Source organism: Rhipicephalus sanguineus, chromosome 5, assembly GCF_013339695.2.
Source record: "Rhipicephalus sanguineus isolate Rsan-2018 chromosome 5, BIME_Rsan_1.4, whole genome shotgun sequence".
Lineage (NCBI taxonomy): Eukaryota > Metazoa > Arthropoda > Arachnida > Ixodida > Ixodidae > Rhipicephalus > Rhipicephalus sanguineus.
The window spans coordinates 38865542-39009720 of record NC_051180.1 but is presented as its reverse complement, the minus strand read 5'-3'; the positions used below and the strand labels follow the sequence as shown (position 1 = coordinate 39009720).

The window sequence follows — 144179 nt, the reverse complement described above, 5'->3', positions numbered from 1 at the left end:
TGCGAAAGGAGCGCGGTGCTCACGCAGAAATAAGTTACAAATGTGACAGTCAGTTCGCTCTCATCCTGTGTATGTTCGTTCCGTGCGTCCCTTCTGCTTGAGCAGCGCGTTGCAAGTTTCGAGCTCCTTGCCGTTCTTCGCGTGACCTTACAATTTGTTGCTGTAGCACTGATTCCTTCGCCCTTGGGTCGAAAGAATGCGCAACAAACGCTCAACTACGTCTGTGAAGACACGTTTCACTTTCGTGTTATACCGATTCCTATGACAGAGGGATCATCCATGTTTTTTTAGCCTATTTCCCATTCAGTTATGGCAGGGCGCCATTGCTGCTGCCGAGAGATGGCCCCACGTACAGATGTCCCCAAATCCTGCGAATGGATTAAATATGTCTGAGCGCTTTGTAATGGGTGCGCTTTTAAAACACCCACTCGTTGCGCAATTCGCGTGTTTTGGCGCCCGGCGTATTTCTACGCTTCTGCCACGCAATATCGCATGCGCTAAGGAGACTCCTTCAATTACATGACATTCATATGGTGTTTTTTCCCGAAACAGTTTCAAGCAATAGCATCCCTCTATGGTAGAACACATGCTTGCCACGCAGACGGCCTAGGTTCGACTCTCTTTCAGGCCGAAAATTAATATGATTTATATTATTTGCACCTTTCTTGATTTTTCTGTCACGAACAAGATGATTTTTCGCTCACAACCAGCGACGCTTACACCAACACCAACGCCAACGCCGGAATTTGTTAGAAACGAGCTCCTTAACGCTATTGCGTTAAAAACGGGCCCGTGCTATCGTATTATCTGAAATAATTTAGTGGAGTGATATCTTCAACGAATAACATGCTAACAGTAATAGTCCGCAAATGCCATGTTACTTCTCAACATAGCCAGTGGCAGTGAGGGTTTGGAAAGCGGTGAGTAAAACGCTGTAACCTCCTAGTAAGCAAAAATACCTAACGTCTTTCTAAGTCAGCCTCTTCGATAGTGACGTCATTCGCTAGACAGGAATAAAGGACGCGAAGCGCAAACTCTGTCCTTAATTGGATACGTGACGATGCATAGCAAGCACTAAAAAATATTGAGCACGAATGCGCGATAGACTTTCGGTAGCCAAGTACAAGATGGTCATAGCAGCGCTGAGAATCTGGGGCATGTCTCATTATAATGGCGCAAAACAGTGGGTGAAAAATACGTGACCTGGAACTATGTCACCACCAGAACAACCACGCATGACATAGATGTCGGCAGAGTACGCCCACGGCTTCGCAAATTACGGTATCTATAGCTTTTTCGACTGCCTAATGCGCGAACAAGCGTCCGCAGTATTAAGAACATCGCTGCTGAACTGCGGAATAACGAGCTCGGATCAGCGCCAGAGCAAAACCTTCGCGACATGCGGCAGGGAATGTCGATGGTTCCACCACACGTCTGAATAGTCTAATTTTTTGTCACTACATTTCGTATGTGCTCGAGACGCCGTCTAGAGCCTTGAAGATATTCGCAGGGGAAGAAAAGCTCCGCTATGGGGGCATATGTGATCTATCGAGTAAATAAATAACGCGAAAGACATTTGTACTAAGGTTTCCCAGCATAATTTAACCAGGGGTTGTTATCACCTGTAACTGAAGTGATCACATATTTATTGCGAATGCAAATGTGAGAGAAAAGTTGAAAAATAATGGATTTGTGAGGATATAAGCGCAGCTTACATCCTCACGATGGTTGCAGATGGTTTCGGCCGAAGCCAGTTTATTCGCGGAGGGAGGGGGGGGGGGGCGTTGGGGGGTTTAAACCCTCCCGAAATTTTACAGCGGAGCTGTGATGCTTTTCGTTATGCCGTTATGCGTTCGCAAAAACCATCACCATCATGAATGGCCTCTACCGCTCTAGCGCGTGCGACACAACAACACAGCCGGCGCGCGCCCTTTTCGTCCTCCTCTTCATCTTCTACTGCGCTCCCCGAACATGTGCGCCCGGCGGGCGCGCTCCCGCTGCGCCCATTTGCCCGGTGTTGGATGCAATAACTAGGATGGGCTAGAGAACGAGTACAGAAAGAGAAAAAGGCAGAAGAGAACAATTCTTGGCGAAAAGAATTTCTTGTCGAGGCGGGATTCGAACCCGCGTACCCACAATCCGAATGCGAGCATCGTAGCCACTCGGCTATCCAGGCACGCTAGCACAGGGAAACATGGCCTTGTACAGTAAAGTATAGCGAGGGTGTAGGAAAAGAAAGTGAGAGTGAGGAGAAGATATGTGATGGTGAGTAGGAGGGAAAGGAGAAGGGGAGATAATGAAACATAGCATAGCAAGAAAGAGAGAAATAGAGAGAAAGAAAGGAAAAACAGAGGAAGAAAGACAGAAATAGAAAAAGATAAAAAGAAAAAAGGAAGCGAGAAACACCGAGTGATAGAGAGAAAGCGAAGAAATAAAAATAAATTTATAAAGAGCGAGAAAGAAATATATAGAGAGAGAAAGAAATAGAAATAAATAGAAATAGACAGCGACAAAAAAAAATCACAGCATATCCACGGGGTGAATGATGATGAGTGGGGCGAAGCTCTGGAGGGAATCATCGGTAAACCGTGAAATTCGCCCAGTACATCACATAAAGAGTGTGAAACACCGCGTATATATTAAACATCAAACTTTTGCTGTACTGTTGCTTTACGTGGTCCCTTCATTATCACCGCTTTGTGATCGGTGAAAAGCAGGGAAAGTGTCCGCTCCCGAGCGAAAGAGAAAGCGCGCCAAGAGCGAGCGCCTTGTCTGCCTCCATCCGGCGACTCGGAGCGAAAGAGAAAGCGCGCCAAGAGCGAGTGCCTTGTCTGCCTCTATCCGGTGACTCCGAGCGAAAGAGAAAGCGCGCCAAGAGCGAGCGCCTTTTACGATCGCAGGCATCCAATGACATGCGCCATTCGCATTATACAAGCGCCATCTGTCATCTTTAAACAGCAACTCTAAGAAATACATGAAACGCCATCTAGTGAGCAATTCATTAAACTAGAGCTCTAAGAAATACATGAAACGTCATCTAGTGAGCAATTTATTAAACTAGAGCTGGCAACATACATACATACATACTACTACTACTACTACAGAGGAGGGAACGACCCACACCCTAAGGAGCTTCGCCCCTAAAGAAACAGAAAAAAATTCGGCAGATTTCACGCGTTGTGGGAATCGGTTTCATGCTAAGCAGTCAGTGAGCACTTCTAAGGCGTATTATTATGGCATTATGCCAAGCGTTACGAGGCGGATCGATGTATTTTTGGAAGTATGGTAGCTGTGTGCTCATCGTGATCTTATCAGGCACGTCGACAACACTGGCGTTTAAAGGGTAACTTATGGTGCGACGCATGTGCGACGTAACGTCAGCCCCCACGTTAGAGCACAAACGTCAGCAGCACGGAATGTTGCCACAACGTTGAAGCGAGCTTCTCAATGTGGTGACAAGGTTGTGTCAACATTTGGGGCTACTAGGGACGCGTATTATCGAAACTAAGTGCACTTTATGGTGCAATAATGTGAATATAATACGTAAATTTTTTTAATGTATTCCTCCGGTGTCGACCGACGCTTCAATATAGCTTGCTGAATCAAAGTAACACAAATGTAATGTTTCTTAGACTGCTATAAAAGCGGAGCCAACGCTGACACCACAGACGTTAATTGGATATGACACCTGTATCGTAGGACTACATATGCAGTGTTTATTGCATTCTTGTAAGATTAGATAGCCAGCAACACAACCACAATTGACGTTGCACCGACATTACGCCTGAATAGGCTTTTTTTCCGAACCCGTTTACCGACCTGGCGTGGATCTGTGGTGGAGTACTTGATTGCTACGCAGAATGCTTGGGTTCGATACCTGCTGGGACCCTAATGTTTATTATTTCCATTAGTCGGGTCAACTCTGCCGATGTTGGTTTTTCCTAAAGCACTCGCATTTAAATTAGCAGTGTCTGTTCTCGCCATTCCTCGGTAGATATAAACTGGCAATCACTTGTGGCGCAAACCCGTACACCGCGGCCCGTGATATACCCCACACGTGTCTGGAGGAAAAACTTTGACGACGTACGCGACAGGATTTTCACGTTATTCTTGTCATGGCCAGACAGTCATATTCGTCAAATACTCTTACCCTCCCACGTCAATTTTGGTCTACACCAAGCTAAGGAGGCGATCATGAGAGCACCCAGACGTAGGTGGCAAGATAGATAGATAGATAGATAGATAGATAGATAGATAGATAGATAGATAGATAGATAGATAGATAGATAGATAGATAGATAGATAGATAGATAGATAGAAACACTCAAATTGCCAAAGGTTCGCTAAGAAATTCTTCGACTTTAAAAATAAAGAGAAGAGAGCAAAAGAAAGAATAAATAAATAAGATTTAAAGTTTCAACTACGCATTCCTGGCCACTCCCCCAGAGGGAGTACGTGCCATAGAATGGAAGGAAAAACAAACAAACAAACACAAAGAAGGCCCCCAAGCTCCGCACTTCCCTCAGGCTTGGCACCACTAGCGCGGAGATGCCTTAATTCTTTCCAATTTGGCATAAGTGCATATACACGCCCACATAAAAGCGCACGCTCGAACATACACAAAGTATGCTTCAACCGCCCCCTCCCCCCCCCCCCCCCACTGAAAAAAATTCTAGCTAGGCGCATGTTGCAATTGTTAAATTTTTTTCTTTACCTGGTCATCACTTGGCCTAGTCGGAGCTAAAAAAGTGTAGCTTACTTTAGTGAAAGCTTATTGGGCATTATAGATTGAAGGTGCGACTGTTGATATAAGGCAACCACATAATAAATTCGAATGTTGCCACTAAGCGTCTTTGCAAATGAAAGATGAAGAAAAATTCTTGTTCGTGACATGTTGGATTGTGCAGGTACGTTGAACGAAAGCAACGTTTCCGTTCGATAGAATCCGTATGCAAGTGAAAGGTTTGCTATTGGCAGCCCTTTCTTAAAGAATACAGCTAAATTTTTTGCTTGCTATTCTTTCCTACACTGTTTTGATTAACGAGGCTTTCTTGACGGTGCAGTGCACATAGCCTGACTAGTGATTTAGGATTGTTACCTAGAAAAACAAATTACTTCATTAGTGACATACAGATTAAGACTAAATTTCGTATAAGGGTCTTAGGTGCAGAACAGAGGATTTATCACTCTTTATACATGAACAAGTGTTCCAGGTTAAACAAGGCAGCCATAAACGTGGGTCAGTGCAGAACTCAAGGCTGCTGATTAAGCCGTGGGGTTAATATGTTGTAATCAAAAGAAAGAAAGAAAGAAAGAAAGAAAGAAAGAAAGAAAGAAAGAAAGAAGAAAGAAAGAGAGAAAGAAAGAAAGAAAGAAAGAAAGAAAGAAAGAAAGAAAGAAAGAAAGAAAGAAAGAAAGAAAGAAAGAAAGAAAGAAAGAAAGAAAGAAAGAAAGAAAGAAAGAAAGAAAGAAACTTTTCCTCATATCAGCCGAAAATAAGGCAAGCACAGCTTCCACACCATATCCACTATTGATGTTGCGGGCAGTGTGTTTAATCCCGTGTTGGCTTGCCTCAGGGCTATTAATGTCAGTTACAGATCGTGGTTGAGTCTATTTCAACCAAGCAATCAGCACATCGTCCTTATGCATCCTATTCAACCTCAACTGAGCCTTCTTTTGCCAATCGCAAATGAAAAGCAGTATTTCAATAGTCTATATTGCTCCCTGAATACAAGGGAAAAAGGAACAAAATAAAAGAAAGGAAGCTGTGCAACAAGTTTGAAGAAAACATTAAAGAAAGCTTATGTTAGAAATGCACGCATGAGACGATGCTATAGGCACAAGGGTATCAGCCGATCAGGCTTTGGTTCTTGCTGACTATTCTTGGCCCGAGATGGCTGGTGCACCTCTCTTATACTTACTATTTCGGCGATAAGCAACGTAGTGTTCATTTACGCTTGCCTCGTCTTGTCGCTGCTGCGGCACCGGCTAGCGACTATGTTTGTGACGCCATTGCAAGGGCCACTCGTGCTTGATAGATTGCCGTGCTCGGCTACATGCGTCACATACCTGCCAGGCGCGTACCCAAGACCGTTGATACGGGAAGGATCAATTTCCGCCTCGTTTTCTCGTCTTTCTTTTGCCCACCTCCGAACGTGTAGCTGCTACCGGATGCTATGCGATAACACACCACGATATGGTTGCCCACAAATCAGTGCCAATGAGCGCGCCTCTGTGCTTCGCAATCAGTTAATGCATCACGGCGTGGCATCTCTACATTTAATGTCGGCTAACAGGTATCTGTAAATAAAACTGAATAGAATAGCCCGGGACTAGGGAAGGATTCTCTAGTTTTCTCATAGCATTTATTATACCTGGCTTACTCTATCTTGGGGCCCGTCTCGATAAGTGCCACGTGCCCTTCCACAACCATTGCTCAGAAGAGGTGCGTGCCGCTCTGACGCAATGCGTAAAGTAGAAGCCTTGAATATATGCAAGTATGTACCCAGTTACCTCTACATAAATCAGACACCAGCATTGTTCCCTCGAGAAACATTATATAGATGGCCCGCGAGATCGGGCTATAGGTGGCAGCACAGTCGCCGCGTTTGTGTGGATAGGCGGTCGGCGGTGCGTGTACAAATGTACGCAGCGGCGCTTCGCCGTAGGCAGTTTGAGTCGATTGTCGGTCAGTTAAGCGTGTTGACCGCAACCTAATGGTGATGTGTACGCCCTCCATTGCCACATGAATGCACGAAACCGGCCTAACGTTCCTATTACGTGTGAAAGAAGCGCAATCTGCCAATCAATGGCGTACTGGCCTTCGGTAACATTAGTGTTTTGCACTGTGCTCGATGTTTTTGCTTGGTTTATTTGGACGTGTTTAAATTGTGTTTTGCCTATACCACATTATAAATAGTGTTGCGCGACTGAGCCAATTAAGTATTTACTTCTTGCTCTAGCGGCTACAAAAAAAGAGAGCCTGTATTTCTGCGCAATTAAATGAAGTAGAACTTCGTGCACGCTGCTTTTCTGTTTGCATGAATGTGCGTACCTCTGTAGAAATACGTGGCTTCAGGTCTTTTTTTACCGCTAACTGGCCTCTGCAGGCGCTATAGCTTATGCTTTGCGGTATCACAAGGATTTCCAAATCGTCAACAATTCACGAGATGGTGTCGCTAAAATTCTGCATTCACACCTCGACATGTAGTAATTTTTTTTCGTTTAAGACGACGCCAAATGTACTATGTGATGTGACTGAACGACAAAGTGGTATTCACATTGAAAAGTTTTGGGTGAATGGACGGTACGATGGTTAGACCTAGCGCCATACCGACAAGTGCATGCACTTACTTATTAGAGTGCATACAAGTCTCGTAACGCGAAATGCTTATGTATATCCTGTAGGCATACGTACAAGCATTTGGAACTGTGCTAGCACAAAAGAATAAGCTGTAATCTGAGGACGTGCATGACGTACGCACACATGCGAACACGGTGTGGCTAGCAGACGACGCAAGGAGCGATCCACACCGCGGGGTTTCGTCCGCTCACCGCTAGGTGCCGATTCTGCTCGATCTTGCGGCCAATAGTTACGGGTGACATCGTCATACCTGTGTTATGGGCGACTGGTGCTGCCTTGCTAAATCCTATGTTCTTCACGCCGTTTAGATTAGAATATTGTACCAATTGGCGCGTATTCGCAAATTTGATTAATAAACAATTCATATTACTGAACCAAAAGCATAACAAAAGTACACTGACATTTGTTTTAAAAAGCATTAGGAAAAGCATGTTCCGGAAAGCAGTGGTTTTTTATTTTTGAGTTTTTCTACAGCGTACTTCGTCTTTTTGTAGTTAGCGCTTAATTGGTTAGCATCACTTGTTATTTCGCTTTCCACCCACAATTCGTCTAGTGCCCAACTTCAGCTTGAGTTTGAGTCTTGAGACTCAATAGCTCAGCGTGCAACAAGGAAAATATAAACAATAAAAGAGAGGAAGGAAGCCAGATTTTTGAGACCGGAAGGCCACCAGTTCGCGCTGCGGATGTGAGGCTTACAGAGATCGTCACTCGAAAACGGTTCCGGTGGAGCCGTTCATTTCTTGAAACGCAACGAAGGCAACTAACGTTCAGCGTAGTAGCTGAATGAAAAAGAAGCCGGGCAGGCGGCTTCTCTGCAAGAAGACTGTGCACATGCTTACTCTTTCTTGTGACTTGAACACTTGGTGCTCATCTGTTTTCATAGAAGATTTTCTGCGATATGAAGAGCAACCTTACCAAATTGGGGAAGAAAGGTCAGTATATCGTTGTTTTGAACTGTTCCTACTTTTTTTTAGGGGCGAAGCTCCTTATGCCGTGGGTCTGTCCAGCCTCCGTTTGTAGGTTCGTTTCTAGCAGCCACCTCTAGTTCGTGAGAAGCGCGCGTTCTGGTATGCAGTAGAAGAAGACGACGTTGACGAGTGAGACTCTCGTGCGTGTTCGCCTGCGTGGCCTTCTTTCTTTACTGCGCGCGTTCTGGTATGCAGTAGAAGAAGAAGACGACGTTGACGAGTGACACTCTCGTTTGCGTGTTCGCCTGTGTGGCGTTCTTCTTTACTACGTCTCGTGTTTTCAACGACACCCGAAGACAACATTTCAGAAGTAACGCGCCATGAGGCTACCTCTTGGCACGCTTTCCCTTTAGCTCGGAGTCGCCAGGTGGAAGACAAGGCTGCGGTACGGGCTCTCACCTCAGGAGCGTGCGCTCCTGAGGTGAGAGCCCGCGAGGCCGAAGCTGCACGTCGACGCCGCGAAGCAGATTCCGCCGTTCGAGCCCGCGAAGCCGAAGCTGCTCGACAAGCTGCACGGCTGCGGCGAGAAGACCTCGCCGTTCGAGCCCTCGAGGCCGAAGCTGCTCGACAAGCTACACGGCTGCGGCGAGAAGACCATCCGAGGGACGTGTATAGACCTGGTATTTTCTAATTTCCAGTTGCAACCCGTACAAGAACCTCTGTCCCTTCACTTCACGGACCATAAAGCCGTGATAATGAAGGGACAACGCAAGCCAAGCATAATCTAATTCAGAAAAATAAAAGTTTCATGTTTGTAATATACACACAGTGTTTCTCACTCTTCATATCATGAGTGATGGGGCATTACACAGAACATTCACGCTTTACCGATGATTCTCTCCGGAGCTTCGCCCCACTCATCATCATTCACCACGTGGATATGCTGTGATTTTTAAATTCAATAGTTTAACCAACAGCATATGCAGTTAAATATATAAATTAAAGCCAGTTTCCGCGATGTACTGTCGTAATGTGCTGTCGCGATGTACTGCCTCAAAAGTTTGTGGGATCGGCAGCGCGTGGTGGAGTGACGGAAAACTGCACTGCTGCTCCACCTTCCGCCACACACCACGGTGTTGAGGCTAAGGGCCGTGGCCTCCGCGATTATTTCCGGCAAGGGTGCGTTAGCAAAAGCCTGTTGCAGCCTCCCGCGACATACTTCTGCTGTTGAACCTAAGGCTATGGCTGTAGCTTGATCTCAGCGAGATTGCAGCAGATTCATTTTTCTCTGCGTGAAGTAAATGAAACTTCAATTATCGGTAATGTTCGGGACTCCGTTCCATATAAGCGCCGTATATACGAAGCGCTCGTCAATCCTTCTGCATAAACAAGGAAAACCGCTCGTCTAGCCTTCGCAAAAAGAAGACATGACATATATTCAGGTTACAGTTCATTACTTTCAGAATACCGTGTGCGTGTTTGCTTAGTCAGCAAGAACTTGTTTTAGGCAAAAACACCGATGGCCTCGGCAAGATACACCTTTAGAGAGTGGCTAATTTCTCCGAGTACGCAATGTCTGTGTACCATTAGTTGTACATTGAGTACACGCAGCTAATGAGTGATGCTCATGGTGTCTGATATAGGCCACGTTCGTAATAAATAACGCAATATTTGTGCTGCTTTCACGACAACTAATGCTGAAGTGCGTCCTCCAAGCGTTGTGGACATTGCTAGCCTTCTAAGTTTAGCCCAGCTTCCCCCATGTTTTGTGTTGTAGTCCTTACTGTGATGTGCAGCGTATTTGTGCGAATTACTCGCGTTACGCTCATGCTCTTTGTTCGATTTGTCACGTGCTGTAGTCGTGCGCATCATCTGCCGGATTTTATTAACGGGGAGCACTCTTACACCACACCTACGCGCTTGAGTAATGAGTAGATAACCTGAGACGCACCCGTTGTGAGTAATGCTATTCATGCATCTCTTGTTTTTATATCTTGTTTTACCCACACACGCAGACGCTGATGGGCGTGTGTCGTTTTCACTTTCCACAGTGTCGTACGGTAGTGTCTTTACGGCAACGCCCTTTTGTTAAACTAAACTGCAAATTTGATCCTCTACTTTCCAATTGTGGTTCTTCGAGCTACTTGGTACTCAGCTCGGAAAATTTGCATATTGAGTAACCTTGTGGTTTTTCGGCTAGAAAAGTTTCCTCTCACCTAAAACACAAAATTACATTTGATACCTCTTGCATAAATTGGTGACGAACAAAGCTAGACAATGATGTAGGTGCCATATTTTTACTTGGAACGCTACCCTGTGAATATAAAGCCGCAATATTTGTTAAAACAGCAGTTCTTCCAACATTGTCACAATATTGACACGACGTTTCTATTTGAACAGCGGCGCTGTTTAACCTTTTCCTTCCACCGTTTCGTGGAACCACAAAAACAAGCAGCGCCTAGCACGTGCAACGCAAATAACTCGGCCGGCGCGCGCTCTGTTTGTCCTGTTCTTCATCCTATAGACGGTTTCGCTGTTTACAAACACAGACCCTGGACGACTTCCGGTTTCGTGCACTGACGTATATAGCATTGGCGGGGAACAAAAAGCCTTGGCGGGTAGCCCGCAGATTTTCAACACTTCTCACCCTGTGCTTAGCCAAATATTTCAAATAGAGATGCTTCTAATCTACACCCAACATTGTAAGAGTTAGTCCTTAAAGGCGGAAAAGGGGTCTTTCCTTACTCTGACATATAACTTAAAAACACGCTTTCAGGCTTCGGTGTTGAAATGAAGAACCGGAAGTTTCTTGGGGTACAAAACATGCTGCTACTATCGCAGTCTTGAAACCGTCTATAATAAACAGCTCTTTGCTCTTGGCGGCGTGTATTTCAGAAGTGAGGATAGTTATGGTACTTTTTTCTCTTTCGCCTAGTAATATTGCGGATAATAAGGCCTATGGCCAGTACATTCATTGAGGTTGACGCGATGGACCTGCAACGTAGGCGTTTGTCCAATGCCTGTGTATTCTGAAGAAAACAGAAGTGTAGCACAGAATAGATAAGTGGAAGAGCAAGGAGAGAAACAGACAGGAACAGAGAAATCGAGAGAACCTAGCTAAATAAGGCCATTCTAGTTAGGGTTATGCTTATTAACACATTGTTCATGAAGACTGTTTTAATTAACGAAACACTACTAAGGACCTTTCTAATCAACACCATGTTAATTAAGACCTGGCTAATAACCTAGGTCGGCCGAAAGCTCCGCTGTTTGTCCAACCTTGCACTGTTAGCGAGAGCTGCCACATTTTCTATTTCTTCCCGCAGCATTTTTACGACTTCGTTTACCAACCATCTATAAAGTTGACATTCAGAACATATTCTGCATGAAAGAGTACGTTTGCATTCTAAAAAGAAAGGTAAGAAAAGCATTGTTTCATGATGTTTCCTCATAACCAGAAAATATTAATTTAAACAAGAATGAGTAAACTCTCATAGCCATGAAGCATTGGCGCCTTCAGTTTAAGGTGGCGGGGTGGGGGTGGTGGGGGGGGGGGGGGGTGGAGTTATGTTTCGCAGAAATGGCGCGAAGGAATAATATTGTGCAAATTATTCCGCATGACAGAGTTTCACTTCAGTGCGCAAATATGAAAGCGTCTTCGCGGGATAAGACTTGTTTTTTTTTTTTTTTGCAAGAAAGAGCCCTTGAACCTTGAATAACTACTCAAGTACACTTCAGATAAAATGACCCGTAATATATATATATATATATATATATATATATATATATATATATATATATATATATATATATATATATCTTCATATATTACAACGCGCTTCAGCGATTATTTTTCTTTTGCCTCGGCGTGCATCCATGACCGAGGACTTAAAAAGACTGAGTCCGTAAACACACAGGCAAAAAATGCAATCTTACTGTGCCTTGTCATTAACTTGCTTTTGCACGAACTACTCGGAGTGAGCTGCGGAACGAAATGTGCCGCCTAAGGGAAGCGGCTGCGTCGCTGCTTTGAAGTGCACTTCTGTTTACATAAGCAATCATGCCTGGGAATGGTTAAGTATGCATGGCTGTCTCAGTGACGCGAGAAACGTGTACGCCATGTCTCACTGTAATTACTAGGCGCTCCCTGTTCCTGGCGACCCTTGGTTTAGACATACGCTGTACTAAGATTTATCGTCTTTTCTACGTGCATTTAACGGTACTAAATGGCCTTCTTTAACGCATTTTCTTCAATTGTGCCGTGTTCTTGATGTTTTCGGAATCGATAATACGACATAAAGACGTCTCTTCATCGTCTACAAATAATAAATGCACCCATTTCTTGCATTATTTATTGGATCTGAGAATTCGAGGTGCTTTTCCACCGACTTACAACAAGGTAACCACAATTAACAGTAAGAGCGCCAAGAATAAGTCATTTCTACCAGATTTAACGAGCCTAGTAGGCTACGCCATCGAGCCACTCGCTGGACGAATAAAATGGGTCTGGGACACGAAATGAAGCACTGGCTATAGACATGAACAAGCCGACACGCAAACGAGGGCCCTTGGAGGGATTTAAGATTGTGAAAGCCAGCCAACAACGCCCTCTTCAAAACATTAAATGTTTAGCGGGTTTATATGCAAGGTGGTGGAAGGGCCAATCAGGCACGACTGTGCATTAATCGCGTTCTGCTCCCTAAGCTCGCTATTACTCCTCATGGATATATTAAATGCGAAGCATTTCTTAGCGAACCTCTGGCACTTTGAGCGTTTCTATCTACGTATCTCTCTATCTATCTAGCCGCCTACGTCTGCGTGCTCTCATGATCGCCACCTTAACTTGGTGTAGACCAAACTTTGCATGGGAGGGTAAGAGGATTTGACGAATATGACTGCCGGGTCATGACATGAATAACGTTAAAATCTTGTCGCGTACGTCGTCAAACCCTTTCCACTAGACACGTGTGGCACATACCCGTTTACCACGGGCCGCGGTGTACGGGTATGCGCCACAGGTAAGATTGACAGTCTATATCTACCCAGGAACGGCGAGAACAAACATTGTGAACTTAAATGCTAGGCGTTAAGGAAAACCAACATCGGCAGCGTCGACGCAACAAATAGAAAGAATGAAAATTAGGATCCCAGCAGGAATCGAACCCAAGCATTCTGCGTGGCAATCAGGTATTCTACCACTGAGCCACGCCAGGTCTATAAACTGTTTTGGAAAAACAGCCTACGCAGGCGTAATATCGGTGCAACGTCAATTGTGGTTGTGGTACTGGCTATCTAATTTTACAAGAAAGCAATAAACACTACATGATACTCCTACGATGTCTACTCCTACGATACAGGCGTCATATCAGATTAACGTCTGTAGTTCCAGTGTTGGCTCCGCTTTTATAGCAGTCTAATAAATATTACGTTTGTATTCCTATGATTTAGCAAGCTATATTTAAGCATTGCTCGACCTCGGAGGAATACATTAACGAAAGTTACATATGATATCCACATCACCGCACCGTAAAGCGCACTTAGTCCGCCAGAACGACGCAGTGTCCTCTTCATTTCTTACGAGGCTGGGCGATGGCCTCATGCTGACCGAGGATGACGCCAGATTGATTGACAGCCGCTTTGTAGGCTACATACGCCGAAGTAGTCTACAAATACGACAAACACCATCCACTGATGTTGGTCTACGTAGCACTATCCAGGCCTACGAGCCTCGACGGCCTATACCTCACCAACGCGAAGGGTGGCTTCAGGTTCCGACATGTCGCCGGCTCTGTCGACAGACAATTTGTCGGCGAAATCACCGAGGCATCCACCAATTCCAACAGCTGTACTATACTACATATTTCACTACACATGGACCCCTCGTCATCACGATCACGACCGGAACCTATAATAGGTCATGCCCAGCTGCTGGTGCTCACTGATCACGGTGATGATGCCCTTTTTCAAGAACTGTCAAGAACTTGTTGCACACATGCACACGGGTTCGTGAAACGTGCGCGCGTTCTCGGGACACGTATAAGCGCTACATATATGCTTACCGCTTCTGGTGTTGGTAATACCCACGTTGCCATTGGCAGCGTTACCCAACCGTAAACAACTGGTTGTATAACACATATGCGGCTCTTGAACATATATAAGTGTGCGTGTAAAATTTATACAAATCTTTAGCGTCATTTTGTAACGTGTCGCTCAGTAAAAAAAAGGTTACGCCACAGTCACCTGCCCGCCGTATGCTTCGCATAACATCGACTCCCACGGTACGTGGGATCTGCCGAATTTTTTTCTTTTCTTCTTCCACATGAGCAGGGCCGAAATATTGCTGTCTGTCTCTGTGTCACTGTGGTCCTTCATTCGACTCTTTTAGCTAAGAATGATGGCCGCGAGCAATTAATTATGCTCAACGTAGTATGCGTGACCGAAATTGCAGTCTTTAAAAAACTTTAAACTCGAACCCGTAAATTCAATAGTTAGGTTAACTCTGGCCACTAGTCCTAATTGCTAAATAAAAGCTGATTGACTACCTACAGAGCGCTTTCATTGATTTTCACATAATAGAAGAAAAATAATTCGCTACGAGTACATTATTCAATCAGTAACTAGGTCTGAGCCTCAAAGTTGGAGAAAAAATATTCTTTGTGACGTAAAACATAACAAGAAAGGGCGGCCTTTAATGTCACTTTACTTTATTCTGTTTTTTTTCTGTCTTTTGCCATTTCTTTTGTTAACGCAACCGCTGAAACTTCTTGTCTAGGCATTTTTCACTGGCGATTTCGTCGCACTGGTAGGAGAGGAATTTATTACGCAGTGGTGGTTGCGTTTCCATTTTGTCTTTCGTTACTATCTTTCCGTATCATCTTTTGTATTTTCTACAGTATCCAGCCAGAGCTGTGACCGATACACGAAAGGGACCAAACGGATGCAATTGTTCCAGCGAGGGAGACACATTGTATTCGGTGTCTCCAATAGGCATTGCCTGCGTGACTCAGCGAAAACCTTGAAGCTACACTCTTAAAAAAAAGAGAGTCAAAAGGGAGTCATGTCTGCTTGACTCTCTTTGTGGCAGCCGATGACCACCTTTTTTTCTAAGGGGAGTCACAATGCTCTGGTCGACGCTCCTGAATGAAATAGATGACTCCCTTGCTCCAAGGGAGTCAGTGATGGTTCTGCATATACAGGGTGGGTTTTTTTTTAAAAGAAAGCTTCACTGGCTGCGACCAAGATACAGTTCGCTGCTTTGGCTTGTGGTATACCGAAAAATTTTGGTTGAGAATATATAACATGGATTCGTAAAATGTGGAATTACGCACGTATTGTGTTATGGCTTCAGTTACGATATTGCTGAAACGGCGCTTCGAAAACGTCTACAAGTAAACAGGGTTCTTAAAAAAATTCGGCAGATCCCACGTACCGTGGGAGTCGATGTTATGCGAAGCATGCGGCGGGTAGGTGACTGTGGCGTAACTTTTTTTTACTGAGCGACACGTTACAAAATGACGCTAAAGATTTGTATAAATTTTATACGCACACATATATATGTTGAAGAGCCGCATATGTGTTACATAACCAGCTGTTTACGGTTGGGTAACGCTGGCAATGGCAACGTGGGTATTGCCAACACCAGAAGCGGTAAGTCGATATGTAGTGGTTATACGTGTCCCGAGAACGCATGCACGTTTCACAAACCCGTGTGCATGTGTGCCAGAAGTTCTTGACAGTTCTTGAACAAGGGCACCATCACCGTGATCAGTGAGCACCAGCAGCTGGTCATGACTTCGTATAGGATCCGGTCGTAATCGTGGTGACGAGGGGTCCATGTGTAGTGAAGTATGTCGTAAAGTAGAGCTGTTGGAATTCGTGGATGCCTCGGTCATTTCGTCGACAAATTGTTTGTCGACAGAGCCGGCGAGATGTCGGAATCTGAAGTCACCCTTCGCGTTGGTGAGGTATAGGCCGTCGAGGCTGGTAGGCCTGGATAGTGCTACATAGACCAACATCAGTGGATGGTGTTTGTCGTATTCGTAGACTACCTGGGCGTATGTAGCCTACGTAGCCTAGTCTACAAAGCGGCTGTCAATCAATCTGGCATCATTCTCGGTCAGCATGAGGCCATCGCTCAGCCTCGTAAGAAATGAAGAGGACACTGCGTCGTTCTGGTGGACGACGTGCAGTTTACGGTGCGGTGATGTGGATATCATATGTAACTTAACTTTCGTTAATGTATTCCTCCGGGGTCGAGCAATGCTTCAATATAGCTTGCTGAATCATAGGAATACAAACGAATGTTTATTACACTGCTATAAAAGCGGAGCAGCTACAGACGTTAATCTCATATGACGCCTGTATCGTAGGAGTACACATCGTAGCAGTATCATGTAGTGTTTATTGCTTTCTTGTAAAATTACATAGCCAGCACCACAACCACAATTGACGTTGCACCGATATTACGCCTGCGTAGGCTGTTTTTCCAAACCAGTTTATAGACCTGGCGTGGGTCAGTGGTAGAATACCCGATTGCCACGCAGAATGCTTGGGTTCGATTCATGCTGCGATCCTAATTTTCATTCTTTCCATCCGTTGAGTCAACGCTGCCGATGTTGGCTTTCCTTAACGCTCTAGCATTTAAGTTACCAATGTCTGTTCTCGCCGTTCCTGGGTAGATATAAACTGTCAATCACCTGTGGCGCATACCCGTACACCGCGGCCCGTGGTAAACGGGTATGTGCCACACGTGTCTAGTGGAAAGGGTTTGATGACGTACGCGACAAGATTTTAAAGTTATTCATGTCACGACCTGGCAATCATATTCGTCAAATCCTCTTACCCCCCCATGCAAATTTTGGTCTACACCAAGTTAAGGAGGCCATCATGAGAGCACCCAGACGTAGGCGGCTAGATAGATAGATAGATAGATACGTAGATAGAAACGCTCAAAGTGCCAGAGGTTCGCTAAGAAATGCTTCGCATTTAAAAAGCCCCCAAGCGAAACATTCAGAGTTATGACAACGTTTAACAATGGCAGCGCTGACAAATTTGCGAATCTTCGCACGTTTGCAAGCGAGGTTTGTAGATTCCTACGACAGCATGTATGGCAGAAAACATACATTTATTAGTGAAATGGACGTGCATGGTGTTGAACGCACTGGCGATCGGGAACACATCTAACTCGACGGCCGTAAAAACATGTGCCGCAAAGCTGGCATGATAACCGCGCAGACCGGTTATCAAGGCGACGCTTTACCGCGTCTCCTAAAGAGCGACAATACTACCAGAATTATAGCTCGCGTGGTCATCATTTCTGCCCGCCACAGCTAAACTATATCTTCACGATAATCCGCGCGGGCCACCAAATCGCTCAGCAAACGTTGAGCACAGCTAGGCACGCACACACGGCCTCACCGCACTCTCCCTAGCCCCTAGAGCAGGGGATGCACGTTCACCTGCGCCCCCTCCCACCGTACAGCCCTTACAGACACACACAGGGCACGCTTCGCCTCCTCCACCCTGATATTATTCAATAGAGCTTTAACTATGCATGGATGTGTGTTCTATAGCACCAAAACAAAACCGAAACCATTTAGGCGTTCGTGGAGGCTACTTTAATCCAAAGCCGAAGCCATCAATACGAGACAGCCATTTTGGCGTCGTTAGACGGCATTGTTCGTGGTCCGTCTCGTTGTGGTCGTTCTTTAGTCCGCCAGAATAATCTGTGTCGTCAGGCGTGATTGCAAGTGATTGTTTTGCGTGACTTTCTTCGTGCTATGCATTCGTGGCGTAGTATCGTATCGTCGGCTCGCTCTTGCCGTGTCTGGCTGATCGTTTTGCGTGACTTTCCTTCCGTGCTATGCATTCGTGGCGTAGTATCGTGGTATCGTGTCGTCGGCTCACGCTTGCCGTGACTGGCTGAAGCAGTGTCACTCAGTGTTTGGGAAAAGCAGCCTCCGGACGGAGAAGTCCCTGCAGTAAGCTTCGTTTCGTCGTGAACTTGCCTGAGCAAGATGGCAGCGCATGACGGATCCCAGTGGCACCGACAGACGAAGCCTGTGGACGACGCTCCTACGGTCGTTATAGATTTCAGGTGAGTTCTGCCGGCTTCTGCCTACAACTCTTTTATTCGCTTCACACGTAGCTTTGCCACGTGTCTTTCTGATGTTCCAGTTGCACGGATTTTGCTATCGTGTTTCAATGGCTTGGCAACGACGAAAACCGCACTGGACTATCCAGTAGCGGGTAAAACGGAGTGGTGCGCGCCAATATCGTGTTTCCTTATTCCATACATGCCAGAAAAACATGAAATTGCGAGTTGAAATCTCGGTTGCAAGTCGAGTGTGGTGACACGTAGAGCAACGTTGCACCGATATATATTTGAAGGGTAAGTAAGATCAGCTGATCAAAATCAATCTAATGCACCCGGCCCGAACATGCCTGATATCCAGATCATGATTTTGGCTCGTGAAACTCTAGAATTTAGTGTTTCTTTCCTTTGCTACCCAGACGTTGAAACACGTTTAATACGTATTTATTCGCTGCATATTCGAACTTCTCGCCGTGTTTGCTTGTTTGTTTGTGTGTGTGTGTGTGTGTGTGTGTGTGTGTGTGTGTGTGTGTGTGTGCGCGCGCGCGTCCGTGCGTGCGTGCGTGCGTAACTGCTATAAAACTTTGATGCAATAGCTTTTGTAGCACGATTTCATTTAATTGAAACAGTGGTGACTTGATCTTATGATGCTAAAAATTATCATGCAACAAAGGTAAATGTGAGTTCACTTCAAAGTTGTAGTTTTTTTTTTTTTTTGTCCACAAACTGCATACGAGCATAACCTCATCCTCCTGTGATACTTGCTTTGTCTAATGTGGTGTGGTGCTAGTACCTAATAGTAAACACAACACCGGCTAGTAATAATGGCAGTAAACATACTGCTCAAACGCTGTGTTTCGTGGATATTGGATGCCTTTGTTATACCAGCCGTGGTTCAGTTCGTTATTATTTTCAACACAAAGATACAGTCTACAGTGATGTTGTGGGCAGTGGACAAAAATCCTTTAAAATGGACTTGGAAGCGTTACGCTGCGAAGCCCAAGGACGCGGGTTCTATTCCTGACCCCGGCAGCTGCATTTAGAAGGGGGCGAGATACAGAAACTCCCATGCCCTCTGATTTGTGCACGTTGAAGAACTCCAGGTAGTTGAAATTAATCCGTGATCTCCCACTATGTAGCACCGCTTAATCGCATTGTGCTTTTCGCTCATAAATCTCTAGCAATCATTGCTTCGTCATTATACCTCGAAACACTCGCTGTATCCTATTTGAATTCTATTCGCCATAGTCTGCAATGAATATTTAGCACTTTTTACAGCAGGGTACCTCATTTGACATTCTTTTACAATGCACCTTAATTGTCCCAGTTTCGTGCCATAATCAGCTGTTGTTTTTAATATGTATATAAGTCACTTCAGCACTGTTCCTTTTGGTTTGACCGCTTCTCATCACCTCGATTGTTTGAGGTTTGAGGTGATGTTTGTGCTGCACAGTTTGCCCGAGTTTGCTCCCAACCCTCTATACTGGTCAACGCTGGCTGGTGGGTTGTCCTTCCAGACAAACGGAAAAACGAGACCTTTGCCTGTTGATATAGATCTGAAGAAAAAATGGCACATTAGGCCTTTAGAATAGCTGCACCTTCGTGCAGCTGTTCTGAAGCCAGGCACTAGAAGGGCACGCTCACAATGATGCGACAGAAAGAAGGCAGTGAAGGCAAGCCTAGTCTTGTCGTACATTCGCCATATTTCGTGTAGCAGTATACACATTTTGCCGTTTTCTTCGTTAAACTAATAATAACATTTGGCGTTTAACATCCCAAAACCACGATATGATTGAGAGACGCCGTAGTAGAGGGCTCTGGAAATTTCGACTACCTGGGGTTCTTTAACGTGCAGCTAAATCTAAGTACACGGGCCACAAACATTTTCGCCTCCAACGAAAATGCAGCCGCCGAGGCCGGGACTCGATCCCGCGACCTACAGGTCTTCGTTAATATACTGCTAGTCTAGTGGTTATGGTGCTCTACTGCTGACCCGCAGGTTGCGGGATCGAATCCTGGCCGCCGCGGCCGCATTTTCGATGGAGGCAAAAATGGTTTATACCCGTGTGCTTAGATTTAGGTGCACGTTAAAGAACTCCAGGTGGTCGAAACTTCCGAAGCCCTCCACTACGGCGTCTCTCATAATCTTATCGTGGTTTTGGGACGTCAAACCCCAACAATTATTATTATTATTAAAATACTGCTGCCATGCTATACAGGGTGATTTTTTTTCAGACAGTACATATCTTTTATAAAAAAACTCTATGACAGTCACGCTCCAGTAGTACTCTAGTTCGAGGCGGAAATATTCTGCCGCAACAAAAAATGCGTTGTCGGGACTAATTAACAAAAACCCGTTAACTAATTTTTATTTATTGACTTGAGGGCAGTTGTTTATATTAGAAATTTGTAGTGCGTGCCGCTTTATGGTATACCCATTTTTCAGAAATCATGAAAGTTTTACGTAACTCGAGATATTTATTGTGAAATTTTAAGGGCTAAATCAAAACTGATCGTGTCCGGCACACAGAAAACGCGGTTTTTCTGTTACGTCAGACCGGAGCTGCCCGCGACAAGGGAGTGACGAAACTTGAATGAAGGCGTGTCGTGGTCGTACCTTTTCGTGAAAACTGGCAAGTCATCTAACTTGCGTCAGCGGATCGCCTTACCTTTGCATGTGGCGTTTGGTGCTCATTTGTTTCTTTCGAGTTGCGCGCATCCGAAACGGCAGTAATATCAACCTTTTCTTTCTATGTTTACAGATAAGTACCACACATCGCACCCAAATAATAAGCGTTTTACTTGTGTATTTCTGAATGCTTGCAGATTTTCCTGATCACATTCTGCTTCGGCCCACCTTCATTAAACTATCATCACCTTCTTTTCACGTGTAGCTCTGAGCTTACGTAACAGAGAAGCGACGTTTCCTGCACGTCAGGCGCTATCAGTTTCGATTTCGTCCTTGAAATTCAAGGATGAATATCACGAATTACGTGTAACTTTCGCGATTAAAAAAAATGTGTATGCCATAAATTGGCACGCGATACAACTTTCTAATATAAACAACTACCTCCAGGTCAGGAATTAAAAGTTAATTAATGAGTTTTTGTTAATTAATCTCTTCATTGCCATTTTAGTTGCAGCAAACTATTTCCTTCTTGACATAGAGTGTGTGCGCGAAAACTTCTTGAGCCTGAGTATTATACAATTTTGATAAGAAATATGCGTTCTCTAAAAAAACATCCTTCTAATTGTACGGAGGTCATGCAGCGGAAACAGTTGCAGCTGGCTAAGGGAGTAACAGACCCTCAAAGTACAGCAAAGTTAATGAGTATCCCTGGTTTTGTTCATTGCCATGACACTTCATGGAATCTGGTGTGTGAGCGCTGCCCTTGTCAGATTAAAAGGTGATCGATCTGTCTGTCATCATGTGTTTATTTTTGTGCACTTGACTATTTCAGGTTGCTTCAAGACTGCACATTGAAGCTCTACAGCTGCATTTGACCAGGAAGCCTCCTTGGAAACTTCGTGTCTCGAGGTAGTCAAGACGTGTCCAAGAATTCGGAATAGCCACGCTTAAGGTCTGGCCGTGAGTGGTCTCGAATCAGTGCAACCTGCTGTCCTTTTCGCCAGAATGCCACCTGACCCTGACATGGTCTGGGAACACGACACTGCCAAGCTCATGCACGCAAGCTGTGTCACCTATTGGGGTCCTGTATCTCAGATGACTACATGAGAATCCTGTACTACATGAGAACTACACATGTTGCATGTTTTGCGCTGTATGCCACATAAAATATGTAATGGATGTCGCAAAGAAGTGCTTGATGGCTGGCCATTGATTCCTATTCATAAAAACTGACTGCTGGCTATGCTAATGTTTATGCCAGGTCTAGTATATTGCCGCATTTGACAGTAATGAACGATGTTAGCGAAACTATTGCTTTTCATGTCTCACTCATTCTGACAGTAATGTGTCTCGCTGTATTTCTGGACGGTGTTTCTGTATTTCAGTTCTGTACAGAACTCTCCATACCACCGCTAAATATATATATTTATATATATCATACCTTATATATATAACGTACTTGACACACGACGTACGTTTTAGCATTAGCATAGTGCTAAAACGTACGTCGTGTGTCAAATGCCTTCCTACAGTATCAGGACCTTCGTGATCTTTCTGTAGCTCTTATATTTAAGGGTCATTCCATGCCAAGTGTCCCAGACGTGGCGCTCGCACATCGCAGCTTTTGCTGATAAAATTTGTGCCTTTTTCCTGTGCCACATGGAGTATTGTGGCAAAACATTCTTGCTCGAAAAAATTTTTGACGGTCCTGGCACCCCCTCGAATTTCGCTTCTATTTATTAAACTGTACCTAATAGAAAAATGTGTATAAAATCTACTTTTGTGTGTTGAGCTTCTAAACTGCGCTTGCGCTATTGCAGAGGTTCTGTTTAGTTGTCCCATTCATTATTTCCTAATTTTTGTGTTTCACTACCAGCTACGTAGCTTCAAAAACTACAAAAATCTTCAAAGTTCGTGAATTTTTCTTGAGCTATCTGGAACTCACCCTAACCAATATTAATAATAGCCTGATTTCCAGGAAAGTGTATTTTAGTACAGAAATGTTTAGGGGTAAAATAGACTTCAGATCTTTCCGAAAAAAAATTGTGAAATTAGAGAAAATGTACGATTTGTTGCATGTTTGACCATATTTTTCATACTGATGCGGTCAAAGTAAAAATCCTCGTCATGCGGCGTTTGATAAAAGACTTCATCGTTAAGTAATGAAAAAAGTCTTATCAAATCATTTTTTTTCTTTTAAGGAAGAAAATAATTTTTGAATTTGGCCCTCCGAACGCGCAGTGCATTTCATTTTGTTGCCACTTCGCCGCAAAGCACGTGGTAGCCCTTGCAGCTGACACTCGTCACAGGCAACGGCCAGATGCGAGATGTATGTCAGTGGCTCGTGAGTGGTCGAAAGTCTTGTCACGTTGATGTCAGGGCGACGAGTAATGAATTCGCGTTACAATGTGAGCTTGCTTGGCGGGCCCAATGGGAAGTATGGACGCCCGAGAGCAGCCTATGGCGTCGTTGGCACATTGTGCTAGAGGCCGTCTGTACAACATGTATACCCTGAGAAAGAAGTGTGTACAGTGTGCATTATTTCTTTCAGTATGTGTATGCTAGTTGTGCAGACGTCCCTCTAGGACATAGTGCGAACGACTCCACATGCTGCTCTCGGGCGTCCATATTTCCCATTGGGCCCGCCTAGCAAATGCTCATTGTAACGCAAATTCATTACTCGTCGCCCTGACAGCGCGACAAGACTTTCGACCACTCACGAGCCGCTGACATACATCTCGCATCTGGCCGCTGCCTGTGACGAGTGTCAGCTGTAAGGGCGACCACGTGCTTTGCGGCGAAGTGGCAGCAAAATGAAATGCACTGCGCGATCGGAGGGCCAAATTCAAAAATTATTTTCTTCCTTAAAACAAAAAAAATGATTTGATTAGACTTTCTTCGTTACTTAACGATGAAGTCTTCTATCAAACGCCACATGACGAGGATTTTTACTTTGACCGCATCAGTATGAAAAATACGGTCAAACATGTGACAAATCGTACATTTTCTCAAATATCACAATTTTTTCGGAAAGATTTGAAGTCTATTTTACCCCTAAACATTTCTGTACTAAAATACACTTTCCTGGAAATCAGGCTATGATTAATATTGGTTAGGGTGAGTTGCAAATAGCTCAAGAAAAATTCACGAACATTGAAGATTTTTGTAGTTTTTGAAGCTACGTAGCTGGTAGTGAAACACAAAAAAAATCGGAAATAATGAATGGGACAACTAAACAGAACCTCTGTGATAGCGCAAGCGCGGTTTCGTAGCTCAACACACAAAAATAGATTTTATACACATTTTTCTATTAGGTACAGTTTAATAAATAGAAGCGAATTTCGAGGGGGTGCCATGATTGTCAAAATTTTTTTCGACCAAAAGTGTTTAGCCACAATACTCCATGTGGCACAGGAAAAAGGCACAAATTTTATCAGCAAAATCTGTGATGTGCGAGCGCCACGTCTGGGACACTTGGCATGGAATGACACACACACACACACACACACACACACACACACACACACACACACACACACACACACACATATATATATATTGAGAGAACGTAGGCATCGGCAAGTTGGTAATTCATGTTTGACTTTTTGAGCGCGCAAAAGAACAGGGACGAAAAACGACGCAGACACAGCGCTGACTTCCAACATATGCTTTATTTTCTACAGTGGTACATATATATATAGACAACAAAAAGCAACGCACGCAGGCGCATTGTACAGGAAGGCTTCATGTAAAACCACAAATAAGTATGCATGATAAGCAATCAAACAACCTGATACCGGACTTTTTTCTTCTTTAAGAGATCAAGCGGTCATTCCTGACTACCACTATCGTCTAGTTACCCTGTGGGCCTTGCTTAGAAAGTCTAGTTCTTTTTGGATAGGTCAATTGAAGGTGCACTAATGCACATGTCTCCCAAACTTGCAATCTTCGCCGCTTCAATTATCCCACGTGTTGTTTGTGCCTGGCTCCTTCCTGTCGCAGTGCACTGCGAATACATGGGATCGCACCCACACTTCCTGCAGTGGAAAGCCAAATGTCCCACACCTCCAGTTCGCACGTTATTTGCGTGCTCACGCAGCCTGTCATTGGCACACCGTCCCGTCTGCCCTATGTATTTCTTGCCACAGGACAGCAGTAACTCATAAACGATGTTGTTCTCACATTTAACAAAGCTTTCTTTGTGCTTTTTTTGGCACCTGGGTTTTTCAGAACCACTGTAGGAGGCCTTGCACAGATTATAAAGCTTGTTTGGTGCTGAAAGGACGACTCTTACGTTGGCGTTGTTTCCTATCTTTTTCAGCCTATGTGAGACATCGTGAAGGTACGGTATGACGGCGCATTTCTGGTGAAGCCTGCTCCTCACCCTCGCGAGCATGTTTGACAGTCTTGAGAAGACCCTCCGCCACAGATGTGACGACATACTGAGGAAACCTCGCCTTTTTCAGGCAGTCAGCTTGCGCCTGGAAACTACACGAACACTTGTGAGGACATGAGCGGCGAAGGGCATTCATTAGGGTTAATTTTGCAATACCCCTTTTAACTAGCTTGGAGTGGCCCGAAGAAAACGGCAGAAGCGGCTTATTGGCCCTAGGCTCGTACGACCAGCAGACCTGGTCTCGCTCGAAGAACATTCATAAGTCAAGAAAACGCAAGGCGTTGTTTTGCGGCATTTCATGCGTGACTGCGAGCGGTTGCAGGAAACGCGTGAACAGATCAAGTACGTTTGAAGAATCATTGCCAAATTCGCCTGGACTTGATTCTAGAAAGACAACGTAGTCGTCTACATATCTAAACACCTTCTTTACATTTGTGCCTGTTACTAGAAACTAGAAACAGAGCTAACAGGCACAAACGCGTGAACAGATCAAGTACGTTTGAAGAATCATTGCCAAATTCGCCTGGACTTGATTCTAGAAAGACAACGTAGTCGTCTACATATCTAAACACCTTCTTTACATTTGTGCCTGTTACTAGAAACTAGAAACAGAGCTAACAGGCACAAATGTAAAGAAGGTGTTTAGATATGTAGACGACTACGTTGTCTTTCTAGAATCAAGTCCAGGCGAATTTGGCAATGATTCTTCAAATGTACTTGATCTGTTCACGCGTTTCCTGCAACCGCTCGCAGTCACGCATGAAATGCCGCAAAACAACGCCTTGCGTTTTCTTGACTTACGAATGTTCTTCGAGCGAGACCAGGTCTGCTGGTCGTACGAGCCTAGGGCCAATAAGCCGCTTCTGCCGTTTTCTTCGGGCCACTCCAAGCTAGTTAAAAGGGGCATTGCAAAATTAACCCTAATGAATGCGCTTCGCCGCTCATGTCCTCACAAGTGTTTGTGTAGTTTCCAGGCGCAAGCTGACTGCCTGAAAAAGGCGGGGTTTCCTCAGTATGTCGTCACATCTGTGGCGGAGGGTCTTCTCAAGACTGTCAAACATGCTCGCGAGGGTGAGGAGCAGGCTTCACCAGAAACGGAGCCTGTCAAGCAGAAATGCGCCGTCATACCGTACCTTCACGATGTCTCACATAGGCTGAAAAAGATAGGAAACAACGCCAACGTAAGAGTCGTCCTTTCAGCACCAAACAAGCTTTATAATCTGTGCAAGGCCTCCTACAGTGGTTCTGAAAAACCCAGGTGCCAAAAAAAGCACAAAGAAAGCTTTGTTAAATGTGAGAACAACATCGTTTATGAGTTACTGCTGTCCTGTGGCAAGAAATACATAGGGCAGACGGGATGGTGTGCCAATGACAGGCTGCGTGAGCACGCAAATAACGTGCGAACTGGAGGTGTGGGACATGTGGCTTTCCACTGCAGGAAGTGTGGGTGCGATCACATGTATTCGCAGTGCACTGCGACAGGAAGGAGCCAGGCACAAACAACACGCGAGATAATTGAAGTGGCGAAGATTGCAAGTTTGGGAGACATGTGCATTAGTGCACCTTCAATTGACCTATCCAAAAAGAACTAGACTTTCTAAGCAGGGCCCACAGGGTGACTAGACGATAGTGGTAGTCAGGAATGACCCCTTGATCTCTTAAAGAAGAAAAAAATCCGGTATCAGGTTGTTTGATTGCTTATCATGCATACTTATTTGTGGTTTTACATGAAGCCTTCCTGTACAATGCACCTGCGTGCGTTGCTTTTTGTTGTCTATATATATATATGTACCACTGTAGAAAATAAAGCATATGTTGGAAGTCAGCGCTGTGTCCGCGTCGTTTTTCGTCCCTGTTCTTTTGCGCGCTCAAAAATGTCAAACACACAAAACACACACACACACAGAGATATATATATATATATATATATATATATATATATATATATATATATATATATATATATATATATAGGAATGAAGAAAGAAACTACGACTTTCGTTGGTTTGGCACTGTATATTTACAGTGCCAAACATACAGTGCCAAACCAACGAAATATACAGTGCCAAACCAACGAAAGTCGTAGTTTCTTTCTTCATTCCTTATTCTATCGGGGTCCGCGTGATTCTTTTCCCACTACTATATATATATATATATATATATATATATATATATATATATATATATGTATATATATGTATGCATGTATGTATATATAAAATGCTTAACAATTGTGGTGACGTGGCTAAGGACTACGCATTATTCGCAGGATGTTGTGCCTATAGTTTAGGTGCTTACTGATAAAACAGTAGGTTGTCATTACAATGTGAACATGTATGAAATGGCATGAAGTGTTTAAAACCGATTCAAAGAATAATTTTACGAATCACAGAAATTTCAGTTTGTTTATAGGATGAAGGCATGCAGACGTGAAAGAGAAGACACAGACAAACCAAACGCTAGCGTTTGAGCTGTCCGCATCTCTTCTGTTTCCGTGTTGCATGGCTTACTTTCTTCTAGAATCAACATTTTTTGTTGTTTTACGCAAGCGGAAATTGTTCTGAGACTCATCTATATAAACTTCGAGTAGTATTTTATTTCCCCCAGAGGAATCGAGTGCAGCACTGTAAAGTTGCTACAAAAACTTGTTGCGGCTGTCATGCATCCACCACAGTGTTCCTGTTTGAGTAAACCCGGTGGAAGTGCCTTGTTGAGTAACAAGAGGTAGCGGCACCAACTTTCGTCGATTGTCAGATAAAAACCCTAATGGTGTTCGCTCTGATTTGAAGTTCTTTTGAAATTCTTGATCAATCTCTATAAAACTTGTTTAGTTTATGTGTATTTGTACGCTGATTTTGAAAATGCAAATATTTTTCTACTATTATATGTCGTGTTAAGTATATCAAACATTTCATGTGCCATGTTAGGCCTGCACGAGTTACAAAGTAAGCATATCACAATAATATGAAATGGGAACTGTATGCAACATAACCAGAATGCATGTCCTAAACCCACTTAACAATAGTCATAGTATGCTGAACATTGACCAGTAAGTGTATGTCTAGCTGGTGATTCGCTCACGAGAGTTCAATATTACGTAACTTTTAACTCAAATGGGTTTAAAACGCGAGTTCGTATGTGGGCTAGTGGGTTCATGAACATTATGCCAGAACAGCGCAGTAAACTCCTTTAAAACTATTGCATACAGTTTTTATCCCCTAACTATAGCGATATGTCGATTTACTTTGTAACTCCAAGTTTGGAAAGGCTTGCTCATCAAGACACATGAAATTTTTATGTGTAACAACTGCGTTTTCTTCCAGATAATTGCATATTTGAAATCGCCACATAAGTAAACCTAAACTCAGCAAGTTTCATCAATATCGACCAAGAAGAAAAATAAACGCATTATTTGTTGCAGAGTGTCTCATTGAGTACCACGAAGTGGTCACACTGACTCTTGCCAGGGGAGTCATGTACACCACTGTCCTTAAGGACAACGGAGTCAAAGGAACGCTCCAGTGGGGGTCAGCGTTACCATGGCAAAGGGGTCACCCTGACTACCTAGAGGTACTAGCGGGAAATAAAAGGTAGTCACGTAGACTCCTGCGTTGGGAGTAACGTAGACTCTCTGCTTGTGAAGAAGGGAGTCGTTGGTCTGAAGAACGAAGGGAGTCGTTTGACACCCCAAATTGTGAAGAAGGGAGTCGTTGGTCTGAAGAACGAAGGGAGTCGTTTGACACCCCAAAAGGTCATCATATGTGTAGCGAGGCGATTACCACCCAAAGGTAGTCAGTACAGACACCCTTTTTTTTAAGAGTGTAGTACAAACCAAGATATCGAACGGCTCAACCTCAGTTTCATTTCTTTCGCTTAATGCGAAACGCTGCAACAACGACGGCGCATGCATGGTATCGTGTATGGCGGCGTAGACCGAGAACCAGTGAACCCGAAAGAGCTCCCAAAACACAATTGCGTGTTTTTGGTTTGTTTCTACTTAAAGAGAAAAAACCGTGCAAGAGAAGCGGGAAATATGCGAGTCGTATCGTGCATATACGCTAAAGCCTAGTGTGTTTATTACGTTTCCTTTATTTATGGATGCCGGTCAGTGGAAACAATAGAAGATGAAATTAGCACGGCCTAGAAACACACACAACATTTACTGAGTGTTAGAATATTCTGAATACTGAACGTAGCAACAACAGCAACAACAACCATACTGAATTGAGCAAAAAGAACTTCGTGGCCGCGACGCGTCTCAACTTATTGTTAGGAATTATTATGCAAAAGAAACATAAGAAAGTGCAACGATGAATGAAAATTTAACGACTACATTTATTTAAGATACAGAAATATGAGATATTATATAAATAAAAAGGGTAGCCGTATATGTATGGGGATCGCAACCACATTTCTTCACATGATCGTTTGAGCCGTAAGCGCCGTCATCATTTTATTCTCTAGAGGTCGCGCGCTCTCCGGTTTTATTCGCCGCCCAAACGATGGCGCTATAATGGCATTATGTGGCGTTACGTCACATGACGTTCGCCAGAATTTGTGACGTCATGACGACGGCACAAATTTTTGCAATCTGTGACGTCATGATGTCATATGGTGACGTCATCAGGTGATGACTTTTTGCACCACTTGTCCCTGACGCCGCAGGACGCGAGACGCCACCGACGACGCGGGATGCCGTCGCCGGCGATCAAATTCCGTGTTTAATGAGGCCCATATAATGCTTTCGCCTTAATATTACAAAGAAGAGTTCCGTAGCGAATGAAGTTGGCAGGTCGCAGCTTTCACAGAATTGACCACATGCTTTTCATAAAATACTGAACCTATTAACCTCAGCACGCTATAAATAACCAGAAACCGCCCATAAAAGAGCGTTGCTTCGTAAGACGAAGTTTACACAGACGATAAAAGTATTTGGTATTGTGCAGATGAGAAAACGTTTTCTTTATACGATCTAAGTTAAAGCAATGAACGAAGCGACGTGCCCTCTACAATCCTAAGTAGGCAAACACTTCTGCAATAGAGTGGTTAGAACGCGCATTGATATACTCATATCAAAACCATATTATCAATCCGACATATGCAGCTTAATTATAACTATGCAGCGCTGAAAATTTAGAGGTTCCTTGCAAAAGGACAAGTTCCTGCGGATCATCTCCACGACCCAGGCTCTTTATTTTCTTCTACCCATAACTAGTCAACTACAAGAACTACTTCAGCGTCAACATCAGACGCATGTGTTCCGATCACCTGCAGAAATACGAGTATACATTTTTAGGAGTACCCATCCACTGAACGATTCTTTTGCTATTTCTGTATTTCCGAGTTACTATAAGCTTTAACAGAACTTTATGAATTCGATAGCGTTAAATCGCTTCTTTCGCAGAAATTCCGGTGTCGGCGTCGATGTGGTTGGTTGTATGCCAAAAAATCAACGTTGTCCGTGAGCAAAAAATCGAGAAAGATGCAAATCCAATAAATAATAAAAATCTTCGTTTCGAGTGAGAATCGAACCCAGGCCTTCCGCGTGGCAAGCAGGTGTTCTACCACAGAGCCACGGCATTGCTTGAAACTGCTTCGAAAAAAATCTATATGAATGTCATGTAGCAGGAGGTGTTTCCGCATGTAATATTGCGCAGCAGATGAGTAGAATCGTGCCAGGCATCAAAACATGTGAATTGCGCAACAAGCGGGTGTTTTAAAGGCCCACCCATTACAAAGCCCCCAGACGTATTTGATCATCAGCAGCAAAAGCGTCAACAAAGAGAGCAGCTGCGTATGTTAGCGTGTTGCCTTACGGACGCGTAGTGAGTCCTTCGCTGATTCGCGAAAAAAAAAAAAAATATGGCGTAGTGGGCACTTCGCAACTGTACCTGCAGTAGGCCTTCTAGGATAGTTTAAAACAGCCAATGTTGTGCGCACAGACGTTCGTTTGCTTGCAGCACGGTAGAGATATCCACCGAGAACCGAAGCTAGGCTAGCATTTTTGAAGAGGCGATGCGCGCGGGGCCCGATTACGCTATCGCGTTCTACTCTTGAAGGCGAGCTCAAGTGTTCTCGAAAGATTTTACCGCAGACGTTATTCCACTCTCATGCCGATCATGTTTAAAGCACAAAGTTTTTAAGCGAGCATAAAACGATTACGTTACACGATAAGGAGTTTGACTTTCTTGAGACGTGAAGATTGTTAATTTCACTATGCTGTTATTATTGTTCTGGTCCTAAAGGCAGTTAGGCCTCTTTTTCGACTACGCATCTGCAATTGGTTCTCTTGTGCTTCAAATGTTATTCTGTTCAATAAAAGTTTCAGTTGTGAGTTGAGCGCTATCCTGTCAGATTCCTAAATATTCGGTCCTCGTTTTATGTGCGCTTAAAAGCTTTGTGCTTTAAACACGAATGTTCACAAACTAGCCCATCTCACCGCCGTGTCTCATGTCGATAATTATTATAATGACAAGAACGACTTCAGTGTCACTATCAGACGCATGTGGTCCGATATCTAGCAGAAATACGAGTATACATTTTCATGCGTACCAATTCATCGAACCATTCCTTAGCTGATATTTCTGCACTTCCAAGTTACTCTAAGCTTCAGCAGAACTATATTACCGCGGAGGTTCTTCCACACTGCACCGCGCGCGTCATCAATAACGGCCGCGCGTCCTTTCCGACGCAGTTTCCTTGAATCGAAACTTCATATTTTGCCACTCCCCTGCTCCGTTCCCGCCGAAAAGCTCTTCAAACATTTTGGGATGTTTTCCTCCTTTTTCTCTCTCGTGGCTTAGCGAAGACAAAACATTCCGCACTCTCAGCGTGAATCCTAGCAGTGATTCATCGAAAATCACGACGGCGGGTGTTCAGAGTTGAGAGCAGATGGAAAGGGCAGGAATTAATAAAGTGGCACCGCGAGCGAAAGAGCAACGTCGTCGAGAAACTAAAGCGGAGCTCAAGAGAGCGGGGACAGAGTCGAAGTTCAAGAAAAAAAAAAGAAAGAGGGTGAGAGGGTGGCCGCTCCAAAAGAGAACCCTGTCAATTCCAGAGACGCCCATTCGAGCCGCTTTGTTACTTCATTCGCCATTATTGAACGAAGGAAAAGATCTATAGTTTCTCTTGTGACAGATTTCAACAAAAAACGCAGCAATATCCGCGCGACTCTTGGGTAAAGAGTGGAACGAGCACATCAACGCTAACGTTAGCAACTAACAATGCCCTCACATCCCGTGTCTAGCAGATTCAGAACTATTAAATGCGCGCACACACGCGCACAGGCACCGTTGCCGCAGTACGCTGTGGCAGCGAGCGATCGATGCCGAATAGCCGCTTTGCGGAGCGGTACCACTCGACAGCGGTACTGCGAGGCAGGCAGCCAGGCAGGCGTGGAGGTGCAAGCCGTTCGTTGGCCGCGCGCTGCCACCAACGGCGTCGCTACCGCGCTAGCGCTCTTCCCGCGCTGCGCCAGCGCTCGAGCGCTCAGTCGCTCCTCGGGACGCACCGCCGAGAGTCGCTTCTCCGTCAGACACCGGCGCGTATTACTTAGCGCGCCATCGGGCGCGCTGTGGGACGGCTTCTAGAGCTCTTCTAATTCCTTATTCGAGGAGCATCTGTGGGGTTTCTTTTTTTTTTTCTCGAGTTGTTCTTCTCTAAAATTCCTCTTTTACTAACACTGTTCTTGCTGTCCCGTTGAGAACGGCTGCAAGAACTTTTATTTGCAGGGGTTTCCTTTGCTGCTTTCTCTCCATAATTTGTCCGGTCATGTTTCTACGTAAAAACAGAAGTGTTTCTCCGTTACTGCGTCGACTGCATTCGCGAAGGCCGTGGAAAAAAAGGAGCTTCGAACTGACTTCTTTCGTTCAGCTCGTCGCGCTCAGTGTGATGAGCACAGCACCGCGACCGGGATATTGCTACGGCGACGACCACTTCGGAAGGGGTAAGTTTGAGCCAGTCTCAGTAGAGTGCGCGCTTTTAGAACATATTTTGCACAAATTTTCTCCATAATCTGGCTCATAATCAAATGGTCGTTTACAAAAAGAACTAGCTCATTCCAGCGTAATTCTTTCTGTCGAAGGCCAATTTCTTGGGGAAGTTGTGAAACAATCATTCCTTTACAAAAATAAATTAGAATTGAAACTTCTGTTGAAAGTGTGAAAAATTTTAGAGCTGTTTAGAAAGGTACACTGTGGTTGAAAAAAAATTATCGTCGAGTTCAGTAAATGTAAAACATTTATTGGTATTGAAGCCATGAATTTAACGAATTATTCGGAGTTACTTTCTTACATTTATTGAAACTCCCACATTTAGGCCATAATAAGGTGTACTGTGTCCGCTTCGTGGAGTGCTTTGTAAAACCCGGGTGAATTTAGAGAGCCGAACGTGCGTATGGGCCGCATATGCCGCTCCGTATTCAGGAGACTGCCCGTAATCAGGAGATATAAGCCATAAAAATTTTACAATAACATTGGCGCTGCCCCTCGCAGTTTACTGCTTCACTCTAAAAAAAAGAAAAAGAAAAGAAGGCATAAACATTTATCAAGAACGCTGTCCGATTAAGTATAGAGCACAACCCCCCCCCCCCCCCGTATTCTTATCTATGGCGTTCTTTAATTCTCCACCTAATGTTTCAAAACGTTCATGCATTATTTTCAGTACTTAAAGTTCAGAATTGTTCAACATGATCTTGAATTGATATGTTCCATCCCAAGCTTCGATATTTATGGGACATATGACATCTACAAAGCGCACGGTTATGCTCAGCAGATGGCTTAATTGTTCTTTCTTCATTAAATATGGATACCCCGGTTATACATCTCGTACAAGCGCCACAGGAGGGCGCTATTTGCGTTTACTGCTGTTTTATAACTAGCGAAAATGGGGAACTGTAAGTCGTGCCGCCTCGTTAAAAACTGATATAAATTATTCACGCGCAACTCTAGCAACACAAAAGAAAAACCTACGTTCGTATAACCTAGTTCCAATTTGAACAGCAACTGTTACGCTCCTGTGTACACTTACACAAAATGAATATGTTCAGTATATGCTACTCCCTATATTCCTGCCAACTTGGTTCTCTATTTCACTTGTCGTAAAACTATTGATTTTATAAGAACTCTTGGCCACTTCGTTTTAAAATCGGATTACGGTAGCTCAAACGCGACTAACCCCGGTTAATATATGTCAAGGACACAAAGAAAATAATGTGCGTAATAACTATAAAGCTGTTGAAATTACGCTGTGAGTTTTTACTGATTATTCAGTATACTTCTTGCTGTAAATCATTAAGTTATAAAAATAACAAAAAGGTTATAAGAATTTAACACGACAAACACAACCACTAAAGTATAGTAGGCCATTACAGATGAGAGAGAAAATATATAATTGGCGCTGAGACATTAAAAACAATCTAATGTAGGGGAAACAGAAGAAAAAAAGTGCTTGTACTAATTTGTGTGTATACGTCCAGTGTTTCCTTATGTCCGGTTGTCGCACTCTTGTTTTGCCTGTCGTTTACTAATGCTAGCGTATTTCGTTCATCATGGTGAAAAGTAATCCCTGTCGATGTCAAAAACCCCGAAACTTCGTTTGCTGTTATGAGCTTTGTTACCGACGCCCCATAAATCGAACGGTCTAAATGCAGTGCGTTTGCACGATTGCGCAATTTGCGATCTTGTTTACCTGGCCGTACCAATTAAGTGCTTAAAACAACGTGAAGCCCGGCGAGTCTGAACAAATTTGCTTTTGAAGAAGGCTAATAAAAAAAGACATTGAGCACTGCGTCCTTCTTTCTTTCTAAGTTAGCTTTCTTTCAAATGGCGCTTTTTTTTTTTAATGTAGGCATTCAAATATACAAAGGCACCAATCTCGGCTTGTTGGTACATCGTAAACGGGCATGTAACATAGTGCGGAAGCGAACGAGGACAAATATGCAGTAACAGTGCGGATCGTTTATTTCTCATTCTTTTATTAGTTCTAGTGGCTCTTGTTTTGGTGTGTTTCTTCAATACTACTACCGTGTTGATGGGGTATCCAGCTCTAATGTAGCCTACCTTCCCAGGTTTTCTTTTTTCTTCATATTTAAATAAAAAGAAACAAGCGTCTGTATACTTCATCTTTGTCCTCGCTTGTTTCCGCGCCATGCTGCAAGCCAGTCTACTATGTATTCAGATTTTAAATGCGAAGCATTTCTTAGCGAACCTCAGGCACTTTGGGCGTTTCTATCTACGTATCTATCTATCTAGCCGCCTACGTCTGGGCGCTCTCCTGGTCGTCTCCATAACTTCTAATGTACCAAAATTGGCAGAGCGGGGGATCAGTGTATGGTGAACACGATTCACTAGTCATGACATGAATAACGCAAAGTACATGTCGCGTACGTCATGAAACCCTTTCTCTCAGTCACCTGTGGCACATACCCGCATACCAGAGTTTATGTTATGCGGGTATGTGCCACAGGTGATACAAAGTCTCAACCAACACAGTGAACGCGAACACACACATTGACAGCAAGGGAGGAGGAGGAGGAAATAACTTTATTCCGAGTCCTGCGAGTTGTTGGGGCGGGCCTATGGCCCCGCCTAGGAGACGGCCAGGAGTCCTTGAACCTTGGCGGCTTCCTCGGCCCGCTGGACGGCCCAGAGCTGATCCTCGAGGGCGGAGCTGAGCAGCGCGGCTTCCCAGCGTGCGCGAAGGCTGTCACTAGAGGCCGCGTTCTCGGTATTGGGACTAATCCCTCGGCATTCCCATAACATATGCTCCAGAGTGGCTCTGGATTCACATTGTTTACAATGGTCCGTTTCGTATATATCCGGATATATGATATGCGAGAGCGCGGGATTCGGATACGTCCTAGTTTGTAACCGCCGCCATTCGACAGACTGCTTTTTTGTCAAGTGATAATAATAATAATTGTAGAAGCTTTATTTTGACCATCTGGTATTCTTTAACGTGCACCGAGATCGCACAGTACACGGGCATCTAGAATTTTGCATCCATCGAAATGCTACCGCCGCGGCCGGGATTGAACCCGCGACCTTCGGGTCCACAGCCGAGCACCGTAACCGCTACACCACCGTGGCGGACACAAGGAAACTATCATGCACTCGTTCACGTGGCCCGCAACGTGGACCACGTCGATTACGCGAAAACCGGGGCCAATGCTTCCTACAATACATCTGCCGAGAGAACCAGGCCGCTCATCATTATCGCTGAATTCCAGATTGATTTATCAAGACCAACAACGACTGGTCTTTATACTGCGTGAAAGACGGCTTGAATGTGCACAGGGCAATAAAAGACCTCGCTGCCACGTGCAGGACAAGAGGCGTCATAGATCATTTCATCGTAAGAGGCATCCTGGGTTTCCAACAGCTGTGCTATATATACCTCGTAACTTCACTACACTTAGACCTCTCGTAGCCGGGATCACGAACGGATCCGATTAACAAGTCCGGTCGAGCTGCTGGTTCTCACTGATCCCGGTGATGATGACCTTGTTCAAGAACTGTCAAGAACCACTTCTACACATACGGGTTGGCGAAACGTGCGTGCGCCCCTGTCATAACAGATAAGTATAAGCATAACAACTGTAACCCAACTGCAACTGTGACTGTAACGTATGTGCAGTGCGCCTGCGTGTGCCTAGGGGAACTAGGGGAACTTTACTGAATGAACCTTACTTGCGAGTAGCGCCTGTCCTCCGCATTTGTGTTTCGTCTTTGTGCTGTTCGGATTCGCGCTATCCAGTATTGAAGAATATAAGCACTACATATCAGCTAACCACGTCTGGTGATGGTAACACCCATGTTGCTGTAGGCATCGCTACGCAACTGTAAACAACTGGTTATATAATGCATATGCGACTCATCAACATATAAGTGTGCGTTACCACTTCCACATTTCTCTAGCGTCATTCCTTAACGTTTCGCTCAATGTGAAAAATTACGCCGCAGTCACATTCCCGCGCATGCTTCGCGTAACATCGACTCCCACGGTACGTGGGATCTGCCGAATTTTTATAAAACCCCGAAGACAACAAATTAAGGAATTAAGTAACCCAATGGAACCCACCATCTTTGAGATCGTGTTCTGGTGTTCTATATAAACTGATTAATATAACCTAATCTTCCACAACATGCACTAAACGCATGGTAGATACGCTTTTATCATCCCAGCTCCTTAGAAAGAGCATCGTTTTGACCGAGTTGCGAAGTCAAGTCCTTATGTTCACATGCGCAACTCTACAATTACTGAACCACCCCTGTGAGTAGAAAAGGCAAGTAAGAAAATAGCTAGGGTTTATTATCGAGTGCCTGTAATTGGAGCGGGATTTAAATTAACCAATATGTCAACAAAATAACCTTGTTTTGTGTATAAGGAATAAAGCATTCAAGTGAGAAAGAATGGCACAATTTTATCTAAGCATTGTGGCAGGTCAGTCGTAAATGTAGGGATGACCCGTTATTTTATTTCTGGAATTTGCTTTTTATACTTCGTGACTAACGATACATATTCCTACTACATAAAGTGCTTTAAGTAAAGAACGTGGTCATTCTTACCAGCACCCGTACGCTCCACTCGCTAGAGATGAAATTTATCATTTGGAAATACTGTAACCATAAGTTATGTGTCCCCAACTTCTTATACTAAAAGAACACTCAAACGTTGTTAAAAAACGTAATGCTGTATTTATATATTTTTAACTAGGTTACCAGAGCGTCGCTGATTTTACATACTTCAACGTTTGAAACTGAGCTTCCGCTTTGCATTTCGTTGTACGTGGCCCTGCCTGTCCACCGAATTTCAATGCATTTTTAAGAACATAAATATGCAAAAAGAATACATTGAGCGAATGATTTATGGAGATAATTAGGCGCTGAAGCAAGACATTGTATTTCTTTTTATCAGGTTTAAATAGGCGCTCTCTTTTCATGGCCGATAGAGAAGACGGAGTAGAAGGACGTTTCTGTTTCCGTGCTGAAGTTTGGAGTAGAATAGCCACTTCAGAGGGCTCCGTCCTCCAGTGAAAGGCGGGGTCTGTCACTTATCGAAGCGCGAATTCCCGGACTTTCGCGCATGAAAGTGACGGCGACATTTATCTCGCGTTTACTGGTGAAGTAAAGTGGTACCTTTCTGGCATTTTCTTTTCATCTCCATACAAGGCTATATCCATTTATCGTGGGCAAATTTAATCGCTTAACGTGTAGATTTCTTCTATTCACATGAATAATCCACTTTCTAACAGCAAATAACCTGAAAACAAATACGCAATAATTGTATATATATATCTATATCTATATATATATATATATATATATATATATATATATATATATATATATATGCTCGGCAAAGAGCATGCAATGGCAATGGAGCCAGCATCGGCCGTTTCGGCCGCCTGGCGTGTGGTTCTGCTGACGATGACGGGTAGTTCACTGCGACTTCCAGTGTACCACATGAATGCCTTGCGGATCACCACGAGGCTGTCTGCGTCTAGGGGGGACCCGACGCTGATCGGTCAGGGGCCGACCAGCTCGCAGGAAGCAGAGAGATGACGCCTTCGTACAACCCTGGCGTCTGCAGCGCGGTGCGCAGTCGTATGGATGCACTATAGAACCACCAGAGAGCATCCTTTTTGTCTAGAGAAAAAAAAAAGCATTGGTATGCGTGGCCACATGACCCTTATTGTCTTTACCAATGCAGTAGCATTTCCCGGCTGCAAGCGTACTGAATAAAAAATTAGCACAGTTAGGACTAAGTCGCGCAAGCCTGGGTCACAGCCGAGTTGGTAGGCACCTAGCTGGTCCTGGCTTGGCTAGGATCTTACCCTCTCACCTCTCTCTTTCCCACCCCTTGCTATATTATACTACACTCTTAAAAAAAATGGAGTGACCCTCTCTCCTTTAAGGGAGAAACAGCGATGTCCCCAATGTTCGTCTTCAAATGGAGAAACCGTTCCTCCCTTTTCAATAGAGAAACCGTCAAAATCAAGATGGCTGACGCCAAGCCAGTGAAGCGAGCAATAGATTTAGGCCTAGCGAGCGCATCGATTCTCGACTGATAAAGAGTATGCGGCACTGGCAGTCACAAAAAACGGTCCCGCTGAGCTTAATATCGAACGCTATGACAATAAAATCAAGCAGACAAACCTGTAGTGATGAAAACCTCGCGAAACGGAACGACGGAACTCGTACGCTTCGCTCGGCCAGCGAGACGGCGTTCACTTTAAAAGAGACGGGTACTGCAAAGGGGCTCTCACCCGGAGACTGTACGTTAGGCTTGTTGTCTTTATTTGTCGAAGCGTCAAACGGTGTAGCGACGTCATCCACGGGTTTGTGCCTCCAAAACGTACATTCTGTCGCATCAAAACAATCTCGGCGCAGCAGAGCATAGTTTCGATAGATAGATGTTCAACTTCATATAAGTAGGTGGAGCTATGAGAGCGCCGCGGCCGCGAAGTAGGTGGTAGCTGGCGCCATCTAGAGGGATTAAACAATACTAAAAAAAATTGTTTCTGGCGGAGGCGTACGTTGATACTGCACACGGCATTTCGGGGAGGTAGGCCCATTGATGGATTACTCAAGGACACCGGAAAGTAGATACGCACACGTTCACTAGGCAGACACATAGTACGCACATTCAATTCATACATACACAATTCATTTGCATGTATAAAACCTACAACACAAACAATTCACTACAGACGCATACGTATAGACGTTACACATACCCCTCTAAGAAGCGCTGGCCCTTATATAGTCACTGAATTACAGTGGACCATGGTGGCACAAAGATGCATCATTTTTCTTCAACTCTTTACGATTCCATGGCTGCGTCACAATATACGCCGACATTATTAAATAGTAGCTATGGCTTAGCCAAGCGCACCAGTTAATCTAAAGCCGCATAATAATGAACAATATAATTACAGAGTTGATTAAGTTAGTGCGAAAACGACCATATCGAGAACCGTTCATACCATTCCGACGACATTTTGAAGTAGCGCCATCTTCCGACAGCGGCCACAGATGAAATTTCTCTCTCTCTGATTTCTTTATTTTCAATAGTTACTGTGGGAGGGCGCAACATCGGTAACATGTTCAGATTCTGTCGCCTTGCCTTCGTCGCGTCGACTTCGTTGAGTGGTTTGGCGTTGACATCTGTTCACATTCTGTTCATGCGTTGACCACAAGCATGACGATGGGCCATGGATTCTTTCAACTGCTAGCCCTTCAGTGACAATGCTTCTGATGCGGTACGGCCGCCTCATTTGTGTATACGTACGTTACAACGCGGGTCGTGCGAAGAAACAAGACAAGATGGCCTCGCACCGGACGGTGGTCTTTCGAGAGTGATGTCAGTGGCTCTTGGCGTCGCGGCAGCTCGATTACTTGAGTAGAGAAACTGGCGCTACACCGCGCGAATTATGGAAAAGAACGCTACCCACACTACGTGTTCTGTAATATTTCAGTACGCTGTACTTACATGCTGCTCTGCTACTGTTACGTCACGGTATTCGCCTGGCGTGTGAAATTGTGGTGATACTGCGACAACTGTGTAGTTGTCGTTGTGGCGGTGGTTTGTCTTGCGTTAGATTTGGAATACTCTTTTCACAAAGGTGAGTGAGAGTGTTAGTGATTACCCACTGTGCACAGCTGTCATTAGAAGCGTATTTTGTGTTGAGTTTCGCACGCGAAAGCAAAATCCTGAGAACGAGAGATTCATACTGCACGCGTGCATAAGTCGATCCTAATTCTCAGTGATGGCATGCGTATTTCAAAACGCATGTGATTGAGAATTTTGGCTCAATTGACAGAAGTCATTGACTTATTTTTCAGATATGTGCAATTACGATGCAGGTTAACGTTAAAATGCGGCCACATTTCAATGGGGGCGAAAGGCAAAGAACACCCATGTGTTCATGTTCGGGTGCACGTTAAAGAACCCCAGTTGATCGAAATTAATCCGTAGTCCCACACTACGGCGTGCCTCATAATCATACGGTGGTTTCGACACGTCAAACTCCAGCATTTATATGTTATCGTACTTTCACGCATGCACTGTCCAGTGGTATCACGTTTGCTAAAATGTTGTAAAAATTAACCTTCATGCTTTATATTGCTTGTTGTATTGATAAGTGCTGTGTAAAACTAAAAACACGTGCTCTAGCCAAGTATGCTAACGCCGAAAAAAGTTGAATTATTGGTGTACAGTCTAAGGTGTTCATTAAAACAAGACTGTTTTGTGAAGCGGGACTTACTGTATTTATGACAAGCAGATCGTGCGCAAACGTATACAAACAACACGAGACACACGGAAGTATGCGGCGCATCGCGCACACGCCGAGCCTATAAAAAAAAAGAAAAAAAAACGCCACAAACGTTACTCAACACATAGAACAAAAACAATGAACGTCAATCGTGTGTTGCTCGCATCAATCCTAGGTACAAGTAATTGCACGCGACTGGCCGAGATCAGTAGCACTGGATAGTCTGTAGGCTGCCCAGTGAGCGCGAAAGGGCAGCCGCTCTCCGCAGCACGGAATCACGATTTAACTCGGCGTGCGCATGCGCGCGCGCGCAAGTCACGTGGTTGAGGAGAAAAGTTCCTCCCTTGGCGCTTGCCGCAAGAGGGCGCGACGAGTAAATCGTCCACAAAGGAGAAAGTCGCGGCTCCGAAGGAGGAACGGAGCCCGTTGCTCCATTCTCGCTCCCTTTTTTTTTAGAGTGTATGCATGGTTATGCTTTCTTTCTTTTTTTCTCTCTCTCTAGCTCTCTAGTTCTTTCGCCTTCTATCTCTTTCTCTCCTTTCCTTTTTTCCCATTTCTTTCTTCCTCCATTTCTCTCTTTCTCTCTCTCTCTGTGTCCTCTTCTCCCCTCCACCTTTCCAACCCCCTTGATATATTACACTATACGACGCCATGCTATGCTCTGCGAGCGTGCCGGATAGCCGAGTGACTACGACGCCCACCTTCGGATCGTGGGTACGCGGGTTCGAATCACGAATCGCCAAGAAATTTTTCTTCGCCAACAATTTCTCTCCTTCACTTCCTTTCTATCTCTTTCTCTTTGTACTCACGCTGTCACCCATCATGTTATTTCATAACACGCCAGACAAATCGGCGCACACGTGTTCTGGGAGCGCAGCAAAAGAGGAACGAAGAGAGTGCGTGCTGGTTCATGATAATTTTCTTTTACGACAAACGGCAAACCTCGAGCATAACAGCTCTGCTGTAAAATGCGACTCTAGTAGCGCAGAAATTATTCTTCGTAGCTGCACTTCGCCCCAAATATTTCAAGCGGGCTCCCGCATTTCCAAGTGCAGGCTATGCGCAAACTAAGAATGGGGCACGTAGACATACACATCATCGACACGTGGTTGTGCAAAGAACTGCAAACATATTTTCATGCAGCAGCTCATTATAGCGTGGATAGATATATTTAACTGAAGGGTAAGCTATGGTGCTAATAAACAAAACCTCAACCCACTGGGAGTGCCACCTTAGAGCTCTTGCACTTTCTGCGCATCTTTTTGTCGGTCTTCTTCCTATATATATATGTATATATATGCACACAGCTGCGTAAAGCTTCAAGGAGAGCAGGCGCACTGCATCGCTGTCCACAATTTCCTTTCGCTGACGTGTTGTAGTGATGGCCCACGAAAGGGTAACCTTTAGTTTTTTATTTGAGGGTGTACCCTAAGGCATCACCTTTTCAATAAACTTGAAGATATCGCTTTCGCAGGGCTGTACGAGATATCAGCCGTCTCCCAAAGCAACGAAGCAGAAAATTGCACCTGCGTCCGAAATGTGTAACACTGAAGGCATTTCTTTGGAAAGCTCGCTACTCGAACCTATTTGTGAAAGGAATATCGATTCGGTAAGCATTCGAGATCGCAAAAGCCTCCGATTTCTGCAATACCTTTTTTCCTGTTCTTCTTTTGCAGATCATGATTCATGATCATAATCTATGTACATAAACGTTGCTGCATTCTGTTTGCTTAGCCGTAGTCGTTCTGCGTTTGATATTATGAGAGGAGAGAATTTTCTTTTATGTATGACGTCCAATATTCAGGAAAACCTCGAGTTATTTTGCAGAATTCCGCTACAACTGGATCAGCCTTTCCTCACCGTAGTCTACGTCGTAATTGGGGAAAAGAAAATGCCGAATCCGAACATGCCGTTGATATAATCTCGAATGTTTTTACCGTTACACTAAGAAAGTACGATAAAAGCTATTGTAAGAAACTCAAGTAAAATACGCATTACGTCAACTCTGGACAGCTTTACAGTAGTAACAGTTTGGCAATGCCTTCACGGTGTGGTGGTTAGTAAAAAAAAAACAGTGCTAACCTAGTATTCAGTTTGGCGGTATGTTAACGAAAAGTTCATTCTCTAGATATATTTAAAAATGCTCCGAAATAATGGTTTGCTACTTAATAATATGCATAGGCAATTACATAGGCTGCGTTTCTGTACATCATCATGTGGGTCGATATCTTGAAAGGATGAAGGCAGCCCTTTCTTCTGAGACGTGAAGGGGGGGGGGGGGAGGGGGGGGAGTGTGCACATCATTTTTTGCAGAACAGCTGAACAGGTTTAAGTTTTTCGCACTAATAGGGGCTTTTAGCTTGTACGCACACTATTTAACGTTACCGTGTTTTCGGAAATGCCGGATTGCGTTTACCGTGTTACCGGAACGCATGTTTTAGCAAGGTTTTAGCTTCCCACACGTAAAGGTTTAGGTATGGGATGGTTTACGTATTTTAGCTTACTATACAAGGTTTACGTGCGTACGTAAACGTATACCTTTACGTTTGCGCGAACCACTAAATGATGATGATAGTTGCGTTTTAACTATGTTTGAATTAGATAAGATTTAATCACAGCGGCGGCAAAATCGCAATAAAGGTTTTTAGCGCGTGCGGTATTGCGCAAAGGTGTGTATGATTACCAAGTTACCAACCGATGGTGCTGACATCTTACGACGCTTCGTGCAACCACAATCATGCACACGTTTGCTATCGCCTAGTGTTTTTGAGAGAAAGACGGATTAAAAAGACAACTCATTTGTAATTACGCCGCTGCAGGGCATTTACGTTAGATGTAGTACGCACCACATTTCCATAAAAACAATTTTGTGCTTGCCTGGTACATCTCGGCCCCGCTAGATGGCACCACATATCCGCCCTTTCATGGGTTTGAGGCCTTTCACGTTTACGGCTTAGGTATTCTAGGTCCCTCGAGATTCGGTAATCTATATCAAACAACGTGGTCGTAATTGGCGCTCGCACGTCGGCTTACTTTGACTCGGCGGCTGGAGTTTCCGAAAAGCAGATATCGCGAGTAGCCATGAACGAAGGTGAATTCGCGAGCTACGGCCGCAAACGTAAAACTTATCCGGCGAATAGTTTACGTTCCGTAAAGGCCTGCGCATGCGCAGATTCCATCCAGTATCCGGTAACACGATAAAGTAAAGAAGTATACGTACAAGCTAAAAGTCCCTAGTAAAACAAAATTGTGACAGCTTGACTGCAAATTTAGTTTCGGTAAAGAAGGCATTCAGCCGATTTTCTTTTGTAACTTTTGCTTGATGACAAATCAATACCTACTTAACAAAGCACGCTGAGGCGTTTCTAAATTCAACTTAAACAAGCAAGAATAACTACAACCGTATTTAATCGGCAAACACGGACGACAAGAAAGTGGCTTAGCTCGCAGTAATGACGTACAGTCACTCCTCGTATCGGCCAAGAAAAAGGGTCTTCAAGGGTATACAGCCGCTCGACTTTCGTGAAGAGAATAGCCACTTTACCGGCGTTGTTCTTCCATGGTGCTGGAACGAACGCTGGCCTAGTGCTCGAAGTGCTCAGTGGCCACGCAGCTTTTTTTTCTTTCCTACTCTCGAGGACGATCGTGTCATTTCCTTTTCTTTCTACAAGGCATGCTTTTACCATGACTCGCCTTTGCAGTGGGGCTCAGTCGCTTCTGTCCAATTCCCATCTTGCTCTCGGTAGTGCCTTTGGCAGCAGAATGCATAAAACAGATAGTCGGCGGAGTCCTTCAAGACAGCGGAGTTCATTTTTTCCCCTTCTCAGCTGTCCATTACAGTACGGTTCTAGCATGATGGAGTCTTTCCGGCCGTCCTGCCACTGAGTAACCAAATCTTGCCCCAGGTCAGCCCTTCGGGACTTTATACACTTCGTTCTCATTTTTCCAAGGTTGCGAATGCTCCGACGCTTTTATGTGACCTGCTTATGCATCTCCTGTCGCGAGGCCGTCCTTCTTCGTTTTCAGTTGCGGCGTCACTGAAACGTCTCTGGCAAGTTGCGGTGTTTCTTCGTTCAGTTTATGTTACATCCGCTGTGATGCAAGTTTCCAGAGTGGTTTGACCCTGAACTTCGGACAACCTTCAAGTTCCTAACATGCAGAAAAAGCTAACTTATAATATATTTATAATATTTTATTTTGTACTGACCTTACGTATAACACTGAAGAAGGTTCTCTAGCTTATGACTGCAAGCTGACACTTAGTTTCTGGCAGTAACAATATCCAATCAACTTCAATTTCAACTGCACCTGCAAGGAAATCAAGAAAAGAAGTGCAGGTTTCACTTCTGAGAAGTGTCATCTCAAGCTGCTAAGCGCTTTCACCTTTAAGTTCGATAGAAGCTACCCTCACAGCCGCGATGGAACAGTGGATGCGGTATTCGGCTGCGGACGCGAAGGTTGCAGGGGGAGCCCGGATGCGGCGGTTTATTTTTGATGGAAGTTACACGGCTAGGGGCTCGTGCACTTAAATTTACGTGCACGTTAAAGAACCCTAGGTGGTCCACTTTGGTTTGCCTCATAATCAGATCGTGGGTTTGTCACGTAAGACCCCAGAAAATATATAGAAGCTACCCTTAGCGCCAGCAAATCAGGAGCTCTTTCCTGAAAATACCAACATTGAGATATTTATTACCTTCCGTGAACTATCGCCCTCAGAGAACAGAACTTTTACAGAGCAAAACGAAAGTTGTGCTTGAGAAAGTAAGTTATGTATGCCTTTTATTTTCGAGATACCATAGAAGCCAGTGGCGTAGCGAAGGGGCGAGGAGGTGCGATCCCCCCTCCCCCGCCCCGATATCCCCCTCCTGAAATTTTTCAATTTCGCATGTGTTTATATAAATGCACACCTACAAACGCACGCACGAACACATTAAAGTATGGTTGAACCCTCCCAGGAAAATATTTCTGGCTACTCTACTGGTAGAGGCTCAAGATACAACGTCCAATGTGCAGCCAGTCTAGTAACTGTTGCTTACACAAAGACTTCGTTTGCCTAATTATGGCGCAAAGGTTAACAACTAGATGAATTTTGCTGACACAACGCGGGTTTCTTTAGAGGGGGTGCGAAAGCGTCCAAAGGAGGCTAAAAAATACAAGCCTAGACCAGGACGCGAAAAATTGGGGGACGCTTAAGCTTCGCCTTTAAGAGCTGAACGCGATAGCGATATCCGGCCCCATCCTCATCGTGCTCTGTTGCGCTTGTCATTATGTTCAGTCGCCCGGTCTCTCTCTCTCTCTCTCTCTCACACGCACACACACACACACACACACACACACACACACACACACACACACACACACATTCGACATACCTGTAGGTAAAGGTTTCCGCCCTCTTCAACAGCACTTTTATGACAACAGTGTACCCACTACGTGTGTGTAAGAGAATTCACGCACCAATGTGTATGCCCTTTGTGATGAGTTACATGCTTTAAACCAGCATCAATAACGCACGTGATACTTTTTCGAAGTTGCGATGCACCCACTACGTGTTCTTAGGGGAATACGCGCAGTAATGTGTGCGCCTTTTGTAATGGGTGGCCGGCTTTAAACCACGAACTCGTTATGCAGTTCACATAGTGTGACGCCCGATGTCAATATACGCTTGTACCCCGTTTTACTGCGATCTCGTACTGTGACACCCTATACAGGACGCGTATGTTTGTGAAGCATTAAAGTTAATTTCAGTGCAGTTCCAAGCAATGGTGTGGCTCTGTGGCAGAACACCTGCTTGACACGCAGACGGCCTGTGTTCGATTCTCACTCGAACCTAAGGTTTTTAGGGTAAAAGCTCCTCAGGGTGTGGGCGGCCTGTCCCTCCTTTGTAGTATCACGGCCGGTCTGGAGGCGCGCGCTCGCTCCTTCCTTTACGGCCTGCGCACGGGGGGCTGTTGCTACCTATGGCCGCAATTTCGTGGGGGCGCTCCGAGCCAACTGCTCCTACTTTAACTGCTCCCTAACTCACTCCCGGCCGTTGCGGAGGCTGGCGCGCGCAGGGAGTGCCCGGCTTCCGATTACCGTGGCGTTTTCTGAAGTTACTCTATATGGTATTCATGGTACCAATGCGATAGAAACATGGTAGCAAGTATATATGATGACTCTGGTAAATTCCGCTTTACTGAAGTGGTGGCGCAGGCCGCTCATAAGCCCGCTTTTGTTGCTCGGCAAAGCATCGACGCGGTTATAACACAGCCTTTTTTTTTTTTAGGTTTCTGTAACTTCTAGAATAAGTAAGAGGATGAACATTGCATTTGGTTGAGAAAACGGTTTAATCATGGTTTAGGAAATGTTTATTTAAAATGCATGTGCCGGCCGTCGCTGTACTTGAAAATAACAAAATTGCACATTTTTTGTTGGAGGCATCTTAATTCGTGCTTTAATATTGAAACAAATACTTCAAAAAAGTGAAAGTCATTGCATAATGGGGACGGACACGCCGCAGACGAAGAGGAAACATAAAAAAACTTTCAGAGAATCCTTTCAATGGGAAACATAACGTTTTCCTTGGTACTACAACAATATGCGCATGGAGAACTGAAAAAAATCACTGCTAGTAGAACACTGTAGCGACGATCACAGTTTAAAGGAGTCAAGTCTCTCAGAGCCTGATATGCTTCCGCGAGGGCTTGTGAATAAAACTCTGATCTGTTAACTTTTTTGTGTAGTTAATAAGAAGAATCCGGAGAAACTTCTCAGAAATAATATGAGCCAGCGCTCTCGCATGACTCTTGTCCACACCTTCCGGACAGTCCAGAAGTGGCGAATCTTAAAGGTATGGCTCAACAGTCAATTGCAGAGTCTCGATGATTTTCGTTCGAGGAAGATATTTGACTGCTTTCTCGAAGAACGTCACAAATGTGTCCAGCATTGATAGTAACTCCGGCTTTGGGTAGTGTAGATCATAGGCTTCTTGCTGACGGAGAGGATGATAAGGACTGCTTGTTTTGTTTGTCGTCACTAGCATGGCGCATGTTTCGCAACCGACATCAGTGATGAGTTTGGCAATGTAACCACCTACATACACCAAGCCTGAATAGGCAACAGAGTTCGGTGGTTTGGGAGGAGGTTCTCGCAGAGCTTCAAATTCCTGAATAACATCTTCCGGAATAGGCACCGCCGCTTCTTCAATGTTTTCGTCGCGAATGCCCATGTCTTTTGAAGGTAGCGCCTTCTCCTTGACAATGTGGGTCAAAGCAGCTGTGAGGGCTCCCCTCTTTGACGTTGTAAATATGCGTGGCCCACCAAAAATGCACTGCTGTGGCAGCTGGGGTTCTCTTACGTGCACCTAAATCTAAGCACACGGGCCTCAGGCATTTTCGCCTCCATCAAATATGAGGTGGTCGGGTCTTAAAAAATATTGTTGTTGCTAGTAGCGCTGCGTGTGCGTCTTCTATTGCCGATAGCCGAGAAAGGCAGACTGTCCCCACACGCACTTGTACTTCCTTCACCGCTTGCTACAACCGAAAGATGTAATTAGCACGAGAAATTGGCCGGGCACAGCTGGTTTACAACACGAAGCGCATGCGGCCAAACGCGCTTTGGGCGGTTAGCGCGCATCAAGGCACCCTATGGGCGGTTGGCTCGCGACGCCCTCACGCGGAGCGCGCCGTCGTGACTGTATAGAAAAAGTTCCATTGTACTCCCGGCGGCTGCGCAGGCCGTAAGGGAAGGAGCGAGCGCGCGCCCCTAGACCGGCCGTGGTAGTATGTAGTAGTAGGTAGCCACGCATAGTGGGATGTATCCACTCCATGTGATAAAAATGACGATGACGACTGATGACTATGAAGAATAAGCGCGTTCCAGTATAGCGGAATGTACCCACTACACGCGATAACGATGACGATGACGCTGATGACCACGAAGTATAAGCGCGTTCCATGACGATGACGACTGATGACCATGAAGAATAAGCGCGTTCCAGTATAGTGGACCCACTACACGTGATGACGATGACGCTGATGACCATGAAGTATAAGCGCGTTCCAGACCACACATTCTCTTTCTGCCATGGATGAAAACGATCGTGAACGCGCTCTCGCCCTCGAAAGGTAAAACGGTAACGCCGACAACAAACGTTCGCCTGAGCTTAACGTCATATATGAGGACCCCCGCGTTTGTGTGTCAGCTCTTTGTATGATGATCGAGTGGGCAAAATTTACGGGGATTGACGGTTTACCAGATTACCTCCCTAGCTTCGCCCACTCATCATCATTCACTTCGTGGATATGGCGTGATTTTTAAAATTTTTATTTTATACAAGATTATTTTTCCCTCGCTACCAACGACGCCGACACCAGAATTTCTGCGGAACGCGCTCTTTAACGCTATCGCGTTAAAACAAGTAAAGGTCACTTAAACACAGTGCTTGTATACTACACGTTCCAAATAGTTATCGTTTTTGTTTCACGTAGACGTCCTTTGCGTTACGTAGTGTTAGAAGGACAACGAAAGTTCTCACCGTCACAGAACGTGCTGTTAGCGAGGCAATCTTTTCCACGCTACAGTACTCGTTCCGTGTCGTGACGTTCTCGCGTATTAAACAGACCTCTGCGACCTGAAATGGGAAACGTGCCCTGGAAAAATAACCGGTTATATAATGCCCTAGAGGCCATTGCTAAGGACTTAAGAGACCTTTCTCTCTTTCTTGGTGTGCCCGAAGGCGTTTCGTTGAAATGTTCTTAAATGTACTGTTTCGCTTTTTGACAATTTTCCTTTCTATTTCTGCCTGTTTTTTAGCAATGCGTGTACCCGCGGCATCACGAAAAGGAACACTTTACCATGGCTTTTAAAACTTAAGTCTCGCACATTTCAGAAATAAAACGATGAGACGGAATGGCCCAACTCATTACCGCAGTCTTTCTCAAATCAGAGTTTTCAAGACAGGCCGTTAATGCAGGTGATAAAACATCACTAAACTTACATAAAAATATGGTTGACGCAAAATAAGGAGACAGACTGAATTAAAAAAAAAAGATGTTTTTCTCGGCTTAATGGCAAAGCGAAGGAATATCTCAAAACCAAAAGACCAAATAAACAGTTGTTTTATTGCGATAGCAATTATATGGACAGTATCGGCTGGATTTTGCCGTCGCCGTCGCCGTTGCCGCCGTCATGCACCGTATATGTATAAGTATGTATATATATATAAAAACCCCAAAGAAAAATAATTCAGAAAAATGCTTCCGAAGCGCGGAATCGAACCAGGGACCTCTTTATCCGCAGCGAGTGGCGCTAGCCACTACGCCACGAAACGCAGCATCCTCCACGTAGGTAACGGCGAGCGTTATATACACACCCTTTACCGCTGGACGGACTCAGAGACGGCTGCGCTTATAAGCGTTTCTTCATTACCAGCGAGATGGCGTTAGGAGAGCGACAGGCGCATTTAAAAGTCGTCGGCGAGCTCACTCGCTTCTTCTTATACTTGCGCAGGGAGAACCTAGCCCTTCCGCTGTCTGCTCGCGCGGTTTTCTCGTGGTGAGGGGAAGAGGAATGTTTCAAGCTTTCACCGTGATGTCCGCGCTCATGTTACGGAGCGTACGAATGTAACTCGAGCTCAAGGGACGCCGCTATACGAACAAACAGAAGATGAGCGCGAAGTATCAAGTGTCACAGCTCGACACTTGAAGCACGCTAGTTTCCTTCGCTGCTTCGGCCGCCTTTTCAACAGGAGCGCTGTTCAAACTGAGAGCATTCATTGGCGGGCCTCACTTCGTATAACATTAGTTTCTTGCTATCGCATTCATTGCTTCGACCTTGCGACGAAACTGTGACTTCTTCTAAAACGGAGATGATCCTTTCATAAAACATACACTGCTACGAGAGCATCAATTTTAGAATATTTAAGTCGTACGTATATAGATTGCACAAATGACGCCATGTACAAATTGAGTGTCTCACCACAACACAATATGGTCTAAACGATTATGGCTCAACTGTTTACTAAGCAACGAAATTAACTATAGTTACTTTCGGTGCTTATTTAACACCAGCGGCAAAAATATAAAAGAACTGGTTATTAAGGCGAAAGCCTTAAAGGGACCGACAACTGATTTTTCTCGACACAGTTTTTTACGGCGCGACAGCAAGCTCACCCTTCGTAGCGTTTGTAGCTGCAGTGGTTTATCCTAAAAGCACGTAGTTATTTTATAAGCAGTATTTTTCGATCTGAAAGGCACCAAACACGCATGGAGGCTTGCTCCAGCAACGATGAGAATTGATAGCGATGCCGCTAGCCCTTGTGAAAGCTGTCGTTGTTCTGCTTTCGCAGGAGTTACTGTAACTATGCTTAACCACCTTTATTTTGAGCTTTCCAACCATTTTTGAAAATAGCAAGCTGTTACAATGAGATGTGTGGCTTTATACACCTTCCCGGTATTTGTACAGCGTTGTGCGCGCCTGCGCCCAAGCTTGCCTGCGCCTGTGTCATGGATGGCTTGTCCCAGCGTCGTTACTCTCTCGATACACAAGCCAAGCCAAGTAACCGAAAACGTAACTATGCATATGCACGGCCGCACCGAGTAGCAGCGCGCGTCATTTCTGAGACGAAGTGTAGGTAGCAAAACTATGTCGCTCCAAAATCTTAGCGACCTGGAAACTGCGTGCACGGTTACATGAGCACCCTGAAAAGTTGCTCAAGACACGGTGACGAGCATGGAATCATTACGTCACGCGAAGGCAGCGCCACTTTAATGCATACAACTAACGCAGACCTATATGTACATTATTATGGAGTAATACCTTTTAATATAAAGAAACGAACAATATTTCAATACTAACAAAAAAGTCGTCGACCGCGTACAGCAATCAACGGTCACGTGGTCGTATTCATCGGATCATTCATGTTTTTGCCGCCAGAGGCACCACAGGTCATTTTTCGCGACTTTCAATTAAGAAATAAAAATATAAATCCACCTCTCACGAAAAAAAACAGGGTTGGTTTGAGTCAGTGCGACGGACAATCTTTACATCAGTGGAGTCAACTCATTTCATATTCTGGGCACTTGTCGGTCCCTTTAAGGCCGAACCACATGCAGCGTTTTTGCCGGCGTTCGTCTGGCCTTTCTTTCTCTAGCGTCACTCAGCGTCGACGCTACCGGTGACGCCAACCGAAACGTCCACCTCAGGAAGCCGCAGACATCGGCAGCTTCGGCGTCGGCACTGGAAGTAGTTCGGTGGACGGGGAACCAATCAGCGCGCTACTGGCATCCACTTTTGCCTACGCAATAGCATCGTCGCTGCTGCCCAAATGGCCGCCGCCCACCTGGGATCTATCAAGTCGTTGCCGTGCTTACAAGTTCTCAGTTTATGTTTGTATTTCGCTTAGCTTTGTCCCTAGAAGCTTCGACAGCAAAACGCTCGTCATCTCTTTCAACTGTTTCCGAGAGCCATACACAAGTTAATCAGTACGCTTAGCAGGATTGGCTATATTGGCCGAATACATAACCTCAAAGATATCCGACGACTGCTACTTCAAGCTTAGAGGCCGTATATTGCGAGCTTGGGGTTGTTAATATCAATAGCTGGCGCTACAACCTAAAGAAGAATAGACCTTTCGGTGGCACTGTCTCATTTTTCGTAATATTTAAAGCAGCGCAAATGAAACAGGACAAGAAGTTGACACAACAAGCGCTTTTGTGTTTTGTGTTGTGTAAGTGCTCGTTGTGTCAACTTCTTGTCCTCTTGTCCTGTTCATTTGCGCTGCTTTAAATATTGTGGAACGTGACCAACTAGCCCAGCTGTCGACCTTGCCTCATTTTTCGTACTACAAAACTACAAATGAGACATACAAGAAATATTCCTGAATATAGCTTTTAAGTCCATCGACGGAAACTACCCATTGCGTTGTGAAGTTCCAGGTTCACTCTCCCAGGTCACATTGTGCAACGGTGGGATGGCGCGCTGGGCTCAGTGTTTCTCATGTGGTTGGCCACCCTCTGTGGAGGCGTTCATGTGATGACTTCAAGAGACGCAACGCCAAAAAACGCCAACAAAAACGTTGCATGTGGCGAAAATTGATCGTCGGCGTCCCACGCCGTAGGTGACGATTGATGCCGAACTAATCATCACTTGACGTCATCGTGACGTCACAGATTGCCAATGTTTATAACGTCACAGTGACGTCACGTGATGATGTCATCAGCTTGGTCAAAGGTGGGCCGATCACGGAAGTAGTGCAAAATCAGGTGAGGCGCCTCCGATCCAGGAGGCAGTGCAAAACCACGTTAGGTGCAGAAAGCATTCGGAGGGTGGGGGAGCAAGATCAGTGCATTGACTGAGAAGAAAAGAAAGATGGCTTTCGCCTTCGGGTCATCTTAGATGTATGCATAAGTGATTCTGCGAGTTCTTAAAGGGGTCCTCTATATTCAGCAAATAATGCTGAGCCAGAAAAATGTGGACGCACGAAGGAGCTGGAATTTTCGTTAGTTGCAACGTTATGATGAAAACTGGTGTTTAACAGGGACAAAAGATAGCACAAACTGATTCTAGTGAAATAACATGTTCAATAAATCAGAAAAGTGGGACTGGATACCAAGAAAGCTTGCCGTAGGTAGGTGCCTAACAGGAAGCTTCCCGATTATGTATGCACTGCCTCACTTCATGACGCTTGACGTCCTGAGACCACATAACTAGGGCGTCGTGGCGGTTATCCTCCGCTTCACTTTCATCGCAATGTGTATGCGTTTGAAAATTGGAACTGGGGTGTTAGGCAACGCCCCAGTGGTCATTCATGGTGATCAACATGCTACAACGGTTGAACCGCATGTCCCATGTATCACATGAGCTTCTAGGAGTAAGCACCACTCTCAAAATAGCTCCGAGCCAACTGGGATTACCAGTCGCACCACTTTGGCATCCTATGTTTTTCCTCCTATGTTCATTCGAAAAATGCCTTCATATATAAACCTATCACCTCATTTATGAGTCTTGAGAGGACCTTTAAAAAGAACTGTGTTATTCGCATGTGAGTTTCTCTCGTAATCATTGCTTTCTTAATTCTCATTGGTTCCGACGTACGTGAAACTTCTGCGATCCTAATGCGCTCATTGATATTTCGCTCTCGTCGTCCCGAATGCATAAACTGTATTACCTCTAGTTGTACAACCGGCTTGAGGCAAGAAAGAAGGACGCTACCAATTTTATTGAATAAGGCTGACATTGTTAGGAACGACAAGTGCTTAGAACATTTCTTTGCTGAAGTTATAAAGCACGCACATTTGATTATCTAGTTTCTGTTTGTACGAAAAGCTGCAGATACTCCATATTTTGTTACTGCAGTATTGGATTATTGTTGCGCAGAGTCAACCGCGTATTTTGTAATGTAAAATAAAGAGCACATAGCAATGTGAGCAAAATTTAGCAGGCCATACTGAATCACTTGCCGGTTTCTGCACGCGCTTGTAATTTTCTACCGGTAAGCAGTTTTTAAGGGCGACTTTTTTGGAAGAGGGTAATGGGGAAAGGTGATTCACTCGCTTAAAAAAACATTCCACAGAATGTTACATTCTCTAACGCATGAAGGCAAAAGGCTGCTGCGCACTTGGTAATGCATTAAGTTATGCAATCGGAGGCCTGACTTCTTGCAAGATGTAACGAACCGCAGTGTGAGAGACACGCATTAAATTACCTTGACTTTCTCAGCCGATTGCATTCCACTCCTTGAAGCACCTCACGTTGTGAAATTTTGCGCTAGTCATGTGACATGTGATGCCATGTGATGCTATTCATTTGATGTCATGTGATGAGTTTACAAAATTTTCCGATCTGTGACGTCACGTGACGTGATGACGTCCCAGCAGCCGTCACTCATGGCGTACGTCACGTGTTCTGTCTGCGCGCGCAGCTTGTTCTCTCTGCACACGTTCCTCGCTCCTTCATTCGCCGGCCGTGTTTCGCTTTATAGTCGGTTACAACGTAACAGTAAATGTAAGCGCCGCTCACAGGCGTCAGTGTCCCACCCAAACAGAATTTGCGTAAATGCCCTATCGAATTGCAATAGTTTGTTTACGCGACGTCGGGACGCGCTCGTGTATTTCAGGTAGGTGACTTTCCCACACAGGAACAAGTTCGTGTCGCTAGTTTTCGGTTGAAATTTACAACCTCCTGGCTAATATCAGCAAAGATTCCGACTTTATTGCTCAGTCAAACGTAAGATTTTAACAAGGAATGACAAAATTTTGATTCATAATGTGCGTAGTATTTAAACTAGCAGCGAAAAAGTACTCGTCGTTTGAACAGAAACCACCAAGCAGGACACTCTTGTACAGATGAATGACAGGTGTGCCACAGTACATGGGGAGGAGCTTGTATTTATCCTTAGGCTGTAACCGACTAAAGATCAACGTTCAACGCAACGTTTATGGCTTTCGCCTTAAAAAATAAAAAAAAAGAAGACAGAAAATTGTGCAAGTAACCATGAAGCCAAGATATCGAGCGACCCTACGGTGTTTTAAGGCAAATTCTTGATACTTCACTGGATTTTTCTCGGTAGTTAATCGGTGGCACTCGAGCGAAACGCAGACAGCGCAGCGCGCTCTTGTCGAAGTCTGGCGTTGGGCGTTTCGAGAAGAGCGATTGCGCGCAAGTGTACAAAAAGCACTCGGGCGTGAACGTATCGATTACACCAAGCGAAGCGCTCACACGGAAGCCTGGTGTCTCTTGAACACAGTGCACATAAAGAACGCTAAGGTATCAACGCATCAAGCACACCAAGCACCAGACCTGCTCGGAAGTACTTACGGGCAAACCTGTATAAATCCGAGCGGTGGTGAGACGAAGCCGGCCGAGGGGCCTCAGACATGCTTATATAAAGATGCCTGCTAAGAAGAGAAGGCCCGAAAAGCAGAATGAAAACGCCACAGCTGTTAAGCAAAGTGTCACGGATCAGTGTCGGGCAAACTCTACACCCGAACGCCTTGAACTGTTTGCGTCCTCACGGTCCTAACCGAGCAGTCGGATCGATGCATTCTTAATTTTCTGCAAATAGCGCACGATTTCGTACACTTTAACTTGACACTGTTTGATAAAAAGTCACAGTTCCGCCCGCAACGGCGAAGCAATGAATGCGATAGCAACAAACAAGGATGTCACACGAAAGTCACAGTTCCGCCGCAACGGCGAAGCAATGAATGCGATAGCAACAAACAAGGATGTCACACGAAGAACGGCGACAGCTCGATACTTGCAACGCGCCGCTCGAGCGCAAAGGACTGACGAAAAGAACACACACAGGAGCACCGCGAACTAATGGTCGTAACTCGACACTTGCAGCGCGCTACTAAAGCACAAGGAACGACACTCGAAAAGAACGCAGAAGGAAGGAACACAAAAAGGGAGAAGGCAGGGAGGTTAACCAGACAGCAGTCCGGTTGGCTACCCTACGCCGGGGGAAAGGGAAGGGGAGTGGAAAGATGGGAGAGACAAAGAGAGAGAGGGGGAGCGAGAAAAAAAAAGGAAATGATCAATAAATGAGCTGACAAACGCAGAGGTACACACTGGACGAGCGCGAACTGTTACGGTTGTTACTTCGTGTTTGAGCAGCGCGCTACAACCCAACGCTCTTAGACTTTTTTTAGATGCGAAGCATCTTATGGCGGAGCTCGAACCGGTGGTGGTGTGCGGCGTGACCACCCTTACTACGCATGCACAAGCCCTCTCCACACACCTCCTCCCAACTCCCCTCTCCCTCTCAATTTGCCATTCCCCTCTCCACTTACCCTCTCCCACTTTCCTCTCTCCCCTCTCCACTTCCCCTCCCCCATCCCCCTCTGAAACGTGGGCTCGACATGCCGAAACGCTGGTTCGCATCGCCTCATGGTGGTGGTGGTTGTGGTTATTAAGGAAAGGAAAAAGGCACCTAATTTCTGTCTGCCTATAGGCGACACGGCGCAGTGCCTTGTAGGGGTGGGGGTAAGGAGGGAATAAAAGAATAGTAGGAAAATAGAGAGAAAAGTGATAGGAGCACATCCATCCAACGAAGAGAAAAGAGGACAGGAAAGATGGGGAAACGGTCACGGGAGTTCAGGGACGGGTCCGCGAAACACAGCTAGAGGCACGGTGCACAACATCGGCGAAGCGGCGAAGGCCCCGTCGATGAGCGGCGCACGGCATAGCGGGCGAGGAGTCCGTCACGGGGCGCCGATCAGCGAGAGGTACGAGGAGTAATCCAGGACATCGCGGCCGGCACGTCCGTCTTGCTTGAAATCCAACGAGCGAATCGCCTCATGGTCCCCTTTAGTGGGAGATGGTGTTGCGCGTCCCCTCCCCCTCTCTCTCCTCTCCTACGCTCTCCCCCTCGCGCGCCTGACGACCGCGTTCCCCGCTCGCCCTGTGAGAAATAACGGCAAGGCTAGAGGGAAGACACGACGCGCGTAGCGTTCCTCTTCGCGTTCCACGACGCGAGGTCGGTAGCATACCGAACGAACGCCAACGGAACGCGTTCGTGCAAGTTCTCCGGCTTCGCATCGCCTCATGGTCCCCTTTAGCGGGAGATGGTGTAATTTTTTCTTTAAAACTGTGGTGCGTGAAGTGACCCGTCCGCTTCTACTGCCGCGCGGTGCTGTTCGACGCATCGTTTACTCGGCCTTCCCCATCGCCAGTGGGTACAGAAATGGGTCACTTTTAGGGGCGAAGCTCCTTTGAGTGTGGGTCTCTCCCTTCTCTGTAGTAGGTAATAGTAGGTAGCCACCTCTAGTTCTTGGAGTGTTCCCTAGATGGCGCTGTCGTAGCCACCTCTAGTTCTCAGAAAGATCCCTAGATGGCGCGGAGGCGCTCGCTGCGTTGCAGATGCGTGCTCTGCTAGCGTGCCTCGATAGCCGAGGGGTTAGGACGCTCGCCTTCGGGTCGCGGGTGCGAATCCCGCCTCATGAACAATCTTTTTTCAGCAAGAATTTTTCTCTTTCCTTATATCTTTTTTTCGTCTCTCGGTTTGTTTCGCTCTTTCTCTCTCCGTTCTCGTTCTCGGGGCTATTGCAGGCCACGCCGTAGTGGTGAGTAGTGGGATCTGCCCAATTCTGTGACACATACCCGTTCATGATGATGATAGTTTTCGGGCTCGATCAAACATCCTACGCCTAGCTAGAACAGCTTCTATGTTAAAAGTGCCCAGCTACCACTAGTGGCTCAAGGCTGACCCAACAGCGGAGCTAGTGTTCGACCTAGCTAAATTTTGCTAGTAATGCGAAGCGTGTGCTAGAGATGCAAAGTGCTCACTAGTAGTACTAAGTACGGCTAGACTTGGCTATTCTTGTCCGGTCTCGGTCGGTTCCGCACACTACGCACGTGTCACGTGGTTCTGGCGGGAACATGTCACGTGACTAGTTACGCGATGTTACGTAATTTTGTCACGTGTCCAGTTACGTGCCTTCAATCACGTGACTAGCTGTTATGTGATAATACGTGAATTTATTCACGCGGCTAATAGTTATGTGGTTTTTTGCTGCAACATGTCGCGTGACAAGCTATTACGTTATGCTACGCTATTTTAGTCACCTGACTAGTTGTCACGTGGTTTATGGCGGGAACATGCCACGTGACTAGCTCATACTTGACTGTGTAATTTTGGCAGCGCAAACAAGCTCTTTCTGTGTGCCGTTTGTTTGCGCTGCCAAAATTTCGCAATGAATCTCTGCCAACTAATCCGCCTTTCAACCCTTCTGTAGCTGATACTTGGTGTTGTGTGATTTTAGTCACGTGACTAGTTGTTACGTGATGTTACGTAATTTTTTGTCACGTAACAGGCTCGTCCATCCTAGTCATTTCACCCCACACTGGACAAATCGGCGCACGTTTTGTGGGATGGAAGCAGAAGTTGAAGAGGACGAAGCGAGCGCGTAGCGGTTCACGATGATGATAAGTCCTGTTCGCACTACCCAACGCAATAAAAGGCCTAAAGAGCTCCGCTCTTTAAAAACACACTGTTCTTTATGCATTCCCGACTACATCTTCTTGTTCTTTTTCTTCCCAGTCAGCTGTATTCAGTTTAAAAAAGCGACAAGTTTTCTCGGTTTTCCTAACCACGTGCATACAAGCAGCAGTGAAGCTTAGTGTCTTACAATCCTCTTAAGAGCGGCCATAGCTACGTCCGTTACTTGTTTGTGTCCTCAAGCTCGCGAAAAAGAGAAGGAATGAAATGTAACGGATCAGTGGTGGCATGGCTCTAAACAGGAAGACGCTTTCATCGTCCTTATGACCGGCACGGGGACCCAGCACAGTCTCGGCGATTGTGTCGCCGACCGCGCCCGGCCGGGTCCTGGCTCCGCACCCCTTATCTCCCACTTTTCCTTTCTCATCCGTCATATAGGAGCGTTCCGATCGCTCCACGTAGAATGCGTTTTGTCTGCACCACGGCTCAGTTTGCGATGAAGCCACGGTTACGAGGCTATACGGAGGACGCGAATCAAGGCTGGTAGGGAAGAAAGAAGGAAGAAAAGGGGGCTGGAGAATAGGGAGTAACGACAGTGGTGAAGACAGCGCCGTGGCTTTTAGCACGTCGTATAAGAAAAGGCGTTCCTTTTTCTTATCGGAACGCGGTCAGGGGAGAGATCGAGCGGCATAGACGCCCCTTCCATACACCGGCAACCCTCCGTACGCGCGAGCGTCGTGGTGCAATCTGCCTCCGTTTCGACGGGTCACGTCGCTTCGCCGAGTAAAGCCATTCTTATGCTCGCCCTTCGGGAAGACCCTCCTCGCCTTCTTCGTTCAGGCGAAGCAGAGGCTTTGCTGTCGGAAAACGTCACGGTGAATTTCCGGGCAACTGCGCCGATATTGTCTATTTGAAGCGATTTCAATGTAAAATACGCGAACGCTCAATGGAAGTGGTAGAAACGTTTGAAAGCACGAAGCACCGGAAATTGATCTTACAGTATGGTTTATTTTTGCTTTGTAGTTGCACAGGTATGGGAGAGTCCGCTACATTAGAGGCATCTATCCTAATAAATTGACAAAATTTTTCTCAACTGCTCGTACAACGAGAAATACATTTACTCACTACACGAACAAGGTTACAGGCACTTGCTACAATAAACAAGAAAAAAACATGAATAGAACAGAGCAAACGGAACCAAGGGAAACGATCAAGACCTTGACAAGATCATGACCTTTAGTGCGGAATTACAATAAAACGTGTTACGCGGGATACGCAGGAACTTTCTTATCAAGCCTGATCCTTTATTCAAGACATAAGAGTTAAGACTCGCCGGAGGGCTCATTAAGAACACTAATATGAGTCGAACACATGGACATTATTCAAGTGGACAAACATACTCAGCTGCGTCGGGATATCGGAATGCTCATGTAACATGGAATACTCAATATAATGTAATATGGATGCCGTGAATTTACACCAAGACCTCACGTTGTTCCCACTAAAATATTTACGTTAGTGCGAAACATATCTAGTGCGTCGATATGGGCGCCAACACTCCTTTTACAGAAACCAATAGTAGATCGCAGTAAGCAGCGAAACAGGGGCAAAAACATGCTGCTGTGGGTTCATTCAGTATATGACAATTTTATAATGCACACGCGTGGTCTTGACATGCTGCGAATACTCATGTTTTCAAGTACCAAAACGATGCGGGCGTCCTATGTTTCAAGTAATCGGCGGCGGTTCCAAAGGTTCAGCGACACGATGGCCCTGGTAGTATAGTGCGACTGCGTTCGCCGACATCGCTGGCTCTTCGTGCACTTAACCCTTTGTATCCCACAGGCAATCCAGTTGCTCAAGGAAATATTTTTTATTGCGATAGCAATTATATGGTTAGTCTCGACTGGTTTTCGCCGTTGCCGTTGCCGTCGCCGTCATTTCCTTCCGGTATGAAGTCCAAATTGATAAGATCCCCCCCGCGCATTGTATGTTCTACCGCAGGTAAAAGCGCGCGAGCGGGGGCGACGAACGAGGCCGAAGCAGAGATCAAACGAGCCGGCCCATTTCCGTCACTCGGAGGTGCATGCGATAACATCACCCCGCTCGGGAGCCCTGCCGTCGAAGCAGATAGGAAACGCCACGCCCTTCTTTAATGGGCATGTAACGAGCCACGCCCTTCTTTACCGCGGGCAGCAACTTTGAACTTTGAATCTAAGGGCGCGGTCGCGATAGCTGGCGCGCGCGCTATCTTGACAGTCATCACAGCGGACGGCTCGTATACCCTTCTACGTGCTGCGCTCTCAACGGGAAGTGACTTCGGAGAGCATCTCTCCCTGGAGCGGCCGTATTCTCTTACACGAGCGTCTTGTAGTTACGCGAGATCGGATACAAAACAGCTAGCTGCCAGCCTCACTTAGTATGACACTACAATTTGTTGCTATCGCATTCATTGCTTCGCCCTTGCGGTGAAACTGACTTTTTTTACGTATATGCAATAACAATACATACGAAAGTGGCGATGAACGGAAAACCTGGAAAATTTAATAATATCGGGGGTTTAAACGTCCCAAAACTACGATATGATTATGAGAGACGCCATAGTGGAGGGCTCCGCAAATTTCGGCCACCTGGGGTTCTTTAACGTGCACCTAAACCTAAGTACTCGGGCCTATAACAAACCTAGAAAATTTAGCTTTAGCTCTAGAAGAAAACAAGCGTCCACATATGTGGACGCTGGGAACACCAGTTACACTAGGTCCATAATCCTTCTTTATCGTACATGGAAACTTTGTTTGCTGACGGCTGTGTTTCAACGCAATAATCATTATCATCGTCACTGCTTACCATAATCAACGACTTCATCATCAGTTCAACGCGTTCGTAATTAACATCATCATCACCATAAACGTTCACGTGGCCGCTTGCTAACGGTTCAACACCATCATCATCGTTCATTATCGCCATCATCAACACGTTAATCCTCACGCTCAACGCTTTCATAATCTCCATAATTATCACCATTCAAGGCCTATTAGCTTGCCTACAGCTATAATTCAGCGCGTTCGTCGTCATCTTTATCGTCCTTGATCATCATTACCAATGCGTTCATGGTTACTTTCAAACTGAATGATCTCATCATCAGCAGTAGCATCGTTCAAGAGGTCTTGGCTTGTTGATGGCTCTGCTTCAACGCGCTAATTAGCGGCGCTCACCAAATCGAAACATTTGCTTCCGCTAGTCGGCTTAAAAATTATGGCATGCATGTCTTCGTCACTTAATTCGCGTCCCGAATAAGTAAAATAAATTCTAAGCATAACTTCTGAAAGGAGTATTTACCTATATAACAGACAATGTTTTCTGCACAGCCGCACGGCAACGCAGCGGGTCCTACTATCCTACCACCATGCGGCGTTTTATCAGCTTCTTACACGAGCTTGGTATGCCTGGCGTCCAAAAGCGACAACTCAACTTTCAAAACTTTTGTCGCTCACAGCGCAACAAAACGCACACACATAAACAAGATAAATCCTTCCTTTCCTCGAATACAGCAGAATAACTTAAAAACTCTTACGAATTTAGAGTGAACTTCTAAAAAAAAATGTAGGCATACACCTCTACAGGCGACTTTAGAAGAACGCCGTTGTTCTGTGCACGCTTACCGCTCTTTGTTCAGAGAAGTGAACACATACAGATGTTTTTATGAAATGCTGAAGTAATCCCAACACTTCAAATCGATTTTTAAGGCAATGCGTTGGCTAGCCTGATCCCACTTCATTGATTCGTTTTGTCAACGTATTTGGGCGGTGGGATACGAAGGGTTAATGGTGCAGCTTGCGTCGTCTCATAGAAGCGAGAAGCAACCCAATGCGGTTTCACACGTCTGTTTGTTATGTTCATAGCCCAAGCGTTTTGAAAAGCTGTGCTCACGATCACTGAGCGAGATACATTCCTGGAGGCCGCTGCTTGCAACATGCACGTTAATTTGATAAGTGCGAGAATGTTTACTGCATTATACGAGGCTGATAAAACTACAAGCTTTTTATAGCTGTTACAGGCCGTGCTATAACCTTCCGTGCGTCGCCTTTCAGGTTGAACTGTCACTTTTTGCCCGAATGTTTGCTCTTAATGGTCCGAAGGCTCTACTTTAAAAAAATATGAAATGGAAAGGAAAGTTGCGCTGTTTAGCATAAAGTTTAGCATAAAACCTAGTCTTCGCATAGAATTGGAGCCGCATGTGGGATTTTATTTCTATCTCGCACCTTGACCAACGACGTTTTCACCAACGTAAATGACTTCGTTCCTCGAATCAGGTATCGGTGTTTTTATTTCGTGACCTTAGGTAAGCGTGCCGCACTGCGACCTTATGCTAGTGTGCCAACTCATCCAACTTGCCACGTTAATTCGTAACTTTTTTTTTATTGCGATAGCAATTATATGGACAGTCTCGGCTGGATTTTGCCGTCGCCGTCGCCGTCGCCGCCGTCATGCACCGTATATGTATAAGTATGTTTATATATATAAAGGCCCCCAAGAAAAATAACTCAGAAAAATGCTTCCGAAGCGCGGAATCGAACCAGGGACCTCTTGCCCCGCAGCGAGCGGCGCTATCCACTACGCCACGAAACGCAGATCCTCCACGTAGCTAACGGCGAGCGTTATATACACACCATTTAGCGCTGGACGGACTCAGAGACAGCAGGCGCTAATAAGCGTTTCTTCATTACCAGCGAGGTGGCGCTAGGAGCCCGACGGGCGCATTTAAAAGTCGTCGGCGAGCTCGCTCGCTTCTTCTTATATTTGCGCATGGGAGAAGCTTGCCCTTCCGCTGTCTGCTCGCGCGGTTTTCTCGTGGCGAGGGGTCGAGGAATGTTTCACGCTTTCACCGTGATGTCCGCGCTCATGTTACGGCGCGTACGAATGTCACTCGAGCTCAGGGACGCCGCCAAACGAACAAACAGAAGATGAGCGCGCGAACTATCAAGTGTCACAGCTCGACACTTGAAGCACGCTAGTTTCCTTCGCTGCTTCGGCCGCCTTTGCAACAGAAGCGCTGTTCAAACTGAGACTATCCATTGGCGAGCCTCACTTCGTATAGCATTAGTTCCTTGCTATCGCATTCATTGCTTCGCCCTTGCGGCGAAACTGTGACTTTTTTCTTCTTCACTGAGCATTCAGCCCGGCACACGATGTTTGGGGTATAGGACGTCGCAAAAGCTCTAATAACAAATAACTTCTCCGTTGTTTTAGGTCTACTTTTATCTATGCGGCGTAGCGATTCAATATACATCGCTGCATCATTATTGTTTTCAATAGAACTACAGCGCAAATATAGAACGCTATGCTACAGCTAGGATTATTCGGAAATCCACTCCCAACATTGAACATCGACACATGGCCCTAGCTCTCGTTCTCTGCTGCATTACCTCAACGAAACGTATACGTCTGAGTTTTTTTTCGCTATATATATATTTCTTATTCATAAAGAGCCTAAATAGATGTCGCTGTAGAAAAAAACAACAAAGACACCTTATCATATCTATATGAGAAAGTCTGCATTTTATAGTACAAACGACAGCAAAACACTCCACGGTATGCATATAATATCTCAGCAGATATCCACTGCAACGCGCCTGCGGATGGAGACTGCATGCGGTGCGTACCTATTTTTAACTCGTGCCAGCATTGGCCGTACATTTTCACGAGGCTGGCCCCGCGTTTGTTCGGCTGCTTTTTCAGAGGGAACTAAATGCGTTCCACACTTTCGTAGTCTGCATGGTTATGCTCGTATAAAGGCATGTTTCTTTAGCGCGGTAAAAAAAAAAAAAAACTACACGGCTAAAAACGTAAACACCGCTAACGTTAACGAGATTTCGCGTTGCTTTCCTTGCGCTGAAGTGGGAAAACACCGTTTCGGTGCAACGCTTTGTTGTATTTGTGTTTCCACAACTAATTCTCCCTCCTTGTTTTAAGACACATTTTTGTTAAGTTCTATATGTCAGCGTGACTTCTGGTATTCCACGAATTGGCTTATTACCAACGCACCTGTCGGTACTATTTTGTCATTGAAAACAATCGTTTTGTCGATGCGTTGAAGGCACCTTGTGGGCGTTATAGAGGAAACGAGCCGCCGTTGCTGCAGACATCGGACAAAATTAATTAACGCTGAAGATTCGGCGTAAAAAATGAGCTGACTAAAACACACATCGTTCGTGTGAGTCTTGCCTAACGCGACACTTCCGCAGAAATTAAAAAAAAGGAAGTATTTGGGTTACTTTAATCTGCCGGCCACTTCTTTTGAGCCGTGTTCGTTTGTGCAGCCCACAACTGTTTTTCTTCCTGAATTAAATTTCAATTTTCACAGCATGAAATATCAAAGCGTTTGGAGTTTCTGTACCGAGCATTTCAATTCTCTCCCTCTCTACAATTTTTTGGTCGTGAGGTGGTGCGAACATCTCTGCAACAACAACAACAACAACAACAACAACAACATAATAATAATAATAATAATAATAATAATAATAATAATAATAATAATAATAATAATAATAATAATAATAATAATAATAATAATAATAATAATAATAATAATAACAATAATAATAATAACAATAATAATAATAATAATACTTATGCCGTACGTTGTGGTTTCTGTCAAAAAATAATACCCTGGCCGTGATAACAAATACTTCAGCGCTTATTCCGTCCCCAATATATACGAGAGCTAAAGGTTTGCTACCGTACCTCGGGCTACCGTGACAATATCATTGGGCATAGAAGAGACGACGCAAAGAAACAGCGCCGCAGTGCTTGTTGTCTCGGTCGATACGAAGGTGCGATTTACAGAGCGTCGCTGATCAAAACTTTTGTGTTTATTTAAAAGAGAGAGCACGAAAGTGTTACTTCGTGCCGCTGTCTTTGAGAGCGAATTAAAAAAAAAAATCGAGGAGCTAGTGCTTGCCAAGAAAGACAAAACATAACAGATAAAAGGAAGCGGAGACCTGCTTGGGTTCAAAGTGAGAAGCGCAAAAGAACGAAAACTTAGCTTTCTGTGAAAAATGAAAACTAAAAAAAGAAAAAGATGTTTGAAAAGCTGAAGTCACTTCTATGCTGTGAACTCACGTTTGTTAAAATGAAAACAGAAATGCTTTCACTGCATCGGCTGGTTATTTCTGTTTTATTTATTTGCACTACACATGTCAACCAAAGCATTTCATTTTTTTTTTAAATCTTCGGTATATATTGGATGATTTTAGCATTTTACATATATTCAGTTTCGTGTAATCTCGCCTGGCGAGATCATTGTGACATCAAGTATGAATTTTCGAGCAAATATCAGTGAACAGCTGTGTTACTTTCATTATTTATTTTTCTGTTTCCTTAACGCGGCTTCCTTTTCAATAAACCGCCGGTACGCCAGGTGTCACACGAAGGCACCAGCAAGACGCCTTCGTGTAAATCTGAAAGAAAACATGGCCCAGACTGCTACCTTACTGAAAGAAAACCCATCAAGCCCAAACAACGTTTTCTTGGTGAAAACAAAGTTTCATAGTCGCTGATGTTTTTCCTACCGGAAGCGTGCTCAACACAAAGCTGTCATGTTAATCTTTTTCTTCCTTCGAAACGTCGTATTTTTAGGGGCGAAGCTCCTTACGCCGTGGGTCTGTCCATCCTCCGTTTGTTTGTAGCGTGGTAGTAGCCACCTCTAGTTCGCGAGAAGCGCCTTCAGGTATGCAGTAGAAGAAGACGACGTTGACGAGTGACACTCGTGCGTGTTCGCCTGTGTGGCGTTCTTTACTACGTCCCGTGTTTTCAACGACACCCGAAGACAACATTTCAGAAGTAACGCGCCATGAGGCTCGCTCTTGGCACGCTTCCTCTTTAGCTCGGAGTCGCCAGATGGAAGACAAGGCTGCGGAACGGACGGCACGGAAGGCGGCGGCAGCGCGCGCTCGCAGACAGAATCCTGAGGTGAGAGTCCGCGAGGCCGACGCTGCACGCCGACGCCGCGAAGCAGATTCCGCCGTTCGAGCCTGCGAAGCCGAAGCTGCTCGACAAGCTGCATGGCTGCGGCGCGAAAACCCCGCCGTTCGAGCCCGCGAGGTCGAAGCTGCACGGCTGCGGCGCGAATCTGTTCTAACTGTTTTGCTGTGGAGAGGTTGAGGTCCATATTGCCTCGGCTACTCCATATCACGAAGTTATGCAGCGAAAAAAAAATAATACTGAACGGTACCTAAACATGAACAATCCGCACACTGAAACCACTTCAAATATCATACCAATACACAGTTTGCTTGCAGCAGTTCACACTGTCATAAACTGTTCACCCGCACACCTTCCTTTTCTACTATCAGTATATGCACTAACACCTTTCATATAAATCAATCCCTGGCTGTCTGCCATCTGCCATCTGCCTGGCTGGCCCATCTGCCAATGTCACCATCTCTGCCACTCTTAGTCACCGCACTTCATCTACAGCGACTGAACTGGCTGCACTACGGGCTGCATTTAATTACATTGTAGATCAGACAGCTGAGTCTTGGGTCATCTTCACCGACTCAAGAGCGGCGCTGCAGTCTCTGAAGTCCCCAAGCACGCAAGACCAACTAGTCATGGACATCAAATATCTATGCAACAAAGCCTGTGACCTCCATCACCGCATTGCTCTGCAGTGGATACCTGCCCACTGTGGAATACAAGGCAACGTCCATGCTGATGACGCTGCCAAAGCTGGACATGACGCCTCGAGAGAAATCATCAAGATACCTTTCTCGAGAAAAGATGCCGCGACAATCGTATCGGCACACGCTTGGCGGCTCCAGCGATCCCTCTGGACAGATGCTAATCACCAGTATGGACCACTTTACAAGATTGACCCATCGTGTAACTTTGATATGCCGCGAGACCTAAACAGGCAAGATGAAACATGCTTGCACCGCATCAGACTGAACGTCGCATACACCAACTACTTCAGGAGCAAGATTAAGCTGTCGGACTCACCAATGTGCGTCCAATGCAACGTCCAAGAAGATTTACATCATGTTCTTTGTGAATGCAAGCGATACGCATCAGAGAGACAGTCTCTGAAGGCAGCCTTGCATCTTCAACGGGGATCGTGCTTAGAGTTGCGACATGTTCTGGGCCCATGGCAAAGCAGCACCTGTGCGCTACGTGCCACGAAAGCGCTGTTGAATTTCTTGCGGGCCACGAGCCTGAACCAAACTTTGTAAACTTGTGTGACTGTATGTGTTATGTGGTTATCACTGTATATATCATAATCGTCACCCAGCACCTGGAGTAGCATGTCAGGCGAACAGCCAGGCAAACATCTCCAGCTTCATTAAAAGGTTTATCTATCTATCTATCTGGCTGTCTATCACAGGCGCTTATCCAGTCCGGTCTCCACTAAAAAATCTGTCAGGAAGATGTTCGCCTTTTTCTGAAGATGCATCGCAGGCCATGGTCCAAGTAATTTCTTTAATGTGAGGGGCCGTCTGTCCAAACTTGCTAATTTTTTCTTTAATTTTTCTCTTTCATTCGCGTATTTAACGCACTCCAAAAGAATATGGCGAACATTTTCTTCTGCTTGACCACAATGGCATTCCGGGGAGTTGGATCGATGTATCTTGTGCAGAATCGGATCTTCAAAATGTGAAGGACCGTGAAGCGGCGAGAAAGCGCGCGTACCGGCAGGCAGAGCCCGAGGCTGTGCGAGCACGTGAAGTGGCTGCAAAACGCATCAGGCGGGCTCTGTCCGAAGGCGCCGACGCGCGCTTCCAGCGGGACTTCCTTGATAACAGTTTCGGCCATAGTTACGGTGTGTGCGACAGATTGTGGTTCTCAAACAATCTAGTCACAATATCTTCCATCAAGAAGGACCACGCTCGCGCCAATGACAACGCCGTGCTGCAGCGCGAGTTCGCTTCGCCCCACTCATCATCATTCACGAAGTGGATATGCTGTGATTTTTTCTTTGTTTACTGAAAGCGGGAAGCTGTGTAAAAACCTGCGATAAAAAGAGCAAACATCTGAGAAATGCACTGTTTACACCGTTTGTGTCACTCGTGCGGCTATGACAGCAAGAGAAGGTAAAAAGATCTTCTCGGAACTATAGTGACAACAGAAATACAAGAAAACCGGCTCAAAGTTTGCACTAAGCCGCGTACAGCTCGATCCACAGTGAATCTGATTGGTCTCATGCTTATTTATTTTTTCTATCTAGGCCGAACTTGGCTATAGCGAGATTGAACTTTGCTTGAACTTGGCTGTAGCAAGGTTGAACTTGGCTTGAACTTAGGTGTAACGTTGTTGATCTTTTAGTTTACCTTGGCTTGAACTGTTGCTTGAACTTGGCTGTAGCGGTGTTGAACTTTGCTGTTACGGCGCATGAGACCGAGCAGCTTCTGGGTGGGACCAGTCTTCGTCCTTTGAGTAGAAGAGCCGGACGGCATCGAGCGCCTTCCATCGTCGTTGGCGTATGCCTTCCATCATTTCGGGGTCTTCTCACAGTCGCCGTTGCCTTACCCGTTACCTAGTATTCTGTCGTTCTGCATACTCGGGGTCTTCGGCTCGCCGCCGTCGCTTCGCAGTCCTTTGTTGTTGGGCTAACTGTTGGTGAAGTAAATTGTGGTGAAGTAGGTGTTTTTACCAAAAATAAATAATGGAAATAGGTGGTTTTCTCAAATAGTCAAAGTTTTCAGTAAATGGCCCCCACCCCCACCCGAAAATATTCCTTGATAGGGGGCTTATTATGAGGTATCTAATTTTTTTATACAGTGATATTACATTATGAAATAGAGTTAACTCACGTGCAGTTTATAGATAATCGATGAGAACAAGATCAGGGGAGGGGGGTCGGAGATCTCTGTTGGTTCCGCTTTCGTTCTGGCGGTGCTAAGTCACAAAAGTGGGCAGTCCGCAGCTCTCTTCCGCCGACAGGAAAAGGACAGCCAATCGTCAAGCGGTGAGCGGTGAGCTTTCCGGAAGTAGACGCGCATCGTTTGTCCTCGGCAAGGGGACTGTATATTTCAAAACGAAGTGTTTCTCGCCTTCTAATAAATACAGTTGTTATACGAAAATATATTGTTTTTCTTCTCAAGCTCAAACAGTTTCTGAAACAGCAATAGGTTTGAGCGCTGATATTTATTAGTGTTAGTTTTTCTAACGTGCTCGCTATGTGAAGTCGCGCACGCGAAAATAAAAAGAGAAAAGTAGCGGTTGGCGCAGTTTTTCAAGATGTCGTCCCACCGGAATGTCTGGCTTGGCTCCCGGGTGTCGAATCGTCAAAAGGAGCTTCTGCTGGCTTTTATAAAAGAGCACCCGCAAATACCTACGCCGTCGTGCCCACTGGGGCCGTCGTTCACGAGTGAGGACCGGGACGACACGTGGCAGTAGCTGGTAGCGCTTTTGAACTAAGAAGTCCCTGCGCGTAAGACCACAGGCAGGCCCGTTCATTTTGTTCGCACTGTTCGCTTCGAAAACAGAAAGCGACGCCGCACTCGCTCATGTCTTCAAACTCATCTCGCACCTCCAACCGCAAGAGAAGCACACGTCGCAAGCGCCATTCTCTCAAAATCAGCTGTTGCGGCAGCCGTAACCGCCGCATCATGCCGTGCGAAGCCGTTCATTCGCTCGAGAGAACGCGTGCGAACGGTCTCGCGCTCCGTTCGTTTGTAGCAGACGACATGCTCGTTATGACGCGGTATGACGGCACGAAAAAATAAAAGATCAAGCAAAAAGAAAAAATGGCTACGCCCCTCAGAGACGTGGTTTTTTCCGGCTTCGGCCAATCGCGTACGCCGCCAGAATGGGTACAGAACGAACGGCGCAGAACAGAGATCTCCGATCACCCCACTCGTTATGCCGCGATATGACGTCACCAAAAAAGAAAAGTTCAAGCAAAAAAAAAAAAAGAAATGGCGACACCCCCCGGCCTTGAGTGGCATCTCCCGCTTCAGCCAATCAGCGCGCTTGTTCTTCCCCAGGAGAACGAACAAGCGGAACGAACAATCTCCGATCGCCCCCCAGGTGACAAACCCTCGCACAGCAAGCGCAGAATTTGCCGTTCTCAGCTGCATCAGCCCGTCTGCACGTTTCACGTTTCATAAACCTAAATACATTCGTTATGAGTATTTGAAAATGAGTTTGTGTCGTAATAAAGAAAGCTTTTCTTTTTCATGCTCCTTTTGCCGACAATGAACTACTCTGATTTGATGTAGCAGCGCGCAAAAGACCCGTTCACGCAAACATAAAGAAGGCACAAGCATAAGCGCTGGACTTCACCTGTTGCTCTATATTTGGAAGACCCGCCTCATGTACAGTAACATGTGCGCTTGCTACGATAGCAACGACGTATGATCAAGACCACAAAAAAATGTGACAGGCAGAAGGGCTCTATACAGATTCGCTTTCAATATGACTTGACATTCAGAAAACGATGCTGTTTCGTGACCACCACAATACTGCATTCCCACTCATACCATAGCAACGCTGCGCAGGTTTTCATTAGAGTAGAAACAGTAAGAAAAAGAAAAGCAAAGAAAACGAAAAAACTGGATTGATCGAAACCCTCCACGCTCGGGACATGTTTGTAACGTCGAAAGCGTCCGCCGCGGTGGTATAGCGGCTACGGTACTCGTCTGCTCACCCGAAGGTCGCGGATTCGATTCCGGCCGCGGCGGTCCCATTTCGATAGAGGCGAAATGGTTGAGGCCCGTGTACTTAGATTTAGGTGCACGTTAAAGAACACCAGATGGTCCAAATTTCCGGAGCCCTCCACTACGGCGTCTCTCATAATCATATCGTGGTTTTGGGACGTAAAACCCCAGATATTAATTTTATGACCGTCGAAAGCATCATAGTGGGAGAGCCGTGGTCACAGTGGCGGTGAAGGCGTGAATATAATTTGAATACTGACATAATTCTTATCGCAATATAAAGACCCTACACTGACAACGTTGCGCATAAAAATAAACGTTAACCTCATTGAATCCAGGGGTAGTGGTGAAAGCGTCACTACACCTTGAGTATATATATCCGGATAAGCTATATCGCAAAACATACAGGCACCGAACGAATGCACAAAACAGAACTTTAACACCAGTGAAACCAGGGAAAAAAAGGAAAATAGGAGAGATAGAAAAGGCAGGGATGTTGGGCAGTTTAGAATAACCGGTATGCTACCCTGCATAGGGGAACAGGATAGGGGAGATTGAAAGGAGGGTAAAGAAAGAGAGAAAGCGAGGGAAACGCATGAAAATCTCATAGAAAAAAATGGCTAGCTCGGCAAGTTGAGAAACTATGGTTAGAGCGGTTACGAACTGCAGGAAAAAGCCCCATACTCAAAGTTCGGCCAAAAGTACGTGACGGCAAACCTTGCATGAAATCGCTTCACACAGGTTCGCGATCATCTGTTTGTCTTGAACCCGCGTAAGGAGAAAAATGCTATGGGGTGAATACAAACGCGAGGTTAGAAAAAAATTGAAAATACGTTTACGGATTTTGAAAGACCACGTCAAGACCCATGTTTACGCACGTTAGGAGCTCTAACACGCCGAATAAAACCTTCGTTTGTTCGTTTTGTCTTACAGAATAGTTTCCACTCCTTCCAGGCATACTCTTCCGGTATTCCTGAATTGAAGACGAAGTGGGCGCCTGCTTTCCTGCCACATTGCTTGTCGTGCGCTGTGGTGTGCGCTGTGTAGTGTGTGTAGTTGTTTATCGTGCGCTGTGTAGTGCGCTCCTCGTATGTGTCCGTGTTTTTTGCTCGGCGTTTATTTTTGTTGTTTATCGAGGCGCCAGCGCTGAATATCTCGTATGTCCACAGAGAGCGCACACGTGTATGCTCGACTGGTGCAGACACACAACATGGATGATTTACTCGCTCCTTTAGCAGTATAGAGTAAAAACAGTGTAGAGGCTGCCTTCATTTGTCATGCATTTTTATTTTTGAGGTAGCATTTCGATTACTTTAGAAAACTTTAGGTTCCAAGTACGCGAAAATACTGCAGTTTAGAGAGTTTTCTGAATGCTGGTCGCCGTAAAAGAAAGCACAATAAATAAGGGATGCTGTTTATACCTGAGTACCGGCGAATGGGTGGCACTTATTCTGCGATTTTTGGCAAAGAAAACTTTCAGAAAAAATGTAAACCTGGCGTAAAGGTCTAAAAATATACCCTACACCCAAAAAGTGTTGTTTCACCTTTTGATGGACGCAAAGGGCATGCTAAGTTCCACGGAAAAAGCTGACTTCGTTTTTCTTACCCTTTCAATCGGTGCTTTCCCTTTTTCTTTTTGTTCTGCTTTAGTATGCTTGACCTGGCGCTCAGTCGAAGCAGTAAATGATGGCCGGCGTCATCCGGTGCCTCGACCGTCCCCGTCCATTGCTCCGTCCTTGGTAGAGTAACATTTTACAAACTTGCACAATTTGTTTCCGGTAGGCGTTCAAAAACACAGCGCACTGCGTGTTTAGAACGATCGCTTGAGAAAAAAATGAAGGGGGTTGGGGGATTCGTGAGCAGCATGCGAAGTAAATGACACTCGCCTGTACTGGTACTGTCCCAACATGGCTTGCACGCTCGGCTGGCACATTTTCGCTGGGATTCAACAAAAAGGTTGTCTGTCTGGGCCTATAGTAGCACCGCGAGAGGAGAGAAGTGTGGGAAGGATCCTTAAAGATAACTGCGCCCGCTTATAGTGCCTTGAAGAAACGAGATGCACTGCGACGCTTGCTTCAGGTCGAAACAAATGTACAATGTTGTATCACATTTGTAGCGATGCCTTTATTTATTAGAGAGAAAATTTCTTTGTCAACCATCCCAAGCATTTGCAGGCGCAGATAGTGTTTTTTGTTGCTATCATATTCACTCTTAAGAGGAGGAACCTAATCACATTAGCTAAAATAGATGCTTGCGCGAGTTGGTTCATATTTATGAAAGATAAAACAGCGCAAAAAAGGCAGAATACATAGGAAGACGCATAGATACTGAATTACGTGCCTGATGTTAGAGATAGAACTTATCTGCTCCAGCACAGCAGCCTAACGATTGACCAGTTATGCTGGAATCGCCGATAGGTGTAATCAACGACAACCCAATACAGGTTCACTTATCAGCATTATCGAGTATAGTTTCCACATGTGTCCAATATATTTATAAATTAATTATAAGCAAGAGCGCAAAGGAGAGAGTGATAAAGCTCTTTATCGAAAGTATAATTCCCCGTCACGGTGGTATTAGCCCCGAGAACGAACACTGGCGGCGCGGCAGTCGCGGTGATGTGACGTCACGGCAAGGACTCGCTTGCTCCGCGGCCGAGGATCGCCTTTTTCTGCGCCCTCAGCGTACCCGCTCTTTCGCGATACGGTGGTGATTACTGCTCATTCTTGCGGTGCAAATCTCCCAAGGTAGACGGTGGAAGTTTACACTACTAGCGAAAGTTTAGTAAGCTGTAGAAAGTTGGGATAATATAGTTTATAATGGGCGAATTCCGGCCGAACGGAAGCTTCACCGTGAAAATGGTGATGCACGAGAGCAAGACATTCGTTGTTTTCACCGCGTACTCCAAGACATCGGTGCTAATTTATGCTAATGGTTCTAACTTCATTACAACTTGGCGTAGACTACACGGTTAGAACATGCGTCCCGAAGATTACAAATTAAATTAGGACGTTTTCAATTCACGAACTACATTGCGGCTTATCGTACAAGTTATGTATGCCTTTGCAGATTATCTAGGTGATTTGACAGAATTGCGCTTTCTTCTACAGAAGACTTTAGATGAATCTATCTGTCGTAAAGAATCACTTAATACATCCGGGAAATTCAACAAAATAATACTGCCACGCACACAATGGTTTCGGAAATTCTGAGGTGTTATTATACTTGGATTATGTAAACATTTCTTTTCAACACTCGTCTGGGATTATGTGGCCGTATACCCCGATTTGCATGAACTGCTGGTCCGATCAACCGCCGAGTCACGAGCGGTAATGTAAAATCCTCATGGGAGCACTGTTGATAACAATCGTATGCAAAACAAAGGCCTGAAAGTCGAAATGAGCGTTTTGAACTGTTTTGATGGCACTCTCAGTGACGTGGCCCACGTAATAATTAAACGTCCTTCGCCTTAAAGAGTCAATTAATGGTCTCGCACGTCATGTCCACATAAAGGTTCATGATGCTCAGGGGTTTATCAAATGCAGAAAGAATTTATTTATGAGTTGGCTATCTAAACTAGTACTTATACAATGTAACAGCGCCGTTGCTACGATGCTGCATGAAGACACAATCTGACAACAAAAAGGAGTCTCCGCAATTAACCTCAACTTTTTTATGTTGTGAAACGAAGCCCCGAAATTATTGCGAGAAAAACGTGAAACTAAACAACATGATGAGTGAGCGAGTACACAAGAAAAACAAACTCAACAACTGCGGCAGTATTCTCGGGCGAGCGCCTTCGAAATATTTTGCGAAGCTCAATACTGCATGCGCTTTCGTAATCGTGCGCGGGGCTTGGCACACCGACAAGAACGCTGTCCGCCGATCGCGGATGCGTCCGATGCAAATAACACTTATATGGAGGCGAAGCCATCGTATTTTTTAAAGGAATCGGCCGTGAACAACGACATGATTGTGAGACACGCTGCAGATTAATTTCGACCGCCTCGAATTCTTTAACGTGCTGCTGTATCTAAGCTGAGGAGTGTTGCTTTTCACACCAGTCGGAATGCGGCTGCTGTGGTCGGGAATCAGTCCCATCCCCGAAGTTAGCAGCGCGACACAACAACGAACCTAATCACCTATTTCAAAGTGTGCACGACGGCGCGCGGGCACCGTTGGGTACTGTGAGGAAAAAAATGCGTATAACATTTTGTCGTTTTACTAGGAACATTATCGATGCTGTTTTCTTCATTCATCTGAAGCTTGAGACAGGCAAAAAGCGAACGTACACAGCGGAACAGCGCACGAAGCAAGCGCGTGATATGCCGGCGCGTCACGGCGGGCGTCGAAGAGTCCTTGCCGTGACGTCATGCACGCCTCCCGCCAGGCGGCGCCACCCCAACTTCTCGGGGCTAATAGCGGTTATGGTGCTCAACTGTAGACCCAAAGGTCGCGGGATCGAATCCCCTCCGCGGCGGCCGCATTTTGATGGAGCTGAAATGATCGAGGCCCGTGCACTTACATTTAGGTGCACGCTAAAGAAGTCCAGGTGGTCGAAATTTCCGGAGCCCGCCACTACGGCGTCCGAGCTCCTAAGCATATTGTGGTTTTGAGACGTAAAACCCCAACAATTAATATTATCGAAAGCAGAACGATCAGCTAGCGTATATTCTCCTACTTGCTGTTCTATACTGCATCTTCATAAAAATTTTGATACGATTCTGCTACGCGAAATATTAAATACGGGCCAAAATATTTGTTAATTTTTGTTTGTGTTTATTTGAGGTTATCAATAACTACAACTCTACGGTCCGTGGATCACCACAACTAGTACCGTAACTAGTGGCGTTGATACAACGCCCACACAGCTATGTTCATGGATACGTTTAGCTCTAGTGAGTTACGGTCGATATGGCATCGGAAAAATAGGCCAGGCGTGGCGATGCCGGATGAATATTGAGCTTCTGCTGCCGTACAAAGCATGAAAGCATAACGTGCTAAACTAAGTATATACGTGGTGTCTGTCAATTGTATATACTATTCAGAACAGTGTGAGCTGGTGCCGAACACTGCGCAAGTAGAGCAATCTATACATAGAAGCAAAACACCGACGACCGTGCAGTGAGCTGATTCGACTGCGGTCTTCACTGGGCTAGTATATTTTGCTCTGCGCGCTGCACTTTGTTTGGTCAATCGGGAACCACCTCAACATTGGTCTATCATCAGCGACTCAAAGGCAGCCCTACAATCTGTGCTATCTGCTCTGCGTCGCGGGCCATACGAACAGCTCGTATTTGAAATTCGATGTCTTCTCCATACTTCACATGAGAGAGGGCACCACGTGACGTTTCACTGGCTGCCAAGTCACTGCGGCGTCATAGGGAACGAACACGCCGGTAATGCCGCTCGGGTAGCTCATGAAAGCACACATGAAGATACCATCCCACTTTCAAGGTCTGACGCTGCCAGCAGGCTTCGAGGGCTTGCACACGAGATAACGCTCGCTCTACGTGCCGGACCGATCGTCAACGCCACCTGTCCTCTTTGATGCATCTCTGTATGCCAACTGGACTCCGCCGAAGAGAGGCCACACTGCTTTATCGCTTATGACTAGGCGTGGCATTTACGAAGTCCTATTCCTATCAGATAGGAATGGCCGACAATGCTCTTTGCGATACTTGTCGTTGCGAGGAGACGCTACACCACGTCCTGTGCGACTGTCCGGCATATATTGTTTAGAGACAGTCAGTGGCGTCCGTTCTAGCGAGCCTTGACAGTGGACAAATGTCTGTTGAAACAGTTCTTGCATGCCGTCAACAGAAGACATCACAGCTGAAGGCGACGAAGGCACTGCTGAGGTTTTTAAGAGAAACCGAGTTGGACAAGCGGCTGTGACAGAAATGTCGCGTACCACGCAAGAGTGACCGACTGATTCTGTGTGTGCAGTGTCATGCGCTATCCTTCTATCTTTCTCTCTCTCTTTCCTCTCCATCTTTAATCTCCCCCACCCTGTCTCCATGTGTAGGGTAGCAAACCGGTTGTCCTATACTGGTTAACCTCCCTGCCTTTCCTTCTCTATTATTTCTTCTTTCTCTCTCTCTCTTCTCGAGCACGCAAAGAAGGTATCGAACAAAATACGCATGCTGTACTCCGCATAATTACTAGTAAACAATAACGTATCTTCTTCGCGTCCAGATAATAAATAAATTCTACCACGCTTATACGTGAGTCGATCACATCAGGCAGGTGTTTTTGACGACTACACGCCTTGACGAAAAGTCTGAATCACCCTTTTGTGCATATGTGTATGCGTGACTCTAAGTGTTATTTTTGTGAATATGTGATCATTGTACATACCGTAGTGAGCACCCGACACACGCCAGGCGCGCCTGCCAAATCCAAGTGACACCTGCCAAATCCAGGTGACATGACGAATAAGGCTAACATATCCGGAGCACTCATTAAAAAATTCATTATCTCTCTCTCAGGTAATCTTTGAAAAAATTGTCCCTGAATATGTCGCAAGGTTTAACAGGTGATACGAAGGAAATCAAACGACAGAGAAAAAAAAACAGGAAAGGTCACGTTCCTTATCGCTTTAGTCTGCAACGTAGCTAACATAAAAAATTAAATATAACAAATAACCGAGACCACTACGCGAACACAACGTAAGTGCCACAATATTGACACGCATACTGGTTTTTCTTTGTATTGGAACAGGCTTTCAGTGTTAAAGATCTGATACGTGTTACCGCTAGAGGCACGGCGTTCAGGCAACGCCCGAGTGCAGTGGAACATTCTGCAAATTGTCGGATCAGACTGTGCACACGACACGTGTGATGTCGTAATTCTATAGCTAATGCGAACTGCAGTAACAGCGCTGGAAAGTACGATCACGCATGTATAAAAGCCGACGTGTTTCCCCGACGATCACATTAGCGACGGCCAACGACTGCACTCGATCGTCGCTATCGTTTCACCGTGAGTGTTATTCTTTTGTTGGGAACAGGTTCGCGCAATAAAGTATTCAATCTTTACCGGCATGAGTTTCGTGTTCTTCCCCGTCACAACCACGTTATAATATGAATTCTCATTTCAGCGGCGATAAAAAAAAAAAAACATCTGCGTACGAATATCCTGTGATTAGTCAAGAGAAACGTGATTTGCAACGTAGCGTCAACCTAGAACGCCGAGTAGCTGGCACCACGATAGTTAAGACTCTTGTAAGCTCTAAAATGGGCTGTCATTTTGATTTAGTCACAACGCCATGGGACAATGCCTTACCAATTACACTTTAAATTGTGCTGACGCGGCGCTTTCTGGCCAGATGGCAAAAACCAGAAACGTCTAAGAGAGACCCGGGAGCCAGGACTCTTAAATAAAACTGTGCTTTATAATGTCGGCGGAAAAGAAATTGCGCACTGACTTTGGTTATGGCATTTTCCTTTTCTCTTAAAATGGACGTCAGCAGAACACAAACGGCCAAAGGCTAAAATGACCGCGGCAACTCAAATTGCCCTTGTATTTCCTGCTGACGCGAAAAGCAAGGACACGACATTGTTTCGGCTCAAGCGCTGTACTGCCGCAGGATGTGCGATAACTATACGAAGGAAAAAGAAAGTGAGAAGGCAGGGAGGTTAACCCAATAACTATGGGTAAGCAAAGAGAGTAGTGTTCTGCAGTCTAACGCACCACTAACGCTTTTAACGGTATGTAAGCAAATAAAGACATCAGTTAAACGCGGTAGGGGCGCGTTAAACTGCAGAATATTAACTTTTTGTGTTTTATTTAGGACCGATGTTTATAGAGACAGAGGTGGATAAAAGAGATTTAACCTACTGATCCTTGACAGCGTTTTATACAATTATTTAATTTTTGTATATATGTTCGCTTGCCAGAACTGTCAGGCATTGTGAATAAATATTTGATTTTGTTTGCTTTTTACTTTGTTTTCCGTTTAGGTGAACAACAACAGAATAAAAAAAGATGTAAACATGCCGAATAAAATTGTTCTCGTGGGGTTCTGGACTGAAGACTCTAACCACGCGCAGGGTCCGCGAACGACCTGCGGTCTCTTTTTATTTTATTGTTTTCTTTCTCACTCTCACGGATTTTAAAATATATTTGTAGCTGTGCCGTGATATTATACAATTGAGAGAACGCCACTGAATATTTGATTCAGAATTTTTCCATAGCTATAAATGCTTCAAGATATCTATACCCCTCGGGAATATAACTGTGCACACAAACGCTGCCACTGTAACACCCATAGAGCACAGCTGTATATTAAGCAAAACAAATCTTCCGCAAGAAGAAGAAACATCCAATTAAAAGTCACACGGTTTCTCTAATATGCCCCACGTACCTGTTCAGACATTTTCACACAAGTCAAACTTTTTTTTTTTGAACGTAACCAAGAAGAATTTAAACGAATACTAAAATTAGAAGAATTGTTTCTTATCAAACTGGCTTGGCGCATTGTGTGGCCGTTCTTGACTTTATCAGTTCCCGCGCAACCATTAACATGGGGGCATGTGAAGCAAGGTGGTATGGCATTTCTCGAGCGAACTTTGTTATGAGTTACAGATTTCGGTGGTGACGGCGACGGCGACGACGGCGGCATTGTACTCGAAAAAACCGGCGCTGGCGACTCTACAGAACTGCGCCCCTTGAATGTGCGCCGGACACGCGCGCGTGTTAATACGCGTCGTTTTCCAATAATTGATGCTCTCACGATCATGGGCTTGTCGCGATCAGCCGTTTCGGATATGGTGATCTAATCTTTTATTTAGATCACTTGTCATTTCTCGTTGCCACATTTCATTGTTGGAATGCATGACCGTCGTTGTTGCGCGTAACAACTGAAGCGTTGTGCTGCTAAGTACGTGGATGAAGGTCCCGTTCCAGGCATGGGGGAAGGAAACAGTTAGGGGGCGCATTGGGCAATGCGATACAAAGAAAGAAAGAAAGAAAGAAAGAAAGAAAGAAAGAAAGAAAGAAAGAAAGAAAGAAAGAAAGAAAGAAAGAAAGAAAGAAAGAAAGAAAGAAAGAAAGAAAAGCAGTACTTCAGGCACGCGCACGCAAAGCTTCGCTTGCCCACATTTTCCCGTTTGGGGAAGGGCCCCCGAATTTTCTTTTCTGTGCTTCGTACAGGAGTCGATCCACGAGGCACCACAGTGCTGGCGACGGACGGCGGGCGCGCAGTGATCCCGTGCCTAGCCAAGCTTCGTGTCGAGAGCCGCAACGATTCTGCCGTACTTGTACGCTGGTTCCGAGGAGGCGACAACAGCACCGAGCCTTTCTACAGCCTGGACGCCCGGTCGCGCAGAGGTGGCCTGTCCAAGGGACACCACACCAGGGGCGAGGCATGGAAAGGCCGTTCCTTCTTCTCGGTGCTTCAGGAGCCCCCCAGTCTCAAGGTGAACAGAGTGGACTACGCCGATCGGGGAACGTACGTCTGCGACCTGCTCTACGCCAGCGGCAGAAGATACAGCGCAACCGTTGCTCTTGCCGTGTTCGGTAGGTGATCCATTACATTTTCTCGTACTCACCGTTGTTAGCCTATAACCGGTTACAGCCTAAGAATAAACTTAAGCTACGCCCACAGCGTGCGTTGCCCCAGCCAGACAAAATTTGCACAGGTGCCTCATCAGGGGCGTAGCCAAGGGGGGGGGGGTTGGGGGGTTCAAACCACCCCCCGAAATTTTTCAATTTTGCTTGCGTATATAGGCACGCACACATACAAACGCACACACGAACATACATAAAGTATGGTTGAACCCCCCCCCCCCCCCCCGAAAAAAATTTCTGGCTACGCCCCTGTGCCCAGAAATTTCTAATCGCATTTGCTCACTGCCGTGACGTCAACCATCTTTCGCGTATTTTAGCTAGGTAACTTTTAATTATTAATATGCGTAGTACGTACATTAGCAGCGATAAAGTACTTACGGTTACTACGGAAACCACCTAGCATGACTGTCCCACAGAGGAAGTGCAGGCGCGCCGCAGTTCTGGGGGCGGAGAGAGAGAGAGAAAAGCACGTCAAAACACGGAGGTTAACCAGACGCACGTCCGGTTTGCTACCCTGCACTGGGGGAGAGGGATAAAGGAGCGAAAAGAGAGAAGAGAAGGGAGAGAATGACAGAATCACGCGCACACTTGGGGCATCACATCAAGACTACAGGCGGTCGCACAGACCTGTTGACTTTGAGTTCGTAATTGACGCTTTCGTTGCCTCCTGAACTTGCACGTGTTCTTGGGTGGTAACCCACTATAAGTAAGTCAGCTTCAGGACAAACGTAACTGTCTGAAGTAACCCGCAGTAGCGTCAACTCCTGGGCTAATTGGCGAGTGTAATACATCTAAATACCACCGCGAATGCCTTGCCGGAGGTCCTCCATTCAAGGGTCCGTCGCGTCAGCTAGCGTGTGTGGTACAGCAGTGTGCAGTGTCCATCGGTGTTAATTATAGAAACCCTTAAACCGATGTGAGAGAGATGTATCAACAGCGGCAGAGTCGCGTGGGACGAACTTTGCGTTTGCGGATCTATTTTCCAGACATACCATACCACCCTACGAAGCGTTGTCACTACTGTATAAATAGATTATAGAAACTCTATTCCCAGTGCATGAAGGAAAGAATATCACTTTTAAGGGCTCGTTTCTCAGTTACACACAATATTAATGAAAACCAACAGACAATAATGCCAAAGGAAGTATGGGGGATGTTATTCGTTGTAATTAGGATAAAGTGTGAAAAAAGTAAAGTGGATGAAAAGATAACTTGCCGCCGGCAGGGACCGAACCTGCGACCTTCGAATAACGCGTCCGATGCTCTACCACTGAGCTACGGCGGCGGTCATCATCCCGTCCGCTTTATGGGGTATATATGTGCATTTAAACCTAGGAGTGTTAGTCAGCAATTCCAATATTAGTATTGGAATTGCTGACCAATATTAGTATAATTCCAGTATTAGTCAGTCAATTACAACGAATAACACCCCCTATAATTTCTTTGGCATTATTGTCTGTTGGTTTTCATTAATATTGTGTGTAACTAAGAAACGAACCCTTAAAAGTCACCTTCTTTCCTTCATTCATAGCGAGGGTCTCGTTCTGGCAGTCTTGATGCCTTCAGGTAGTATGCGAGGGATTATTGGTCAGCTGCCGGCTCGTGAAAAGATCACGTGCTACGTGACGAAAAAGAGTGCACTCGCCGCCATGGCTGCGGCTGGCGCTGACTAACACTCCTAGGTTTAAAGGCACATATATACCCCATACAGTGGACGGGAGGATGACCGCCGCCGTAGCTCAGTGGTAGAGCATCGGACGCGTTATTCGAAGGTCGCAGGTTCGGTCCCTGCCGGCGGCAAGTTACCTTTTCGTCCACTTTACTTTCTTCACACTTTATTCTAATTACAACGAATAACATCCCCTATACTTTCTTTGGCATTATTGTCTGTTAGTTCTCATTAATATTCCCAGTGCATGTTACGCAGAACAAGAAAACTAATGCTACATTACTGCTACTAATGCTACTAATGCAGTACCGCGCTCTAGCTCGGATTGCGTGAATGCGCTCTTGATGCGAGCCAGAGAAAGGGTGCCCGAATCGAAGGTGCAACCTCTCGCCAGAGCAGCAAACACGACAGCGCGCCTTTTGTGGCAAACAAGCATGGCACACCGGCGCTGAGGCACAAGCCCGCTTGTAGCTGCGGCTGACGTCAGACCAGAAAGAAAGCAGCAGAAGCCACGTGATCAGAACACGTTCACGCTCCGAGGTTCGAGTTGACTGGAGCGTGGTGTTGTGAAAGAAGCAGTCGAATGTGATTGAGGGCGCTCGATTTCGACCAACCGAATGTGACAAGCGTCACAAGAGAGCTCTGAAGCGCTCAAAAATGATAAGCTAACTTTTTCTATTCTTTCCATCTGAGACTAATAACATTTTCTAACTTTTACGTAAAAAATGTATTCTGTCGTCTGAATAGCCTTCAGTAACATTTTTCTTCTTTACCTCTGCGACAGAAATTTCGTTTGCGCCAGAACGCATTATCGGCGTGCTCCTGTCGAACAATTGTTGTGGTAGATCCTGCTGATCCCAGGCACTATGGTAATCGATTTAATGCAAAACAGCCTGTGGGGAGCTGGTAGGCTGCATTGTTTGACGTTGTGGAAAGGGTTACTAGGTGGACCGACATGTTTGTGTAACTCAGTTAGTTGTTGGAAGAAATAAAACAGGCACTCGCCTTGTTCAAGGAAAAACAAACATATATTGACGTTTCGGGGCCGCTACGGGTCCCTTGTTCACAATGAAGAGCATGCAAGAGGGCGTAACTATTTATGGAATGGGTGGCGCAGAGTGCGCATGTACATCTCGGGGAGATTACCCCGTGTCCGGTTAATCGCGTTTTTGGTCGTTTGAATGTGCAGTGATTCTAAAAGTAGCCGTGTCGATAGGCGCTTCTCTGTCGCAATTACGCTAGCAGAGTCCCAGTCGATGACGTGATTACTGTTTAAATGATGATCCGCCAAGACGTTCGAGCTTGCATTGCCTTTCTTGACATCGTTCTGGAGCTGTTGGATTCTTCTATTAAAATTTCCAGTTTCACCAATGTAGGATGCGTCACAACCTTTGCATGGTATCTTGTAGATAACCCCTGGAAATCTTAAGCTTTCCAGACGGTCTTTCACGCGTACGAGTTCTTTCTTTAGCTTGTTGGTCGGCACATGAGCGATTTTTACGTTCTATGTGTCAAACACTCTTGCAAGTGCCTCACTGACGCCTTGCGCATAGGGTATAGCAGCACGTTTTGGCCTGTCAGCTTCACGAGCCTCTTCAGGGCAGGCAACTGAAGACCGCAATTGTTGAGTCCTCAGGAGCTGCGAGGGGTAGCCGTTGCTGCACAGGTCCTTCCTTACCACCGCTAGCTCTTGCTTGCGCAGACCAGGTTCAGAGCAGATACGCATTGCGCGAGAGAAAAGAGCAGCGGCAACAGAGCGGTTTTGCCTTATAGGATGCGCAGAGTCAAACCTTAGGTATCTACCCGTGTGGGTCGGCTTCCGATACACACTGGTTATAAGTCCTTTGGCTGACCGTCTAAAAAGAACGTCGAGGAAGGCAATCATTCCATTATTTTCTTGTTCCATGGTGAACTGGATGCTTGGAACAAAGGAGTTCAAATGCTCGAGGAAAGGCGTTACGTCCTGGCGACGGATCACACGGAAACAGTCATCAACGTATCGGACAAACAATTTTGGGGGCCCCTGGTACGAACTCAGCGCAGAATGTTCAAGTGCTTCAAGGGCGATGTTCGCACAGGCCACACACACAGAAGCCCCCATTGCTGTTCCGAACTGCTGCTTGTAAAAATGTCCGTTGAAAATAAAATACGTGTTTTTCATGCAGAATTCCACTGCAGTTAGTTGTGTGCATTACGCGAACGTATACGTACAATTTTGCGTGACACGAGTGTGTACAAACACCACAATTATGTAGAAACAACAACTAGCATTAACATTAAACCTAGCCATCTTCATGCACAGTTTTTAAACATTTCTGAGCGGTTATATAACCACCGACCACAGCGAGTGCGAGCGATACAGGCTCTCCTGCATACATTGTTGTCTAACATACCTCACGAAATCGAGAGGGCTCTCGGCTCTGTTATTTTTCAACTCGCTGCGACTCTTGCATCCATTCAACTTTTTAGCACAAATAAGGACAAATACCGAGGCACAGAACATGGTTTGAAGCCTCCTGGCTTTCCCGATATTGAATCCCGGACGCCGCGACTGAGACCGGTGCTTCCTTAAAGCGGATCTGGAACGTGTCGCAGCGTGATCCATACGTCGCGGAGAAAGAAGCCAGCTAACAACGTCTCTTCTATTTTTTTCACTCTTCACAAGGGTAAGCGTCATGTTACGACTCAAAGTTATATTGCTTTCTATGGAGGAAGCAATAAACCAGAACAGTTTCTCAAAGCTGGAGTGCGACAGAAAGACAAACACTGAAACACGCCTTTTCCTGCAGTTAAGAAGAATCGAATTCAATTGTCGCAGCAGATATGTTTTAAGTTTAAACGCAGAAGAAGGTCTTCTACAAAAAAATCACAGCATATCCACGGAGTGAATGATGATGAGTGGGCGAAGCTGCGGAGGTTCATCGGTAAACCGTGAATCTTCCGTGAATTCTGCCCAGTACATCATCACCGACGTGAGATCGGGCGCGTTTATACTAAAGGTTCGATGAGTTATGACGACTTGCAGCTCACTTTAATTTTACATGTACGCTGTGAATTTTCATTGTTTAGAAAACCATTGCTTTAGAAAACACCTTGCGTCTTTCGTTAAGCAGCTGGCGTCTTTTTCGTTTTGCTTTAGAAACATCTGGCGTTCTTTCGTTTTGTTTTTACAAAACATCTGGCGTCTTTCGTTGGTTTATTTCATCAATCAACGGCGTTTTGAACAAAATTTTTATTGTTTAATCACGCACAGGAGAAATCTCACCAGGCACTACCTTGGAGGTAAACAATGGCTGCTAATGGGAATGAGAGACAGAAGAAGTCGGCTTTTAGCTAACACTTACACTTCTACAGAGACAGAAGAATTCGGCTTTTAGTTAACGCGCACGCTGCGAATTTTTTATTGTTCAACAACGCACAGGAGAAATCTCCCACCGGCACCACCTTGGAGGTCAAAGGGTAAGACTTGTTACTCACTACTACGAGCACGACGAGGGACGAACGGGTGCCGCCTTAAGGAGCTTCGCCCCTAAAATGGAACACATAAAATGCGCATGAACGAAACACACCAATGCATCGGGAAACAAACTGCGATTTTGCAAGGCTTACGGCCCCTGAATGGCTGCATGGAATGCGTATATGATCCCTTAACTTCGTAGTTTTGTTGAAGTTGAAAATATTGTAACCGAATGTTATTTTTATAAGTTAGTGTGAGCGAAGGCACAAAACAGTGCTTATTTAAAAAACAACTATGATTAGTTGGTTGCTTTTAAATATAGGTGGCATATTCGTGTACCTAGTCAGAGAGAATCGTCCATAGAAAGCTTTTTTTGTTTTATTGTGACTGCGATCTGACGCGACCTTAACTACAATCTATAATTACGACGTACTCCTTAGTCACATGTTATATATTGACATTTAGAGCCCTCCGTTTCTACTCTTCCAGTGCCACCGACGGAATTTGTAATCAAGGACGCTAACGGCAATGTTGTGCGAGATTCAGTGGGACCGTACACGGAGGGTGACAACCTTTTCCTGGTATGCGAAATAATTGGAGGTAAGTGTGACCTCAGCGCGAGCCATTTGTCGTATTTATGCATTTAACGCATTACTTATTGCGCGGCTATGACACATCCCAGAACAAAAATTTTTTTTTAAAATGGCCTTCAGGGATGCTCTCGTGAAACTTGTCGTGTTTTGTTATTGTTGAGTTCAGTTCCGCGTAACCGCTAACGCCGATGCAATTCTGCATTCGCACGCAAAATTTCGTGTGGGTTGATCCCCCGGTTTTGCACCCATATTTACAACTGAAGCGAAGCTTTAGCTATCTATGATGTTGTGCGCTGATTTATTTCAACGTTATTTTCATGAATTCCAGATTGCTTTTTTCATTCACGGGGTGCGAAACATCTACGTTTTCATTTAGACCATAAACATCGGGCTCATCTTGTATTTGTTAACCAGAAATAGCGAGTCTTATTCGAAAAAACCTGACATGATTATGAGACATGCTGTAGCGGGAGAGGAGGGGCGTGTCCCAGGAAGAGTTTCTTGACCTGCATCTGAATCTAACCACGCAGGTGAACCTAACGCTTAGTTCAGCATGGCCCCATCAAACCCGCATACGCAAGCTTAACAGCGCTACAGGTTAGCCGCTATACTACCAAGGCACGGGCATCTTGTATGTGATCATAGAAGTTTTGCTGCAACAGCCCCTTATGTCATAAGAGGTACTGACGCAGCGTTTCTTCTGCCACGGTATTTCTGCGCGCCAAAACTGTGCAGTGCATGTCGTAGCATCATTCTTGATCGGCGAGACCCAGATGACTGGCACAGCTTCACACCGTGGTCTTGTCGTGCGTCCTCGACATGCATTGCAGGGAAGCCCCGGTTCCTTACTACGTGGCAGAATAATCTGGGCGGAGCGGCGAACGTGAGCAGCGTGGTAGAAGAGGACGACGTACATCGGACGTTTCTTCGCATTGAGCCGCTGCGACGTCACCACTGGGGCCTGAACGCCACATGCACGGCTTCCATTCTGGACGGTCTTTTCTCCAAGTCCCTGTCGGTTCACGTGCTCATCCACTGTGAGTGTGGAAACCTTATCAATAAAAAAAAAACGCCTAAAGCAGTGCTTGATCACAGCCTTGTAGGAGTGGATGTATCGAACAGAAGTATTAGAAAAAGTCTCAGTAGTACCGTGCAATAATATAATACCGCCGCTCGGTATATCGTCTGCCAATTAAGAAAAGTCACCTGTATCAGAGGCTTGGCGTTTTCATGCTTCCACTGAAATGCAATGCCCCTGGGTAGCCGAGTGGTACGAGCATGTGACTACACGTGTCAGGGAAACTACGTTTGAAAATTGCAGTGATGTCGTAGCCATCTTTACACAAGACTTAACCGTCTATCTTTAATTCAGCAGTACGGTTATACGCGATCGGTCGCTTCAAACTGTCGCTGTTGTCGTTGATTATTAAAAAATGTTGCGGTATAAAATCCATGCCTTCGCAGAAATTGGCACAGTAACTAGAAGTTTCCTATCTGTCGACTGTTCATACACTGCTTCGCTGTGCCGGATTCTCTTACAGACCTGATCAGTATATGACCAACATGAACAAATTCTTGCGTTGTCCATGTGACACAGACGCTTCAGAAAATGTGTGCAGTTAACTCATATCTCACTGAAGTCATTAAAGCGCGCTCATGTTGCGTGAAACAGGCTATAACAATATGCATGTAGTAAAGAGCGAAATGCCGATAACAAACAACCTTCGGAGTATATCGTAACCTCTCGCATGTAAAGTTTGTATAGCGCCTTGTAAACCCTGTGCCAGAGAGTGCAGAAGGATATACAATAAAAGTGAACACCATTTCACACCGCGCAGTGCCTCCTGCGAGCACTGTGATAACGGCCAGCCACACGGAACTGTACTTCGAAGAGCCGGCCGAGTTTGTGTGCACAAGTCGTGGCTCACGTCCCGCGGCAGAAATACGTTGGTTCTTGGGTTCGAGTCCTGTCGAACCACTTCTGTACCGTACCACAACGGACGGCAATGTCACCACCAGCTTCGTGCTGGTCACGCCCACGAAGGATCGCAACGGGGAGCGGCTCAAGTGCGTCGCCTTCAACAAGAGTCTACGGGGCTCAGAGCTGTCGTCCGAGACCTTGCTCGAGATCAAATGTGAGTACGCCGTCATTTGACTGCAAGCTGCAAGTCGTTTCCTAAGTTCCAAGCTGAGCAAACAAAGAAAAAGGTGACTTCAGATCAGGGACTTGGGATGACAGAGGGATCGGGAGGGGGCGGAGTGCAAAATAGGCTCGAGGCATCCACCCTCCAGTCCTTGCGAACTGAAATAGGACGGGGGGGGGGGGGGGGGCAGCCTCTCTATGTCCAATATTCAGCTTCCATTAGAATTATGCGGGACAGACTCAATATCCAGGCAAATCCGTGCATGCACCAGACGTATTGCCTCCTCGCGTAAACGCCTGCCACGGGAAGCCGGGCGCATCTGTTCTTTATGGCCAGAAATACTGTAGTCGGTGAAACCAAATACCCGGAAAGACGCCCTATTTTCCCCTGAATCCTTGATTCACGGGTTTCTTCGAAATCATCCAACCAAACTCATAAGTAAGACAATGTTTTCTTTCAAGCCGAATGTTTTAGTTCTATGGTTTACTGCCTTTTAGTTTCCAGACGTAGAGCGCCTTTAAGAAGTGTTGATGAGATGCCAACTGGCACTCTACAGGAGAGCCAAAAAAAAATCATGCCTTCACAAGTCTTTTGAAGGTCACCAAATGTTTGCTGCAGCTGATAGGCAAAATATATTCGCTAATGTAACTCCCCATATTGCAATATTTAGGGCCCTTAATCCTGGCCCCATTTAGTCTGACAGGACTCTTTCAATACCTCATTGCCGGCCTAGTTACTGAACTTTATGTAAACAGCGCAAAACCAACACTATGATGAAATGCGACTAGATGTAACAAGTGCTGTCTCGTATCGCTGATATTCGGCCCTCTGTCGGTATTGCTTTGTTTACATTCAATATGAATTACCGACTCGCTCAGTCAGCCACCTTTTATGTATAGTGGAATAGCAAAAGGAAGGGAGATGATAGGTATAAGAACATTTAAGCACGACTTGCATCCAGCACTATTTTCCTTTTTAGAGTATTGACATTGCTGTTAATTTTATGTGCCCGAAAACAGGAGCAAGGTTAGCTGATTAACAAACAATATCTGCTTATCACCGAAGCATTCTGTTATTAAATCATGTTACGTCGCAAACAAACAAGGCACACAGGCTCTGAGGCACACCTATGCTTGTAGCTGCGGCTGCGACGTAAGCGCATTTACTTCATTCAGTCGACTTACGCTAAGCAGTAGACAATGCAATCTTCTGGTAATTCTCTATACTCACTTTTCTGCATCGACCTGTCACAAACCATTGCAAACGCAACGACAACAGCGCGCAAAGAAAACGGCGCGGCACTGTGCGAGCTGTGAGAAGTGCTGCCACTTTGCTACTGTCACGGTAGGCCTGAAAGATATAGAATTCTTTCAGCCATGCTTACTGACAAGCTTAAATATCTTCGTGATGTCATTTTCCTCTATTTATGACCAATCTTCGCATCATTAGTGTTAAAGGTTATGCAACGTAAATCCAGTTTTAAAATAGAACAGTCGCAAAGAAAAATGCTGCTATGTCGAAATGAGCAAGACTTGCAGTGCATCGACTGAAGTACTTTCATAAAAAACCAAAACTTTTAACCGATGAATCATAAGTTTAAAGTGCGTGTACAGGTATAAGTTCTCCTAAGAGCCCACAAGTGAGTTCGATGCATACCTTATGTGTATCGTGCACTGCGTATACTTATCGTCTCCCGTCACTTTTCATCATGCCTATCTAGAGTAGCATGCTAGGCGCATACCGCACGGAAAACCACTTCAGCACTATTAGAGGACGTATATATTCTGTACGCAAGAAAAGTCAATCCTTTCGTCTTCTTCTAGCATTGCTCAATAGTTACGGGTATGCCAGATAAGTTTAAAATCACAGTGTGTGTTACTGGTTCATGTATATAGTTGCTGTTCTCATCGGAGAATCCCAAGGCAAGAGCGCCAGCGCAGAATATCATTTGCATACGCAGAAGCTAGGATTTACTAAGAGGTTTGGCAAGGTTCTTCATGGTTACTGAATGAATTTTTTTTTCTATCTATGCCGGAGGGTGTTCGCAAAAGGCCGTCGTTCTCAAAAAGCACAATAGTGCTTGCACTGCCTTGTGTGCTATCCCGCACGCTGCAGTGAATTCACTGCATCTCTTCTCCCTCTTTTTCCCCTCTTCCCTCCTCTCTATTTCTCGTCTTTCTATTTCCTTTCCCCAATCCCCCAGTGTAGGTTAGCCAACCGGAAGTGTTTCTGGTTAACCTCCCTGCCTTCTCCTTTTCTGTGTTCCTTTCTTCCTTCCTATGCCGGAGGGCACGGGAGATCAGGGAAGAAGAACATAATGAGAGAGTGAAAACGTAGATTAGGCAGGCATATGTAGCGGCAACGTTCGACGTGCACGTTATAGTGAATCACGAAATGAGGAACGAAGCACGTCGCCCGACCATGGCTACGTGGTGTGCAAGCACCAGAGCCGCCACTTGCAATGATTTAAGATTAACAGCGCATGCGCCGCTCCTGCAACACCGTGAGATTGAAGCCTAGTTGAACGCCGTTGCCTAGCATTCGAATGAATCTTCGTAATGAGAAATGTATGTCGTAATCTAGACACACATAAACTCGCTTGCTATCCTCCGTAAGTAATGATACGCCGCTGATGATTCCCATTTGTGTTCGTTCCCTCATTCACTCATAAGCTGCGCGTCATGTACACAGCGTGGCAGATCTTTTTATCCTTTGTTTACGTGGTCGCGCGCGCTACTTACAAGGCAAAAAGAAACCAAACAAGATCAGTGCGTTTCGTGCATCGAATTCTTGTTGTTAACCTTAAGGTTAGCGTCAGCTCCGATGCTAGTCGTTAGCTCCCGATTTGTTTGACGATTTACTCGCATCGAACATCACTGCCATTAAACCTCGTTCAAGACTTGTACTTCGCCTTATGAAGCTAGGTTACCGTCCTTTGAGCTGGTTTCTTGCTCTTACATGAAGCCAGGGATGTGTTTCGACTCCCAGGTGTAACCATAATGACTCGTAGGCACGCGTGACCTCTCTACCATGAAAGCAGACATCTATCACCCTACGCGATAAATATTAATCGTAGGCCGCCAGATATTCTCGGGGTGTTTGGTGGTCACGCATGCGCACAGTGTAGTAAATGAAATTAATAAAACGGCACTTCGAGAGCGGGAAAGGGTCTATGGCCAACAATTGTAAACTACTGAATGTGGTCCTTTATTTTAGATGTGAAACATCTTATAGCGGAGTTCAATCCGGTGGTGGTGGTGGTGGTAGTGTGCGGCGTGACCACCCTTACTACGCATGCGCAAACACTCTCCACACACCCCCTCTCCCCTCCCCTCTCCTCTTCTCCTCTCCCTTCCACTTTTCCTCTCCCCTCTCCATTTCCCTTTTCCCCTCCCCCTCTCCACTCCCCCTCTGAAACGCGGGCTCTACATGCTGAAACGCTGCTTCGCATCGCCTCATGGTCCCCTTGAGCGGGAGATGGTGTGATTTTTTTCAGTTCCGGCTGCTACAGGAACGTTTTCTTTTCACTCAATTAGTATTTAGCTGCGTGATACGTTGCTTGGATGAAGAAAGACAAGACGTTCTCTAGGTGGCATAAAAGATCTTTTTTTCTGCAAGAGCGCGAGCTGTCGAAAAGGAGCGTCATCGCATTAGTGACTACTGTAAAGGCATACCAATTACGGCACATGTGAACTAATAGATGCTATTAATAATGAATATAATGCGATATGTGATTAGTTCATAAAGCCGGAATTAACAAAATATATAGTATACTGCGCCAATTCACGCTTGCACAGTCTGCATTCTTTCGCGTCAATTTTGTTCATCTGACATAATGGCACAAGCACAAAAGTAGAACAAGGTACGAGAAAATTTTATATCTTGGTAAGCAAAAGTTAAATGCCGGATGACCCGCTAGTATGAGTTGAGATTCTATCACACCAAGTGCAGGAAGCGTCTGTAACTAGGGGCGAAAAAAGTGGTCCAGTGAAGAAAGAATACATGCTTTTAAATGCGAAGCATTTCTTAGAGAACCAAACGCAGCTTGAGCGTTTCCATCTACGTATCCATACATCTCTCTATCTAGCCGCCGACGTCCGAGCGCTCTCATGGTCAATTGCTTAAATTGGTATAAACCCAAATTGGCATAAGAGGGCGTGAGGATATGACCATGTGGTTATAACATGAATAACATGAAAATCCTGTCATGTACGTCATGAGATCCTTTCCTTCAGTCACGTGTGGCACATACCCGTATACCACTGGTCGCGCTATGTGGGTATGAGCCACAGGTAGAGGAGGAGGAATGAACTTTATTGACAGAAACCAGCAAGCCACAAGAGATTCACAGTTTATGTATACCCAGGAACGGCGACAGCAGACATTGGTAATTTAAACGCGAGAGCGTTAAGAAAATCCGACATCGGCAGCGTTGATCCGACGAATGCAAAAAATGAAAATCAGGATCCCAGCAGGAATTGAACCTAGGCATTCTGCGTGGCAGTCGTGTATTCTGCCACACAGCCACACCAGGTCTTGAAACTGCTTTGGAAAAGGTACTATGCAGGCATCAGGTCGGTTCAACGTCAATTGTGGTTACAATTGTGGTTCAACGTCAATTGTGGTTACAAACATATGACAAGGTAATAAACATTGCATATGCACTCCTGTGATACCTCCTGTGCACTCCTGCGCTTGTCCTCGTCGTTTGTATGTGTACTATGTAAAATTTTTGCGCTGAGCAGCTTAATAATGGAATACCAACTAGCCCAATCCCACACTTTACTCCTGTGATACCGGCGTCATGTCGGGTTAACGTCCATTGTGACTCCGGTGTCGGCTCCGTATTTATAACAGCCTAAAACATTATATATGCACGCCTGTGACCCAACAAGCTATATTGAAGCGTTACTCGACCACGGAGGAATACGCTAATATTCACATCATCGGACCGTAAGAGTGCACTTCGTTTCGAAAAACTGACTTCTGTGCTCTAACTTGAGTGCTGATGTTGCGTCAGACCATAAATTGCCCTTTAAACGGCACTGTATTCGACGTGCATGGTAAGCGCACGATTTGCACACTTCTACTCCATTTACAAAGACACGTCGATGTACTTCGTAACGCTTATCTCAAAGCAGAAAAAAAAAGAAAAGAAAGGAAATGCTGCATATACAGGTACTTGCTAACTGCTTCGCATGAATCCAATTGCCACAGTGTGTGGGATCTGCAGATTTTTTTTAATATGATAGCACAATTGTTCCACTAGAAACTATTAGCATAAGAAAGCCTCACTGCTTCTAGCAGAAACTGTAGCCAAATCGGATCACATTGTCATATTCCATGCGTGTTCATATACTTCTGCTTCATTAAAATATCTGCGTCCTGAAATGTTCAATCTTTCTAGGTTTCAAACCTCGGTAAAATTAGCAGAAATAATAAGAAAACATTGACGAATGACCATGTCAAATGCTACATATATCAACTGTCCTTATGTTAGTGGAGGCAGCATCTGCATTGGTGGCGTGTAGTACAAGATTTATATCTCGCAGATTTCTTTGCTACGGTTGTCTGTTGACTCGCCTATTTACACAATCGAGGATTGCCATCCAAGGTTAATTTTATTACAATCGAGGCGCATTTTTGCTGTCGCCGTCATGTTCTGTATAAAGTCGAAATCGATAACATCACTCTGCGCCTCGTATGTTCTATGCGAGTAAAAGCTTGCGAAGGGTGCAGACGGGCGCGTCTCAAGCAGAGATGAAACGCACCGGCCGTCTCAGTCGGGCGAAGGAGCCTTAAGTGGCGACGGTGTGTGTGTGTGTGCGTGAGGGGAGTGGGTTGCGTCGCTAGGGCAGCAACTGCAGTAAACTAGAATAAAATGTTCTAGTTCACTATACCGGTACCTGCGAACTTTGATCAAAAGAGCGCGGTTGCGCTCGCTGGCGCGCGCTCTATTTCGATTGAGATTAGTAGAAGGCTCATATCCTTGTACGACTTATGCTCTGACCGCCTACTTCGCGTTGAAGCGATAGACAGCACGAAAACAGTGACACTCCCTGGAGCGGCCGTATTAGCTTTTGCCAACGTTTTGCAGAGTTACGCCAGATCGGATCCTAATACGGTTAGCTGTCAGCCTTAATTCGTATAACATTGCCATTTGTTGCTATCGCATAGTTGCTTCGCCCTTGCGGCGAAACTGTGACTTTTTACCGGCTTACCACATTTAAGCTTTTGAACCTTCTATGCATCAATACGCAGACAAGCCACAGGTCACTCTAGAGTTTGGCGCGGGCCTCAAGGAGTCGTCGATCTACGAAGGCCACGACATATTCTTCGTGTGCAACGCGTCCGCCTATCCCAGCATCACGGACGTCGTGTGGAAGCTTAATGGCGTCCCTCTGGAACAGCAGCACGAGCTGCACAGGTTGCAGCCGCAGCAGTCAACCAACACTTCCTCCTCACCCTCGACGGCTCGTGGACCACTCATCGTCAACCAGCGCTACCTAGTGCTGAGAAATGTGCAGTCGTCCGACTCCGGAAACTACTCCTGCACAGTCACAAACCCCGAGGGAGTGACCACGTCCAAGACCCTTCAGATACGCATACAGCGTGAGTATAGCATTGATTTCTGTGAGATGTTCTGAAGTTCTGTTTTTCGTTCTACGGTAATGAATATCTGAAGCATAGCGATCATGACGTCTCTTCCGCCTACTGCGATTGCTTCCGATGCTTGTATTTTACTAGGAAAGCAGTTTCACCTTTCGAGGCGTATTTTCGTCGTTCAAAAATAATTGCAGTTTAGCTTGCGTGTCTTTCGTCGCTTTATCCAAGCATGCCTGGTCACGAATGACATCCGCGTCATCAGCGAGACATAGCTTTCTGGACAGGAACGGGGTGAGCGCAGAGTTTTAAAAATTGGAAACGCAGGCAATTCAGATGACGATTGTTGCTGTCAAAGTGAAAGCAGTTTGAGTAGGTGCGTTTACTTTTATAGTTTGCATGACATCATTGTCTTTAAGACTGGTCTTCGCAACTTTGTGCGATCCGTCGATGGTGCTGCGATTAGCACACTCTGCAGCTACAGTTGCAATTGATACACTCGTATTCGAACAAGAAATGGTTGTGTTATCTTCAAGATATCGTGAATGTGTTGAAGGAGCAATACAAATATACAAGGGGTAGAATAGACTAAAGCATAAATTTTAAATCAAGTAGAACAGTGTCTTTTCTAATTTATTTTACCGTGAAACGTCAAGCAAAGAGAGAGAGAGAGAGACGAAAAGGAAAGGCAGGGAGGTTAACCAAGCTTTGGCTCGGTTGGCTACCCTACACTTGGGGTGGGGGAAGGGGGAGTAATAGAAAGGAAAGGGTAGAGAAGAAAGAAGAAGAGTAAGGAAGAGAAGGATGAACAGCGTGAAACTACACAATTGAAACTACACAGCGTGAAACTACACAATTGCAGTAGGCCTAGGTGTTAAAATGGCATGATCTGTCGCGCTTTTCGCAGTGGTTCCGGACAGACCATCGCGGAGCCGTTAATAGCGTAAACGTATCGCTTCACAATTAACACTTAGCTGCCTTGAACAGGGAGATGTAGTTAGCTCCGTCAAGCTTTCTATCGCCATGTACTAATGTTCGTCACAAACTTGTCAATAACAAGGCAATTGTCTCAGTGATAACTTTCCACTTACATTACCTATACCAAAAACAGCAGCAAAAGCTGGATGAAAGGAGTGATATTATAGGTGGCAGCATAGTGCAACGTTTTAGGGACAGTGGTGGAACTGTCACTGCCGACACCTCAAGTTACAAGTATGTATGCAACAGAATACAGATAGATAGATAGATAGATAGATAGATAGATAGATAGATAGATAGATAGATAGATAGATAGATAGATAGATAGATAGATAGATAGATAGATAGATAGATAGATAGATAGATAGATAGATAGATAGATAGATAGATAGATAGATAGATAGATAGATAGATAGATAGATAGATAGATAGATAGATATTACATTTAGTATGCCGATAGTAAAAACAAGCGGGTTATACTGACCTCGAAGCACACGTACACTCTCATGTGTGTCCACTTCACTTGTCGCAGACTCTCCTCGCTGTCAGAACCCTCAACAGCAGCACCACGCCAAGGTGGTCTACACGGCTCCGTTCGAGGAAGTGACTCTGTCGTGTGATGTGGAGGCTGACCCCAGCACCAACCTGACCTTCCGCTGGTCCATGAAGGAGAGCCACAGAGCTTCCATCGCCACAGCGTCTGTGGCGCCTGGAGACGCAATGTTGCGGGAGGCGGCGTTCGCGCGCGACTTCGATGGCATGGCTCGAGCGTTCGCATCACGCAGCGTGCTGACTTTTGTTCCTCTGCCCGAAGAGCTGCACTCGACCTTCCAGTGCTGGGCAAAGAACCCCGTAGGCATCCAGAAGAAGCCTTGCCTGTTTCGCCTAGTTCCAAAAGGTTAGTTCGAATCTATTAGAGCGCGGCATAAGATGCTGATTTCGTAATGTCAAGTATTTCATGCTATCTATCTATCTATCTATCTATCTATCTATCTATCTATCTATCTATCTATCTATCTATCTATCTATCTATCTATCTATCTATCTATCTATCTATCTATCTATCTATCTATCTATCTATCTGTCTGTCTGTCTGTCTGTCTGTCTGTCTGTCTGTCTGTCTGTCTGTCTGTCTGTCTGTCTGTCTATCTATCTATCTATCTATCTATCTATCTATCTATCTATCTATCTATCTATCTATCTATCTATCTATCTATCTATCTATCTATCTATCTATCTATCTATCTATCTATCTATCTATCTATCTATCTATCTATCTATCTATCTATCTATCTTAATCCGGTATACTGATCCTTCTTTCTATATTTTCATCTATTCTATTTTATTTATTTCTATCTGTCTATATTTTTGTATTTAGCTGTTCATTCGCGTAGTATCCATCGTCAATTCATTTATTTGCTTATTAGGGAGTGACAGCGTATTTGAAATGTGTCCCGCGCTACTTTAAATAAATCCTGCGTCCATTCCCGGGCTTAGAGCAAGCACACCTTCGCCCCCTGAAAGCAAGCGTTCACCGTCCAAGTCGCCCTACGGGCTTACAAGAGTGGATAGATAGAGTGTTCCATCGATTCCTATAAGACATAATGCACGTATTCAACCTGTTCGGTCGCGCCCGAAGCGCCCCGTGTGATATCATCTAAATTTGGTATGCCTAACGACGGCAGTGTCTCGAATGAAAAAAAATCCTACGTTCTGCATCCAATGGACAGTATCACGGTGAAAGGTGTGTTCTCGAAAATACTCGTCGCATCTTAAAGCCAGAACCAGTCGAACTGGCGACAATCTTTTGCATTCCCTCAAAGTGAGCTGTTTATTGAAAAAAAAAATGAATTAAGTAGGGGTGTGCGAATATCAAATTTTTCGAATACGAATCGAATACGAATATCCACCTTCGAATATCGAATCGAATATCGAATAACAAAGGAAAAATGCCTCCACAGTAACAATATTTTATTTAACATGTAGCTATTTGAAAAAAAAAAAACATTAACAGCCTGACTGGCAACATAACAGACACTGCTATCTCCAGAACACAATGTCCAGGCTAGCACAATGCACATCACAGCACAAGCAAACATCACGGCACAATGAAAGTAATGACTAGATGTTATCATGAAGAAATATGAGTTGCTCCACATGATCAGGCAGCAGGCGCTCCCTTCTAACAGAGACACCCCCCCCCCCTGCCACTGAAAAGGCACGCTCGCTTGGAACAGAAGTGGCTGGTATAGGGAGGTACATGGGGCTAAGCTTTGCCAGACTGGGGTATGTGAAAGTGCCTACAGTCCGCCACCAGTCACATGGGTCACTGTCTTTCTTCAAAAGTGGTCCCGCATAGTGAACGAGTGGTAGTGCGGCACGTTACGGCCGCATAATATTGAAAATGTACGGTTACATGATCGCCAACAGCGCTGCACGTCGGAGATGCACCAGCAATAAATCATACGTATTGGGGCGCTCGTCGCAGGCAGATATCGTGCCTCCGTGTACTTACGATGTGTATCGCTCCTCTCGGCAACGTTTTTAGCAATACGAACGCAGCAGAAACGTGGAAGACGAGTTATTTTATGCATGATAATCGAATCGCATATTCGAATTTTTCGAATATTCGAAGTTATCGAATATTCGAAACTTTTCGAATAAACGATTTTCGAATCGAATACGAATATTTCGAATGTAATATTCGACGAATATTCGAAACTTTCGAATATTCGCACACCCCTAGAATTAAGTAAACGTTAGTCAACTGCCTTTCTTTTTTTGGACCGTCTTCGCAGAAACACCAAGTCACGTCCGCGAGTGCCAGCTTTTAAACAAGACGCTGACATCATTGCTGATTGAGTGCCAGCGGCGCAGCGATGACCATCACACGTTTGTGATGGAGCTGCACGATGCCAGCAGCAACCTGCTCGTCCGACGTGTCACTTCACCCACGCCACGCTTCCAGCTAAGTGAGCTACACCCGACGACATACTACACCATCCTGGTGTACACTACCAATGGTGTCGAAACCAGCCGTACTCTGAACATCTCCATCTCATCTACGGAAGCTGCCATGGCCAAGACTTGTGAGTGGTGTCGTTTTTATAGCTGTCTGCACCGCGAACTCGCGAATTTTTTAATATATCCTTGGACGGTATCTAATATCTATCTACCTAGCCGCCTACGTCTTTGTGCTCTCCTGGCCGTTTTGTTAATGGGATGGATACCAAAATTGGTATGGCATAACATGACTGCATGGCGAACATAAACGGCTCGTCATAACATGAAATAATGACATGTGTGTCATGTACATTATGACTTACATGACATGGTTTCAGGGAGCTCGCGGCTGTTTAATTAAATAGATATATACTAAAACTGGTATGACAAAATATTTTTGTATGACAATTATACAGGAGGGGTGGTAACATGAAATTCATGACATGGATGTCATGTTCGGCATGACAAACCTGCCATGCTCATGGTGCGCTTGCGGCCGTTTCGCTAGCTTCACATGTACCAAATTTGATATTGCTTGACGTGACTGCATTACGCACATAAATGGCAGGTGGTAACTGACAATCATGACATGCATGTCATGTAGAGCATGATTTACATGCCGGACTCATGGCGCGCTCGCGGCCTGTTCGCTCGCTTGACATAGACCAAAACTGGTATTGCGTGACGTGACTGTATGAAGAACTTAAATGACAGGTGGTAGCATGAAAATTATGAGTTGCATGTCATGTAGGGCATGATTTACATGCCACACTCATGGTGCGCTCGCGGCCGGTTCGCTAGCTTGACATACACGAAAACTGGTATTGCGTGACGTGACTCTATGACGAATATAAATGACAGGTGGTAACATGAAGACCATGATGCACATGTCATGTATGGCATGATTTACATGCCAGCCTCATGGTGCACTCGCGGCCATTTCGCTCGTTTGATATACACCAAAATTGGTACTGCGCGCTGTGACTGTATGACGAACATAAATGACAGATGGTAACATGAAAATCATGGCATGCATGCCATGTAAGACATGATTTACATGACACTCTCTTGGTGGGCTTCCGGCTGTTCGTTAACTAGATATATACCAAAGCTGGTATGGCATGAAATCAGTGCGTGACGAACATAAACGACAGGTTATGTTTTATATGTACCAGAATATAGGTTTCATTAGCATGGTATATACCATATTGTAAGTGCCCGCATGCATGCATGGCAAGCATGCGATATATAGTGGACTAGATTCCATGACATGAATGACCTTGTTTGTCTCAAGGACAAACAAGGCGATGTATGCAGCTCTTTGCTGGCTGCTTCGCGTTACGCCGATTCCCACAGTGCAAGAAATCTGCTGGATTTTTTTATTCCTTGTCCTTCCAGGACTCTCCGGGCTGCTATAGAAGTAATTTGTCATCTTTGTTTCGTACTTTCCCTCCTTATTTCTAGACTTTGCTAAACTTTATGTCATTTCTTGATATTTGACCCGCCCCCTCCCCCCTTTGCTCTTGAACTGCGTCAAACTACCCGATAAGAGCTCATATTTGAACCTGTTTCCTTATGAAGAAAGTCCCTGTTGCTTTCTCTTGAAGACACTCTTTTTGTCTTGAACAACGTGGTAATTAATCTAACATGGTTTGAGACGACGTTTGCTTTTCTTGCAACAATAAGCTTTTAAATGGAAGAGTGAGCAGTCAAGTGCCTAATGGCTTAAAAATCACGTCAGTTAATTTTACCATAAAAACAGGTCATTTTTCTTAGCAGTCCATTTAAGCTACTGTTGTCAAGGTGTCCCAAAATGCAAACCGATGCTGTCCAGTCACTTTAAAGGTTGATGGAGCAAGGACAAATTCACTGCTAGGACAGCTTAACTCTCACCTGGTAATTCAACAATCGAGAGACACCACAGTCCGTCCGACCGACTGGTATAAAATTAGCAATGTTTCCACTGATCAGCGCGCTGGCGTTGTAATCGTTTATAAAAGCGATAATAAAAGCCTTTCTGAACTGATAATTACGATGAACGTAAACTATCCCGATACAAGTATTCAGCGAAATTTCACATTTTTGTGGAGGGTTTGTGAATAGTTCTTATTTGCGCTAGTTTAACAACCGCTTCCTAAAAAGACACGATACCTTGATATAACACAAGTTTCTTCAATAAAGTAGCTTCAATCCAAATGCTAGAGAAGCCAAAAAATATTTGAGATAGATAACTAAGATAAAAGTAATGTTACGATTCCATTCTAGTTTTCTAATTTCCTGTGTGACTCCGTCCAGCGATACATTTTATCTATTGTGGTAGCTAAGAATAGTACATGCGAATTAGTCACACTTAACTAAACCATTCAGGTTTGTTATGGTAGGTAAAATGTATGCAAAGAGCGTTCGCCATGTAGATGAAAAAATATAATATATACGCACTCTTCCCCCTCCCCCCTTTCGTTTCGTTTTCCTCAGATGAGAAAGAAGGCACGCTATCAAACCTGAACCTAGGAGCCATTGTAGGGCCCGTTGCTGGTAGCATTGCCATCCTGGCAGCTGCCGTCTGCATTGCATGCTTCTGCAAGAAGCACCACAGACGAAAGGTAAGGCAATGCCGAACGTTGACATTTACGTTCTTCTGACGTTGTATTTACCATGTTAAAGGGACACTAAAGAGAAACAATGAATTGGTTTAGATTGATAAAATGTGCTCGGAGAACTCTTGTGTAGTTTATTTCACCACCGTAGGTTTATTATTAGAGGAGAAAACCAAGGTCAAAGTTTAATTTTAAAATTACGCGCCGAACTTTGTAATTCGTGACGTAAAAGACTTCAAAGAGCATTTAACGTATTTTGGCGCCACTGGCTCAACGAAATTTCCACAAACTCGTTATGTCAAGGCCCAAGCAGGCGCCGTCAAAAATATGTGACGTCACGGCAAATGGTGCGGGAATTCCAAGGTGGCGTCGCCACCTGTATTTTCTATTTTCTTTTTGCGCGTTTTCTCGCTTATTAAGCGTCTTCGCGCAGAGAGCGTGGTGTTTTTGGTATCGTGGAAGACTACTTTACTAATGCGAGAAAACTCGTTTTGCTGTTTAGCGTCCCTTTAATTTTCTAGAAGGTTCGCGTGTGTTATACAGTGAAAGCTCGGTAATTCGACCTTCGATGACTCGGACGTGTTCCCTGGTCCCGGCCAGCATTGGCACTGTTTAATGGCACCAAACTTTCGTTAATTCGGTCATATTTGGTCGCAATCCGGTTAATTTGGACGATCCTCGGAGCGCGCCGAGCGTGAAGCGCCGCAAATGTGCGACGCAAAATAGCGAAAACAGCATCATCATCATCAGCCTGTCTACGCCCACTGCAGGGCAAAGGCCTCTCCCATGTTCCGCCAATCAACCCGGTCCTGTGCTTTCTGTTTCCACGTTATACCTACAAACTTCTTAATCTCATCTACCCACCTAATTTTCTGTCTTCCCCTCACGCGAAAACAGCGAAAACAGCGTTCGCAGACAAACGAAACGACGCGGCGCTGTGCGCATAGCTATCTTTATGGCCACGGTTTTTTTTTCACATGCGTATCTGGCCCTCAGCAGCTTCGTTTCAACTTGATGCAATGCGCACGCAATGTCACAGTACTCGATCATAGCGGATGCTGTTGAAAGTGAAGAGCTTTCCAGCCGCGGTCGGCATGCTGGCATCAAATTCGCTCGCTACATTGCGATGGACGAACTATCAGTTGTCGGCCATTTTATCTGGGAAATAACTGTCTTCACGTGTGCGTTGCGGTGGCAGTTCGTAGTAAGGGAAGGGTGCAGAACACGTTTCGGGCTAAACAAACACGGAAGTCTGGCGCCCAGTGGCCCCATTGTTAACGAAGTCGCAGGATGACGAAAATTGCGGCTTTTACACTGTTCTTATGCAAAAATAAATACAGGGTTCACGAATTCATCAAGAAAAGGCAAGAGCATTGATGTAACCGGCATTTGTTTATTGTTTTCATGATACTTTCGATAATTCGACACCAGCGTGCCACACACCTGGTGCAATTGTTGTTGCGCAGCGATCGCCCTGACAGCTATCGTACGTGTTATAACGTTTGTCTTGATGAGGAGCGTCGCCATTTATGTACGAAGCCACGCTCATCGGATGAGTCCAACATGTATTCGCGGAAGATCGTAGCTGTTTGTATCTTCAATGTTAGTTTCCGCTTATACAACTGTATGCGTTTGTGCATCGTGATGTGGGATATACATAGCTGCAAGGAAAAGACGAATACTGTTAGTTCACACAATGTTTTGTTTCGAAATGAATTCGAGACGTAGAATACGTTTCTCTCTCTTTTTTTTAGGCAGTGTATTCAAAGAGAATTTTAGTTCCACGCAGGTGAAGCACGCGTCTTGTCTCGACTATTGCTCCGCGCAGCAATGGCCGTAAAAGGCCCACCAGTAATCTGCAATGAAGGGCCGAGCGAGCGGAGATGCTTAGTCACTTCGTGTAAGCTCTCTCCGGAGATATATTCGAAATTTCCGCACGCCTGATGTAGCACCAATCGTTACGTCAAAGTGAGAAGCAACGCGATGCAGTTGATGACTTCCGTTTGGGCTGTTCATCGCGTCAGCACAATGAAAACCAACGTTCGCGGTCAGCGAGTGAAATGCGTTTGGGGTTACCTGTGCAAGCATGGCACGATGCTCGTTAATAAATTAGCACGCGGATGCTAACTGCAATATATAACGCGGACAAAGTAAGGATATTCTTTTGTGTAACTGCCTAATGCATTGCTATTGATCTTCATGCTTCTTTTTTTCATGCGAAGGTGTCAGTGTTTCTTCGAAAGACAATACTTCCTTACCGTGAGCTTCAATTACGCGTTCACCTAAAAACTTTTTTTTTTTACTCAGGAAAAGCCTGTGGTTGAAGAGACGCCCGCCACCAGCCAAGCAGAGAAGTCCGAGATGTTCTCCATACCACTGGGCACACAGACTAAGGTCGACTGCAAAGGGGACGACATCGGCTCCGCAGTCGAGGTTGTGGCACACTACAACCACGACATCTCAGAGAAGCTTCCCCTGCAATGCTACGGAAGCGTGCTATGAGCTTCCACTCTGCTCAGCCTTCCGTCCCGATCACCCGTTGCGTCATCGTTTGGACAGAAAACACGTGCTTCAACATGTGCGCGGGGTAGAAACTTTCTCAAGGGACAAATCTCCGGCCTTATAGAGTGCTGTTACTTTCGAGGCGATGACTCGCTGTGTGGACCAAAACCACGAGGTTGGCCCCGTAATCAAAGACTCAGCGCCACTGCGTGAAAATATGTCCGGTATGGTGCTTCCCTGTGGTTTAAAGGAACCGCGTGGAAACTGTGATTGCGTGACCTAAAAGCAGTTATTCTGCGGACCAAGTATGTGAAAGTCCGGCAACGAGTGTGTACAGTGATGTTGGTTACTCGAGCGTGGAACGACACTTCAATCCCGTATCACTTGTTTCCTTCAGCGCACGACGCAGGATACACGTAATAAAGTATTTTCATCAACACACTCCATTCACTTTCCGGGCTTGCATTAGGTGAGATTACTTCCTTGGTGTCAGTACCGTGATTATTTGAACAGTGATTCGTACAAACTTGCTGAGGCGCTCGTCATGTCGGAACACTTCGCGAATGTAATAACTGCGAAGGAGCTATGTTTCTCGATGTTTTTTTTAAATAAAGACATACAAACACAGCGGACATATTTCCCTCTGCTAAACAGGCACAGTAAACTCCTACGAACTGATAAATATTTGGTATTTAATTTTTACTCGCTGAACTTAGGGACCTGTAACAATAATTACTTTCGGTCTATAGTAGCGGGAGTTTAAGATAGCTCATATAATTTTATGAAGGCTCCTGTAACAGAAAAAATTCTCTACATGTCTAAACTATCTCCCTACGATTCTGAAACTGTGTGCCCGACAAGCCTGGGTCACGCTGCCCGCATCATTCCTGGCGATAAATTTGGGATCACCTACAAAGCTCTATCGCGACGCAATAGCACCACAAAAGGTGGCCTGTTTCCAGGAGTGCGGCTGAGTCAGAGAGGATGTGTGCATGTCCGATGGAAACTACGGCTCTAAGAAAATAAAACTATGTACGATTGCATGAGTTGCCCCTCTAGTGCTACTTCTGAGCAAAGTTTTGAAATCGTGGTTGTTCAGTCGAGGCATCGTTCACTGGTAACTCGAACTATTGCTTTTATCAAATTTAGAAAGTTTTTTAGCCTGGAAATGCGGCCCTCTTCTGGGCTATTAATGCAAAATTAGGTGGAAATTTAGCAAATAAAAATTTAATGTAAAAATAATTTCACTTAAATAAAATGCACGTTGTGAATGTTACTGACGCGTGTGATATCCGAGGCAAGCTTGACACAAGCTGTGAAGAAATTCGGCCGGAGAGTATGCCACAAAAAAAAGAAAACCAGTATTTAAATGCTGTTTCAATTTATTTATAAAGAACAATTTCTGCTGATATATTCGAGACATAAGTTAACTCAATTATTGAAGCAGAAAGAGAAGTTTCTTTACTCCAACAAATACTGTTATATATGAGGAACAACAATTATTTTGGCTGTGGGCCAAGACCTTTCCATAATGAAAGACACAAGGCAAACGTGGTACGCGAATGTACTTCATGCCCGGCCTTTTCTTTTTTCTACTTCTGTAACCCACCAGAGTAAAACGCTTGTCTTTATTGACCTCATAACAGACTAGAGCTTTTCAGCCAACGAACTGGAAAAAAACAACAGAAAAGCATCTTCGTTAATGAGGATATAGGAAGAGCGACTGTATAGGCTTGATATTCTGCACAGCCAAGGCGATCACGTTCGTACGTAGATAGTGAGCCTCTGAACAACAAATGCGAGAGCGTTCGAATGTTCATGGACCTTATCCTAATAAGACAAGAAGAAGGCTGATCCTCACATTGCGTGTGGGCGAGACGCATCGTAATAGGATGAAGGGTTACCAAAGCAGCAAAGGTCGAGAATACGTGACTGGACGCATATATATTCTCAATGCAGAGCGCGCCCGATGAAAAAAAAAAGAAAGGAGTCCAGTATGGGCAAACCAAAGACACGTAACCATACTAAGCAAAAATATAAACCTACTAAAGATATTACGTTAGGTGGGCTCGAGGTGGAAATTGGTAAGGTACATATATTGTGATCGATAGCAGCTTGTCTGCCTTTCAAGTAGGTCGGAGGCGTCTTCATCTATGGTAGGATGCGTGTCCAAAGCTAAAACCTACCGCTTTACGTAGATGATTTCCGGCAGCATCTGGAATCGCTATTTCTTGTATAAATCAGCTTCGTCCTAAACTGACGCAGGAAAACCTCGTAAAACTGTCGCCCTTGGTTACTGCAGACTAGGATATAAAAATCTGCGTCTCGAACAGGCACGCCTTTTATTTTGTGCACTGCTTTGCTAGCGCAAGAAATCCACACAATATGCGTTGCGTCTGCATGAAGTTTCTTGCTTTTTTTTTAATTTTGGGTTCGCCATTCGAAAACATTCTTGACCGACTGATGTCGTTGCGATGCAGCTTTCTATAAAAAGGCACATTCAAGCTGAAAGGCATGCGTAACTACTTTAGAAAACAGCATGAATAATTTCTCAGGCCTTATTGTAAGCAGGAATTAAGAGAAATTCTCATTCGTAGTACGAGTGTTGCCGAAACATTTGGTCACTCAGCCAAGAAACTGCATTACTCTGTAACGCAAATAGAACGGACAGCCGGGGAAGCAAAACACCTCTGTTTAAGAGATCCCGCGCTGACTTGCTTTCTTATGCAGTCTCCTGCCAAGCGAATTTTACGCCAGAAGCAGGAAGTGGACAAGCGACAGCAACACACGAAAGGCAGAAGCCGTAATGCAAGCTCGGCTTCTTGAAAGAGAAAAGAAGAAGTAAATTTTAGCACGGAAAATAGGAGAGGTTAAGTTATTGCCGGGATGTTCGGGAGAAGCGCGCCTGTCTACTCCAATGAGATTGGAAACAAGGTGAGAGGCGGGCTTTTTTTGTGATGAAGGTGCACCAACGGTGAGGCCACACCTCCCATCTGGCCAGATGCCTACAGGAGTTCTGAAATTTAGTTGTCTCTATGGAAAGCTGCTCGTGCGTCTTTTGCATCTTTATTACCCTGATGTATGCGCTCGGTGTCTTTGCAACCGCTGCTTCTATAGTTGAGCCTATTTTGTTTATGCTTCGTGAACAGACTCGATCACTCTCCGTTTGCGAAAGAAGAATTGTATTGCCCGTGTTTGTCGCTTGGCGTTTTCCCTTCGTCCTCGTTCTTTTAGCAACATACATATTTTCCTCAAGTAATGAACCAACTAGCTCAGCAACATGCCTTGCTCTATAATGCAACTGTATGGCTCCTGTTACAGTAACATCCACAAAATCAAGCTATGAGAAAGCTATATTTGCGCTAAAGCTACATTTTACGGCAGAGCTGCCATACTCGAGGTTGGCCGTGTGTCGTAGATAGAAAATTATCACCACCACGAACCGGCACGCGCTCCCTTCTTCATTGTCGTGTTCTGCTTCACTGTCGTGTCTTGACGTGCGACTATTTCTCTGGCGTGGGATGCAATAACACTGACGGGCGAGAGAACAATTACAGAGAAAGAGAGAGACAGAAAGGAAGAGAGAAGAAATAAAGGGAGATAAAGATAAAGAAAGAGAGAAATTCCTGGCGAAAATAATTTCTTGGCGAGAGCAAACATAGCCATGTATAGTAGAATATAGCGAGGAGTGGGAAAGAGAGGTGAGAGGGTAAGAGCCTATAGGCAAGCCAAGACCAGTTAGATGCCCACTAGCTCTGCTATGACCCACCTTTTCGCGACTTAGTGCAAGCTTTTTCCTTTTATAACATATGCAATTCCCTCAATTTATTCTGAAATGAAGATGACGATGCTAGTTGTCTTACCTTCCGAAACAACAGCCATTCGTGTAGCTTCGTATCTAAAAAAATCACAGCATATCCACGGAGTGAATGATGATGAGTGGGCGAAGCTGCGGAGGTTCATCGGTAAACCGTGAATCTTCCGTGAATTCTGCCCAGTACGTCATCACCGACGTGAGATCGGGCGCGTTTATACTAAAGGTTCGATGAGTTATGACGACTTGCAGCTCACTTTAATTTTACATGTGCGCTGTGAATTTTCATTGTTTAGAAAACCATTGCTTTAGAAAACATCTGGCGTCTTTCGTTAAGCAGCTGGCGTCTTTTCGTTTTGCTTTAGAAACATCTGGCGTTCTTTCGTTTTGCTTTTAGAAAACATCTGGCGTCTTTCGTTGGTTTATTTCATCAATCAACGGCGTTTTGAAGAAAACTTTTATTGTTTAATCACGCACAGGAGAAATCTCACCAGGTACTACCTTGGAGGTAAGCAATGGCTGCTAATGGGAATGAGAGACAGAAGAAGTCGGCTTTTAGCTAACACTTACACTTCTACTTCTACTAACGTTTCCTACTGGAACATGCCAATGGCTGCTAATGGGGAATGAGAGACAGAAGAATTCGGCTTTTAGTTAGCGCGCACGCTGCGAATTTTTTATTGTTCAACAACGCACAGGAAAAATCTCCCACCGGCACCACCTTGGAGGTCAAGATCTGATACTAGCGTTACGACTGGTTAAGCACATCTAGGACTACGAGGGACGAACGGGTGCCGCCTTAAGGAGCTTCGCCCCTAAAATTTGAACCATGGCATCCGATTTTTATTTTCTCCCGTAGCTTCCATAATTTGTTCTTCTATCTGGTACGGCTACTGTAATACATGGATTATATAATGAAGTTCCTGATATATCCATGAAGACGGTTGAATCGGCTAACAGTAATATTTCATTTTTCACAATTACGGGACTTGTGAAAGAATTCTCTCTTTGTATGGTAGTGATTCCAAAGAAAGTGAACACAACTAAAAGACAACACGTCTAAAAATTGTCAAATTCATTGATAACGATGTCGCTTTCTGTGCATACAAAAACTGCTGGAACACGTTTTGTTGCACTTATAAGTACGGTAAAATTGATCAATTTGTTTTGATTGAATCTATTTCTCCTTTATCATTCACCTGTCGAAATTTGCCAATAATAGTGAAAACGTGAACAGTGCGACGCTCTGACCATTGACGAAATGCAAAAAAAAAACAAAAAAAAAACAATGTTTATATAATTTATTCCGGCATCGTTTCCTACATGGAGAACGACAAATTACAGGAATAGTTCAGCCGCAGAACATCAATTTACAACTAGTAAAATGGGCACATTATGATAAGGTCTCCAAATTAACTGAAAAGCCGAAGAAACAACTCAAGGGAAATACACACACCAGTACGACCTTATTTTATAAAAATCAAATGTGTCGAACATATAGTAGAGCGAAGAAGCTGCTTGTTCAAAAAGGCCGAATCACTTCATTTATTCTTTTAAGAAAGAAATACGCAATATTATGCATTCATCCCTTAACAAGAGCTCGAATGAACGTGAAATCTGTAGAACAGAAAGGTTCTGAAAAAGCAGTTTGTGCAGTGCACCGCGACACTAATCGGCCACCATGCATCGCTAATATATCCAACACAACGTCTGCTGTGTATTAAGTGTTAATATCATCACAACACGAAAAAAAGAAAAGAAAGAATGACTGTCGGCGAAACTTCTGATAACTAAGTTCTGAACCTATGACACTATCCACTACCTCAACAGCAGTAGATTTCATGAATATTGCATTGCATTAGAAATTAGGCAACTCAATAAAACTGTTTCGGCTCCATATCATCATTCTAATAGGACATAAAAAGTACACTTCGTATGCACATTTTCTTTTACATTAGTGAAAGTGGTGATAGCAGGAGACTTCATAAATATCTCCACGAGTATGAGCATGAGACTTGAGTGCCATATGGACTACCCACAACTATACAACAGCTGCACAAGCCGCGGTTGCTGAAAACAAGCTCATTAAATACGCAGTGAAGAGCGCAGATCGGATCCATTATTATTTTTCCAATAGGACAAAATGCAAATGAAACGTATTAAAGATATCGCATACAAACGATATCCCGCAAATGCAGCATTTGTTTTCAGGATGAGAAGCCTCGGGAATGATTTAATTTTGGCACATCTAATGAAACTGCGAATTCGCAGTCATATGATGATCTGAAGATATTTTAGCTGCTTTATTTTTTTTTTTTAATTTCATACGTGGCTATGGTACAGATTAATGCTGTTCTGTCAGTACGAGACGTACAAGTACATTTTTTTTAACATTCCTCGTGCACGTATGGTGCTTGGGAAAATATGAACAGTTTTTCTCTCACTTCTAACTGAAAACTTTTTTTGGAGCACAAGAATGCATACGACGTATCTCATTCGTATTAAAAAAATGGAGGGTAAGGGATCGTGCTAAAAGCCAAAACAGAGAAGCGCTAAATGTACGCACAAAGATATGCCACACGTGGCAAAAAAGTCAGGCATACAAAAATCAGCCTCATTGGGCAATAGCAAACTTTGTTGAAAAGCAAAAAAAAATAATTATTTCCCGTCATGCATCGGCAGCACTGGAGGACTTCACTAAAAACTAGCAGTTGCGTGGAAAGCCCGTGTAATCTCTGCTTGCTTTTCGTGACGCTTTACGGAGACATATCCCGTTCATAAATATGAGCGAACTTGCCGAAGCATAACTTCAGATCAAGAGCGCGGATACGCTCCAAATGAGATTGCCAATACATTAAAAACGGCTCTCCAGCTCTCAAAACCTGCGCCAGAGAAAGTTGTGAAGATAAAATTTCGATAGCAATAACAATATTATAAAACAGAATTGTTTAAATAAGCGCGCAAGGAGAACGCGAATCACTATGCATTGTATCATCTTAAAAGACATACACACACGCACACGTTTCAAAAGAAATCGAGTATAAGTGAAAGCGCAATGAACGAAACGTCGCGAAGGAAAAAAAAAAATGCCAGCGGCAATGTGTTCACTAACGACTCTTGTCGCCAAATCATTTTGGTGTCGGAAGCTCTCCGGAGTCTACGCGCTGCGAGCAGCAGCTGCAGTTATCCGTTTATTGACATTTGACACGTGGTATCGGGCTGTGCGCTGCAGCTAACTATAAAAGAACACCATTATACGACACACGACTTGCCGTGCCTGAAGGGAGACATCATACTCAGTGGCACGGCGTATTATAAAAAAAATAATAATAAGCGACTAACCACTTCGTAGCGATGGCGTTAAACTAACGTAAGTGATTTGACTATAAAAAAAGCACAACGATAACAAGAAAAAAACAAATAAAAAACGTCCTAAAAAGCAAGAAGCGTGCCAGCGTTCTCTGCCGCTTTGTTTTCAACGACGTCACTACAGGTTATGGGTGGCGACGTTCGAATGGGACTTTCGTGACACTGCGAAGACATAAAGAAAGAAAAACATGCTCTTCTTACTTATAATACGTAGTTAATTGGGACTGAAAATGATTTATTTATAGTAAACTGCTAAAGACAACCTGTCTTTTTTATTACTATCAAGAGATGAGCAAGGGAAGCTGGGGTAACTTGGACACGTCAAGGTGTCAATTATGCGGCCAAACGCGTCTCCTGAGGTACTCCGGGATAGACTTCCTTCAGTATTCCTTTCTCAATGATATTTGCTTTCTGAATGAAAGAGGGGATTGATAGAGGGCTTTTTTTAAGGCACTACCTAATAAAACGAGCAGAAAATTAAGCTCAGGAAGATATAGGGGGCATCACTTGTATGTTTTAACTGTAGTATAGTAATTAGGACATAAATGGAAAGGAATTATAGTGAATGAAAAATCAACTTTCCGACCCAACCTGCAACATTCGGATTACTCGTCCATTGCTCTACCACGTGAGCTACGACGGCGGTCACTTTGCCGTCCACTTTACTGGGCATTTGTGTTTTGTGTAATCCTGGATGTGTTAGTCAGCGCGGCTCGCAGACACGACGGCAACTGTAGAACGCTCTTTTGTTGCCAGCTGGCGTCACATAGCGCATGATCTTATTACGAGCTGGAAGCTGACCAATGAACACTCGTACCTATACTATTTATACATCAAGTCTGTGGGAACGAGGTCTTCGCTACGAATGAACGAAAGAGGTGACATTGATCGAGGGCTCGTCTCCTCTTTTGTTGAGAAACGAGCCCTCGATTTCCTTTCTGTGTCGTAGCTGACCTTTGCTTATTAGATGTAATCAGGAAGAAATATTTATTACCCGGTACTTCAGGCCACGTATCATGTTATCTATAGTGTTTTAAGTTTTTTTCGTAGGCGAACCGGTTAACTGGAATGCAAGAGCAAACACTCCTGCTCAATACTGTTCGCTTGCTTATGCAAACTTTCCTCCCATCACTCCTCCGGTTCGAGTAAATCTGACGATTTCCATTTCCCTAAAACATTGGGGTAAGGTTGAACAGCGCTATCTGTCGTTCATTTTTGTAGTGAGAGCATTACCTTGTTTCGATATGTAGTAGTATCATACAGCAAGACACGTTGCTGAGCCTGATGTTTCACATTTCAGAGAGCAAACGTGCAAATTTCAAGTACAAAATGTGTGCATTATTGCTATATAGCGATTATACGCCACCACGTTGCGGCAATCGCTTATCTCAAGTGAAAGTAGGCATGTCGAACTTTCACTGCGATGTGCCGTAAGAGTAATTCTTGCTTTTAGGATATTTAATTGAACTGTATCAATGAAACAAAACTAAAGGTGTGCTACTAGGACAAAGATGTGTTGTACTTGCAAATAATGTAGTGAATATAGTTCTTGTCTTGTAAGAATAAGACAAAGTTTCGCCGCGTGGGCGAAACAACGAATGTGATAGCAACAAATTGGAACCTCATACGAAGCACGTCTAGCAGGTAACTCCATCAGCATCTCACCTGACACTGCTCAACGAAGCGTATCGTGTAATGAAACGGAACCGTTGCAGGGAGCGAAGGGACCATCGTGCTCACTATCGCTTCAACGTAAACTTAGCGGCGAGAACTCGGCCCGTACAAAGGTATGAACCGCATGCTCATCCCTTTCAAGATTGTGCGCGCGCGATCGCGTGCAGTCATTCAAACTAGACAGTTTAATGCCCCCCCCCCCCCTCCCACCCCTATGGGCCTTTCGCGCGACGGACGAAAATCGGCGCGTTTCCTCTCCGCTTCAGCGGCGATCGTGGGCTGCTCTCGCATGCTTTTACTCATACTTATACGACGCGCGGAGCGACGTTAACGCCCTAGAACTTTATACGCAACTGCACGGTGACGCCGATGCCGTCGCCGATGGTGAAAATGCATCTGGGGTGTGCATGCTATTGCTATGCCAATAATATCTCTGTTGATACATCTTCGGATTCGGTACTAACTGGATGTGATTCAGTGAAGCAGTCATACTTGAGTGCTGTATTATCAACGCGCATTAATGCACTTCGCATTCTTAGAACACTTCTAGTACTTTCTAGGATGATTCAAGCTATTTGCCCACCAGCTTCAGACACTGCGTAGTACGCGCTAAAAATTTGCCGTCCGAGGGTACTAGGGTCAAAATCCCAAAGCAGCCGTCAAACCAATTCCGAAATCAGGTATTGTAACCTAATCGAATCAACGACATAATTTCAGGAATTATGCGCATATGCATTAAGACACGCATCACGCAGGGCCTCATACATGACGTCTCATTCATGGCACCTTTACGCAGCAGCTAATAGTAATCTCATGAAAGTCGAAAGTCACCGCGAGATGCGTTCGATCTAAATTTTTAACAGCCAGGTGGAAATATGCTAGCGCATTATCACCCCGTTATCGAAATATTTACGTTCTGTCTCGAACGGCATCGTTTGTCGCGTTGTCATAAGAATGAGTACAATCCATTGCAGCAACGCAGCTTTGCTTAAGCTAAATTACTGTCTTTGTTCCATGGTATCCTCGACACAATCATTTGTGTTCGTTATTAACTTGGCGTACATTTTCAGGGAAGGGTGTATCAATTCATGCGATAGTAATACAGTAAAACCTAGGTGATACCATCATGACTCGTACGAATTTCGGGGTGATACGAATTTTTCTATGGTCCCGGCCAAGGTCTATTAGCTTGCAATGTATTGGAATACGGTTGTTACGAACCACTTTTCACCCCGTGTCGTTTGATATGAACGTGCGCTAGCGCACAGGTACGAACAGGTGCTGCCCGCGTTGTCGCGGAAGACACGGCAGTCACGCGCGGGCGCAGGTATGCGCGCCGCGCGACCATCCGCACGACCATCAACGGTGCGTCGTTGCCTTCGAGATAGTGCGCGCAAATCTTGGAGGCCTTTATGCTCCTTCGAGCTTAGATTACAGATAACGTTGACGTCGCGCTTCTTTTTAAAGACGATAGTCTTTCTTGGGGAGCTTAAACGCAGAAATTTTGGTCTGTCTTTCTGTTTGTCGGCACGTCACTCGATTCAGCCACCTGGCCAAAGTTGAACCACTTGCCCAAGGGCCAGCCATCTTGAACGGCTGACTAGGTTCATACTTGTGTACATTATTGATCAAAAAGCAAACATTACGCATATCTGAGGCGCAACATAACTAGGTAAGTATTAGGTGGTGTCTTCCTTTAATAGAAAATACATAGATACGTAATTCTAGAGACCCTAGTTTCTTAAGCTGCGCTGAAAATGCGACTGCGCTGAAACTTGCCTTCCTCCGTGCCGTCTGCACGAGCTCATTGTTGTGTTTCGGTTTCGGTACAGTATTGCACTGTACGAATGCCATGGGGCGCCGCTGTGACATTCCTGTTTTACCCAGGAGACGTGTATATAAAAGAGTGTGTGGAGAGTACTCGTTGAGCGCGGACGATTCTTCTGCTTCGGCGCTTCGCATCAAACCGCGTGTTCGGGCTGGCTGGCGTCCCCGCCGGTCGCATTGGTCACCGCCGGTCTTCGCCTGCCGCTGCGCCGGGACTACCAGCCCGCAACACAGCACTCATGTTTCCCGACGTATTGCCAGATGGCGTCTATATCTCACGCAGAGCCTCTTCTATCGTCTTTGGACGACATTTGGAGCGAAGCACGCAGATACGCGGCCAATTTTTTTAAAGACGATAGTCTTTCTTGGCGAACTTAAACGCAGAAATTTTGGTCTGTCTTTCTGTTTGTGTGTCTGTCACCCGATTCAGCCACCCGGCCAAAGTTGAACCACTTGCTTACCGCCCACCCATCTTGAACTGGTACGGCTGTTCATACTTGTGAACGTTGTCGATCAAAAAGTAAATATTACGCATATCTGAAGCGCAACATCATTAGGTAAGTATTAGGCGGTGTGTTCCTTTAATAGCAAATACATAGATACGTAATTCTAAAAACCCTAGCTTCTTAAGGTGCGCTGAAAATGCGGCTCCGCTGAAAATGCTATGCTATGCTATGCTATGTGCGCCGACGAACGCCCTCTGCCATGGAAGAAGGAAACCCTCTGCACAAGCTAATGTTTCCCGACGTATTGCCAGATGGCGTCCATATCTCACACAGCGCCTCCTTTATCGTCTTTAGACGGTATTTGCAGCGGAGCTCGCAGATACACGGCCATTTTTTTTTTTTTGACGTGTTGGCGCGTGCTCCTGTGCTCGAGGCAGCAGCGTCTTTGTACTGTGTTGACACGTGCCTGCCACGTCGACGCAAGCCACGTCCACGCAATCAGACGTTCTATGAAACAAGACTGAAACTTGGGCTGCGGGTTCGTAATGAAGTCCCATGTAAGGTGGACAAAGACCCCAAGAGACGAAGCGGGCGGTCTTGGCGAAGGAGCGGGCGGTCTTGGCGAAGGAGCCTCTCCACCTACGCGCACACCTGCCGATTCTCCGATTGTTCGCGGGAGACTCCCGAATTTTGAGCCGTAAATATCCGGGAAAGCACCACCGCGATAAGAAAATAACAGCATCAAAGGACAGCGATTCGAAAATTTTCTGGCCTTCATCAATCGGCCATCGGCCATGCCACGCTGGATGCGCCGGTTCTCGTATCTTCATCAATCGCGTGAAAGGCGCTTCTTAAGTCACTTTTGCCGCATCACTGTGCTGTCATGCAGAAAAGCGTAGTAAGATTAGGAAGGTGCTACTAGCGGTCACGGGTCACACATCTGGTTTATTAATTACACACGCGCGCATGCACCGTATACTTACGAATACAAGTATGATCGTGGACGTCTAAAAACTTTACTGGCAATCATTTAGAACTGTTCATGACGTCGCTGTGGCCCTGAGAAACACTAAATCAAAACGTATTCCTACTTTCTTTTGTTTTCTTTTTGTACTAATTTTCCATGTTTTCTGATGGTACGAATTTCGGATGGTACGAATATTTTTGGCAACCCCGCGAGATTCGTATCCCCGAGGTTTTACTGTAATGGTTTTCGTTTTAACCTCCCAAAACCACGATATTATTATGAGGGATGCCGTAGTGGTGGGCTCCGGAAATTTCGACCACCGGGGGTTCTTTAACGCGCACCTAAATCTAAGTACATTAGCCCTGAAGCATTTTCGCCTCCATCAAAAATCGGATTCGATCCCACGACCTTCGGGTCAGTAGTCGAGCCCACTAACTATTAGACCATCGTCGTAAGTACTCAAGTGATATTGATATTGCATTTAGCATTTTATTTGAAAGTTACATATAGTGGACGGTTGCGACGCCAGAGGTAATTTTCCCGAACACAAAATGAAACAGCGCATATGTGGAAATTTTTAATACTCCTCCATATCGGACATGTAGTTTATGTTCGTTTTTTTGAAAGTTTTAAATATACCACTCCAATTTCATTTAAGAGGATGCAGTCATTCGACATCAGCGTTGTGTTAGATCGTAAAAAAGAAGAAACTAGGGCGCCTGCAAGGAGTCGCTGCTAAAAACAAGAACGATTAAATACCTGAGCTACCAACAAGTTGATTGAAAATACGCTTTTGTCACAGAAATATCGCCGTGTTAAAGAAGACAATATCCCAACTTGAAGCAAAGAAATGGACATTTTAAGGGCTCGGTTTTCTTTGTTATACACAATATTAATGAGAACTAACAAACAATAATGCCAAAGAGAGTAAAGGGGACGTTATTAGTAGTAAATGTAATGTAATTGTGAAGAAAGAAAAGTGGACGAAAAGATGGCTTGCCGCGGGCAGGGACCGAACCTGTGACCTTCTAATAACGCGTCCGATGCTCTACCAACTGAGCTACCGCGGCGGCCATCCCTCCGTCCACTTTATGGGGTATATATGTGTATTTAAACGTGAGAGCGTCAGTAAGCGCCGCCAGTAGCCATGACGGCGAGTGTGGCACATTCTTTTTCTGCCTGTTGGCGTCACGTAGCATGTGAACTTATTACGCGCTGGCAGCTGACCAATAATCCCTCGCATACTACCGGAAAGCACCAAGTCTGCCAGAACGAGACATTCGCTATGAATGAAGGAATGAAATGAAATGGTCCAGATGGTGGTGGTAGTGATGGTGGTGGTGGCGGTGGTGGTGGTGGTGGTGGTGGTGGTGGTGGTGGTGGTGGTGGTGGTGGTGGTGTTGCAGCAGGCGGGGTTAGCCTGGCCTGCATGGTTGGCAATTGTTCCGCCTGAGCATCTCCTGAATTGTAGGGGTATGTCACCAAGCGTTGAACAGCCCAGTGTCTCGCAGGAAGACCAACAAAATTCGTTGCACGCTCCTCCTCGTTGCCGCTGGCCCGTCAGGAAAAATGACGTCTTCAAATGTCCGGTGCCTATGAGAACCTTTCTGCAAGGTGTGGACCATCGCTGCTCTTTTCACATCAAACTGCGGGCAAAGCCAAATAAAATGTTCAATGTCCCCAATGTCACCGCAGAAGGCACAAACCGGGGAAGCGTATCGCCCAGTCTTGAATGACCAAGCCGGGGTGTATGCGGAGCCGCTTCTTATGCGGTACAACATCGTCGCTTGTTCACGAGAAAGTCCGTGTATTACACATGCTTGGTGTGGAAACTTGTAGATCGCCTTGAAATGATTGCGTATCGCATCTTTGTTGTTCTGGTAAGTTTTAGGAGTTCTTACTTTTGGAACAGGTGTCCGCGCTTCGCATGCAAGGGCATCAGCCTTTTCATTGCCTTCAATGCCAACGTGGGATGGTATCCACTGAAACTTTATATTAAAGCTCTTGTCAATAAGGTGTTTAATGAGCGCCAGAGATTGCCTGGTGAACTTTTCTTGAGGTAGGCCACGATGCAGTCTTTGTAGCGCCGACTTGGAGTCCGTCAGCACTACAACATCTCGTGCAGAAAATGATCGCAATTTTCGCAAAGCCGCGGTGACTGCAGCGCTTTCTACCATTGTGGACGAAACCACACGATCCAGGCGGCCCGACCATGACACGCCAAGGCAGGGTATGCAGAAAGCCGCTGCGCAGCTATCCGTCAGTGTGCGCACAGATCCGGCGGTGTACACTTGTAGGTGACCATGGTACATGGTACTCAAGTGGTCCGGCACAAGAAACTATGCTTCCGCGGCTGGAATGGTGCGTTTCGCTGGTAGCTTGGGTACGCTGAAGTTACAGGCAACATCCACAAAAGACCATGGCGGGTCCATAGGGCGCCGTTTAAGCAATTTCAAGCCTAAATATCGAAATGTGTTCAGCGCCGCGTGAAAATGTGAGCCAGTGCTTGCTCTTAGCCGCAGGAGAAGCGCGGTGCCTGCGAAGGATTCTCCCAGTCTTGACAGCTGCGTCAATAAGTCCTGAGACGCCAAAAGGAGGAGCGGCAGAGACTCGGCTTTACTGGTGACCTTCTTGTTTGATAATAATAATAATATTATCTGGGGTTTAACGTCCCAAAACCACCATATGATTATGAGAGACGCCGTAGTGGAGGGCTCCTGAAATTTCGACCACCTGGGGTTCTTTAACGTGCACCTAAATCTAAGTACACGGGCCTCAAACATTTTCGCCTCCATCGAAAATGCAGCCGCCGCGGCCGGAATTCGATCCCGCGACCTTCGGGTCAGCAGTCGAGCGCCATAACCAGTAGACCACCGTGGCAGGGCGACCTTCTTGTTTGAAGCCACCTGAGAAACTCCCATGGCCAAGCGGAGATCCTTTCTGTGCACTGCCTCTGAGCGTTCGAACTGGCTCGGTGATGGTGATATCAGCGGCAGCTGATAAAGAATGCGGCTTGTTATGAGCGCAGCATTCAATTTAAGTATGGACATAGGATTGTTGCCCCAACGCACCCCTGCCATGCGACGAAGAGCGTTGATCCTTTGCACTGATGCAGTGACTATACCATCAACCGCACGTCGCCATAGTAGCTGTTGTCGATGGTAACGCCCAGGAAACGGACACTTGTTGCGCAACAAATTGGGCGGCCTCGAATATTCAGCGACAGACGTGTTGACTTCCGTCTCACTCCCGGGAAGAGCATGAAGGTCCTCTTTCTTTCTTCACATATGCATTACATTTACTACTAATAACGTCCCCTATACTTTCCTTGGCATTATTGTCTGTTAGTTCTATTGTGTATAATATTATGTATAACAAAGAAAAACGAGCCCTTAAAATTTCCATTCTTTCCTTCATTCATAGCGAAGGTCTCGTTCTGGCAGACTTGGTGCTTTCAGGTAGTATGCGAGGGATTATTGGTCAGCTGCCAGCTCGTAATAAGTTCACGTGCTACGTGACGCCAACAGGCAGAAAAAGAGTGTTCCACATTCGCCGTCATGGCTCCTGGCGGCGCTGACTGACGCTCGCACGTTTAAGTACACATATATACCCCATAAAGTGGACGGGGAGATGGCCGCCGCGGTAGCTCAATCGGTAGAGCATCGGACGGGTTATTCGAAGGTCGCAGGTTCGGTCCCTGCCCGCGGCAAGCTATCTTTTCGTCCACTTTCCTTTCTTCACATTTACATTACATTTACTACTAACAATGTCCCCTATATTTTCCTTGGCATTATTGTCCGTTAGTTTTCATTAATATCCCAACTTGTAACATATCTCCGGTGTGGTCAACACTGTTAACAAAAATACAGGATTGTCTTGTTTTTTTCGTTTAAATGATATTAGCCTAATAATAAAAGCCTTCTGTCTATCTCTAGCGACATTCACGAAACGAAATCTATAAACCGCATAAAAATTCGCGTCCGTTTTGTATGCCTTTGTCTGTTTTGAAATGGACAGAAATAAAGTTGATTGATTGATTGATAATAGTGCCTCTCTCAATGCCGATCATGGCTACTCGTGTATTGTGCCTGCATATCGCCTTACGGCATTCCACCAACGCCTAGGTTTTCGGAGCATCTACAGCGAAATATGTAAAAGCAGGAAGTTCGTTCCAAGGAAAGTGCCAGAGGTTGGACACTTGCCGTCAACATGCAAGATCGTCTTGCTGTATGCACAGCAGCAACAAGACAGTCACTCGCGACTGTGGATCCTTAAAATGCGTGCCAGCTTGGGATCACTTCAGAAAACGCACCTATGCACGCATTCATACAAATAATAATATCTGGGGTTTAACGTCCCAAAACCACGACATGATTATGAGAGACGCCGTAGTGGAGGGCTCCGGAAATTTCGACCACCTGGGGTTCTTTAACGTGCAACTAAATCTAAGTACACGGGCCTCAAACATTTTCGCCTCCATCGAAAATTCAGCCGCCGCGGCCGGGATTCGGTCCCGCGACCTTCGGGTCAGCAGTCGAGCGCCATAATCACTAGACCACCGTGGCGGTCTACATATGTCAAGCCTACATATGTCAAGCTGACACATGGCGAAACTTCAGCTCAACTACCTAAATATTACGGATGTGGTGCGCAAACACTTTTTCAGTATTAAATGAGCGTTTATTGACAAACTTCCTGGAAACCTCGCTTCGGAAACGAGTGGGTAATCAGCAGAGCTAGGGTTTTACACACCAAACTGGAACTTTATCTTTCGGAAACACGTAGTGAGAAACTACCGGTTTACTTCAAGTCCTCGTAGCATCTTTTAAGCAACCCAAATTTATGCGGCCATGCGTTGTTCTGAAGGAATTTCGAAACGACTTCAAAGGAGTTCACTGTAGCGAAACGTCTAAGCGACGTATACTGATCGCATTTGCGCATATCGCGAAAACAGTGCCCTTTTCAGTATCTGCCACAAGCTTGGTGTATGGGCTGAATGCAGTGACAGATGTTTAGCATCGACTGAACTCCAGTCAGTGAAGCAGCCGGGCATTGAAAAACACCGCTAGCTTCAATGCCGCAGATGCAGGGAAAATGCAGGCTTGCGAGCGAACGCATTTAAGGCAAAGATTGATCAGTGTCATTCATACCTTCTGTGTAAGCTCACAATGTATAGGTGAGTTTGAAAGGGGGTGAGTGTGAAAAGGTTCTGTTAGACGAAATGCAGATTGAAAAGTATACGAGATAGCAAGGGAGCGGAGCGCGTAAACATATCCTGCAAAGTTTCATTCGAATGAGAACAGTGCCTGGTCGCGTCTGATTTTATATGGGACATTAAAAAAAATTCGCCGGATCCCGCGCCTTGTGGAAATCGGGCTTTTTGCGCAGCAGTCAGCCAGTAGTTCTCTGCTGCATTTTTTTAGCTTTGAGTTACGCGCTACGAGGTGCGTAAACATGTTTTTGAGAGTGTACTAGTTGTGTGCTTATCGTGGGCTTACCAGGCAAGTCGACAACACTGGGGTTTAGAGGGTAACTTAAGGTCTGGCGTAACGTCAGCACTCCCGTTCGAACACATACATCAGTATTATCGAAACGAAGTAAACTTTACGGTGCGATGATACAATATCATACGTACTTTCCTTAGCGTATTCCTCCGGGGCCGAGCAACGCTTGAATATGGCTTTCTGAATCATAGGAATACATATGTAACGTTCATTAGACTGCTATAAAAGCGGAGCCAACAGTGGGACTACAAATGACGTTAATCTGACATGACGCCTTTATTGTAGGAGTGCATTTGTAGTGTTGATTGTTTTTCCTAATTCAGAACTGTAGCGTAAAGAATCACATGGATGCTGACAGATCAAGGCCGGACACAGCGCTATGTCTCCTCTTGATCTGTCGCCATTCATGTGATATATTGCGCTACTTTTCTTAATTGTGCACTACCAACTAGTCTGCCAGTCTATCCTTTTATTGCTTTGATATTAAATTAGAGAGCCAGCAGTGAACTACAACTACAATTGACGTTGCGCCGACATTACGCCTCCATAGGGTGTTTTTCCAAAGCAGTTTCTAGAACTGGCGTTACTGTGAGGTAGAATACCCGACTTGCCACACAGAATGCTTGGGTTCGATTCCTGCTGGGATCCTAATTTTAATACTTGGCATTCGTCGGATCAACGCTCCCGATGTAGGTTTTTTTTCTTAACGCTCTCGAATTTAAATTACCACTGTGTATTCTCGCCGTTCCAGGGTAGATTGTACTGTCAATCACCTGTGGCGCATACCCGTATACCGCGGTCCGTGGTAAACGGGTACGTGCTACACGTGTCTGGAGGAAAGGGTTTGAGACGTACGCGACCGGATTTTTATGTGATTCATGTAACGAACAGACAGTCATAATCGTCAAACCCTCTTTCCCTCCCATGCCAATTTTCGTCTACACCAAGTTAAGGAGGCGATCACGAGAGTACCCAAACGTAGGCGGACAGACAGACAGACAGACAGACAGACAGACAGACAGACAGACAGACAGACAGACAGACAGACAGACAGACAGACAGACAGACAGACAGACAGACAGATAGATAGATAGATAGATAGATAGACAGATAGACAGATAGATAGATAGATAGATAGATAGACAGATAGATAGATAGATAGATAGATAGATAGATAGATAGATAGATAGATAGATAGATAGATAGATAGATAGATAGATAGATAGATAGATAGATAGATAGATAGATAGATAGATAGATAGATAGATAGATAGATAGATAGATAGATAGATAGATAGATAGATAGATAGATAGATAGATAGATAGATAGATAGATAGATAGATAGATTCGAAGTGCCTTGGGTTTGCTAAGAAATGCTTCGCATTTAAAAATATGGAGGAGACGCGGAGAGGGCTAAAGGGGCGCGAAGGTGGATGGTACACAGCTCATTAGATAAATCTATTCCATCGATGATGACAAAAACAACAACAATAAAGCATTTATGAACGTTTATTTTTTACGTTTAAAACAGTTATAGCAGATCAAAAAGAGCATTTACAGTTCATATTGGAAATTTGACGTAAATCTTAAAGCAGTGGGCTTCTTGAATTCTCGTGTATTCTTCTGCATTCGTTCCTTTTCAAGGTGAATTTTTAAGGCAGCTTCCTACTAGTGGTGCCAAGCCTGAAGGAAGTGCGGAGCTGGGCAGCCTTCTTTGTTTCTCTTCGGCTTTCTCTTTCTTTCCTCCTCTCTTTTAGGGGCGAAGCTCCTTATGCCGTGGGTCTGTCCATCCTCCGTTTGTAGGTTTGTTTGTAGTAGCTACCTCTAGTTCGTGAGAAGCGCGCGTTCTGGTATGCAGTAGAAGAAGACGACGTTGACGAGTGAGACTCTCGTGCGTCTTCGCCTGTGTGGCATTCTTTCTTCTTTACTGCGCGCGTTCTGGTATGCAGTAGAAGAAGAAGACGACGTTGACGAGTGATACTCTCGTGCGTGTTCGCCTGTGGCGTTCTTTCTTCTTTACTACGTCTCGTGTTTTCAACGACACCCGAAGACAACATTTCAGAAGTAACGCGCCATGAGGCTCCCTCTTGGCACGCTTTCTCTTTAGCTCGGAGTCGCCAGGTGGAAGACAAGGCTGCGGAACGGACGGCAGGGAAGGCGGCGGCAGCGCGCTTGCAGACAGAATCCTGAGGTGAGAGCCCGCGAGGCGAAGCTGCACGTCGACGCCGCGAAGCAGATTCCGCCGTTCGAGCTCGCGAAGCCGAGGCTGCTCGGCAAGCTGCACGGCTGCGGCGAGAAGACCCCGCCGTTCGAGCCCGCGAGGCCGAAGCTGCTCGACAAGCTACACGGCTGCGGCTAGAAGACCCCGCCGTTCGAGCCCGCGAGGCTCAAGCTGCTCGACAAGCTGCACGGCTGCGGCGCGAGGACCCCGCCGTTAGAGCCCGCGAGGCCGAAGCTGCTCGACCAGCTGCACGGCTGCGGCGCGAAGACCCCGCCGTTCGAGCCCACGAGGCCGAAGCGGCACGGCTGCGGCGAGAATAGGATCATCAAAATGTGAAGGACCGTGAAGCGGCGAGAAAGCGCGCGTACCGGCAGGCAGAGCCCGAGGCTGTGCGAGCACGTGAAGTGGCTGCAAAACGCATCAGGCGGGCTCTGTCCGAAGTCGCCGACGCGCGCTTCCAGCGGGACTTCCTTGATAACAGTTTCGGCCATAGTTACGGTGTGTGCGACAGATTGTGGTTCTCAAACAATCTAGTCACAGTATCTTCCATCAAGAAGGACCACGCTCGCGCCAATGACAACGCCGTGCTGCAGCGCGAGTTCGCTTCGCCCCACTCATCCTCATTCACCACGTGGATATGCTGTGATTTTTCTTTCTTTTACTCTTTTGCCGTTTTTAAATGCGGAGCATTTCTTAGCGAACTTCTTCGACTTTGGCCGTATCTATCTATCTATCTATCTATCTATCTATCTATCTATCTATCTATCTATCTATCTATCTATCTATCTATCTATCTATCTATCTATCTATCTATCTATCTATCTATCTATCTATCTATCTATCTATCTATCTATCTATCTATCTATCTATCTATCTATCTATCTATCTATCTATCTATCTATCTATCTATCTATCTATCTATCTATCTATCTATCTATCTATCTATCTATCTATCTATCTATCTATCTAGCCGCCTACGACTTCGTGCTATCCTGGTCGCTTGGTTAATCGAATGTGCACCAAAATTGGTATGGCGTAACATGACTGTATGACGAGCATAAAAATGCTATTCACTGCATGTTTACAGGAGGTTTTCAGGGCCCTAGATTGGGAAGAATTAGGGATAAGAGTTAATGGAGAGTATCTCAGTAACCTGCGATTCGCCGATGACATTGCATTGATGAGTAACGCGGGAGACGAATTACAGCTCATGATTACTGAACTGGATACGGAAAGTAGAAGAGTAGGTCTGAAAATTAATATGCATAAAACTAAAGTAATGTGGAACAATCTTGGCAGAGAACAGCGCTTTGCGATAGGTGGCGAGACGCTGGAAGTTGTAAAGGAGTACGTCTACTTAGGACAGGTAGTAACCGCGGAGCCGAACCATGAGAGTGAAATAACTAGAAGAATAAGGATGGGATGGGGCTCATTCGGCAAGCACTATCAAATAATGAATGGTAGTCTACCACTATCTCTCAAGAGGAAGGTATATAACAGCTGCATCTTACCGGTACTTACCTACGGAGCAGAAACCTGGAGACTTACAAAGAGGGTTCAACTTAAATTGAGGACGACGCAGCGAGCGATGGAAAGGAAAATGATAGGTGTAACCTTAAGAGACAGGAAGAGAGCAGAGTGGGTCAGGGAACAAACGGGGGTTAAGGATATCATAGTTGAAATTAAGAAGAAGAAATGGATATGGGCTGGCCACGTAGCACGTCGGCAGGATAACCGGTGGTCATTAAGGGTAACTGACTGGATTCCAAGAGATGGCAAACGCGTGAGGGGGAGACAAAAAATTAGGTGGGTAGATGAGATTAAGAAGTTTGCAGGTATAACGTGGCAGCAGAAAGCACAGGACCGGGTTGATTGGCGGAACATGGGAGAGGCCTTTGCCCTGCAGTGGGCGTAGACAGGCTGATGATGATGAACATGAAAATCATGACACGAATGTCATGTACAGCATGATTTACATGCTACGCTCATGGTGCGCTGGCGGCCGTTTCGCTAGCTTGATATACACCAAAATTGGTATCTTGTGACGTGACTGTGTGACGAACATAAATAACACGAGTTCACATGAAAATCATGACATGCATGTCATGTACAGCATGACTTAAGTTCCACGCTCATGGTGCGCTGGCGGCCGTTTCGCTAGCTTTATATACACCAAAATTGGCATCTTGCGATGTGACCGTGTGACGAACATAAATAACACGAGTTATCATGAAAATCATGACACGCATGTCATGTACAGCATGACTTACGTGCGACGCTCATGGCGCGCTGGCGGCCGTTTCGCTAGCTTGATATACACCAATATTGGTCTCTTCCGACGTGACCGTGTGACGAACATAAATAACACGAGTTATCATGAAAATCATGACACGCATGTCATGTACAGCATGACTTACGTGCCACGCTCATGGGGCGCTGGCGGCCGTTTCGCTAGATTGATATGCACCGAAATTGGTATCTTGCGACGTGACCGTGTGCCGAACATAAATAACACGAGTTATCATGAAAATCATGACACGCATGTCATGTACAGCATGACTTACGTGCCACGCTCATGGTGCGCTGGCGGCCGTTTCGCTAGCTTGATATACACCAAAATTGGTATCTTGCGACGTGACCGTGTGACGAACATAAATATCACGAGTTAACATGAAAGTCATGACACGCATGTCATGTACAGCATGACTTACGTGCCACGCTCATGGTGCCCTGGCGGCCGTTTCTCTAGGTTGATCGACCCCCAAGTTGGTATTGCGCGACGTTACTGTGTGACGAACATAAATAATAGGAGTTAACACGAAAACCATGACACGCATTTTCCTCAATGACATACAAGACGATGTATGCAGCTCTTTGCTGGCTGCTTCGCATTACATCGATTCCCACAATGCGTGGGGTCTGCCGGCTTTTTTGTCTTTCTTTCTCTGTTTATTTCTATTTATTTCTTTCTTTCTATTTACCTATTTCTTTCTCTTTCCTGCTCTTTCTATTTTCCTTCCTATTTTATACTTTTCTTTCTCTGTCTTTCTATTTCTCGCTTGCTTCCTCTTTTTTTTCTTTTTTTATACGTGGTTTTGCCTGCGTTACGCCAAGCGACGACAGTATACGACAGCATACGACAGCTCGGGCTCCTAAAGTGCTCCGGACTTATCATCATCAAGGTGCTCGAAGAACAAGAGGAAGAAGACTGTTCCTTGGCGCGAGCGCGCACACACTTATCGTCAAGGCGATCGAAGAGCAAGAGGAAGAAGACAAGAACGCCTTGGCGCGAGCGCGCGCTCTATATGTTACACATGGCTATGCTATTCGTGGTTTTGCCTGCGTTACGCCAAACTAAGACAGCTTACGATGACAGCATACGACAGCATACGACAGCCCGGGCCCCTAAAGTGCTCTGCACTTAAAAGTGATTCAGTTTTACGTGCGGCAATCGTGATGTTTTGCCTAGGCACACCGTACTGCGGCACTCCAATTTAGGACAGCTGCGGTTCTTGAATTTGCGCTTAAGTACTTATATATGAATGTTATAGAACCTCGTTCCCAGCTTCGCGTAGTGGTAATTGAGCCTGCCTTTTCAAGCTTCGCAGAGCTACCACCCAACAGCTAAGCTTCCATGGAGGGTAGCCTCTCAAATAAATTTAAGCGTGCTGTGTAATACTGCGGAAGAATACTTTCCGTGAGGCGTGGACTACGATTTCTTTTTTATTCTCCCGCAAAACGCTTTCAGAATCGGAGTGCGAGCTCAAAAATACTGGAATGAATTAAAATAATATCGAGTACAAAGAATCTCGGTTCATTCGTCTTCTGAAAGGAAAATCTGAGCTTGAAGTGGGGGAGACAGAGAGAGAGATGAAAAAAGGAAGGCCGGGAGGTTATCCAGATATTAGCATCTGGTTTGCTACCCAGCACTGGGGAGGGGAAATAGGGGCAAGAAAGAGGGTCTAGAGAGAGAGAGAGAGGGAGAGCGGAAAAAAGAGGAGAAAAAAACATAGCTGATTGATCCCTCCGTCATAAGAATCGATATAACACGAAAGTGAAACGTGTCTTCACAGAAGTAGTGCTTAATGTGTAGTGATATATGAGAGCTTGTACAATGTCTATTCGTGCTTGGCCGCTATAGCACCGTTTGACGTGGATGCACCCATGTTGACGGCATGTCTCTATCGCGACGACTAACGCCCATGATCATGATTAAACCGTTGTGGTAGCTGACGTTGTGAACATATATTTGGACACAGCGAATCGTGAATCCCGCGTAAGGATGATATCAACAATCTCATAATCACACTGGTAGCCGGTATGCACTTCTTCAAAGCGTTGTCAATTAAAAACGGCACGGGGTGCGCTTTCTAGCAACGGGTGACTGACGCCTGCGATAATGCATACACTACGACACACTGCGCTTCAGCAACACGGGAGATAGAGGTTCGTAGCCTGAGCCGCGAACGCGTGCGTCCCGCTGGCCTCTGTTTCGCAGGCGCTGGTGTCGCTCCACCAAGGCACGACATTCGCCCGTCGAAATCGCGTCCTTTCTGCAACACGTATTGCAGCAGTTTTGTTAGTTGGTGCTCTCGCAATCGAAGCAGTCGGCGGCGGAGAAATCCCGTTGGCGCATGTGGAAGCTGCACTACTCCGATGAGCCGACGCACGCTAACACGAAGCGAAAGGCAAAGAATGAACTGCGCCAAGGGTGCCTCGGCGATGCCAGCGCACCGACGCACACCGAGACGTTTTAGCCATGACCTCCGATATCGCGCGCAATCTCGGAGTAAGCGCTAGTAAATGTCGATCGTGAACCATTACTTCTTTTTACCTCTCACAGACGGCGGCACCGCCCCGCTCCGCCTAAGCACCGCCCCGCCTACCTAGATCGCCAACAGAGCTCCGTGCGAAAGAGAACATGTGAAAGACATAAGGCGCGTTCGCGCAGTGCCCTGCAATTCCCGAGTTAGCTTAGTCGGTAGGGCGTCAGGCACTTGCCGTCGCGGCCGCAAGGTCGTGGGTTCGATTCCCAGCGAGGGGTCTTTTTCTTGGTTTTTTTTTCTTTATCACCCATTGGCGTCCATTTTTTTATCAACGTCATATCCGTGACGTATGTACTTGGTGGACCCCGGCATAAAACGCTTTCGTGTTAAAAAACGCACGCACACACACAAGATAAAAAACAACAACACACACAGGCACGGCGTTCTGGTTACAATCGTTCAAATAGGCCGGTCGATCGCAAGAAGCGCAGTAGCGCTTGCATGGCCTTCTGTGGATCGCTGTTACGAGGTGCTCCAATGGATTCCCCTCCATGTGAAGTACCTGCAGGGCCAAATGCTGCCAAACGAAATTACTGCTAATAAAATAATCGACGTAGGTAAATGTGAATGTAAATAAAGTAAAAGAAACATCAATAGAAAAACAACGTGGCCCTTTTGAAATTGTGTCCTATGTTACCGCATGTTTTCAGCAAATGAAAACGCATATCGCGTTTTCATTTGAAGTAATCAGTGTGAGCTAGAACTCAAGCAGCAAAAGTATGAAGATACGCGTCGCATTTGTTTCTTATATGTGCAAGATTTCTTTAGGGAGCGCTCCATCTTGAGTTGTGGCATGTCGGCAGCGGCCGTCGAAAGTGTCGAGTACGTTGAAGCGTCCCTTGAGACCCTCCGCAGGATGGTGACACTTGGGGGAACAAACGCCGCACGAAACAAATCCGCGAGAACAGACTTGAGCAGGAGGCCTCAGGTGCTAGGGAAGAACCACGCAGCATTCGTCGCGCTGCCCTTCAGGGTGTGTTCATACTTGCAGATCTACGTGGAGACATGTTCTATTTCGAGCGCATATTTTTCGGCATCGAAAGCAGGTTTTTATTGTAATGCCGCCGTGGACTTAGCGTGTCAATGTTTGCGAAGCAATGGACGACCACGGTGGGAAACAAAGATAATGCCCGTCTGAATACCTTCACTCAATCGTGATGTTTATATAGAGGACACGTCAACAGGCGTAGCAAAGTTAGTTCAGAAAGGAATAAATCTGAAGCTGCCAATCGCTTAGCTGAGACAATTTTGATTTAATACTCGAAGGCTTATGTTTCGCTATATGGGGACGTGACGCGCAGTACAGCACTTCGTGGCGCTGACAGGCTTTAGATGCAGTCGACATGTTTGCTTTGCACAGCATTTGCTTCACTTCAGGACACTTCTTCGAGGCTTGAATTGAAGGTAGTTACCAGAGCGGCCTCTCAAGTATTCTTTTCTTGTGAACAAATAGTCCGCTATTTGCTATGATCACTCTGCAGTCTAAGTTACTTTTTTTTAAGACGATGTATCAAACACGCTGGATTATGCAGCTGCTTGGGTATAAATAAGTGCATGGAATACATACCTAAGGACATCATAGAAGGGTAAGTAAAAAGTAGCGCGGTCCTTAATGCATTCTGCTAAGACGACTCAAGGCGAAAGGCATCTTCCTCTTAGTCGATTCTATTGATCCCCACTTGCGAAATGGTTCTGCACTTCATGTGGTTTAGCAGTGCCTCCAGGACCACCTTTGTCCAAGCGAAGATGTCGTATGATGACGTCATCATGTTACGGCACGTTATGTAAAGTCATAGATACGTGATGACGAAATAACAAATTTTGGTGCCCTGTGGCGTCATAATGACGTCTTAAGGTGACGTCATCACGCGACAATTTTTTGCATTACTTGTGTTTACACCAACGCTGGCGGCCACTTCTCGTGTTTGATAAGGCTTCTATACGAAGACGAAATGGTAGAAAACGAAAGACAGGGAGGTTAACCAGCTTAGGACAACCGGTTCGCTACCCTACATATGAGAACAGGATGGGGGAAACTGAAAGATGGGGAGAAAAGAGAGGGAAAGACAGCACATAACACTGCACGCACACAGTCAGGCTCTCGCCTTTAAAAATGCGGCCGAAATTCGGGCGAATTATTCTGGTGCGAAGCATGGCATGAGTCGTCGTACAGCAGCAGGTACCGACGCGTTTCCAATAGTTCTAGCTGACGGGGCCTATGCGTCCCTAGCTAAATTGTTCAGTGGTTTGATGAAGCAAATGTTTTGAGCATCGCTTTCTAACGTCAGTATATGTCTTGTCGCACGCTAGGCATATGCGGACACACTTATCGGGTCGCGAAGCGGTGATTTGAGGGGACTGCCAAAGCGGACTGTTTCTGAAGACAGTGAAATATTTTATTGACGGTAGACCCAGCACGCCAAATATTGAAGGGGTCATTGTGACACCCTGTAGTTGACCTTTTTGTTGACATAAAGTACACATTGATCATTTTCCAAATGTTAAGTTATTTTGCAAACCGTGAATGGAGCTCGTAATTCGGTTTATTAACCCGAAAGTGCTTTATGCCGGAGTACACCAAGACTTCACTGACGTATTTCCGTCACGGAGATGACGTTGTTAAAATGCACACTAACAGATGAGAAAGGAAAAACTAGAAGAAAAGTTCGGCCTGCATGAATCGAATCCACGACCTCTCTATCCTCAACGAGAGGCGCCCGGCACTCTGCCGACTACGCCACCGGCGCGCATGCATGAGGCTCCACAAACGCGGCTTATATCTGTCGCACATTATCTCTCTCATGGTGCTCTCTGTTGGCGGGGCTAGGCGGGGCGTGGCGGGGCGGCCGTTTCTGAGCGGTGAAGTGAAGTACTGCGTCATCACACTAACGAGCGCCTGTATAGGGAGCGATTCGGCGACGACGCCGTTAAAGCAAATCGATGTTAGCGAGGAACGCTGGCCACGCTAGCATCGAGGAGTCGCCCCAGGCGCAGTTAAGTTTTTTGCCTTTCGCTTCGTGTTAGCGTCTGACGACTCGTTGTCGGAGTAGTGCAGCTTGCACATTCACCAACGGTGTTTCTTCGCCTCCTACCGCTTCGAGTGCGGTGGCACTGACTAAGAAAACTGCTGCAATAACGGCACCACAGAAAGGCGACAATGTCGACGGGCGGATGTCTTGCCTTGGTGGAGCGAAACAGAGGCCAGCAGAACGTGGAACGCCTTCGCCCGTTCTCGGCTAAAGCTACGAACATCTGCCTCGCGTGTTGTTGAAGCGCATTGTGGTGGAGCATGCACGAGCACAGGTGTAGGTTACCCTAGTACTCGGGAGCGCACACCGTGCCATTTCTCTCCTCAACTGAGGACGCTTTGAAGAAGTGCATATCGAGTACCAGTGTTTATTATGTGCTTGTTGATGCCATCTTGACGTGGGATTCATGATATGCTGCATCCAGGTATATGTTGACATATTCAGCTACCACAACGGTTAAATCATGATCATGGGTGTTAGTCGTCGCGGTGGAGATGTGCCACTTGCGTCAACGTGGGTACATCCATGTCAAACGGTGCGAGAGCTGCCGAACACATTGTACATTACATTGTACAAGCCCTCCAATAACAATACACAACAAACAATCAAATACTTCTGTGAAGACACGTTTCACTTTCGTGCTATACCGATTACTATGACGGAGGGATCAGCCATGTTGTTTTCTGTTACCGTTAATAAATATGCGTATATCTTAATTCTCTTGGCCTATTATAGTCATCATATTGTCTCATTTAAGGATGTATATAATTAATACCTCGCGACGGCCAAATATAAGCAATTATCAGTGAAGAAGAGTTAGCACAGCACTGTCATATACGCGCTGAAAAAACTAACCGGGTCACTCATGCCTTTTCCTAAGACGACTCAAATGCGAAAGCAGACTTTTTAGTTGCGAAGCATTTCTTAGCGAAAAAAGGCACTTTGACTGTTTCTATCTATCTATCTATCTATCTATCTATCTATCTATCTATCTATCTATCTATCTATCTATCTATCTATCTATCTATCTATCTATCTATCTATCTATCTATCTATCTATCTATCTATCTATCTATCTATCTATCTATCTATCTATCTATCTATCTATCTATCTATCTATCTATCTATCTATCTATCTATCTATCTATCTATCTATCTATCTATCTATCTATCTAGTCGCCTACGGCTGGGTGCTCTCGTGGACGCCTCCTCAACTTAGTATGAACCAAAATTGGCATAAGTGGGCATGAGGATATGAGAAACATGACTGTATGGTCATGACATGAATAACGTGAAAATCTTACCCCGTACGTCATGAAACACTTCAATCATATTTCATGTACGACCAAGCGTGCGTTTGTATATGAGCATGTGCATATATACACATGCAAAACTGAACACTTTCAGGGGGGCTTGAACCCCTCAACTCCCCCCGCCCCTATTGTCTTGTCTATGCCAGTGTATATGCGTTATCGAAATCGCAACAGAACGGCAAGTAAATGAGGAATATGCATATATAAAAGTATTTAAGCCCGTTGGCGGAAAAGCGTTTTTCTCAAACTTGACGAAACCCCGGAAGTGCGTGGAATTAGTGGACACGTTAAAATTTGCTTCTGACTTCGGCCTAAGTTAGCAACTGTCTTTTCTAAAGTCTACCTAACTAGACGAGTAATAAATTACGCATAATAAATGGGCAGTCGCTGAGACTGACGCAGATGGGGCGCCATTATTGTCTGCCTTTACGATATAAGGACACTGTAGTATTTCTATTACCGGCATGAACATTTTGGCTGTGGCGTCACGCGCTGTTGAAAGGAAGAAGAAAAAAAGGTTAACATTTAACATTTCTTGAGGAATGGCCAAATGCGTCGTTTTTGGCAGCGCCAGAGAGAGGATGAGCATGTTTATGGATGATTTATAGCATAACCAGAGGGCCTGTCGATAACCTGAGCAGTGTATCGAAATGAAGTGGAGCGTATGAAGTCTGCGCTGAAGCATACGTATATATAGATGTATACGATCTATATACAGATGAGGCCCTCCAATCGTTCTCGTATCGGTTTGGGAGTGTCGTCTTATGTGTTTTCGTTAACAATACAGCAAACAAAGATTATAAGAATGGTCATATTCGAAATGAGCCTATTCGAGGAGGACTATAAGCGCAGCTTGTTTGGTATGCCTTTTTCGAAACAGTCATTTAAGTACGGCACAAAAAAAAGTGAATAAACTTTTCAAGAAAAATAACTGAAAAGCACCATCGTTAAACGAAATGTTATTATTGCCAGTTCAGATTACAATAAAATAGACTATTCAAACTGCCACTTAGAGCAACAAGACTGCTGAGAAAGACGTTGTCACCCACACACAGCATAGTAATTCTCAAGAGGCATGGCAGGGAGTCCAACGTGGTACTTTCTTGAACATACCTAGGCTTTAATTCCAAAAACTCTTTCTAAAGATACAAGTAGCGGTTATGTTTGCGTAAGATACTAGTAAACTGAATGGATGAAGCAGAAAAAAACCCTATCTGTCCTGTTCTTTGATGCACGAGTTGCTGCGGAGAGATTGAAGTAAAGGACACAGAATCTTCCTTTCTATTTGTGCGGCTAGAAACTGATGATTGCGCTAATATAAATAAAGCTGCTTATTAATATATGCTACCTGCTTACTAATATAAATAAATACACAATAAAACGATACAAAAGCGAGAACACTTCAATAGAGATTTCAAATACAAGTACTAAACTTTCGTTCTAAACGTTAAATCTTGCAAGCACTTACACGACTTCCTTCAATGCAAGACCGTTAGCGATTGCTCTATACATCAAACGCTAATCTAGAGTCCCACACCACTCAAATACAGCCCACACGATAACTTTGTGTACACAGGACCTATTACAGAGCTATTTCTGAGACTTCCTCGAATATAAACATTTCAAGCGCTTGCGTGAAGCACCCACGTGGACGTTTGCGTGGGCTTCGTGCAAATAACAGTTGGCATAACGTGACGCACTTGTTCGAGTAAGAACATTGAATTCGCAAAGTGGCTCATCGTGAAAGAATTTTCAACGCAAACAGGATGAGGACGTGAGAAACAAAATGTTCAAACACACAAGATCGGTGCTAGTCCCATTTCCATGCCGGATTTCTGCCATTCGCATTTCTCATCCTCTTTTATGTATACTAGTCTTTTAAAGACGACAGTCTTTCTTGGGATACTTGAACGCAGAAACTGTGGCCTGTCTATCAGTCTGTCGGTCTGTCACACGATTCAGCCACCCAGCCAAAGTTTAAGCACTTGCTGAACGCCCAGCCATCCTGAACTGGTAGCTGCGTTCATATTTGTGAACATTGTCGATCAAAAAGCAAATATTATGCATATCTGAGGCGCAACATCAATACGTAAGTATAAGGTGGTGTGTTCCCTTACCAGAAAATACATAGATACGTAATTCTAAAGACTAGTGTTTCTTAGGCTGCGCTGAAAATGCGACGCTATGCACGAAAAAGCCGTCTGCCGACGATGTGGTGCTGCCACCTGGCAGTGGCCCTGGGAACAGCATCACGGGTGGCCGCGGATGAGACCAGGCGACCAGGACTTATGTAGTACGGCAGGAAGAAGACTTTCGTCTTTCGACAACATTTGCTGTGAAGCACGCAGATACGCGGCCATTTTTTTGTTTTTCTTTCTTATTATTGACGCGTTCTATGCGTTTTCGGTGTTTTAACTTGCCATTAGTGTAATGGTATTGATTTTTATACCCTGTTTCCTCCTCATCTTCCAAGTTCTCTCTCTTCTTTCTTAAAGAGTGAACTGGCGTTCTGCCTTTTTTGTTTTGTGGCAGTTGCTAGGTCCTGCTTCCTTCTTTAAGTTTCTTTCGGAGGACTGCGTGCTTCTTTTATCGCTACTACTACTACTACTACTACCACTACTACTACTACTACTACTACTACTACTAGTACTACTACTACTACTACTACTAATTATTTTTATACTTGTACTGATAACATTCAAGAATCGTTTGTGTGCTCAAACTTCCGAAATCAACAGAAACGTTCAAATCGTATGGCCCATTCTCCATTTATTTTAAAATTTCCGCCGAGATTACCTTCCCAAAAATTTCATTTTTAACGAACAAAAAATTTTCCGTTTTTTACAGTTTGAATTATCTCATTTAGAATTACCCGTTGTTTGCCAATCCTCCCGAACGGGTGCCAGCCAACAGTTCAAAAGAACTGCACTTACATCTGCTATACTCACCATATCTTGCTTAATATAGTAGCACAAACACAGGGGACCAGACACAGAAATATGCTCGTATTCGCACTGTCCATAACACATCCATAACACGTCCTCGAGTGGTGTCCAAAAGTAATTACTTACGCGCTTATTTCAATTTTTGAAGCCCTGTAATACTGTCAGATTTTGTGTTTTACATCTACATTTGTAAACCCAATCCTGCCGAAGCGCTAACATCGCGGGAGTACGTAAAATTAATTAATTAATTAATTAATAATTAATCAATCAATCAATTAATTAATTAATTAACGCGCACATACGTGTCAGCGTTCACCGCGCACACTTAGTCAAAGCCGTGAAATGTTTGAGACCGGTTCTTCTGCGGTTGTCTTAAGACTGGAATTCGAGACGTTAAAAAAGGCTGGCAAGGACTGGCTCCAAGCAATCCAGAACTCGCAGTGAGCATTGAGCTGATGGAGTTGTCATTCTATTGAGGAGAGTGCGCATCCTAGTGATGAGAGACCTCAAGACAACGAGGACTTGTCGATTTTCGTCGTGGAAATCATCTGTGGACGATGATGTACATTGCGGGGCACTTTGCACCGGTTCTTTATGAGTGCGCAGTAGTGATAGTGAGGGCCACGCAACATCCGCCGCCGCTTTCAAAGCCTCCGCATCTTTTCGGCTCTCCGACTATGATGCATTGGGCGGTGGTGGCGGCGGCAGGGGCGGTAACTGTCTCTTAAGAGAAGTCTGACGGTCTCTCGGAGTAGGGCATTGCGGTATCCGTCCCGGTCGGGCAGCTGTAGCCCTAGACCTTCGTCTCCGACGCGAGCGCCGTTGTCTATTTCTCACAAGGTCAGCAGCCTGTTTGTGCGTCGAGCCGTCCCGTACCTTCTGCTTCAAGACACTCCATTCTTTTTTTCACTAATGGGCAGTCTCTTTATGATGCTTCGTGCGCTCCATGGCGGTTGGGACATTTCAGGGCGGTTGCTCGGCAGCATTTCGCATTGTGGGGCTCTGCACAGCGGGGGAAAATCACCACGCTCCTGCAAACTCCGCTCACATGACCCATAGAGGGGTCTTGGTGTAAATGAGCGAATAATAAAATATAGCACTAATGTAGGAAACAAGATATTGACATCTGGTGTGTTTTTACGCCTCTGCTGCAACGCTAACGTTGCTCTATGTTTGCCTTCACGTATGTCTAAAACGTGCACGCGGTCCTGTCATCGATCAGGTTCGCATTCAACGTGGGCAGGACCACCGTCTAGTTGGTTCTATTTCTTATCACTCTTGCATAATCTAATAGCAGTATATCGATGCATAGATAGCTTCTGAGAGAGAGAGAGAGAGAGAAAGAAGCAAAGGCACTGAGGTTAAGCACAAGCACGTCCGGTTTGATGCCCTGCACTGGGGGAAGGGATGAAGGGACCAAAAGAAAGGCTGAGCAAATGCATTATTGGGTGCTGGTTTCTTAACGGCGATAGTAGGCAAAGTTTCGCGATCCGAGAGCCCTCTATTTGAAGAGAGAGAGAAGAAATAGTAGAGAAGGAAAGGCAGGGAGGTTAACCAGTATAGGACAACCGGTTTGCTACCCTACACATGGGGACAGGGTGGGGGAGATTTAAAGATGGAGAGGAAAGAGAGAGAGAGAGAAAGATAGAAAGATAGCACATGACACAGTACACATAGAATCAGGCGGTCACTCTTGCGTGGTAGCATAGCACACATAGAATCAGTCGGTCACTCTTGCGTGGTAGTTGGTCACTTTTGCGTGGTACGCGACATTTCTGTCACAGGCGCTTGGCCAAGTTCGTCGCTCCCTCTATTTGAAAATTTAAATAAAATGAACAAAGAAGAATATTATAATGTAGGGTGCGATATATGCAGATTAGCAGTATAAATTCAATAATATAAAGCTTTGACGATCGTATAAAGCGAAAAAAAAAACGTACTACGATGTCGACATGAGGTTATCTCATTACATAGAGGCAATAATGAAATGGTGGCGTAATGAAGAGCAAATTTGTTGATGAAAACTAAGATATACCGAAAGCATAACTGTGGCTTCAACTATTTTTTCCAATTAAACGGTTTTCGAGAACTTTGCTTTCGCCCTCGCGATTTTTTTCGCACTCGTCTGCAAAGACGCGTATCTCGTGCTTTTGAATATTCATGACGCGTCGGAGGAAGCCAGGGCCCTCGTATTCAATCGCTAGTTTGTCTGCCTTCATTATGCGACCGGAAAATCCTCGCACGCATCAGAACCACCGCTGCCAATTCTTTGAAGCTGAAACAGTTGAACTCGCCAGCGTAGGCGGCAGCGCTCTTTGGCAAAGTCCGTGACATCCATTGTGCCGCTTTCCCTGTTCTAACTTTGGGAAAAAAATGGGAGGGTTTCCGAAATTTGCTATAGAAAAAAGTAAAAATAGAAGAACAAGGCTTAGATTAGCAGTAGATTGCAAGTGCTGCAGATAAATGAGCGACTTTTTTTGTTAAAGAGATAACAGTGATACTATTTACCGGCTACACCTGTTCATAAATAGGCAAAACTGAAAATATGATTCGCAATGAGAAACACCGCAGACATATGCCACGAACAGTTGTGAAGGGCTCACGGAGATACACGCACTTCAATGAGCAAGTGAGACTCCATTCAAAGGAGCCCAAAAATTTGCACAGAAGCTGACAGTGTAGCAGATGAAACGACTGACGCTGTTTACGGATACCTATACATAACTGTTCACGGTGAATTCCTTTGTGAAACACAGATATAAGGCCTGTTTTATATTAAATACCGCCACAATCGGCTCAAACGCAAGCAATACTTTGGTATACTTACCATACTCTGTAATCTGTAACGCAAGTATATATATATATATATATGTGCGTGTGTGTGTGTACCCCCGCGTTCTTCTGTGACTTTAGCAGCGCAATGCATCACCCATCTGAAACTCATCACGACCGCTAAAGAAATACTTTTCGCACTTAACGGCCCCTATTCCGCTCAAGTTGTTCGTAAGAGCTGACCCTAATGATATGTCTGCGACATGAAAGAAGGTAAGGCTTGCAGACCGTACACGGAAGCTTACTATCTTTTTCGACCAATTAGTTCAACTTTCTGTATGGACGTAGATGCTATCAGCGATGGCTGTCACCGAATCAAGAGTACAAATTACGAAATAAAAGACATGTAAGCGTGGCCTTTTACCTGAACAGCGCGGAGGCATCAAAAGATTGTTGACGCCTATGACGTCGAAGAGCAAAACACGAAGGCCGCTGTTAGAAAGTGTACCCAACTTTGTGGTTGTAGAAAAGGTGGCGAGAAGTGTGGAGAAGGGGGAGGGGTCAGGGAGAGTAGCCCACTTCTCCCTGCATTTCTGTCAAATTTGCATGAGCCATTCCAAGTCCTCAATTCCTTCAGACCCTCAGGTTCTTGCGCTTAGGTGGAGAGCCTCCGCCTAAGCACTGCTGAGTGGAAAAGTAACTCGAGCGGTAAATTGCTTTGCACGGATTTCATTCAAGGTTCGCAGCATGATACAAAAGTATCGTGCATCTTATCCTCCCACTACTTGGGCCTAGTTCTCGTTAAGATCCTCTCTGTCGATGGTAATGTGTCGTAGAAGATGTTTCCACTAAACACTTTAGGCGAAAACCCCAGCTAAAGCTTTCCGTATTATACATTTTTTTTTCAAAATTTAAGTGCTATTTCGCTGCGCTTAAGAACGTTTCACTGGGCTAGGCACGAAGCAGTTGTCTTAATATATATTTGTTTAAACACTCTTAATAAAAATATGGAAATCCAACGCCCCGGTGAAATCTGTGGAGCGAAGCTTTTGTGAAACAGTAATTAGTTGCCGCACAAATCAACGCTATGCGTACAATTTTCATCCCATAGAACACCTGCTACGTTTATGATTGGGCGTTATATCGGTCACAGCTTGAACATTATGCAATAATATTTATGAAAAAGCGTGAATTTCGCCAACAATTGAAATTTTCGTCTAGGTGTTTGTGCGACCGATAAGGCATGTGGAAACATTTGAATCCACCATTCGCGACAATGTCGGCAGCTGGAAGTGGGATATATGGGGCTTTCCATCGACATCGCCGCTGGAAAGCCCCATATGTCCTGGCGAATAGTGCTGTGTTCTATTCATGAATCCTGTTTTGGGATGTTAAACCACCGATATTATTATTACTCCTCATTCGTTAATAGGTTTTCACGCTTACGAGCGACTGCCAGCGCGTTTCCCTACAGCATTACCGCCAGCCCTCTCGTGAAACGTATGCGAAGCTTCTGGAGACCATGTTTATCTGAATCCTGTGTCAACTCTTACTGAGCGGGATCGTTCACCCGATCGCAGTCGTCTGCGTTCCTTCAGCAGCCACATAGCCGAAAATAGAGTTGCCGTACTATTGTAATCCCTACCGCTTACAGAGTGAAAGCGATTCGTTGCCAGACAGCCATAGGGAAAATATACCGTGCATGCGACAAGTTTTTAATGAATCTCGCAAATTAAAGTCATGTTACCAGATATATCAAACACACGGCGTCACACAAATACGATGAAAACTTTTCCCTTGTTGCGAGGACGGCTCTTAAATTTCACATATGCGACAAGCGTTGATTAGAACCGTGGTATCATTCACCATTTCTGATTCGTTGTGTAAAGTGTCACTTGATAGTAAGTACGCCAGATAGGCTGTATCAATCACTATAACTTAATTAGCGTCTCTAAATTGTGTTATAGTCGTACAAAGTGGCTTGCATTTGTGTTCTATTAGCTCAAAACCAATTAGGACAAGATTTAGACACATACTGTATAACTGCATTGACAACTTAACCATTGCCGGTTGATTGACATAGTTTTGGAAGAACATAGCTTTGAAAAATAGTCTTGCTATTTACAGTGGAAAAATTTCAAGCGATTGACGTTTTCGAAAACGAAGTGCTGCTCATATGGCACTGGTAAAAATAGCATGTGACACTGCGAGCAACAGAACAGTCATAGTGCATATATCGAGAAGGAATGCTAGGAATATGGAAGTACTAGTGTGACCAAGTACTCGGTGCTAATAGAAGGAACGTGAAGCAGCGCTACTAATTTCCGAAACATTCTCTAGACGTAAAGAGGTTTCTTTCAATATATTTTCAAGACATATACATATATACAAGTTATCTGCGTAAATTCTGCGTATTACAGCGTACTAAGCCTCAATTTTATAAGCGGCAGGAACACAGGCTAGTGTCCGGTGTTCCATCCTACGCTGGGGGAAGAGGATCAAGGGATGAAAGATAGAAAGTAGGGAGCATACGGAAAATTTCCGTGAGGTAACACAACACTGCTGCGTTCCATACACGCCGCAAAAAAGATTGGTTCGTATCTTGACATTTTAATAGATGCAGGATCTCGGGCTCATCACGTTTGACTGTATAAATTGACGTATGTGTGGCCTCATTGCTAAATTACACTATTGGGCAGCTTATGGTGCCTACTGAAGGCTTGCAAGTACTGGACTTTAAGCATCCAATACTTGACGTAAGAACTGAGCGTAGGTTACTTCAGCGTGCCACGCCAGGTGTCTCTAACCATGATTGAAGCCCTATGACCATAGGTTTCACCTCTTTAGTCAGTTTGTAAGTCGGATGTGCTAAGTTCAATGTTGGCGGTGTGCACTGTGAAACTGCTTGTTTCCGAATATGAAAAGGTATACCTTAAACGCTAGCGGTGATAATTTCTGGCCTAGTTTTTTGTGCATGCATATCAACTGCACACGTGTAGAGGGGGTCACAACAGACAGGATCCAGAAAGCTTTGAAATAACAATGACATGATAGCTTGCGTGTGATGTTTACCCAACGAGTCTGCGTTTTGGTTAGCTCGTATACGTTACTCTCTTGAAGGCTCGCTCAGCACCATACGTGTGGTTTGCAAGCCATCCTAAGCCTTCCCAGTGCACCGTGTGAGACCGCGATGAAAGGGTGAAATGGATGGCGACACACTCCCTTGGGGATGCTGTCGTCAGCGGCCCGCTGAAGGGTATTCTTTTCTTAACGGAATTCCATCGTTGCCAGAGACCGTGAATAGAAAGAACCAAACAAACATGAAAAAGTCGCTGCGCCCAGCATGTCAAGGATCTGGGAACGCACGCGTTTTCCCTGCGCGCAATTTTCCCTCGCGGATCGATACGGCCACTCGTGAGTGATGTTCCCTCAAAAACGGCTGGGCAGGTTGGTACCTTCGACCTTTGTCATTCAATCCATGCGCCTTTGATTCTGAATTTCCCCATTTTTGTGTCTGCTTTTTTTATTATAAACGAATACTTGACCGTCGAAGTAGCGTACGTAGAAAACGAGCGTTAAGAAAGCAGTGCGTCCCAACAGCTTCAAATGGGAAAGCGCAAACCGGCTCTTTTTTTTCTCTACTAAAAGATAAAGTTTTTCTCTACTACAAGATAAAGTTAGACTCTTTATCTTGTCGCTGTTACTGGCCGCAAGCATGCTGGTGAAATCCTAGACTAGACGTAGACAGCAGAGCGACTGTCGTGATGAATACATCTTAGATATTGAGAACGTCGCCAGTAGTAATGCTACATCACCACTGAGAAGTTCTCCGATATCCCCAAAGAATGAAATTTTCCATTAGTTTAGGTATGCCAACTATTGTTAGAAGAGAATTCGGAGAATTTTTAAACCCGTTATACTGAAAGCCAAAGCACGAAACACGCTGCTGTCGCAGTACAGCTTGTGCTACCCTATTTAAGATCTGAAGATTCGTCTTTTTGTCAGAATGAACCCTTACCTCAGCTACCCTGCTCACCTTGGCAGAGACAAGCGTATACGAAACATTGAACTTGAATGCCAGAACCATCACAATCTTTTAACATAGCAA

General features: G+C 45.2%; 1 protein-coding gene and 1 non-coding gene across 2 annotated transcripts; both read left to right on the top strand.

Annotated features, from left to right (window-relative positions):
- The first annotated feature begins 32999 nt into the window (after positions 1 to 32999).
- On the top strand, positions 33000 to 105811 carry LOC119394624 (uncharacterized). Its single transcript, XM_049415923.1, has 10 exons — positions 33000 to 33334; positions 81401 to 81766; positions 87433 to 87543; positions 88367 to 88573; positions 89375 to 89671; positions 95942 to 96292; positions 97794 to 98159; positions 100060 to 100350; positions 102740 to 102867; positions 105169 to 105811. The coding sequence occupies exons 1-10, from the start codon at positions 33160 to 33162 to the stop codon at positions 105361 to 105363; spliced, it is 2487 nt and encodes an 828-aa protein (XP_049271880.1). The 5' UTR covers positions 33000 to 33159; the 3' UTR covers positions 105364 to 105811.
- Positions 105812 to 121096: 15285 nt separating this feature from the next.
- On the top strand, positions 121097 to 121169 carry Trnat-ggu (transfer RNA threonine (anticodon GGU)). Its single transcript has one exon. It is a non-coding gene; the product is annotated as a tRNA-Thr (tRNA).
- The last annotated feature ends 23010 nt before the right edge of the window (positions 121170 to 144179 follow it).

Excerpts from the sequence above, each read along its gene's own strand:
- LOC119394624 (XM_049415923.1), top strand. The coding sequence starts at position 33,160 with ATGTTTCTACGTAAAAACAGAAGTGTTTCTCCGTTACTGCGTCGACTG. Across the intron at positions 81,767-87,432 it reads CGTTGCTCTTGCCGTGTTCG|TGCCACCGACGGAATTTGTA; the intron begins GTAGGTGATCCA and ends CTACTCTTCCAG. Across the intron at positions 100,351-102,739 it reads AGCTGCCATGGCCAAGACTT|ATGAGAAAGAAGGCACGCTA; the intron begins GTGAGTGGTGTC and ends CGTTTTCCTCAG.